Source organism: Ptychodera flava, chromosome 21 (genome assembly GCF_041260155.1).
Source record: "Ptychodera flava strain L36383 chromosome 21, AS_Pfla_20210202, whole genome shotgun sequence".
Classification (NCBI taxonomy): domain Eukaryota; kingdom Metazoa; phylum Hemichordata; class Enteropneusta; family Ptychoderidae; genus Ptychodera; species Ptychodera flava.
This window is the reverse complement of record NC_091948.1, coordinates 31,548,929-31,680,511: the sequence shown is the minus strand read 5'-3', so window position 1 is coordinate 31,680,511 and position 131,583 is coordinate 31,548,929. Positions and strand designations below refer to the sequence as shown.

Below are 131,583 nucleotides of genomic sequence, written 5' to 3'. Positions count from 1 at the left end.
AAACTGATTCTGGTCAACAACCAAGGACAAAGTCGATGAAAATACGAGCCAGCTTTTCAACCGGCCAAAGCCCGAGTCAAACCAAACTTACCATTTTATTAGAGGACTTAAACCTAAGGTGAATGACGGACATTGCATTTCGTCTTTATTAAATTACGATATCATTGGTTTGGTAGCAACATTTTGTCTTCCGAATGATTTTGTAAATATTTTACCAACTTATACTGTCTAAATTTCCCTGCAGTAAAACGTAGTCGGATGGGTCGTCCGAGCGGAGGTATTGCTAGCTAAGTCCATAAGGTTTCCAATAATCTAGAGAATTGTGTATTTGTAAATATCAACAAATATTTGTGTAATTTTGATTGCGATGTAATGTTAGGATGTTGTTACATCAGACCAGAGGATTCAGTGGCAGCATTTGATACCCTACAAACTCAGCAAATTAATTTTTACAGTTAAGACCTTGACAAATATTTTGTTGAAGGGGCGATTTCAATGCAAGAAGTGACATGGAAGATAATTTTATTTTTACGATTCGATAAACTACGTTCGCCTTGAAGGTGCCAACTATATGAGCCATCTAATTTCCATTTGCACGTCATTCTAAAGATAAACAATTAAATGAAGCCGGCAAAGGTTTTGTTGAATATTTGTAAACATTTTGATTTACATACTACTAATGGTGGCCTTCCCAAAATATGGAAGGAAATGTAACTTGTGTGACGTCAAACGGTTGAAGTGGAGTAGATATTATTGTATTGTGTCTTCAGATTTGATTTCGCATGTAAATCGATATAACGTTATATCAAGAATTGATTCAGATCATTTTGCTTTCGAAAGTTGAAGGACTGTGTCATGTCCAAATACTTTAACTTCAGCAACAGTTGACCTCAGTGTCAATTTGAAAGCTTCCAAATATACCAGATCTCACCTGTCAGACTCATGCAGCCATTCTTTTCATCTGTCCTTCATCTCCCACCTCGATTATTGAGAGTTCAATAATCGAGGTGGGAGGTAAAGGACTGTACGACATCGTGTAGAATGGTACTTCAATACTTTGAAGCATAATTGTGATATCTGTGAGCAACTGGACAATCCGATTGACTTGAGATGATGACCAGATGAAGATTGCACAGCTTTTATATCTCATTTATTATGTACACTTGTGTATTTTATTGTCAAAACCCATTCGTCTGTCGAAGTTGCTAGAGCTACATCTGATATCTAACTGTTCGTTTTGCGTGTGTGATTCATCAGTTAATAATCCGATCATGGAAAACGCCCTCCTAAATACATACAAATTTTGTAAATTGTGCATGCATAAAACTGAAGGAATGTTGACAATAAACTATGATTGAAACAACCATTACAGAATTTATGTGATCAAACTGAATTTATATATCATGATCATTGCCAAGAGTAAAATTCACATTTTGAAAGTAAAGTAATTTTGCATATTTAGCATGGTTTTTACGCACCTTTTACGGATATTTAAAGAAAGTTTCCTCTAAAAAGTTCGCGTTTCTCTTTCAAGTTGTATCGTACTGTTCTTAACAGACTCACTGCCAAGAACCTATCACACGATTTCGAACTTTTCGATTACTGTCACCCAGCAAATTTTAACTATGTGATTGTCTTCGACCAAGACTTTTGTATATCTAGTACAATCCATTCTACGTTTTCTCAGGAAATGAACTGATTCATTACTCTATGTGCGAAAATAATGCCTCCATTAAAGCATGGAGCATCCTATATACCGCCGTTTGAAACCACTATCTTTAAGAAGAAAACGAAACAACAACTGAGTTGCCCTTCGCTACAGCCTTCGTCCGTCAAGCTGAAACTGTGACGTTTTCCGCGTCAAAAGCAATATACTGTATAATCGTATTTAATGCGATAAGAGAAGCTTGTCTGATCAACATTAATCAACAAATATCCTATGTAAAAAAACAATGATTCTTCCTCTTGGTTTTTAAAGCGGTTAATTTTAATTGAAGTTTGTTTTTAAAGTTGAATTCAATAAATGAAAGTATTTTAGGAGACACGTTCACAATCGACAAAACGTTATTTCTGTCACGTGCAACTCTACATTTTGCAAAAACACATCCGCTTTAAAACAGTAAGTTCGAAATGAATGGCAAAAGGATTCTTGAATTCATTGCCATGTGAAAACGATCGCCAAATGGACGTAATCGACTGAATATCAACGAGTCTCTTTACTGTTGATTATAAAATTCTTGCTAACGATATTGGCAATAAGCTAAGGACAGTAATTGGGAAAATCTGAAAACAAGACAATTGTGATTACATCCCGCGACTGGAGATAGATAAGATGTTATGGAATGTACGAAAATCATCGATAAACCTCTTGTCATCATCAGTTTTGACAAGACGGGCTCAACGTAGATTTCCTTTTCCAAGTCTTCAAATTATCAAAGGTGCATTATCTCATCTTTAATGGGAAATAAAAAGTGTTTATCACTCATAAGGGACACACTTTCAAGTATGACAAGAACACACACTGACTTATTAAGCAATGATGTGTAGTAACGAGATCAAGAATATTGATAATAGACCTAAAACTAAAGCAGTCCGAAGACAGTTCATTTTTGACAAAATGGCGTACTGTGAAAATTTTAGATAGCCTGTGTATCCCAAAGTTGTTTTGCCGAGCAATTATTGTCGCATAATTAACATGACTGTCATGTCACAATATCATCTACCGATACATGCAAAGCCATACAACCCTGTTGACATCAAGTGACAAACTGACAAAGAAACATTGTTTTTTTACTTCTCAATCCTAGAGCAATGGCTACTTTCACTGTAAGTTTATTCAGCAGTAGACACAGAAATAAAGACAATAGCCGATGATTGTCATCGCTTTTCAAAGGTATTTCGTAGTGTGAGGAAATGATGTTATTTCGTAGTGTAAGGAAATGAGAAACATCATATGGTGGTAAAAAGATAATAAACAGAACAGAGAAAGAAAGATTGGCCCGAGAAAGATCGAAACAGAACATGCATAAGACCATGATTTGGATCAAGACAGAAAACCTGCAACAATGGGAAACAGAAGAGAAGTTGCTGTATAGGAAGTCAAGAAAAGAGATAAAATGAAAATGGAATACAAGTCAGAACAGAACAGAGCTGATCTTGTATTATATGAAGACAGAACACTGGACAAAATTAGGGCGATGGCAATGAGGAGGAACAAAGAAGTGATCGATTAAAACTGAACGGGGTCACGATCATTAAGAACCTTGACTGCCTTAACCTATGCTATGTCCGTCATTGAAAATAAAAGCAATTCTAATACTTTGTTTTACCAACTATCAGGAAACTCTTTCCTCTCTACTTAGCTAGGCTATGCTATTGTTTGATATCAACACGTAATAAATGCTGCTCAAATGTTGATAGCGTTACTCCTGATTACAGCCACTTTACACACACACACACACACACACACACACACATACATAGACACACACATACATAGATACATAAATACATACATAGATACATAGATACATAAATACATACATACATACATACATACATACATACATACATACATACATACATACATACATACATACATACAAACAAACACACAACATACACACACATATATAAATATAAGAGAGAGAGAGAGAGAGAGAGAGAGAGAGAGAGAGAGAGAGAGAGAGAGAGAGAAGTAGTTGGCCACTAACGAAAGATGGCACAGAATTTAGTATCGCGTGCAAAATTCTGAAACAAATAAGGCCTTGCAAAATTCTGAAACAAATAAGGTCTTACACCCCTTTCAGCAAAAGATGCAATTTATGCCTTTAGGAGAAGTATTTCCACTGTATACAAAACAAAACGGGCAACCCTGAACAAACGTGATGATCTTGTCAGCGCATGCCATCACTCATGGAACTTTACACTATAGTCGTTCGTCATTTACGAGACTTGTACTCCTTTTCTTGCCGAGACTATTATCACAGTCTGTACTCTCCTTCCAAATTCCTTAATATTCACTTTTAATGATTATAATGAGAGAGAGAGAGAGAGAGAGAGAGAGAGAGAGAGAGAGAGGAGAGAGAGAGAGAGAGAGAGAGAGAGAGAGAGAGAGAGAGAGGAGGGGGAGAGAGAGGGGGAGTAAGCCGAGCTGGAAAAATTCATACTATTCGGTGACATCCAAGTGTTTTTGATCGGTAATTTTAAGTAGAACTTGGATGATTTATATAAGAATTTAAGCAAACATTTTACATGTGCTGTTAAAGTTCATTCTACCGATGTGAGAAAGGGAGAGGATCTCAATTCTTTCATAGTAACGATTTTACCGGAGAAAATCGGTATTTTACCCGTGAAATCGAAATGTTTTGTCTTTAAGAATATTGCTCAATGACATTGCCATGCTGGTCGTAAATCTGTTGCAAGTTCAAGTGAACGATGACGGTTCGAGGAAGAAAATTATTACTTCATTGAGGTGATGGCGTAATAATTTGTTTCCTCGGACGTTTGGGAGAAAAATATACCTATGCGAGTTATTTGAACAGATGTTCTGCCGTACAAGTGAATGAAACATCCAAGCGACAAGCGACTCGTCGCCTGAAAAACAGACATTTTGGTTTTCCAGGTGACGTTGCCTGATGACCTCCTCGGGCGACCTGACGATATCATCCAAAAGATGGATGACAAAGCCTATTTACACCCTGGCACTGATAGTAAGTTAGATTTACGATTGCCATTAATGTTTTAACTACTTTCATAATTGTAAATTATCATTATTGGTACATAATTTGCATTCCTTATACTGTTTATTTTCCTTAACTTCATGCAGTTGGCGCAAGAGATGTCAAGACTGGAGTGATCTATGATGTTGCTGACCACGAGAAACAGAAGAAACTGCTCCAACATGATTTTAGCACTCCAGAAATACTACATGCTACTCCAGCTTCATTTCGCTTCATGACTGGAAAAACTGTCATCATAGAAGGTATGCTTCATAACATATATCCCCTGGTACCTGTATTGAAAATACTTTTCACTTCATGGCAATAAAAAAATCACACATGTGTGTGTCCATTACTCTGGTACAGTGTCACGGTATATTTGATGCTAGTATAGGCTAATGTTCTGTCGGCATTTCATATATAAGGCCAGTTCATTTGGGGTCAGTGACTTTAGCTCACAGGGATAGTGAAGTTGTACTTCTATGGTACGTGATTGGTACGGTAGACCCTGGTTCAAATTCCATAAATACCCTAGCGATTGATCAGACTTAAAGTTTTCTTTGTTTACATTGTATTCAAATTGTTCTTTGTAGAAAGCAAAGAAGTTATATGTGAACAAGACCAAACAGTTGTCGTCACTCGACCAAAATATTTTATCGGCATCAGTGGAAGTGTGTGCTACTGTACTTTGGAACGATATTCCCCCTTATATAAGAAATATCAAAAATCTGTCACTATTCAAAAAGTGACTGCTTGAGTTTTGAAGGTTCTTCCTTAGATAAAATTTTTTCACCATCAGTCCCCATTCGTATCATATGTATTTAACACAGGACATTATTTTTTAGTGATGATGTATATTATTGAGGGCTCCGATGTAAATTACAAATCAGTTTGTAAATCAGACCACCCTCCTTAAATAAAGTGTAAATAAATAAATAAATAATAAATAAATAAATATTGGAATGGCAGGTGTGACTTGTTTTAGTATAACTCATTTTAACTTAGCTATACACAGGTACATGTAGTGCTGGAAAGTCAAGTAATTGCAGATTTATCTCAACATTTATTTATTCATTAAACTTATCAAACTTCCTCACCGGCAACATGCAAGACAGACTTTCTACATTGAATCCCTCAACTGTAATTTAATACCAAATATTTAGCATGTCAACACAACCTATATGAGTGTAATCTCCATTGTTATTGTTGAAAATTGTATTCAAGTCCGGACTAGAATTCATTTGTAAACAATAAATAATGATCACTACACACATACAAGCTGTGTTGACAAAAAGAATACTTGCGAAATTTCAGCGAGACAAACGGATTAGGATCAGACACGATAGTATATATACAGAAGCAGAATACTGAAAAAATTGCCACAAGTTACAGCCTATGTCCTTTTAAACTTCATAAAAGTGTGCCTAATGCTTCTTCTTTTGGTGATTTTAAATCCCTTCAATGTAATATCGTAACCTTTTCAAGGATAAGAAGAAAATTTGGGAAATGTTTAAACAGAGGGCTGTTGTTGAAGCAGCTCAGGATGTAAATTCAAAACGTTAAACCAGTCACTCAGTGGAAGTGATTTTCTTTGTAGATTATAATCATATAAAGTTTTTGAACTATTTGTAATGTGAACATTGTAAATCAGCATATATTCATCACAAGGTCTTTTTTTATTTTTGTTGGACAGGTGAAATCTCAACTGAAAGAAGTGATGCAATAACATCATTAGCAAACAACTACTTAGCAAAGGAAGATCTTGTCAGGAGGCCTAGGTACTTAGAACACTTACTGTGAAGGAGTAAAGAAAAGCACAGAACCTGAGACAGGCTGCAGAAAATCTAGAATAATCATATGGAGATATAGACTGGAAACATTTTTATGAAGCAGGACAATTGAAGTTGCTAAAAGTGGGAGTACTGAACAAATATATACTGGAACATAGTCTTTGTAATATAAAAAAGTTGAAGAAAAAGGACAAACTCAGACTGATAAATGCCCATATCGCTCAAAGTCTTCTGCAGTCTGTCACAGTACCTGACGTCAGGAAGTGGCAGTGAAGACATTGATGGTGATAATGACAGCATCTCTGTGGAAATGAATTCTGTCAGTGGTGACTCAGAGAGTGATATCATTTTGGCTTAGTCCGTGGGCTGGAGGGGCCAACCGTGCACCCCCCATAAACCTACTCCATGGATATTTTTTTGTTCTTTGTGATCTGCTGAACTAGAAAAAAGATGTTAACATTGGATATTTTGGGATGCACTACCTGTCTGCACTGGTTTTTGATTTGTATGTACCGCAAAAAAATGGCGAAAAATAGGTAGGGGTAGGGGGTACTATATCCTCCCCTAAATCAAGTAAACCAGCATGAAATAGCACAAACCTTACATTTTTGGAAAGCTCAGATACTGCGCTTTCTGAGGAATACCAACTTTAGCAAAATTGATTTGTATACATAGAATAGGACGACTTTAAAATGAACTTTTTTGACAATTTTGAAATTTTTTACCAAAAATACCATGTAACAATTATGATTTACTTTTTATTTAGCAAACTTTTCACAACTTTTTTGTGTTTAAATTATTTATTCCGACATATTAAACAAGAAAAAAAGTGTTTACATCAGATATTTAACTCTACACTACTTCTCTGGAGTCAAATTTGAATTGCGTGTATCTGTATGGGGTGTGCAAAAGCTAGGGGTAGGGGTACAACATTCTTTCCTTGATGAAGTAAACTTGCTTGAAATGCCATATACCTTCTAGTTTTAGAAAGCTGAGATATGGTCTTTCTAAAATGCATAAGGTTTTAGTAAAAAAATATGACGTCATAACTTTAAATCAGATTTTTTTCTAATACCGTACAAAATGGGGCGCCTTTGGGCCGTAGTGATTTCATAGACTTAGTCTTCTTTCAAACCTATACACTACATGATGGCTTATTCCAGGGTTGCATTGAATATGAGAGTAATGTTGAAGAACCAAATCAACATACAATAAACACTGAACAAAAGTCGAAGAGTCTGAGGCCCAGGGTGTCATTTTAGATTTGTGTCCCAACGTACATTTGTGAATGAATCTAGCTTAGTCTGGTCAAAACAACCTGTCCTTTGCCTTCCTTAGCTGTTCCGCCCTGTTATCATGATGTAACAGAGGGAAGTAAAGCTAAGGATCATACACAGGGGCAGAAAACAAAGCTGTTTGTGAAAAAAGGTATATGGAACTTATTCAGGAGAATATATAACGATCGGAACTAATTTGAGAGAGTAGGATCTTTTTAATTGTTCAAAAATGTTAGATGCCTTATAGCTGAAAGTTGCACAATTACAAATTACTCATAAAAACAAGTGCTAAATCTACAGGTGGCGGCATCGCTCTTATCTATAAGTCAAACATTAAGATTACATCATGGAAACCTATATCACAAGCCAGATGTTTTGAGGCTGTGGAAACTACTCTGTGCAGCAATGGTGTTTCTACCAAGATCATAATCATTTACCGCCCACCTCCTAACACCAAGAATAAATTTAGTCAATCAATTCCACAATGAATTTGGATCTCTTCTCGAATCAAATGCATCATACGCAGGCAAACTTGTCATACTTGGTGACTTTAACTTTCACTTCGAAGACAGTTCAGACTCTAAGACTCAGAAGTTCATGGATCTCACTGAATCGTTCAACCTCACGCAATTTGTGAATGAACCTACACATCGCCGTGGACATACCTTGGACTTGATATTTGCAAACACTGACTCTATCATCCGATCGGCTGTTGTTGACAAACTCCACCTTTCTGACCATTTCCCCATCCAAATTGATCTGTCACTGCAAAAACCTGCCTTAGTACAAACCAAAATTTCTTATCGTCGTACAGGAGCTATTGATCTTGACAAATTCAAAGACGACATTGCTGAACTTCCAATGCACTGTTCCCAAACTGACGTACAAACTGCTGTCGTGAATTATAACTCTTACTTGACAGATATATTTAACAAGCATGCACCCCTCCGAAGTCGCTTCATAACTCAGCGTCCTGATTGCAAATGGTATTCGGTAGAGATTCTTTGTGCCAAAAAGCATCGTCGTTCCCTTGAACGTAAATGGCGAAATAACCAGATTGAAATTAATCGTCAACTATACAGTGAGCAGTGCAACAAAGTTAACAAGTTAATACGTCAAGCTAAAGCCACATATTATAGGGAACTTATTGAGCAAAATTGCCATGACCAGAAGTCTCTGTTTCGCCTTGTTTCAAACCTCATCAAGAGTAAATCACCTAAACTACCAACGTTTTCTTCTGCCAAATTACTAGTTGACAATTTCAGTCAATTCTTCAGTGAGAAGATCGAGACCATTCGTATGAACTTGGATTCGTGTCCTACAAGTCAACCACCTGTCTGCCTTTCATCAAATCAATCCCCATCTACTTTGTCATCGTTTGCATTTACCACACCTGATGAAATCAAGAAAGTGATAATGGCTTCACCATCTAAGTCATGTAGTCTTGATCCGATTCCAACTCACCTCCTCAAAAAAGTCATCGACCCACTGATACCAACCATTAGTAACATCATCAACCTCTCACTTCAAACTGGCTCTGTCCCTGATGCTTTCAAATCCGCTGTTGTGTCTCCTGTACTAAAGAAGTCATCGTTAGATCCAGAAGTCCTCAAAAACTACAGACCAATCTCTAACCTGCCCTTTCTCTCAAAAATCACCGAGAAAATCGTTGCAAATAGATTGTCAAATTATGTTAACAACAACTCGCTGTTAGAACCTCTTCAGTCTGCGTATCGCCAATTCCATAGCACCGAGACTGCACTTATCAAAGTTCACAACGACATAACATTATCACTTGATAAAGGACATGACGTCATCCTTGTTCTGTTGGATCTATCTGCAGCATTTGACACAATTGATCATAGTATTCTCCTCTCTCGTCTGTCTGATCTCGGTTTGCAAGGTACAGTCTTAGACTGGTTCTCATCCTATCTGTCACACAGGTTCCAATCAGTCACAATCAATGGTCACTCATCATCACCACGTCTTTTAAAGTTCGGTGTACCACAAGGCTCGGTACTCGGTCCTCTGTTATTCTCACTCTACATAGGTCCTCTTGGTCAAATTATTCGCCATCATGATCTCAAATTCCACCAATATGCCGACGACAATCAAGTCTACCAAACGTTCTCTAGACTAAACACTTCATCTGCAGTTACAACCATTGAGGATTGCCTAGTTGATATCAAAAACTGGATGACACTAAACAAGTTACAACTTAATGATGGAAAAACCGAAGTACTTCACATTCGTTCACGATTTGACCGCTCTCCCTCCACCATTAACAATATTCAAGTTGGTTCAAGTACAATTCAACCATCCACCACAGCTCGCAACATTGGATTTACATTTGACTCAACACACGATTTTAAGCAACATATTCTTCGAACTTGCAGGAACATCTACACACATCTACGTCGCATCAGCTTTATTAGGAAGTACTTATCACAAGATGCCTGCAAAAAACTTGTCCACTCCACCATCTCCTCACAACTTGACTATTCCAATGCACTCTTGTTTGGTCTGCCACAAGCGTACATTTGTCATCTGCAAAGAGCACAGAACTCAGCTGCTAGACTCATCACACAGACAAGGAAACGAAATCACATCACCCCTATCCTGATGCACCTCCATTGGCTTCCAGTAAAATACAGAATACAGTACAAAATATTACTTCTCGTATACAAATCACTCCATGGACTTGCCCCCAATATCTTGCTGAACTCGTCAATATTAACTGTCCTCCCAGATCACTGCGCTCAAGTCATGGCCTCATACTTAAAGTACCAAGAACTAGACTCAAATCCTATGGAGATCGCTCCTTCAGTTATGCCGCTGCAATCCTATGGAACCAGCTACCAATCACTATCCGTACTGCTCCCAGTATCACCATTTTCAAATCCAGACTCAAAACACTACTTTTCCAGAAAGCGTATATGTGATTTCCACTCATTGTTAAGCGCCAGTGAGCACTTTATTATAGTGGATACCAGGCGCTATACAAATCATACTTATATTATAATCATACTTATATATATATATATATATATATATATATATATATATATATATATATATATATATATATATATATATATATATATAAAATAAGAAAAGTCGACGAGTTTAAAATTTGCTGATTATACAAACATCCTGTTTTTGTTTTTACTCAAGAGGGGAGTCAGCAACTTTGACCCCCCCCCCCCCCTCTTGAAGTTTTCAATTATTTGAGTGACCCCCTCACATTCCTCCAACCCCCAGGCCGTAAATAATGACGGCTCTCTTATTATTGCAAACTAGTCTGCAAAATTAGGGTATTGAGGTTACGACTGCGAAATGTGGAGTGTACGTGAAACATGAAAGTTTTCTTCTGCAACATGGAACGAGTCTGAGGTCAACGGGTTCCGGGGCGATGACTGGCCCGAACACGACCTATACACCCCAACTTAGCAAAAACTCAAAAGAAGACGAGGACAAAGACGACCGAATAGAAAACCTAGGGACTGAGACCTAATTAAGTGTAGTAGTGAAACATTGTATTTTGTGTTCGCAATGAGGCGAAGGATAACGTTTTCAGCGCAGGATAAGATTAAGAGCAGTATTACCACCCTATTCTGTTACGAAAATAGTGTCCTTCACGATATTCTGTCGTTATAACATTGTCCTTCACCCAATTATGTAGTGAAAATACTGTCCTTCACCCTTTTCTTCAGTGAAATAGTGACCTTCACTATATTTTGCATTAATAACATTGTCCTTCCTCCTACTTTAAAGTGAAAATACTCATCGCCGCGTATTTGAAACATTGTCACCTGCGACATTGGGCACGTGAGTTTAACTTCAACCCCGGGTCTGTGATACGTCCATGATGGAATAGTGATAAAGAATGGTACAATCGTACTTTACCCGTCTGTAGCTGCAGTTACTACTGCCACTTTCCCCGCCAATTTACCACTTTGACAGGATGTTGTTGTCTGTGTCCTCACTAACATACCAAGTTGTTTACAAATCTGATGATTACTGGAGACAACCATAAAGGGCCTAGCGAACCAGGCTGCAAACACCTTGGGGTTCATATTAACGCTTTAAGTCAAGGAGATGTTAGAGTCTTGTATTCACAGTTCAGTGACTGGTGAGGGTTCAACTCGTGCAAGGGTTCAACCCGTGCAAGGGTTCAACCCGTGCAACTAAAACTATGTAACTTGTGTTAAGCTGAAAAAGGAACTCGGCGACAGGGCCATTATCAGTCATTTAAAGAGTTTAAAATGAAATAAATTTATGAGTATGAATACTTTTGATAAATATTAAACATTTCTGTTATTATTGTATACTTACACAAGTACCCTACGGCACTCAAATCTTGAATGATCAGTTTACATGCCAAACTCGCGCATTTGTATTACACACACTGTTATTAATAACTTTATGATTATTAATATTCTTCACAAAAAATTAATGTTTCTGTTATTACTGTATACCTTCAAAAGTACCCTACAGCACTCAAATCCTAAATGATGATCAGTATTTTTATGCCAAATTCACTCAGCTGTAGCTCAGACCCTCAGAAATATGGTCAATGTAGTTACACTGCAACAGCATTGCTGGGTAACTTGATGCGCGGTCACAGTACTGCCTATACTAGGCAGACTCTCTAAACACCCTTCCAGTCAACCATGATGAATTTAAGAAACCCCCTCTCTAACTCAGAAATTTTGACTGAGCCCCCCCCCTCCCCCCTCGCAACTTGGAAAAGTTAAACATCAATACATGTATGTACCGATACAGCAACAGTCTTTTTAAGACCTTTCAAATCGTGGTTTACCCTGCTAGATTATCATCGGTTGTCTCTTGACAGTTGGAAAAGGTGAAACCAACAAAGTGAAATTCAAAGTAACAACAAAGTATAGATATGAAAGCTCATCCTGTCACCAGTATCCGACCATATACTCTTTCTCACCAAACTTACGATTGCTTGACAAGTAAAAGGTGAATCAAACCAATATTTAATCTAGGGTTAACTGATTACTGGAAATCAAATGAATATTTGCAAAAATGTAATTTTGAGCAGAATACGCTGTTCCGTGCAGCGCCACCTCCTAAAATATCATTGCTTGATGAATTACCAGATAAGCTTATTGCTGACAATAATTGATGTAATACAATATTACAAGGACATCTTTACTTTGTATGGTATATTGTATCACTTATGTTGATGTACCAGACTTCATGGTGTTGTATATGTGTGTGTCCATTGCAACAGTTGCCTACAAGTACTTCGCCTTGGCATTTGGTGGACGATGCATCGAAATGTGTTTAGATGCACTTGACATTATGAATATTACAAGCCAACGCCCATATATGCTATTAAGTCTAAATAATGTACGTACACTAATTCGGGCCTGCCACAGCTAACTAAATGTGAGCAAAGTGTCATTGACGCTAATTTTGAAATTTGGTAGTTAAGGTCAGAGATACGAACTCGTTCACAGATACTACGACTGTCTGCGATGGACTTCATGGGACACCACCTGTCATATATTGGGTATCAAATCCCAAGAAAATGTGAAAACATCTTGAGTTTCCATGAAAATTGACGCCTGACATGTGTGTCCTTGCAGCATGAAAAACATATTCCAAATTTATTTTCAGCATTATGCCCTTTTGTGTTTGGCTGGTTGCTGTTTGTTTCTTTGACCTCCAAATGGCATGAGAAGTCCATCGCTACACGTGCAGTGGTGGAGACAAAGTTTTGGCCAGAGCGCCCTCATTGGCAACTGTGGAAGATGTAAATTTCCACACTGTCATCAAAATTGATGAAAAAGTAACAGCTGTTCTAACAACTGGCAAACCTCATGACATACCGAGTTTGAATTCACAGTTTATTTTAGAACTTAAATTTTGTCTTGACAGTGTCATTTTAACTTGAGAAAGATTACTTTGCCTTTTAAAAAACCGATTCAGGTTATCATTACACTTTTCTAGATTGGAAAGCTCTGATAGCATCTTATGCTAGTGGGCAGTTTTACACAAAGGAAGACAATGAGACTGACAAATTATTTTGAACATATAACTTATGCTTGGTAGGCACATTTGTCGTGGAAACTTGCAGGATGTTTGTAAATAACAATACTGATGAAATAAAAATTTCGTAAAGAAATTCTACTGACATGTCATCAAGATCATACTTGGGTTTGTTTTGCAAAATATTTGTTCAAGTCTGTGATTTGTGAACGTATGAATGGGGTGATCGCTATGATTTGTGTTTTGTTTTCATATGAAACGCCTGAACGCGATACCGGCAGAAACTAACCCTCTACTACTACGCAAAATCAAAGGTGACGCATGGAGGAACGTGTACTATGATATCCGTTTATTACCTCGATGGAAAATCTGACCTGGGCAGCAAATTTTCAATTAAGTCTGTATGAAATAGAAGAGACACAAGAGAAACTGTTGGAAAAGATTTTACTTTTTAAAAATTCAACGACTTGAACCAAGTCTAGCGCAATATCAGTAAGCAGTGAGCGAAAGTTGCGAATTACAAACAAATGAAAGTTTGCGCCAAGCGATATGTGTTGCATTGTCCGTATACGTAATTTTAACAGCGAGCTTTTCATACTCATTTGCCCACTACATATATACCGATACGCCGATTACAATATGTCAATCTATATCTGATATTGACATGTGCCCGTATAAGGCCTGGAAAAAAAACCCGACCTACAGTCATTAAACCCTAATCGATCCCATACACTTTTATCTCCTTTGAAAGAAACCCAAGCGAAATAGTAAGGTACAAAGCGTGATTTCAATCGTTTCAGGCAATTCAACGCCAAAAATAAATAAATTGTGCTGTTCCGATAACGGTTGTATTTCGATTAATGAGTAAAAATTGGCAATATGTATCACAGTTACGTCATGGAATACCCACCATTCAGATTTTGTTTCTAAATGTCTATTGCTTACAAAGCTGTCTGCGATCTAAACTTCCCATAACATTGCATTTCATTGTATTTCGTCGTCGGGCTTTCGCACTTTTGTGGTGGGAGGTGGGGGCGGGCGAGGAGTTTCCGTTAAACACATTGGGTTTCGCATGGTATGCACCTCCACGGTCCCTCTTCTCGGTTTCGGCGTACGCTGCACCCACAACTTACGTACGTTTGGGGGTACTAGAATAACAACACTACAATTAAGTCTTCACTTGAACACTGGCAACTTTTCGGGAAGTAATACTTAATATGAATGCGCCTCGGGGACAGATATTTGGACTATCAACTTTTCAAATTCGTTTCTGATCTACCACTTCTAGGGCTCAATTTGAAACCTTTTGAGTAAGAAATACTTTCTTTCAGTCTTTTAAATCGAAAATATTATTTTTCTCCATAATAGAGTTCACACAAGGATGGCGGCCATTTTGAAAGTCAATATTGGTAAATCGTGTAATTTGTTTCTGTCGCAACAGAATTTGCACGGTAACCCCGATTTTTATCCTTGATTTGAAACTGGATGGTTGACGATTCTTTGATGAAAATTGTGAGCAAAAGTTTCAGTCGTTCACACGTTGGAGGCGCACACTATCTTAACGGCGAACAGGCTCGAGGTACAGTAATTGGCAGTAATGCAGCAACGCGAAACAGAAACTCCGGACTTGGGTCTACATGAGAGATTTTGAAACTTCTCGAATGGTATGCCCCTTGACAAAACAGTCAAGGGTATTCCCACATGGCAACACTAAAAAGGCTTTTACACTAGTCGGTTTGAATTCTGCATGATCATATTGAGCCGCCGAACAAAAAATAGTGCTGTTCCGATAACCCGACCTACCGTCTTTTTACCTAGCCTAAACTTTTTAGGGCTACGTATAAACACGGAAGTAAAAAAGAAAGAAAGAAAGAAACCGTAAAATCACGCGTTCGTTACTTGGCATTTGATGTGTGCCTGAACGAGGATATCTTTTATGTTTTTTCCTTTTATATATATGATACATTTTTCTTGAAATTTGGCCAGTGTTTGACTGCCCAGAACCCCTGAAAATGCATATTTGGCATTTTCAAAAATATTTTGAAAAAAAATCATGGTGCTCTTTTATCCTGTCATATGTTGTCCATTCCAAATTTGCAGAATGATTTCACAAGACACTGAGGTAAGGCCTTTCTTAACGGTAATCAAGGCGGGGTAATATTGTAAACGTCAGTACACCTGTTTTGGCTTTAGTGACTGCATGTCTTTGATTTATAGGTGACTAATTCATCTCTCTGTGCACTTTTTAACGATCGTCGTGTAAGTCTTTCTTTTGTTCATGTCGAACAAGTACGACTTTCGTACAATATTTTTCTTCAACCACATGCCCTAGTTCTAGGCTCTATGTTTAAACACGGCGTACAATAATACAAACACATTTACGTGAAATCAATAGTTATTTTGCCTAAAACTTGGGCAATACAGAATTTTGTGATCGTTGATCGCTTAAGCCTATCAGAAGGGCACAATAAGGAGCAAGAGATGATTCACAAGTGACTCTGGAAGCGACAAGGAACCGAATACGTTTGGTTGATACGGAGCTTTGATGCTAAAAAAACTATGAAAATGCGTGTACTGGCTAACATTGGTCAAGGCATAGATAATGGGTGATTTTCCCCTCTATTGTTCATGGTCTTGAGTATCTTTTCATCGCTTGCAAAACAAAAAATATGTAAATTGTCTCAAGGTACCTCCACAATCGTGTGACTGTTGACGATAAAGTGAATGAGATGAGAAATAGCTAACAGGCTATACTCTATACAACAAACTTCTGGAGAGCACGATACAGAAAGCACACAATATTTTCATTTGCGTCTTGCACATTATGAATCTATTTCTTGAAGTTTGAAGCGTTGTCTGCGCACCCGTGACTATATGAGTCATGCTCAAAGTATTTTCAGAAAATTTGACAAAGGACCGGAAGACAATAATTTTGAACAATTACTCTTTGCCTCGATCGTATTTCGTTTGTTCCCTAAATGTTACACAGGGCCCACATTGCCGGGGGTTTCCTTTCATTTCGATTGTTTGTCTTGGCATGTTTATGTATGGTTCACTGCTTCCCCGTGGTTTACTGTTCTGTGAATATTGGTTGCATCATAGAGGTAGAAAGAGGTGCAGGAAAGTACCTATTGCTTGGAACAAGTGCATTGCATTATGCATGCACATTTTGAAACAATAGAACAGCCGAAGCCGCTATTACGTAATTCGAAAAGAATACATTAGCCAAAAAAAAAATGAATGTTTCTGGTCAGCGCGCGCGTCACTTGAACAACAGCGCGTCACCCTTTTTTTTCCTGGTTTGAGGCCGGCGGCTGTGGAACTATAACACCAAACCAAAACGGCTGAAGAGAAAGAAAATTCTTTTGGGCACATGATCAGTGACTGCATGAACAGTTTAAATGTTACTATATTGATAAAACTACAAAACTCTGTGTTATCCCCAGGCCATAGCGGTCCCGCTACGCTTTCGTCGCCCCCCCCCCCCCCCCCCCCCCCGCTAGCGCTACGCTTTGATTCTCCCCGCTACGCTTTAAAATATTCCCGCCATCCTTTAGTTCACACGCTCTGCGTAGCTACCAGCTGATGCATGCATTGTCTACACATAAGCGCTCACTGCAACTTTTAACCTGGTGAAAGAGTGGAAGGTGTGAAGTATGGTATGCATCAGATAAGTTGTCCGGAAGTGTTGAGAGGAACGTTAAAACAATAGAAGAATCGGCTGGGTTGTTCACAAATTTTCATTCCAGAACGACTACTACGACCAACAAAGACAGTATACATCGCGGACAAGTGTTCACAGAGGTAGCGGTGTAGCACTAGCAGGGCCTTTGATCACATTCCCATGCTTTGATCAACGAAATGGACCGCAAAAGAAACAAGAGTTGACTGGTGAGGTTGATTATGATTGTACAATGATGAGTTTTGTCTGAGTACGATCACGATCGCGATCGAGTTCACATTGCATAAATTTCAATATGGCGGCGGCCATGTTGGTCGACAGGTTTATAACGTGTTGACATTGATCCTGGCGTCGCGTGTGGTTCCACTCTGCAGACTCTGACACGTTCTCTGAAAGATTTTACACCTGATTTTCGAGGGATTCTAGTTGTACTTAGTTCATGTCTTGTGATCATCTTGGTGGTATTTTTAAAATCAAGAATCGAACGACGATGTTCAGTGGAAGTAGAAGTTATGCGGGGGGGGGGGGGGGGGGCCGCTGGTTGAAATCTATCCCCGTGATGAAAAATTATTCGCGGTGTTTGTCGTTCAAAAATGATATAAAACTCAATTGCATTTGAATTGTGTAAAGCTTAAATTTGTGAATTTTCTCTTTGTTGGCAAGTTTTGACAATTTATTAGCAATATAGCCTATGTATTAATGAAACTCCAATCAGACGAACCATTTCTTGCTCTCAAAGTTTCAATCTGAATCTTCTGTTTTAATTGCAATTGTAATTACAATACTGTGATGATTTATTTAAGTGTAATAAAGAGTTTCCATGATGTTCAAACTGCACACTTGTGTGTTACCATTGCATTTTGTTGTGAGTGTACATGTATGTGTGGATGCATATGCAAGCTTACATCCATATGCAAATATAAATTAATGATATGCAAATGATTATGCAAATAGCCGCTAAGCTTTGGTGCTTTAACTGACCCTGCTCGCTCCCTTGAGGAGGAGGGAAAAAAAAAAAAAAAAAAAAAAGCCGCGTCGCCGCACCATTTTTTAAAGAAAGGCCTGACCAGAAACATTTCTTTTTTTTTTTTTGGCATTATCTCCCAGTGTTCTTTCTTGTTCTATGATGCGTTGCATCGTTTCTATATTTTGTTATAATCAGTTCATCAGCCATACGGCATATACCCAAGAAAAGTAGTAAGTAAATTATTTGTATGGTGTCCGTGCACGTGTAGGTTTAGGTTTCACGAATATCAAACATGATTTTATCCAAAATGTTCAATTGTTGCTGACGTGACAAGACTTTTTATGTTGCAACAAAATACTTCCTTACAACCACTGAAGTTGACAGGTTGTGTAAGAAAACTGTCGTTGTAGATAGTGGTAGAAAATTTCGTTTGTATTTTGCATCGTTTGCCACCATTCCTAAAGAATTCTGAGTTGCCGTATACAAAAAAGGACTTAACTTGCCCTGGTCTCACGCTTTCTAAGCTATATTTAATAAATAAAATGTGTACAACGGCAAAAAAATTGTGCTGTTCCGATAACATGGTGTTCAAAAATACGGTAGGTCGGCAGGGATTTTTTTCCATAATATTGTTATTTTTATATATATGCACTTTTCAGGGGTTCAATGCGATCAAATACTGACCACAGCACTTCCAGAAAGACGTACCATACATGTAAAATGAATAAAAACATAACAGACGTCCTCGTTCAAGAAAAATCAAATGCCGGGTAACAAACACGTGATTTTAGGTTTTTCCTTCTTTTTTTATTTCCGTGTTTACGTAGCTCTAAAAGTTTAGGGTCGGCAGGCAAAATATAGGGTAGGTTGGGTTATCGGAATAGCACAATCTTATTTCTTTGGCCTAATCGTGAGCTTGGTAACTTATGTATGAGAGATGATCAGACAAAAACGTTTGAATAGGAACTATATGATTGCGTATAATATGGTGGCCAAAATATCCTAATTCGTTTAGGCAATATGTTTGCAGTGTAATGACACTGTGCTGAGTTATAGGTATTCTCTTTTGGAGGATGTGGTGGCCCTGAAAAGGGCCGTTTGGTTTGGGTTTTGATGCAAAGATTGATTACTTCTTGGCTTTCTTTGCAACTGGCTTCTTTGGTTTGGAAGCCTTCTTTGGAGTTTTCTTGGCTGTGGCCTTCTTGGCTGGTTTCTTTGCTTTCTTGTCGGCTTTCTTTGGAGTCTTCTTCTTGGCTGCTTTCTTGACTCCTGTTTTCTTTGGTGTCTTCTTCGTCTTATCAGCCTTCTTTGGTTTCTTTGCCATGGGTTTCTTAACTGGCTTCTTCTTTGGAGCCTTCTTCTTCACGGGTTTCTTTTTCGGTTTCTCTGGCAGCTTACCAACTCGAAGACGACCTGTGACACCAGTTGCAGTTGAACCCTTTGGACGGACCAGTTTACCAGATTCTAGACCGGTTTTCAATGCACGTCGAAGACTTGATGTGAGGTGAGATTGACTGACGGTAGGATAGTGAGACAGAATGTAACCTTTGATGGCCTGGATTGAACTACCTTTGGTGTCTTTCAGGGACTTGATGGCTTCAACAACCATGTCAAGAGTCTTGGGATGAGATGGTGCGGCCTTGGCCTTGGTCTTCTTCACGGGAGCGCTTGATTCAGCCATGGTATCGCTTTCGATGTGAGTTCAGACTGCTGAGTACGAATCGGAAATGTGTACGGGAATGATTAACTGTGAGGGACGCTGTCTTTTTTATCCACTCATTGCGAACGTCGTAGAAAACAATGGTGTGAAGATAGCGCACTGTACCAACAGTCCACTAATGCCATGCTTATTGTGCTTTCCATTTCCACTTTAACGAACGTTTATCAGAGACAGCACCTTTCAAATGCAGTTATTTCTACATAGTTTTACAGCAATGAAAATGGGCTACACTTTGATGTGTAATAATTGATATGTCTGCCACAGTAGGCAAGGAATTTAGCGACAGAATGTTTGGTAGTGTGTTCGGCTTCCTTATTTTCATCTCTGAATTTGTGCTTGACCAACGTAAATGTTTCTCAGTTTTTAAGCATTTCGTGACCAGGAAGGTTGAAGTCAACGAAATATTCATAAGAAAACGTATTGAAAATTATTTCTGAAAGTTAATAATCAGTTCTCTCGGTTGCCCATGGCAGATTTTGATGAAATTTTAAGTCATGTGTGAGAGAACACACGCGAACATGTCGGCGGCCATCTTGTCTACCTATTTGAAACTCTAATCTGTGGTAGGTTAATACATAGCCCCTCTCTAGAGGGACCTTGGTTCATACCCAAATTGAGTGCTGAAAAGAAAAACAAGTATTGTTTCCAAACGATCGAACAGAATAACAAACTCCGCATTTTAAGAGCAGGCGGAATTGTTTTGATGAGAAAGCAATTTTCGACCAAAAGTATGTTACGTTTTAGTATTGCAATTCAGGGTAGCTAGGTCATGTAGCCGACGCGAAGTACTTTGGTACACGAAAAATATTGAACTGATTGAAATTATTAAAAATAATGTATTCACACTGAAGTACTGGATATGCAGCCTCTTTTATACAGCTGACATTTTAATATCTGCGGAGAGGGGGATCTATACCAAATTGCGGAACTTGTTTGCTTTCACATTGTTTCAACCTACAAAGGATGCATGACTGTGGTGAAAGCTTCAGGGAATGACTGACAGTTGGCTGAACCATGGATTTTAATACTCTACCCCAATCATGGCTTAAGAAACCTGACACTTGTACTTTCTGCGTTTTATTAGATTGTTATTGGATAGATTGGCTGTCTGTCCAAGTTTACGGTATAAGTGAGGTATAGACTGTACCTTCTATCTCAGCGCACGGAGGTCCATACTCTGGCAAAACGGAAGACGCACAGAAGTACATGTACTAGGTGCATGTTGTAGTTACTACATACAAAGGACACTCCTGCCCATGGGTTGCCGATTTTTGCCTTTTTCTGTATTTGGATCTGCTCCTTACGATGAGCGGAGCATCTACAGTAAGGAAATAAATTCTTTGGCGTGTTATCTGGTCAATAAGTACTGGCCGACACCAACAAACTGGAGAGTAGAAAGAAATCTGCCAGTTATGCTCGTCAACCCAAGAACCACGAGTTTCTGACAAACGCATCATATACTGTATTAGTTGACTGCTTCAGTCAGTACAATACGCAACAGATTTTATGGTTACGCCCGGAATCGTTAGCCTGAAAAATTGGGGAACGTGTGACCAGTAAGTGTTACTATTCTACGATGCCGTCGAAGAAACCTTTTTTTGTTCATAACAAAGCGGAGTGTCTTTATTGGTCGTCAAATATGGACTTTCTAGTGACAAGCTGATATACTGATGTAAAGAAACCAGAACGGCACGGATTAAGTATCTTTGAAAATGCACTATTTGCACATTCTGTTTGTAAAGTTGACATTAAGAAATAGTAATTATGCATGCACAGTAGATCATTCTCCGCAGAACACTTACTGGAAATTAGACAGACATGAATTCAATTTCAAATTCTCTTGAGAAGTCGCGCAGCGGTGAAAGAAAAGAAATATCTCCAATCATATGATTGAAATTATTTATTGGTGACAAATTTTGTTTTACTTCGGTAAAAGCACAGACCCCAGCTAGGGTCTATGTGACACACACACACACACACATACACACCTACACACATACTTACACACATACACATATAGTATATATAGATATTTATATTTATATATATATATCTATATATATATATATATATATATATATATATCATCTGATAACATCTTAGAGTACACACAATGATCCACTCTTTGCATTTGCATAACGTTACTATACACCATTGCTGTACTTATTTCTTTCCGTGAGAATTTAAAATATATATATATATATATATATATATATATATATATATATATATATATATATAAATGCGTGTGTGTGTGTGTGTGTGTACACATACATGTATATATGTAGAGTGTGTCTGAGTGTGATTTATTTCCTCAAATAGAATATATTCTCTCTATATTTAGGTAGCTATTCAACGGAAAATCTAAAATAAAAAAACACTGATATTATACTACATTTAATATTTCCTACATAACCGTACATTTGTTACTACAAGTTTCATTTTTGATTTTGACTTTGTTGACAAAACTTACAAGACATGCGGGATTGCAATGTATTAAATATCGAGCCAATTAATGGCCGGTATAGATTAATGTAAGAAACTTTTTTAAAAGTTAAATGCAAGCTGTGAAGATAAATATCAAGAAAGCGATCATTTGTATAATTGATGATTGTAGAGCTGAGGACTCAGAGTTCGCCGAAGATGCCATAATACAAGAAATTTCAATTTTGCTGGGAATGTAGGACATGATTCTCCCAGAATGCCCATCGTCGTCTTGTTCGTCGAGCCGTTTGGAAAGTTCGTGGTCTATTATCTCTGGAGTTGTACCAATCACAGGGTGGGGGGATTGTGTACCAATGTCTAGTTGTTTTGTATCAATCCCTTTGTGCGCATGTGGTTTCTTGGCCTTCACTTTTTTCTTAGTGGTGGTTGGGGGCGCCGTTGTGGTGGTTGGTGGTGCCACAGTTGTCTTTCTGTTTGCGCAATGCTCAGAATCGGCGTATTGGCCAATGCAGGCAGCATATTTAACTGCGTGGGCGATATAGTGTTGTTCCTTGACGCCATGGAATAGGTGTGACATTGGTCCAGTGGCGTAGACAGCAACGTCTTCACCCCCATGGGATTCGTCTAGGAGAGGTATTGCTGCCTGCGGGCGATAATCTCGACTCGCTGAAATTAAATAGATAAAATGTCAAATTGTTAGAAAGGAATTCACACCTCCTTCAATTTCCATTTAAAGTCAATTGTTATTTTTTGTTGTTTAGTCTTTTAACAAAAACGAAAGGGACAAAAAAAACCCGAACAAAAGCAAATTTGTTCTTCTGGAGTTGCTTTTAAATATCAAGGGCTAAGAAAATTTAAAATAAAATGAAATTAGTCTTAGTGTATTTTTATATTCATACCAGAGTCTTTTCAAATCGTTTTACGGCAGCCATCAACCACCAAAACTCTGAATTTACATTTTTAAGTTAACGAGTATTTGAGCCAATCTTTATCTGCTAAAGTGTTTACATGTAAAATCAGAAAACCTACATCGTTTTCCTTTGCAGCATTGCCGTCTCTAGCGGAATAACTTCAAGTTGTCGATGTTGGGTAACGCATGCGTTCTATCATGGGGCTGTAATAACTCTCTGTTTCGACTAAATAAAGCTCGTACAGTGTACCGATGTCTTGGTCGTCAAAACTCAGGCAAGTATTGTGATAAATGAGCGGAAAATCGCCCCGGAACAAAATTTACTGCTTTCTGAGCGTGTCACTATTTACACTTATATTTATGGCAGATATTTCAGTGACTGTCACGCTGTCAAAGAAACATTCAGCGTAACTTGTTACGTTTTTCTCGGGAGTCCATGCGTGAACTCAACAATATATATATATATATATATATATATATATATATATATATATATATATATATATATATATATGTATGTATAATATATATATTTATTACACCTCACGTATAATTCAGGTACTGTGATTGGCTGAGCCTCACTCACGTGATATAGAACAAAAAGTGATAGAACATGGCTAAGGTGATATAGCCCTGTCGCGTGCGCTGATATAGCCCTGTCGCGTGCAGTGATATAGCCCGCTACCACGTTCTGGAATACCGCGCGTATACTTTCTGCGCGTACCACATCATCGCGTAAATTTGCTTGCTATTTTCTGTAAAGCAATGGCTTTTGAAAAGGTTCAAGAAATTAGCTCGACCTGAAGTTCACGACGACTTTTAGTACATTAAATGAGAAAATCTTGAACAACACTGTCTTCGTTTTTAGACGTTAATTCAACTTCATGTAGCATTGCGATCGAGCAACAAATAGAACGTTTCACTGTGGCGAGTCTCGATCGACACTTGACTGCATTCTGAGCAAAGTTTCGAAAACAAGTGTCTGTTCGGTGTAATAAAATTAATAACACACGCTAGCTCGGGCAAGATCACGATTTGTTGCCAGCCCTCGGGCTGGTGCTCATGACGGTAATATTGATGATACCCTCGCCTTCGGCTCGGGCATCATCAATATTACCGTCATGAGCACCAGCCCTTGGGCGGGCAACAAATCGTGATCTTGCCCTTGCTGGCGTGTGTTATTATTTAATTATATATATATATATATATATATATATATTATATATATATATATATATATATATATATATATATATATATATATATATATATATAATATATATGTAAACACCACCACTGTTTACAAAGTAGGAGATAAATTGGACGAGTTCGATTCAGGACTGTGTTCAGTCTGTCGACAGTCCCTTCTGCTATTTTTGGTCTATTTTTTTTCTCTCGTACACACGGGGATGGGGATTGACAAGAGAGCTGTGAAAGCACAAGGTGCCTTCGGCACTGCGCGGTAAGCATTCCCGGCTCGCGCCCTCGGCGCTAGGCTTGCGAATTCCCCGTCCATCAACAATAGACAGAAAAGGAACGAGGGACTGTCGACAGTCTAGACCTTGTTTAGGAAACTAGTGATTCTTCAAGTTGGTGAATGGAAACATGGCCTACACTGTCAACAGCAAGAAAACAGTCACCACATCTTACTCTGAAGAAATGACATACAGGAAAACTTGAACAGGCTCACGAACGAAAATAATTCTTGTTTTACTAAAATCTACTAATAATAAATTTGCCAAAGGAAACACGAAAGTAATTTATCGTCTTTTTTAGTAGTACAGGAAAGGCAATAGACAAACCATTCTTGACCCAGTTTAACGCCAAATATATCAGTATCGCTTGTTTTGCGATCCAAGGGTGTCGTTACCTTTACGTGAACCCGTCTAGTACTTGTAAATACTGCATGGTGAACTCATGATACTAATCCCGTTATGTTGTGATTTTTCTTGTCTTCAGATTAAATAAATGCAGCGATTTAAATGAATAAATAAGTAAACGTTCAATAATCTACGTTTACCAAATTCCATTCTATCGTCCTAAATGCAAAACCCCACACAAGTCGGGACAACTCAACGTGTTGGCGTTCAAAAGTCATGCTTTGGAAATTCAGATGATGACGGTCAACTATGCCATCGCTTCGCGGAGACGTTGCCAAGGAGACACTTATGACGCTTTCTTCCAGATGGCAAATTACAAGTGGTTTGATCAAATCATAATATTATGTTGTCAGTTTCCGCTGAAATGTCAATGTGATTTGTAAATACGTTGATGAGAGGAAGGGATTTACTTCCCACTATAGTAACAAGTGTCCTCAGGCTGTCTTTGATCTTAGGAACTTGATCCGATCAAATTTATATTCGCTCAAAATAATTATTGTATCGCCCAACAATAGAGTTGTTAAAATTAGATACCCAAATCTTCAAGAAACGATGTGTTTAGGCGTGAAAGAACTATTGTATCGCCCAGTTTGTTGAATATATAACACAAGCTCTTACACTGCAAAGAATGGTACAATTTCAAGAACGTTCCTTTCCAGTGGATGTATTATCAAGGCCAGAGCACGACCTCTCTTGGTAAACTGTGAAAGTCAAGCTGGTCGTAATCAAAATCCTTGCACTGGCATTATCAGAGAAAGTAACTTGATCGTTTGTTTAAAATCGTGGGAGAGATCTGTGCAGTTCTTGACCTAAACAACTGCTATGATATATGAACTCACCTGTGTCAACACCATCGATGTTAGGTCTGCGGCCACTATGCAAATAGCTCTGTCGCAAATCCTCCCCTCCTGGACCATTGGCATAGCCAAGTGTTGTGTAAGGCAATCCATCAAGGGCGTGTTCTTTGTCGTTCCTTCCTGTAAAGATGAATAAAAGTAAATTTAACAGTACGTAATGACAAACATGGTCGTGTTTTATTCGAATTTTACGCAAAAGAAATAGCTAAGTCTCGCAAACATCAAATTGGCATCCTTCTTTATGAAAATATATATTAACACATAACATATACTCTTCAGTTTAGTCTCATTTTGTTGACAGGATGCCGTGAAAAAGTTATGCAAATCCACACGTACAAAAAATTCTACTTTAAAGTAGTTCAAATGAATGTAAATATTGAAGTTATTTCCGGCAATTCTGTCGCATGTAAAATACTGTTTCTTGTTCAAACCCAAAGTCTTGTCGAAGTGCCCATTGTTTAGCCGTAAATGCAGCCAGTGCGTGCATAGTGTGATTGACAAGTCTAAATTCCAGAAAAGAATTCGCTTATTAGACTCACATAGCATATTGATTACGTAATGCATTATGTCTATCAGGCTAATACTTGGTCTTTCAACATTATTTAGTGGAGAAAAGTAAATATTTCGTTTTCGACGACAAAATACTGTGGATATTATTAATTATCAAAGTTAGACTGGGACTGACTGGTTTCTTTCTTTTTGCAAGCATCAAAAAGTGGCTGACCTAGACCTCCCCTTGTGAAAAACACAAGAAACACATGATGATTCCCCCTGCCAACTTTCGAAAACAGGGTGACCCTTATCGAACAAAGCTAACGAGAGAGAGAGAGAGAGAGAGAGAGAGAGAGAGAGAGAATTTTGAAGGACCTGTGAATGTATATCACAGTCTTTAACACTCAGCGATTTCTATTCACAACCAGATGTCCAGAACTGTTGTACATAAGTTGATGCCCATCACTAACCCATGTATATTACCGACAGGTATGCCCAGACTTCCATTTGTCAACATATGTATACACATGTATTAAGTGTTGTGTTGTTGCCATTAATTTTGATCTAGAGTTAAAGTCCCTTGCTGCCTATACATGTATAGTTAATTTTGACAAGCTCAACACTGGGCATCGCAACATGCCTTTAACCCTTTAACTATCATGGTGGACCTCGAAAAAGGAAAAGTGGTGGTGGAAATGTTAAAGTATACAAGAAACCGCAATTGATATACGAGAATAAAAGTAACGGAAAAGTTGTATTGTCATAAGTTACAGATACTCTCCCTTTAAAGGAGTACTAAGACAGGACTAGTTTAATTATGTCTTCTCATGATAATTTCTGTATAAGGCTTACTTTCAGTCGATTATGCTTTATTTTCATTCCGTAACTCGAAAACCCTACTTTAAAAGTTGCCCTGTACTAGCTGCCAAGAAGCATTACCAAAAACATTGCGACCCCCCCCCCCCCAATCACCAAAATTAAAACCAGGTTGAACCCCCTGCCAACAAATCCATCGTCCCTCGGGTCGCAGAAATTGATCAGTCCCTTGCAAATATTGTCCATCTTAATGGTGGCAGAATTTCTTTAATGTGAGTGTGTAAAGTCTACAGGAAATCCTTTTACTTTACCTAAGATTGGATTTCCTCTAGATGGATATCCTCCCATTGTGTTGGTATGGCTGTGATCTGAAGTCACTACGATCAACGTTTCTTCACCGTCCGTCATTTTCACAGCCTTCGCAACAGCCTCGTCCAGGGCGAGTGTTTCGGCTAGGGCCATGTAGGCTCTACCTTTGTGATGAGCGTGGTCGATTCTGCCGGCTGTCAAAATCATTAGGATAAGCTATCAAAAAACTTTGATTTCAATGGATTCATATTTATAATATTCTGATTGAGTTTTCTATTTGTGTGTGAAACTAAGTGTTATAAAGCGGAGAAAGTGCAAACGGCACAACGAAGAGGTATTATTTGCCGCGAACACAGTAATGAAGTGAACGAGCGCCATTGCCATAATCTCATGCAGTTTCCGTACAGCAGAATCATTATTTATTTAACTATGGATAGAACAACTCATATTTAGACTTGTTTGAACTTAACTGAATAATCAAAGATGGACTTAACAGTATTTTTCGAATCGCATCATACAGTACTTTACTTAAATCTCCGCTGGAAAATTGTGGACAATTGTTAACTACCACAAGGCGGGGAATACTACCTCGTGACTTTCAGAGTTCGCTTGTACTGCAAGGTTATGCAGGATTATTTGTCAAAACTTTGAACTCTGCCACGCACGATTGAAAGACGAAACGCCCAATAAACGTATACCAGTGATAAGTTAGGATGCTGAGAGTCTCTCATTCTTCTAGTCAGAAGCATGTCTGTGCCCGGGATGGGGGAGGGGACTTCCATCACCGGCAAATATTCGTGCCGCCTAGTGGGGTCTGGTGCACATCTGTCATGACATTAATGAGAGATCGAAAACTCATGGCGAGTTATTTATTTGTGGTTACCCTTTTGATCTGTCCATTTTCTGTCAACAGTTGTAATCTAGTCTATATTCCAAGTCTATGGAAGATGTCGCACACGCACCTTCCACGAAAAGAACGAAGCCTTTCTCTCGTTTCCGTAACATTTCAATAGCCTTTCCCACCATTTCAGCAAGGCTTGGATCACCTGCTCCCAGTTCGTCCTTCTCGACGTCAAAAAGCATGTGGCTCGGTTCAAATAATCCTGAAATTGGACAGACGACATCGCGTGACGGCTCAGTGCAATCAATGCATTTAACTTAAGGAGTAACGGTGAGGTCTCCAAACTTTGTCCAAGTCGGGAATTTTAAAAATAATATTTATCGTTTGAACGAAATTTGCTGAAGTACTTATGCTGCATGCACAAAAAATATGCCCCAGTACGGCTGTAGGCGATACAACAAACGCATGACAATTGAGTGTTTTTCTCTGAAACATACCCCGACGATCCAACTACGGTAAACCTTTGCTGTGAAGAGTTCACACCAATATACTTCAAATAAAACGAACAAAAAACACAGGAAAGCCTGCTTAAACAAATGCTAAAGACAATTCGTTGCCAAAATTTCATTTCACCAAATAGATAACCCTATTATGAGTTTATAATTGCTACTTATGTATGTTGACACTTAAGGCCTGTAGTAGTTTCCAACCAAAAAAAACCCCCGAAATCTATTATGCCAAAAGCATCACGAAACAAACGATAAAGAAATAAAATGGGGTCCATTCTAATAGTAAAACTATTGCCGTAACCGCGAAACAAATGGTTCTTCGGTTCCCGAAAGAACTCATACAATGGCTGCTGGCTACCATGGTACAATTCATCCCATCACTTCACTTACCCAACAAATTGTCTGTCTTTTCCACGTCCACAGAGAGTAGTTGTTCTCTGTTTACAACATACATGTTTGCTGTGTCATCCGGAAAGGAATGGAACCATTCGTTTATCAGGTCACGGCCATCGGTTCTATGTCCTCTCTCATGATAGTATTCAGGGTCAACGTGTGCCGTAGGCATCAGTTCTCTGCGACCGCCGCCAAGCACAACCTTATCAGAGAGAGAGAGAGAGAGAGAGAGAGAGAGAGAGAGAGAGAGAGAGAGAGAGAGAGAGAGAGAGAGAGAGAGAGAGAGAGAGAGAGAGGTAGGTGAATGACGGACGAATGAAGATTGGTGAACTTGAACTTTCCATGATGAGAATATTGCCCTGAACATATTCGGATTACGTTGCCACTGTATTGTGCGTCAGGTAGATCCCAATCCTTCCCTTTTACGCCCTTCATTGTCAATTTGCAGATACTTTGATCTACACGATGGAACATCCTCCTATAAATGGGTTATCTTGTCGGATGGATATAGACTGACATATTCAGTCGTGTATGGGTCTCCCCCAACTCCAGCCCAAACATATACTGCAGAGAGAGCTGAAAGAATGTGAATCCATTGTACAGCAGCTGGAGTTAATCTTTCATTCCGGGTCTACACGATCTCTTTATTTTTACCTCCATGGTATGACACGCGTTTTCTACGCAAACACCAAACATTTTATTGCAGTGTTGGTCCATGAGTGAATGAGGGTCATTTCATCACATTGCCTTTATGTTATTTCACAGAGTAGTTGTCCAGATTATGTATGAAGATGTATGTTTGTGATGACTTTGTTGTCTTAGCGCTCCTCAAGGTATTATAAGTGCCGTTCAAATTAAGCCACATTTCAGTTTTACAAGTGCAAGTGTTACGCTAAGCTGACACATATCCCATGACGAGTAAAACAACATGACCTCACATTAGTTTAGAAATACAATCATGAAAATATCGTGAAAAGTAGCAGGTTTTACGATTCTTTCAATTCTTTGGCCGTCCTCATTGACAAATAAACCGTTTTGTATTGCCACTGGTGAATTGTAGTGTGATTGCCATAATCAACATTGCAAACACACTGAAGACAATATTGCAAGGTCGTTAACGACCGGTGACAAATGCAAATATTATCTGAGTAATATACTTAGCAAAAGTTTCACACCTGGTATCGTTGGGCATTATCGATAAGCTGTGATGCGATGTCCGAGCAACCGGCCGCCTTTTCATGTCCAGGGACCATAGTGTCTCGTTCCCAGGCTCTTTCTGGAACTTTGGCGTAGACTGCAGCAGGCGTGGCATGGGTTATTCGCGCTGTAGAAATTATTCCAGCTGCCCTACCTGGGAATTCAAAATATGTTTAAAATTTTTGAAACAGAACATATCCTCCATAGATCCAGGAAAGGGATCAATATTAATGCTCTTACATTCAAAGTGCAACAAATTAATAGTTACCCATCTTACATGGTTTAAAATTTGTTAAATTCAAGTGTCGGCTAGGGTAAATTTACCATTCACCCTTACCTTCATCCGCTGCTAGTTCGATAAATGAATGAACCTTTGCATGTTTGATAGAGTGGCAATTCCCCTTCTCGACTCGATCATCGACTCCGAGCGTTCCAGCTTTAGACTTGACGCCGCACAAGAAGGCCGTCGCAGTGCCGGCCGAGTCTGACACCTGTTGGTCTGTATTGTAAGTCTGCAATGAAAAGTTATCGGTTAATGACAAAATATAAATTTCCTACGAGGAAATTCATACAGCTTGTACTTACTATATTGCCATCTATCGTATCATGTTATGATATTGTTCCTGTACACACATGTCAAATAACTAAAGGGCTGAAAGAGAGGGTACTTCAGACCATGGCTGTTGTAACCGTTGTCGACTCGAAAGTTTTATTGTGATTTGGACGAAATACAATGCTTAGTTTGGATGTCCAATTCTGACCAGAGATTTGCAGTTGTCGCAGAAAATGGTAAATCAAGCGTCCGTGTTGTCACAGCGACCGATCACATTACCTAAAAACTACCTAGTTTTGATCACGTGACTAATTGCAATCTAGTAAATGACGTGAAAGAGATATTATAGGTACATTACTAATTTGAGTGAAAGGACTGAACATTTTAATACCTTAATTAACGCCAAATGTGGAAAAGTTTCAAAGGACAGTTCAGCTTCTTCGCCTAGGAGACCTTGGTTTTGACCTTTCAGAATTCTAGCAGCCGTCACTGTAGTTACTCCCATTCCATCACCAATGAAGAATATTACATTTTTGGCGACATTCTTGTTCAGTTTCTCCAGGTCCAATGCCCTTTTCAAACTGTCCCGCGCCATCTTGTTCCATTCTGAAGCGGCTGAGGAAGAAAAAAAGATAATTAAGGGAGGCAGTCGTCGAAACTCTGCTCAAAAGTTGCCAGGGACCCCTACGACCGATGTAAACCCTGTATATTGGGTACGTTGGCGATTGTTGAAAGTTAAAGTGTGTTTGTTCAAAATGAATATCGTAAAATTAGAATGTTGCAGCAATGTTGACGTGATGCATCTAGATGTCATACATGAAATACATTATTTGTAAACAAGAAAGTCGCACACTCAGTTCCGTCGACTGCCTTCCTTTAAAGATAACGATGGTCTGCAGCTTCACGTCCGACTAATGTCAGCCCGATTCAAAAACTGCTATTAACACGATTGGAACTAATTTGGAGAAATTGGATGAGAGTAATTGTGAGGAAAATGTAACGAAATAGAAATTTTTACAGCTGAAATTTTAAAAAATGATAGAAAAGTGTAAAATGTGAAATATTGTTCTCATAGAACAAAATAACGAAAACAGAATTGCATACCTCTTTCATCGGATTTATTTTTTATGAAAAAATAGTTAATTTTTGTGTAAATGTTATTAGGAAACGTGAAAATGCATAAAAGTTCTCTAATTGAAGAATTTTTGAGTCAGGGTACTTCTGAAATGTTCCTGACTTTTTCGTGAATTTAGGGCTTCAAAAACAATAAAATTGAGTCAGAGAACATTTTCAATGACCCTGACTGACTTAACTGTAAATCAATCGAAAAACTTCATTTTGATGAAGGTAAAGCGACAAACTGATTAGTACTAGTATTTCAGTAATGAAGAAACTACAGACAAGCTCACACATTTTCATTCAAATATGAATATTATTGATATATAGCATGCTTTAAAACAATAATCTCGAAGAGATGCATCCTTTGCGTATGGATACTTGCCCGTTAAGTTTTTATGTGTGATTTTTCCTCTACATTTATCGAGTGTTCAAAAAACCTATCGATTGTAGCCCAATGATCACCCTTTGGTCCGCACGGCTTAGTATTGTCTCCCTTACCAATTTATTTGAGGGAAGACCCCTGGTCCAATAAGCAAATATGTCTTACGATTTAGTTGAGGTTTGTTGGTGTTACATGTAATTCCAGAAGGCGGCAGTCCAATAATTAGCATTTATTTTTCTTGCCATTTGTTTGTTCTGACCGACGTCTTGTTTGTATTTATAACAGACGCAAGCTAATGGTCCTAATAGCAAGCGGCTGCGATAAGAATCTGCGCCAAATTTCAAGAGGTTTTTGATTAAAACTAGAAAAGGGACGGCTGCCACATGGCACCTGCAAATCAGCAGCATCCATTTTTGACCCAGAGAGGACATATTGGGGATGAATGGAGGCCTTTGTAAAGTTGAGTTTTCCATAGACCATGTATTCCACAGTCGGATTCAGCTGTAGCTACTGTTTTCTCTGGTTCCGCGCTGCGCCAGTCTCTGTGCGTGTTATCTTCTGAGGGTATATTTTGACAGCGTACATTAAGGTGGAATGCGCCCCTGGCACATATTTGGACTCTCAAATATTTTCAATTCTTTCTTGGTCTACCCCTTGGGGGCTCATTTTGAAACTCTTTATAGTAAAAATTTTCAGTCTTAGTTTTGTGAAATCGAGACCTTATTTTTCCCAGAGAGTTATGACAGGGATGGCAGCCATTTTAATGTCAAATATTGGTAAAATTATGAAGTTCGTTTCTGTAGCACCAAAGTTTGCACAGTGACCCCCGATTTTCTTTTACTTTAAGAGAGAACGGTTGAAATTTTCGTTGAGGAAAGTTTTAGCGAAAGTTTTAGACCTCGGTCGCGCGTCTACGGTCTGTAAACCACGGCTATGGGCCACAAGGTACTATATCTTGCAGTTTTGTTCTGTAGGCTAAGTGCTTTCGACAATAACTTATTAAACATTTGACCACAGTATTTTCGTATCAGGCTTAAATTTGTTTTACTCGAAGTTGCAATGTAAGTTAAACAAAAAAATATTCAATAAACCCGTCATTTTGGATAGCGTCAGAGTAATGTCAATGATTTGTGGAAACTCCATAGGTGTTGCTCTCTTTAAAATTTGTCAACTGAGATTGAAAAACGGGCCATTATTGTACAACATTTTTAATAATCTCATCTTACGCATCGTATGAACAGCCTACACGTGGCCAGCACGTTCTGCTCGTTAAAGTCGATTACTACCAATCAGCTAACATCGTTTTATGGATGTGCACGAGTAAAATACGCGAGCAAGTTGTAATTTTACCTCTTGACTTCAACAAGTACGGTAAGATTGATTTACTCGTGAACTACTTTTAGGGTTCAAGCTAAGGACAACCTGTGTTTGCAGCGCGCTAAGGATATCTCCATTCATGAACTGCGACCGTTCTGTGTGAATACCGTGTATTGAAGCACTGAAAGCCGGGTAGAAAATTGGCTCGTCAACTTCGGGCAGAGACCCTCCCTGGCAACCAATGGGCCAAGGAACAGCGGTTCAAAATCAATCCGTCAGCTAACCTGTAGCTCAACAGACTCTGATATCATAAAAAAGACGCCGTGCAAATGAAAGGCACATGTCAGACATGTACCCGCGGCGTCCGAAACACGACCATCCGATCGACGTCAGCTGCAGCCCAGGCGTTCTGTTGGCAGGGTAGTTTGTAATAGTGTATCTCTGCGTAGCAGGGCTGTGTATGTGTGTTACCCGTGTTATACGGCTCAATAGCTATTATATTAGCTGCCCGGTCATGCATGCTGTCGTGACATGGCATAGCCTGCGCTAGTTGCAGGCAATACTGGTGTGGGGGTGGGAGGAAAGCCCGGGAATCATGCAAGCTACATCAGGGCGCGGAGGACCCGACTGAATCCATATCGCGGTCAAGGTGGACGTTGGGTGGCAATCTTTAAATTGGCAGCATGCAGTGCACATCATATGCACGTGGCCGACACGTACTCTTTGATGAACAGGCACGCCCAAGCCATAAGTGCCCCAGAGCACAGTGTGCTTGCATTATATTGAAGTACTTCCTTTTCATCCATTGCATTTTGATGCCGGCTTTCCCTGTCCGACCATGGTGAACTCGCTCTTCTACCTATATTATCTTTGAGAATGATTGAAGATAACGGAAATTTAGACCTCACAGCTCACTACGGTGGAATTCGACTGGCAGCCACTGTCTACACTTACATGCATAGTCGGTCAATGCAGCAGGTAGAGCCCCGGGGGTAGAGCTCACTGCTTGCGCTCACAATATACATTGTACTCTGACGTCTTTTGCACATTCACCGGAAAAGTGTTGGAAAAGTGTGCCGAAAGTAATAAAGGAATTTTCTTTTTCCTCAAAATCCAACATTTAGGCCTAAGTCACTGAAATGAGTTTCGAAACTAGTAACGCGCGCTGTAGGCCTACCAGTTATACGGAATCGATCGTGTGTTACACTTCATAGTTGCGGATCCGTAGCCCTGCCACTACTGCCACTACCTTCGACTGTTTGTGTTGGGTTAGGGAATGGAAGCGCTACGGATCCGCAGAAGTGTGGCCTAGACCCTATTCGTCGCTTACGGCCTCTGTGCCTCCGACCCATGCACACGGACGCACGCGGAGGCCGTAAGCGACGAATAGGGTCTAGGCTACAGCAAGTATAACTCACACAAGTTTCTCGTCATCGGGTGGCTTGCGGACTTTGCGCAGCAGAAATTGGCAAACATGTGGTCCGACAAATGAAGTGATCGTGACAATTATTGCACAGTAATTTAATAGAGTAACCTGACTTTTCATGAATGTCATGTCAAAGTGTAATATTTATCTGTCGAAAGAAGTGTGTCAGTATGGGTATCGACAGAGCACAAGTTATTTAGGAGGAACCTACTCTACCAAGTTGTTTACTGCACGCTAATAATGCAACGTGTCTTCATCCTGGCGTGTTTTGTAAACGGGTCAACAGTAAATCATCGCTCCTATTTACAATCACCGAAAAGTTCTTATGTAAGTGTAAGCTATATGCAGGCGATATTTGAATGACGTCAAATGATCGCCTTCAGTCGAAAACAAAATAGTTCTCGAAGTGGTCTGGGTCCATTGTTATTTGATGATTTATATACAACGGCCTTTATCTTCAGCGCACGGCTGACCCTAAAAAATTAATTATGATCGTGTCGAAGTCATTATCCCCGTTGCTGTTCCTGTTTTCATACGCGTGTACTTTAAGTTGATCATTTGTACACTCGGCTTTATCCTTGAGTTCAGACTCAGGCCCTCTCCTCCCAGTATGGTGGAGTGTTCAAAGATTCCTTTCTCTTAAGGTTTTTCAAGAGTTGTCAATAAAATGTTTGACATCAACCCACATGCAGGTCAGACGGCGAGTCAAAATAAAATGGAGTCACGTAGGAGACATGAAATGACTTCAACGATTCACAATTAAGTTTAAACACTTTTTACAGAGATGGAAAATATACGTATATATTGACAGTGTATCATGTAAGGACTGCTTGAACGTTCACTTCGGTACTAGAGGTAGTACTGCGGCGTTGCCGACCGATGGCGAAATTTTTTTGGAAGTACAGTCAGAGATAGTAGAGAAAATGTCTATGGTACAGTATAGAGCAATATTACAGATCGGACCACAGTATTCTATTCGTCGAAGGGACACTGTATAACCTATCGTTATAAACATGTACTAGTTTGCCTAATACTGACGCCATGGCATTATGTAGGCCGGTGTATTTTATAGTGCATCATCCTCACACATACCTTTGGCCACAAAAAACAAAATAAAACAAAACAAACAACTTTAGATGCAATACTCACGTTGCGAAGTGGAGATGTTGATCTTCAGTAAAACGATAGCGACAAATATCACTGTCCAATGGAACGACGCACCGCGGCATGTGGAAAACATAGTGATTAACTCGTTGTACCCCTGTTTACTAGTTGCAGAACATGAATGATGTCAAATACAGCAAAGGTGACAGATATACACGTCCTTTTGCGATATGTTGAAGGGACAGCAGTTGCGGGTATGAGCTCCCGGCCCCTATGATTGCGTAGCTTCGTCAGCCAACGACAGCAGACTTTCTCGATCACAAGCCTTTTATAATGCCCGTACTATGAATGAATTTCTCGCATACCAATACAAAGTTGAAATCAAACAATCAGTTTTGAAAGTCACCGGCCGACAGGCATGTGGAAGAAAGTTTTGGAATATTCCAATTTGTTGTGGGTGGCATAGGAGGGTAAATGGAATAATGCTGCACCAAGAATCTCATATCCTTCACAAGAATCCATCACTTATTACGTGAAATGTAAAATATAATTATATAGTGTAAGATTTAAACTGAGTAACTAGAAACGGGAGGAATATAAAATAGTATACAAGTGCTTTTTACCCACAACAAAGCGAAAAGTAGGAAGGTCTGAAGTAACAACCTCAGACCCCCTAAGAAAGTAAAGAAAAAGAGTTTGGAGTCCTCGTGCTTGTCAGAAGGAATACCTCGCTGATCCATGCCGTGTGCATCATGTGCGTCCGATTATGCTTTCTTGGGGTTTGGGGTTAAAATTGAACCGCCAGAGGCATTGCTTCTCGAAACATGATCGCATTGTCATACATCCGACGGTGAAATAAACCAAACTCGTCTAAAATGAATGAAACTGATGAAATATTCAAGTTGTCAGCAAATGGAAATTGAAATGACGATGACCCATACAACTATGGGAACAAAGATGATGATAGGTTTAACTATTGGTAAATGAGTGCCATTGCAGTCACGTCTCTTTTCATATTTTCATACTTTCAATAGGGTATCTGGAACTGTCATGTAAACACCAAGAATTCCATTTGATCCCGGTCACATTCTTTGTGTAGTGAACGAAACAATGATGGGTGACAGCGAAAACTACAGGTTTTATCATTTCCGCCCGTATTATGGGTACCAGTACAAAAATGTCATAAGAAAATGGATGCTCCCATTTTGATCTTTTCTCTGAATGGCTTCTTGTACTGAGACTTTGTGAACATTTTCACAATGCCACAATATCATAATGACCTTCGCTTACATTTCAACATGCAAGACAATGAAGTTAGCTAACACTGCAATATTCAGTGCTAGTCACTTTCTTACATTTTAACTTTATTAAAACGTCAGATGTGATTTCGTACCGGGATCGTCAAACCAAATGCATGATTCAAAACTCGGCCATGTAAAACGCTTAACAACGTTCCACAGATATTTCGCTACAAAAATAACAATATTGACTTAATAAAATTTAAAAAGTGCTTGGCGTACTTTTCAAAACATGTTGCATCATGTTCATTAAAAACTGCATTGCGCAAGGGCATTAAATCCATTTAAAAGTGTAAGTTGACGTGTGCAAGCGGTACAACACCACTTCATCTAATGCAGCTGATCCTTCTACAAAATACATCGAAAAATGACAAAAAAGAGACCAAAGAAAATCATTAGTGTATCTTTGTCAGGCTATCCAAAATGTTATTTTCTTTTTATCTATTAAGGGAATATTCGCTGCTTGAAGACATGTATGACAGTTGAAGTGTAAAATCTATTTTGGTTTTGACAAGTCTTGCCCAAGGTGTATATATTTCCAATGTAAAATAAACCATATTTTCGTTGCATTGCATTTACGCGATAATATACAGATTTGGGGTACATAGTACAGGATGAGGCATTGAGCGTTGTCAGGAATATGTGTAGCCGGTCAAACTGTCTAGTCGCCTCTCCTAAAACTTGTTGTAATAATATATGTCATGGCCGTGTCAGAAAAAAGATTAATATTGAGTATACTCTGTGCATTCCCAACACGTTATGGACGGGGTAGGGTGGCACTCAGTCCCGAATTGACTACAGATGTACTCTGGACATACTACAAAGCATATGGATAAAATTTCAGACACCAAGTCAGTCTAGATAATGTTTGCATCTATCATGGCAATGGTACAATCACTTTTATTCAACTGAATTTTACATCCGCCAGAGCCGGTCGTCAAATTATACCCGCACCGTGCATCGTGGCGGAAGGTTTTAAAAGTCGACGAAAATGTATTGCCCTATCAGTGCGTGCTTCTGAAGTTAAAGACTTAAAATTTTGCTCAATCTTTTCTCAATGAAACTTTTAACTATTACCCATCAAATCAAGAATAAAACTCAGGGCTCACCATGCAAAGCTTTGAACTAGAGAAGCTAATTACATAACATTTACCGATATTTGAAATTCAAAATGGCCGTCATCATGGAGAAAAATAACATTTTCGACTTTCGAAGAAATAATAGGGCGACATGTTCTCGATCTAAGAGATTCAAAGTAAGCCCCCCCCCCCAAGTGGTAGGGTGAGAAAAGAGTTGTAAAGAAATGAGAGTCCGAATATCTACCCCCCCCCCCCCCCCCGAGGCGCATTCTACCTCAATCACACTCCATGAACTGAACGGATTGCAGCATTACGTCAGCGAATAGTAATGAATTATTTCTTAAGATCATACCGTTTGAAATTGTCATTGTCATTTAGAAAGTTCTTGAAGGGATATTGTCACTGAAATGGGGCGTAAACTAAATTGATTGTTTACGGTTAGTTCATTCTTAGGGAGCTTTGGAAGGGCAACGCTGCATACACATTTGATATTGACTTATCTCTCATGAAATATAATCATCAGTTACAGAAATCCTTGAAAATGCTATTTTATTAAGAATGAATATGACAATTGATTCTCATAGTATTTTGAATGGCGACAACTGACCACTCTCCTAGGGAGTTAGAAAAAACGTCATACCTGTGTGATATTTCGATTACCAGGTCACAATGTTTACCTCGTTTAGATTTTGCCGTGCAGTGTATGAGATATAACAGTCGTAAACAAGATTAGAGTGACCAGGCAGTGACTGGACAAAAGAGGTTATGTCATAAATATATGCTGATAACGACCACCGGATATCGTCGATATTATCAGAGATTATTTCAAGGACATTTTATGGACTTTAAGGAAATGGAGAGGTCAACTTTGCATACACTGGTGCAAGTGAACACACTTTATGCACTCAGTTGTGCGTCGTCCTCCTGACGTTTGTAAATTTCCTTCAACTTACACAGTTTGACCTTTCGGTAAGTAGGCCGCTCTTAGGGAAGGTAAACAGTCATGCAAACAGACTATCTGAAAAATACAGACATGTTGACTGACGGACTGTCACCCCTGTCATTACAAAGGCCGATACTTACGATTATGACTGAGGCTTTGGAACTATCCGACGATATTCAGAAATTCAACGGGGTGTCGATCTGTAGAAAATGTAGATGCATTCTGAGCTACTGCTATGCAGTAAAAAGTAAAGAGTATATATATATATATATATATATATATATATATATATATATATATATATATATGTGTGGTGTGTGTGTGTGTGTGTGTGTGTGTGTGTATATAATATATGATAAATGAATGAATGAATTGATTGATTGATTCATTAATCATATATATATATATACATATATACATATGTATATATGTATATACATATACATATGTGTATATATATGTATATATATATATATATATATATATATATATATATATATATATATATATATATATATATGCATGATCAATGAATTACCTAATCAATCAATCAATCAATTAATTATTTGTTTGATTAAATACTAGTAAGGAAATTAAGATATTATTTACCGTAACATGCCTTTCGTAAAAAAACGTTATCTGTAAAAACTTCGTAGTTTGATAAAACTGTAACAGGAAAAACCACCGTATGATACACAGAAGGTTGAGATTTTTCTTATGAATCAAGCGGAAAGCAAGGTTACATCATAGCCTCCTCACAAGGAGGAACTGTGGTAACACATTTTTGCTTTGCCTCAGGTAATGAGGTATAGGCTATGTAAACACATCGGGGATCTCATAGCGCAGTCGGGTCTTATTATAGAGGGCGCTTTTTTTCTAGCCCTGGTTCGCAGGTCACCTTGCACCGGTCACGTCGGTCAAAATGGCTGCTTCCGTCGCTGCACCGAAGCTCGACGGTTTCATATTTACAGAAAAACTGGGGAGCGGAACCTATGCAACAGTCTACAAAGCATACAGGAAGGTAGGAATCTATTAGAAGCCCGGGAAAAATTGAATTTTCGTTTAATTACGTGTCCCATGATGGCCAGACACCGAGATAGTTCGTATCTGATTTCAACAGTGTCTGACTCACATGCACATGATTCAGTTTCGATTATGTCATCGTATTGTTGTTGAATGTTTTCATTGTTGTTGTTGTTGTTGTTTTGGTTCCGGTGCTTGAACACTGTATATCATCAAGAGAAAACTATTTCATCTGAAAATTCCTCGCCCACATAAGAGTTCAGTTTGAGAATTTCAAATTAAGTCATATAATTATTCCCATGCCTGTGTGTGTACGTAGTCTACTGTACTGGACACCACCCGTAGACGATTCCGATGTTGACGTGTCAGGCATCCTCGTACATGTATTTTCACAAGCTCTTTATAGATAGTGAACCCCTGAATGGCGGTTGCTTTCACTATTAAGCACTGAGTAAATTCCGGGTCTCAGTTGCCACTACACATGGCGACGACACGCTTGCGTGGTTACTACGTCAATGCTTCATAATAGTACAACCGTACGTGTTTGCAGTGTCGCTGGTAATAATATTATAACAGTTGAAATCGTTGACTTTTGGTTGGAGCAGTCGTAGCAAGGACTCCATATATGCACCGAAAAGACATGTTCAGAATGTTTTACTTGCTGTTCAGTGTTGGTTGAATATCACGTTCACAAGTAAAGTCAATCCTATCAAATTTCATAATAAATTGTGAATGAACAGTGATTTTGGAATTTGTCAGTTTGCCGGAGTCCAAAAGAAGGAACAGCGAAGAACTAATTTATACACTTATTTGTGGCGGTAATGCTCTGTTTTCTCATATTTGTGAAATTCAAATAAGCTATCTTTTGATATAGATAGCTTTATGCATGCCTGACATGGCATCAATGATGCCAGTTAAAAGGTGTGAAAACTATTCTTTCCTGGTTTGCTTTTGATAAAAAGACAACATCAAACAGTATCATTTATCCATCTATTGTCACCAAATTTACTCAAATGGTTTGTGGCATTTTGTCAAATTATACATTCCTGCCAATCATTAAGTTGTAGAAGTTTGAAGTCATTTACATAGTTGTAATGTTAAGAATGATGGCAAACTTAGAATTGATGACACGTGTAGATTTCTTGCCGGAGTCGGCTATTTCCAGGGCCAGTGGCTGTAATTTTTGATAATTTTTCCACTATTTTTGTTTTATGGGTCAATAACAATTTCATTTTCTACTCCCAAAAGCGTGTTGAAACACTGGATATTTAGCTTGCCAATGGAGTCTTGATACATGTAAAATGCATTTTTACAATTTAATTCTAGTCTTGACCAGAATTCAGTTGTCAACGATAATAATGCTTTTTTATATAAAAACATATGCACAGCTAAACTGGTAAAGTGAATACAGCTGGGTCTTAACATGCTTTGGGGAGTACAACAAGAAACTAAATAGGACCTTACAAACAAAAATAGTGAAAAAATCATCAAAAGTTACAGCTACTGGCCCTATTAAAAGAAAAACCAAGTCAAGTCTGACATGCTTATGTCAGTGTGTGCTACATATTGTTTTTTGATAGGATCATATATGTGTAAACTGAATCAACATCATTTATAACTGAAAATTCACTGTTATACCAGATATTTGTGCGTTTATGAGCCATCATGATTATATAATATTGATTGATGAAAGACTGAATGATCACAATATGATTTATATAATATATTTCTTGATTTTCTAATAAAGATCTCTCCACTCAAGTGTAAAATGGAAAGATACCAATGCACCAACATGTTAAAATGACACAGCCCCAAAACACACGTGTTCTATACCTGTACCTGTAAGTTACATAAACATATGGTATATCCATCACTGTATGGATGCTAGAGAGAAAACTGACTCTGGAACAGCCGTTCCCAACAGAGAGTAAATATAGTGTGAATTATGATGACATCATCAACCATCATGTCTGCCTACCAACAGTCAATATTGCATGTGAACATTACTGGTTATAGAGTCAAATACATAGCAGGGTTTTCAGTCTGATGAATAATATATTGAAGTAAATGTCAAATGATAAATTCATGGAAATTCATCGTCACCTGCACATTTCCGGAGTCTGTAAACCACAGTCCCTCCCACCACAGGGATGCTTTAAAATGTAAATTTTCAACACCTTATCATAATCCATAATACAGTGAAACCTGTGTATTAAGGACACCTTCAGGAATGGAAAAAGTGTTTAGGTGTCCTGAATAGACAGGTGAAATTCTATTCAACGTGAAACTTTTGGTTTGATTAATCTGTCCTTAATAAAGAGGTGTCCAGATTAGAGAGGTGTCTATAAGTACAGATTTCACTGCACTTTCATTTATATATGGTCACAAGTCGCAAGGTTTTATTTCACAGGATTCATCCCCAGACTACTGTGTTATGTTGATCAAATCCACATTACTGAGTCATTGTTACTTCAATTAACGCGACCTTTGTTCCATGTGAAGACATTGCTTTTATGATTGCAGTGTATTGGTTTATCAGCCATACAGATATACACATTGACTTGTACTATAGCCATACAGATATACACATTGACTTGTACTATAGCCATACAGATATACACATTGACTTGTACTATAGCCATACAGATATACACATTGACTTGTACTATAGCCATACAGATATACACATTGACTTGTACTATAGCCATACAGATATACACATTGACTTGTACTATAGCCATACAGATATACACATTGACTTGTACTATAGCCTTACAGATATACACATTGACTTGTACTATATCCATACAGATATACACATTGACTTGTACTATAGCCTTACAGATATACACATTGACTTGTACTATATCAATACAGATATACACATTTACTTGTACTATAGCCATACAGATATACACATTGACTTGTACTATAGCCATACAGATATACACATTGACTTGTACTATAGCCATACAGATATACACATTGACTTGTACTATAGCCATACAGATATACACATTGACTTGTACTATAGCCATACAGATATACACATTGACTTGTACTATAGCCATACAGATATACACATTGACTTGTACTATAGCCATACAGATATACACATTGACTTGTACTATAGCCATACAGATATACACATTGACTGTACTATATCCATACAGATATACACATTGACTTGTATCCATACAGATATACACATTGACTTGTACTATAGCCTTACAGATATACACATTGACTTGTACTATATCCATACAGATACACATTGACTTGTACTATAGCCATACAGATATACACATTGACTTGTACTATAGCCTTACAGATATACACATTGACTTGTACTATATCCATACAGATATACACATTGACTTGTACTATATCCATACAGATATACACATTGACTTGTACTATAGCCATACAGATATACACATTCATGATTGACTTGTACTATAGCCATACAGATATACACATTGACTTGTACTATAGCCTTAAAGATATACACATTGACTTGTACTATAGCCTTACAGATATACACATTGACTTGTACTATATCCATACAGATATACACATTGACTTGTACTATAGCCATACAGATATACACATTGACTTGTACTATAGCCATACAGATATACACATTGACTTGTACTATAGCCATACAGATATACACATTGACTTGTACTATAGCCATACAGATATAGACATTGACTTGTACTATAGCCATACAGATATAGACATTGACTTGTACTATAGCCATACAGATATACACATTGACTTGTACTATAGCCATACAGATATACACATTGACTTGTACTATAGCCATACAGATATACACATTGACTTGTACTATAATTAAGATCTCCTTTTCTCTGTCTCTCTCTCTATGCAGGGTAACCAAAGAGAAGTTGTAGCAGTGAAATGTGTTCTGAAGAGTAGTCTAAACAAAGCAGCCACTGAAAACCTCTTGACAGAAATTGGTATTTTGAAGAAGATTAAACATGATTATATTGTCAAGCTGAAAGACTTTCGGGTAAGCATTCAATGGAGAGAGATGTGAACTGTGATCCAAGCATATTCTAATCAGTGTCAATCGATGGATTGTCAGTTGTCGATTGAATGTTCTCCACAGCTTGGGAAACCATAACAATGAATTTTCATATTCTTTCGTAATGAAAATACATTTGTTGTGGTGTTATAAACATATGCTTTGATTGCTCAAAAACATAGAGGGGCAACCCACCACTCCAAATCCATTTATCGAGAACCCTGCGAATTATGTCAAATATTCAGAATTGTATAATTATACAACCTTTTTATTTGTGAACTTTGGCCCTTTCTGACTTAAAGGTAAACATAGGATGTAAAATTAAGAATGCATGCCATATCCCTGAAATACACTGCTGACTGAAATGTTCACACTTAATAATGCATTTGGAGTGTGTGTGTGTGTGTGTATATATATATATATATATATATATATATCTCTCTCTCTCTCTCTCTCTCTCTCTCTCTCTCTCTCTCTCTCTCTCTCTCTCTATCTATATATATATATATATATATATATATATATATATACGCACACACACACACACACACACACACACACAAAGATATTCCACTCTTGACCAAAATTTTATTCTCAACAGTGACATTCGATATTATTACAAATTCAGAGTGTATAGTTAAGTTAAAGACTACATTCAGGTGATTTTGGAATTAGGAGAAGAAACTGCATTTTACATTGAAAACAAACTCTTGAAAATATACCAGAATCTCACTATCTCAATGTCACAGGTTACTTTTCCTGTTGCAATGACTGATTGATTTTGTCATTGTAACTGCATAGGGACCAAACTTCAAGACAGTCAATACTGGAAGTTGGTTGAACAGTGCAAGATGTTGGTTCAAATGGTATAAACAGAGCATCCGTTTTGAGGGAAACTTTGATTTGTAGTCAAAGAACTCTTTCTTGTATATAATTACATTAATGGTTGTAATTATTGACATTTTTCAAATCATCATGGTTGTCAATATTTCATCAAGTCTTGGTGAATTTTACGCTCCCATATATGCATATGTATATATGCAAATGGGAGGTATTCGTATAAGGTGGCAAAATGGCGTCTGTGTGTATGTATGTAAGTATGTATGTATGTCTGTTAGTCCGTCCACATCAAAAACTCCTAAACCGTAGTACCTACTGTCTTAGTATTTGATGTACAGGTGCACCTAGGGGTGGAGATGTGAATTTGTTCAAATGAACATGTCAGTGCCAAAAATATGCAAATGAGGGGGAAAAAAGGAAAAATTCTGCAAATGGCTAAAACTCAGTAAGCATTGGTCAGATTTGGTTGAAACTTATTATGCAGATTTCTTTAGGTATTCTAAATTATGTGTGCAAAAATTGGGATGAAATTTGCATGTTTGTATTTTTAGGGTATTTTTTCTGTTTTTAGTCAAAAAATCTTGTTCTCTGAAATCGCTCGTCTGATTGCTATGAAACTTAATATTCATGTTCCTCAGAATGACCTCAGTCATGCTTGTACAAATTGTATTGATATTATCATATATTTTAATTTTGGGGCAATTTTCCCAATTTTTGATAACAATTTTTAATCCAAAAACTGCTGATTTGATAGCTTTGATACATGTATTTGGTATACAGGTATCTAAGATTAATCTCAATATAATGTATTGAAGGTATGTTGAAACTGGCAATTTTTTTTTTATTTTTGGGGCAATTTTTGCCTTTTTTGGTCAAAAAATTTTTCTCCTAAAACTTCTGATCTGGTAGCTTTGATATCTAGTGTACAGGTTCCTAGGGTTTATGTTAATTAGATATATTTAAAATTAGGATGAAATCTGCAATTTTGTATTTTGGGGGCAATTTTCTCATTTTTGGTCAAAAAATTTGTTTCTCAAAATTTACCAGTCTGATTGCTTTGGTATTTAGTAAACTGGTCCTTAGGGTTTTTGTTAATAAGATATATTAAAATTAAGTTGAAATCCGGAATTTTGAATTTTTGGGGCAACTTTGCGAAACTTTCAGTTTTACTGGGATATCTTTCATTTTGTATTTTTAAGATTTTTTTTGGTAATTTTATACCTACTGGAACTAAGAGTATATAATGTGGTGATTTAGTAAGCATTGATATGGTAAAGTGTATTTGATGTTGAAATGCGATAAAAAATCCTGGCAGATTTTGAAAAAATCAGAGAAGGTTTGACAAAAAGAAAAGGTGGGAGAGTGGGGAAAAAAGAATGTACAATGGAACTTATAAAAAAGATAATGTAACTCATCAATCTTCCAGACACCGTCCCTTATCAAATGGTCCACCCCGATGTATTTTTGTGCACAATTAACCATGCAGTGTATTTTAGTTTAAGATGTCAAGTTAGGTAAGGATTTGAAAGGAATAGTCAAGTTCACCACAGTTTAACTTTATCTCTTGTGTCATCATCCTTGTGTAATTGGTTAAGTTTGTAAGTTGTTCTAGATGTGGATGTACAGCTGTTCTGGAAGAAAACAATGTTTACTTTTTCCTGTAGGGTTTCTGAGTTGATGATTGTATGTTGAAATTTCTCCATGTATCTGGTGTATGGGCAAAGTGTAAACATTGGTTGCATGTTATGTATTTCAGTCTATGTCAAATATTGTAAATGAAAAATCAAGAACAGTTTACTGTGTGCTTGTAAAAGATAACATATTTGTCAATACATAAACTGCCTTGCAGATTGATTGTCTTAAAGATTATCACAGAAGTAGAAAAGGAAAAGAAACTAATCAATTGCTGTAACATATTCACTCTCAGTGCCTGTATAGGCCTATACTTAACTATTTTATCATCACATTCAGCTGTTTGTTATATCTTTATCACTCTCCATGGACAAGGCACACTTGGGGTCAATGTCATCACTCTGTGCCAGTCTGTGTATGTCAGTCTGTCTGTATATGTATGTCCATGTTTCATACAGTTGTTGACTTGTTTTGATAACTATTTGGGAGCGAACAGTGATGTTGTCACTATTTTTTCTTAATTCAAGGGTGAAATCAATGAAAAGCTTGCATGTATTTACAATAGACAAAGTGTGAAAAGGAGACTGTTTTAGTGTGAAGTTAGAATATTACATTCAGTTGTGACAAAAAATACTTATCAGGTATGAATACCAGTAATCAATACAAAGTGATTTTTTCAAAGCTTTCAGTGTTACATAGATAGTTATATATTTGAGATGAAATATCAGTATTCAGAAAAAATTTACCTACTGCAGTTACTTAGAACACTTCCTTCATCTTCTTTTGTTTTTAATTTTATTTCACAGTGGGATAATGATTACATTTATCTCATCATGGAGTACTGCAGTGGTGGTGATCTGTCTCATTTTATTCGTTGTAAGAGAGCTTTACCAGAGAAAGTTGTCAAGAGATTTTTGCAACAATTAGGTAAGGTACATGTAATTCCTGTCAGCAGTCAGTACGGTATCTGTGCTCCTGATATATGTAAAATTTCACTGAACTCTATCTTAATCAGTCCTCGCAACTTTCATGGTTGGTGTACCAAAGTTTTGTCAAATGTATACGTATACATCATGAATTTGTCATGCCTTCATAGTGAAAGTAGCATTTTCCTAACTGACCATTTTATTACAAAGAAGAATAAAATTTGTCTATCTGATGATCACCTGTTTGCAAACACAATTTGGAGATACAAGAAACCTATACTTGATGCACCTTTGCATTGGTTGGCACTTCCATGCCGCAAGTTCAGATGATTCAACAGACTTTCATAGTTAGGAGGGAAAACTTGAAAACCTTTGTTTTAATACTCAGGATTTTCAGTTCCTCCATTGAATTCATCCTATCTCTTACATCCCTCTCACAGCATGTGCACTGTTATTTCTACACAAACGAAATATTTCTCACATGGACTTGAAACCCCAGAATTTACTCTTGTCCAACTCATCAAGTCCTGATTTAAAACTTGCAGGTGAGTAGTTATGGTCTGTACAGTATTGATTTGTTTTATTGATTGATCGAAATATTGTCAAGTGTCTTTGTAGCATCTTAAAAGTTCTAGAATTGGTATATTTACTGAGGTTATGAAAAACTCAGCAAAGAAAAAGGTTTAAAATGCTGACACTTTGTTCCAATGTGAAGATAAAGTACTTGCACTAAATATGAGTGACTTTGTAGATAAATCTACTAAGAGAAGTTGGTCTATAGATGTGACTTACACCTTGCAAAGTGTACCTATTTGAGTTTTGAGCTGTAAGTGTTCAATGTTTAAAAACTTTAAAACTTGAAGTGTGATAGACTAGTCTGTATACATGTATCTCCTACTATATGTATCAAACTTTTCAATTCAGTGTAATAAAAATCTCAGCATACAAGCCTGAGAATCCAAATGATGCTTTGTGGCATGTTTTATTAGGTGAAGTCAGTAAAATTCATTTTTATCAGTGTTTTGGTGAGACAAGTCAGAGAGAAAACGGAGATTTTATCCCTGAAAATCAAAGCTGTAAAACTTTAAAATTCTGACAATACAGCACAGGTGTAGTTTTCATTATTTCTCACTTGAATCACCTCATCCATTTAGAGTTATTTACTAGTAATGTTCAACAATACACATGCAGTTTTCAGCAATTTAATGTACAGCCATTGATACAGGCCATGATGTAACTGATCTTGGAATGTAAGATTCATACACATTTTTACTCCACAGATTTTGGTTTTGCGTTACATTTCAAAGAAGATGTTTACTGTCACAGTCTACGAGGTTCACTGCTGTATATGGCTCCTGAAATAATCTGTCAACAGAAATATGATGCATCAGTAGATCTGTGGTCAGTTGGTGTTATCCTCTATGGTAAGCTATGTTTATCATCAGTAGATCTGTGGTTAGTAGGTGTTATCCTGTATAATAAGCTATGATTATCATCAGAAGATCTATGATTATCAGTTTTTGATCTGTGACATCCATGTAGTCATAGTGCTATCCTGTATGGTAAACTTTGATTATTATCAGTAAATCTATGGTCATTAGGTGTTATCCTGTATTGTAAGTTATAATTTGTGCAAAATACACGGAGGAAACTAATTAGAATTGTGACACATATACCTTCTGATGCTAGAACAAAATGGAAGGTATGAGCTGATGGAGGCTTACTAAACCTGCAACATACCCACTGCAGTGTATTATAATCCCTTCAATACAAGACACTCTCTCGTCTTCCATACAGAATGTCTGTTTGGTCAAGCTCCATTGGCATCAAAAAGCTATGCTGAACTGGAAGAGAAAATCCGAGACACGAAACCAATTACTGTAAGTTTGTATGACATTTAGTGGTAATGATATTTGTGGGGTCAGAGGTCATGTCAAGGTGAAAGGGTTGCATTGATGTATTGCCCAGTTGCCAACTCTCTAGGCCTTAAAGAGACTTATAGATAATGTCATCATCTTCAGTCCTCATAAGTCTTGTGTACATGGAGTATGTCTATCATTGAAATGTCAAAAATTGGCAGTATAATTTTTTTCCATGGCATTGTTGAGTCTATTTATTAGCTGCCTGAGGTACTGTATAAACAATTCCTATGCATATCTTTTGTTCAACTTGCATATTACTGTAGTACACACCTCTCAAACTTTCCTTGAGAAAACTTTGAACATTCTCTTTCAAACGCAAGAATAAAAATGAAGGTCACATAAATTTTGATACCAATATTTGAAATTCAAAATGGCCACCATCCGTGTTTTAAGTCTATGGGAATGAATGAATTTTTGATTTTTACAGATAAAAAATGGTAAAAACCTTTATTTTCTTCAAGAGCTACTTAAGTGGTAGATCAGAAAAGTACAAATGTCAGAGATATATCAGTCTCCAAGATGCATCCTACCTTAAAGGGACAGAGTCGGCCATTTTTCATGAAATTTGTTTGATACCAGATACTACTTACATTGTTTGACATTTTGAAAGATACTGAATGAATGGGTGACCACGCATGTATTCAACCCTGGTTTTAGACACGATCAATGAAACCATCGCGAAAATGAATTAATGGTCATGACCATTAAAATTCATTTTCGCAATGGTTTCATTGATCTTGTCTAAAACCAGAGTCAAATATATGCATGGTCACCCATTTATTCAGTATCTTTAACATATCAAATAATATAAGTATTATCTCACATCAAACAAAATTCATGGAAATTGGCTGACTTTGTCCCTTTAACATCACAGTTGCATTACATGTATCTTTTTCATGATTATTATGGAAGATAATGGACTTGCATCAAAGGGTGGTAGAGAAGAGTTGTATACAATTGAGTCCATGAATTCACACAGTGAAGTGACGTAGTTTTGTCATATGCTATTCCTAATATCTTGTGACAAGGGTCTAGCAAAAGTGTTATAAGAAAACTGAGTGGTCTTGTTAATAGAGAGCAAACTTTCCGTTAAAAGAAGTCACTTTAAAAGGCTGTTTAGCAACTATCAGCAACAGAAATCTAGGATTCTATAGCCAGAGTTGGAAATAACTGCCTGCCTGTAGCAGGAAGATTTTGGCCAGACAGTTGAAATTTTATGGTTATTTGTCCAATGGACAGGCAGAAGTCATTTATGATTTTTGGTTTGGTGCGATCAGAGGTGAGGTATACTGGGTATACAGTCTGCAAGACATACTTGACAGAACATATGCTATTTTTTTCAAGCAGGTACATGTAACGTTTCAAAGTTACATGACTGTCTGGAGGTCTAGTTGTCTGTTTCCTACAATTTTCCTGTACTGCTATAGTCCTATGCTTTGATGGTAATTCTGAACAATATGACTGATTCTTCATATTCACAGTTACCGAGAAGCATAGAAGTGTCCGAAAATTGCCGAGATTTACTACTTAGACTTTTACAGAGAGATCCAAAACAAAGGATATCATTTGATGACTTCTTCAACCATCCATTCATAGATCTGGAGCACATGCCGTCAGAAGAAGGCTATCTTCAAGGGGTAAGGCTTCATCTCAGTAACTGTGATGTCTTTTGTGACTTTCTGTCCTTTGTTTACATGAATTCGTTCTGTTGCTATCAGTTAAAATTTGTTTGTTCTTATCATTTTCAAGCTTTGTGGAAATTTGTATTTTCACAGGTCAAGCTGGTCTCCCTGGCGATAAAGGAAGATCAAGAGAATAATGTAAAGAATGCCATTAAACATTACTGTCTGGCATTGGAGTACCTTGTACCTGCCTTACAGTGTGAGTAGTAATTTAAATAAATCTTATCATACATGTCAAGCTCTATTCCTCTGTAACCAATGGAAAAAATTGCCCTCATATTCATGCAATAGGTTGCCATATCGCACCTGGAACACATCTAAATATTGGCATCCACATGCCTTTGAGCAAGCTCGTATCAAGAGTGTAAAGATATTATTTTGTTTTAAATTAATGAACAGGGTTGGTTAGTTTTCATTTACAGTGTATTATCACCAGGTGCTTATCACGATATCAGGACTGAGCAAAATTCTAGATTTTAATACTGATGTAATGTCAGTACAAACAGGTTTGCTTTCAAAGTCAATAATCTGTGTCTAATAGAGACAACAATTCTTTCATTCTTGTGCAGTTGTTCAAGACAAAGCTACAAAGGAAGGATTAAGAGTGAAGGTAAGTGCAGAGAAATGGAATTTTCATACAAAATGTGACAAAAATATGAGTCAAATTTCTTGACCGTCTTCATGACTCATCCTCTCACAACCAATCAGATATCTTTTTACAAAATATGTCACAAGTAGTTATCCTTTTCGTCTCCTCTTCACTGATTGGCAGAATCTCGCTTTGCTGAATTGAGTCAGGTTGATGTAAGATTACAGCAGTAGGTCTATCTGGTTTATTTTCTCATAGCAGCTTGAAAGGAGTGCCCTTGAGAAACAGATCTTCAATTCTAATGGAAGATAGATGTCTGTAAATCATTGAAAACTCAACATTAAAACCCCACTAGCTGTAACATTTAAAATTTGTCGACCTCAAAATATCTTCTTACTCTCGCCTGGTTTTCTCTGAATTCTAGCCTCTGAAGGGATATGGGCTTTCCACTGCATCATTAGAAAACCATTCCTTTGTGATAATTGTTTGTTTGTGTGTGTTTGTTTTACACCACTAGATATCAAGCCAAACAAAACTTGGGCATTTCATTCGAAGGATGTTAATTTTGATAAATTCCAAACAATGCTGACTAATGTTTACCCCAACTCTAGAAAATACAGATTTTGTAGAGTTTCATCCATTCAGCGAAACCCTCCAAGTTCCAGTCACTGCATTTCTTACCTTTGTTCACCTGTTCATCCCCAATTCCTTGTAAACAGGTCCTCAATCACCATCAATAACAATGGGTTTGGGCTGAACCATTGTGTTGAAAGGGTGAATTCGTTTTGATGAATAAACAAAGGCATGTTTATTTGATAGGTGTATGAATACATGAAGAGAGCGGAAGAACTCAAACAGACATTCAAACCAAAGCGACCAGAGAGACAAAAGAGACCTCAAGATGACGGTCCAATTAAGTATGATGGAAAGAGACATCAGTTAAGTAAGAAAAAGGACAAGGAGGGAGAGGTTGATGGAGTTGCGGAAAAAACCAAAAATGACAGTAACAACATGAATAAAGGTGATACAGGTGGCAAACGGATCAGCAGGACAATGAGTCAGCCTGCACATATGATGGAAGAGACGTGTGAACCCAATGCATCAGCGATGAATGAAACTTGCAAACCTGACTCAGCTGCGACCAGTACTAGACCCAAGACAGCATTGCAGAATACAGTCCGATCTAGGCAGCTAGTGTTCACAGAACAAGCACAGCTCGATTTTCTTGGTAAGTCAATGTCTTTCAAAAATGTCATGATTATTTTTTCCCATGAGAAGTTCTGCAGACTTTCAGGCTTATTGGCAAATAAGTACAAACATCCTCCTCTACCAAGATTGGGGTTTTTTAAAACTTCCAAGAGCAAACAAGGGTTTAAAATCTATTTGTTTCACTGAATTATGTAATTTTGGATGAAATGAGAGGTAAGAGATGAGTACCATTGCCCTGTACACCACAATACAAAGTTTTTTTAGGCCGGAAAGGGGAGGGGAATTGGGGGATTGTTGTTGTTTTGTTTAAAAAAAAGCAACTCAACTGCAATATTAGGACTGAAGATGTCGTTCAAGAGATTTTATCTTAAAATTGAACACTGTCTCAGGAAAAGACATATATTGTACTGAAATGATATTGATTTTTAATTTTCACATTTTAACCATAGTTCTGTATATGTGTACATTCAGTTCCTGGATGTCCAGATAAAAGTAGATCCGTGATTTGCCATTAAATACCAGAGATTCTGTTCGTGATCAGTAAAATATCACTTGTAAAATCACTTGATATCAGGTCTGTCATGAAATCTTTGCCTCACTGTTGCACTGTCCACGATATATGATAACGCCCTCTAGTGGTCATATTGAAAATTAGGAATTGTCGTGGCAGCTTTTATTTTCATACTTCACATCAGTAAAACCATAGGGAACAGATGAAAGGACCCTGGGGTGGGGAGGAGGGTTTTTTGTGCAACGGTTTACCTTATTTGATTTTATTAATTTTGACTGTGATATTTCAAATAAAGCTTTCGACTCCAAACTGTCTGACTGTGTTTTCAATACCTACAATTCCTTATCTCCTCTTCAACCAGTGTACATACCACTCTAATTGCTGCGCAAACATTGCCAACTTGTTAATGACTGCGCGTATCAGCGGATTAGCTTAATAAGTCAACACCACAGCCGTCCCACACGTAGTGAAATAAGGATTTTAATGCGTGTGGGACGGCTGTGGTGTTGACTCAATCACTTAATCCGCTGATACCGACAGCGGATTAGCAAGTTGGCAATGTTTTCGGAGCAATTACAGTGGTGTATACACAAGTTGGAGAGGAGATAAGGACTTGTCGGTAATATATAAAGCAGTCAGACGGTGTGGAGTTGAACTCTTTATTTAAAATATCACAGTCAAAATTAATAAAATCAAATAAGGTAAACCGTTGCACAAAAAAACCTCCTCTTATTCACTACGTGTGGGACGGCTGTGGTGTTGACTTATTAAGCTAATCCGCTGATACGCACAGTCATTAACAAGTTGGCAATGTTTGCACAGCAATTAGAGTGGTATATACACTGGTTGAAGAGGAGATAAGGAATTGTAGGTATTGAAAACACAGTCAGACAGTTTGGAGTCGAAAGCTTTATTTGAAATACCACAGTCAAAATTAATAAAATCAAATAAGGTAAACCGTTGCACAAAAAAACCTCCTCCCCCACCCCAGGGTCCTTTCATCTGTTCCCTATGGTAAAACTAAGGTATACTAATATCTTTATTTTCATTTTCATGCATACTCTAAGTAACTTAATCTTTCCCAAAGTGAGTGTACAGTTACTCATATCCATTGTGTACCTGTCTTGCTCACCTTGTAAATAGCCTTTCTTAGGTCACTATATTTTCGAAGAAGAGAACTAAGGCATATTAACAGTGTCTTACTTGTAAACTTGTGAACAACAAATGATTAAATGTGCTTTTAAGTATTTTGGATTTATGTGCGGTGAAGAGATAACAAAATCGTAATGTCTAGGTGCAGATTTTGCAAAACTATGAATGCAAAGGTTTCAGAATTAGACTTACCATCCTGGTATTGTGTCATCTAGATCCAGCAAATTGTGACATCAGTCCAGAGGTTTCTGTTGTGCAAAAAATCTGACGGGACCCAGAAATACATCAGCAGTGACGTGCTATAATCACAATGAATTGAGTCGTTGACATTATGTACAAAACATTTGCAATGGTCATGATGCCGTTGCTGTTCACAGAACTCCCACGTATAACATTGCATGGAAATACACTGCAGCATAAACCTATTCTGCAGTCTAACTGAAAATTTGTCTTTTTCTTTACTATGTTTTCCATTTGTAGAGGAATTATCAACAGATAATGGCACAATACTTCAAGCTATTCAGAAGATAAGAATTGCTGAGATGAGGGTAAGTATGAACTTAGAAAATAGTCCACCAGCTGGATTGAGTAATAACCATACTGTGGGTCACACATTTGGATTTCATAAAATCACACAATATTTGACTTGTTGGTTGAGATCCCTGTAATTTTTGCACAAATTACTGAAACCATATTCAATAATGGTCCAAACTCTATTTACGCAAAGGTGAGAACAGTTTTACTGGTTTTAGGATAACAGATGCCTTTATAATTGTTTTGTTAACATAAACCCTTTAATAGTGTTGTATTTATTCTTGTATTTTCTGTAAATATGTCATATAAGATTTGTCAGAAGACCAAGTCTTGAAATTTGTCCATCATCTGTCCCACTGCTCAATTGATGAAGTGGACAGGCAGTGCTCTTATCTCATAAAAGAACAGCTTTTGTTGTCAAACCCATTGGTGCATATGCTTTCTTGGTTTCCCCAGGAGGAAGAGGAGCAGTATGAGGGCGCTCTTCATATGTACCAGGAAGCTCTAGAAACGCTGCTGCCAATTTTACAAGGTGTGCAATTTCAAATATGAACAGGTTCCAAAGTATTTAGAAAAACATTAAAGGGACAACAGCTGTAGTTTTTGATAATGTTATTTTAATCTTATTCCAAGAAAAATAACGTTTTGCTTTTCTCCCATAAATATGTTGGAATACCAGCCTTGCAAACACTATGTATTACATAAAATGTTATTGTTGACAAAATTGTATATCAACAATGACATCAGACATTGCATGAATACAAGCTGTTCAGGAATTGAAAAATTAAAAACTTTGCATTTGGACATGATGAAGATTGGAAAAAGAAAGTGTATTTTACAAAAACAATGAAAGAAATAGAAATATACGGACTTATTTTGAATTCCAGTTTTCTTTAGTCATAATTGTATTTTCATTGTAACCATGAGATTAAGTTATACATAACACCCTCGCAGAAAGCCTGATTATGATTACCTGTATTCTTAGAAGTGTACATCTGAGTATGCATATCAATGTTGTACTGTACAAATCATTGTGAAAATGAACAAGTATCTTTTCCATTTTGGTTCATGTTTTGGTTGTGGTGTCAATTGTCTGGTACAAATGGCTTGACATTAACAAGGAAAGTCAAGAAAATGCAAAAGCTACTATTTTTCCTGGCTCTGTAAAATTATATGATCATCTGTGCCCAATGCATAGGCAGTTTGTTCTGTAGTATGGCAAAGCATATAACATGTTTATTAGGCGTAATTTACATGTAAGTAAATCTCCTTATGACCGGTCATAAATGTAATAGTCAGGAAGAGACACTTTGGTTTTATGTGGAAAGAGCTTTACTATCCTCCTAATCAGGGTGGACAATGAGATAGGTACCTTCACAGTGATTATTTTCATGGTGTTATGGTTTTCTGTGAGTCTTTGTCATGCAGACATATTTTCATCGATACAGTGTAATCACTGAATTTGTCAGTGCAAAGTTTCATCACTTGTGAGGGAAACATTCTTTATGTAGTATGTTATGTTGTTTGTACAACTATTTGTTCATTTTTTGTGGTGTTATCATTCTCTTAAAAACAAGATAGTTTCCCCTTTGTGCAAAAATCCAAACAACTGAAGCAGTTGAAATTTGTTTGCTTGATGCAAAGGTGTAGATCAAAAAGAGATTGTGTTACTAGTATTATGATAAGATTGTAGATTTTACCTGCAAATATAAATTATGCTAAAAAGTTTGTAAAAATTGTTATATCATGAGTTGGCCTTCCTGTCACAGTCAATGTCAGTGTGCCAACATTGAACAGAATTAACCCTTGGAACACAGGACATAACTTTTGTATGAAATCAACATATAACATCGGGAAAAATGAAAAAAAAAGATAGGGATGGTCATTCAAGCAAGGCTTCTAACTATCACTTGTAAAATATCTTCCTAAAAACAGACAAGTTTTATGCAAGAATTAGGTTGCGTAGGTAATAGGGATGTACTAGAGGTAAAGTCATTGACAAAATTTAGTGTTTTCAAAGCAACTAATAAGGTGGTGAATTAAACTATAGATGGCAGATGGCTTTTCCATTTTAGATTATCTACAGAAAGTTTTCCATTAATAAATTTTTATCTTTCCATTCTAAAAATATATTCACATGCTAGAGAGAATAGCCCGAAAGGCTCATAAAACTAGAAATCTGAAAACTCATAAATTCCCTGGAGAGTGTGTGTAAAGAATTCTGCGACTATAACCACATTTTAAGTATCCGTATGAGACCTGTATAACTTTTCATTTCAAGACAAGTACTAAGAATTACTATAAAAACATTAAGTTAATGAAACATAAACTTTCAGATATTTGAAATGCGACAAGTGCTGGCTTTGATACGTGAAAAGGCTTAGTATTTTGAAAATGTATTCTAACTTTTCGCATTTTGAGATAACTGTTACTTATGATCAAATATTAGTTTTGTAAGATTGGTATCATTAGAATAGGTCTTTTTAGCTCCCATAGCCATATGTATATATGGCAATGGAAGCTATTCTTATAGGCTAGGGAAATGTCTGTATGTATGTATGTCTGTATGTCTGTGTGTCTGTATGTCTGTATGTCTGTATGTCTGTATGTCTGTCCGTCAACATCAAAAACTCCAAACCGCTGTACATTTCATCTTGATATTTGGTGTGTACATGGATGATGGGCTGTAGATGAGATTTTGTTCAAATGAAGTTGTCGTTGCCAAAAATATGCAAATTAAGTGAAAAAATGTAAAAACAGTCAAAATTGAAAAAACTCAATAACAACTGAGCAGATTACATGAAAAATTAGCATGTAAGTACTTTGGGCTGACATGAAATGATTGTGCACATCTTGGGTCAGTATCTTGGACTTGCTATTTTCATGAATTTTTTTGTAATTTTCTCCCATTTTTGGTCAAAAAATCTCCTGCTCTGAAACCACAAGTCCGATTGATTTGAAACTTTGTATGGAAGTGCATAGGAGTGACCTTTCCCAAATTTGGGCAAATCGTGGTGAAATTTGCATATTTTTAGTTTACACGTCCATAGACTCCCATGTATAAGGCAGATCTCCATAGACTCCCATGTATAAGGCCACGAAAAATAAAAATTTAGTTTCTCATCGTATTCATATTGCAAAAAGGATGCAGTGACACAATTTTTAGTCCCCACGGATGAAGTCCAGTGAGCTTATAGATTGGGTCATGTCCGTCTGTTCGTCCGTCCGTGAGTCCATCCGTTCACGCAGATATCTCAGATATTTTGACAAAATGTCATGTGACCTTGATGACCTTTGATCTCAAATATACATATTTGTCCATAACTCAGTAACCACAAGTGTTACCACCCTTCATATATGGTATGATGGGATAGCTTATGACGCCACATATTGTACCTCATTAATTATGCACATATCTAATTTTGAACGAGCCAATAGAGCTAGAGGTCTGATTTTTGGTATATAGGGATAACTTAGCAAAACAATTTTTTTGACAAAATGTCACGTGACCTCAGTGACCTTTGACCTCAAATATACATATTTGTCCATAACTCAGTAACCACAAGTGCTACAGCCTTCATGTATGGTATGATGGGACACCTTATGACGCCACATATTGTACCTCATTAATTATGCGCATATCTAATTTTGAGCGAGCCAATAGAGCTAGAGGTCTGATTTTTGGTATATAGGGATAACTTAGCAATACAATTTTTTTGACAAAATGTCACGTGACCTCGGTGACCTTTGACCTCAAATATACATATTTGTCCATAACTCAGTAACCACAATTGCTACACCCTTCATGTATGGTATGATGGGACAGCTTATGACGCCACATATTGTACCTCATTAATTATGCACATATCTAATTTTGAGCGAGCCAATAGAGCTAGAGGTCTGATTTTGGTATATATGGATTATTTAGCAATACAATTTTTTTTGACAAAATGTCACGTGACCTGGGTGACCTTTTACCTCAATATACATATTTTTCCATAACTCGGTAACCACAAGTGCTACAGCCTTCATGTTTGGTATGATTGGACACCTTATGACGCCACATACTGTACCTCAATAATTATGCGCATATCTCATTCTGAGCGAGCCAATAGAGCTGGATGTCTGATTTTTGGCATATAGGGATACTATAGGAGAGAAATTTTTTGACCAAATGTCATGTGACCTCGATGACCTTTTACCTAAAATATATGTTTATGTCAATAAATAATAACCACAAGCTATGTCCATTGTATTTAGTAGGATGGGAGGCCTTATGACAACACACACTTTACCTCATTAATTATGTACACATCTAATTCTGGGCAAGCGAATAGAGCTAGAGATCTGATTTTTTGGCATATAGGGATTAATTAGCAATATAATTTTTTTTTTCAAAATGTCATGTGACCTCGATGACCTTTGACCTTGATTATACATATATATGCATATTTCAGTAACCACAAGTTCTATACCCTCCAATTTTGATAGGTTATTAGACCTTAAGATGTCACATCTTGTACCTCATTTATAATGCGCATATGTATTTCTTGGCTGGCCAATACTGCTAGAGGTCTGATCTTTTTTCCCGATTTAGAACCATAACTTAGACATGCCTCATGTGTTTCAAATTGGGAACAACGACATAGACCTATGTGCCCATAGATCTCAATATATACACTCCAGTGATACTTCTTAATGACCACATTTTCCTGCCCCATCAAGACTAATACTCCTATTACAAGTGGGGACTATGTCATTGCAAATGACTTGTTGAGTTAATGGTTGTATCACAGTATTCGATATATCTAATTCTGTATTTTTTCCATTTTATATTCTGATAATTACATTAAACATATTTCACTGTCTCCAGTACATTTCATTTAAGTATTTTCACTTCATGCACTTTATCCCTTTCACACATGTTCAAATATCTGACCAGAGAACAAACACTAAATAGTCCAGGATGGGAGCTACAGTGTCATTGACGCTATTTTTTCATTCACACACTCCTTGTTTTGTGAAACTAATATGTAAATCATCATTTTTTGTAGTTGAAAAAAAGGGCGTACGAAGAGACATTTACACAAAGAAGTTCAAAGATACCTGGCACAGGCTGAAGCTATCAAAGTGTATATTCCGGTTAGTTTTTGTCTTTTTGTATCTGGGCAGTAGCTACAATTTGGATGATATTTTGTCTATTCTTTGCTTTAAAGCAAATGCATTTTCTTATCATTTCTCCTCAACATATGTCGGAATACAGTGCATCTTGTTTGAATGATGTCATGTTTTATTGTTGACAAATTAAATCTCCACTGGACAAGGATTTAACCATCAACAATGATAGTTGACATAACACGTAATACTATATAGCTGTGTGCACACTTTACAACACGTGGCATTTTTATAGTACCATTTTGAATGTGGAACGAGAACATATATTACAGAGAGAACATGATGATAGAAAATACATCAAAAGTTATACACGTGGAGTTTACACAGGTCATCTTCATCAATACTTGAATGCTTGTTAGGCCAAGAAAAATAAAAAGTTTGTTTCTCACCCTCCCGCATGTCAATTAAGACCCGGCAAATCAACCATTTTTTCTGCTCATGAGGAAATACAATAAAAAAGAACAAATGCAAAAGTACACGACGATAGCGCATAACACAGTGCTGTTAAAACAGAACTGTAAACAAAATAACTGACACTAACATTCCATTCAGAACTGTACACATATGTCACTGTTATATTAAGCTGTCAAAACTGTGCATTGCTGCACTAAAAGTCAAACCACAGAACTGTTGCTTTCAAAAATACTGGAGCAACACTGCTGTGCATTTATCTCTAAGTGCAGTCCTATGTTGTTTTTATGTTTATTGGGCATTCTTGTTGGTTGAAGAATTAAAGGTCTGGTGAAATGCCCATGTTGCAAAATCACAAAAATACAGTTGATGGTCTATAAAACAGTTGCATTCATTTCTTTTTTCGTTTAGCGCGCGTGATTATGAAATATGGCAAAAGAAAAATGCAATGTGGGCGTGTCCCCCGAGCCTCTCCAGTCGACTTTTTTCGGCTTTCCGAAGTTTGCCCGACGTCGTATCTCATAACGGGAAGTGAAGTATTTCACACCTCCATAAGCTCCCACGGGGGGTAACTTCTAGGGTTTCCGCTTACATGATCAGGACAGTGTCCTCCTTCACTTTGGGAAGACGTTGTTCTTTTGGTGGCTGTGACAGCGGCAAGAACATGAACGGCTCAACTGTAAACTTTTTCAAGTTCCCGTCAAGTGTGGAGTGTTTGAACCATAATGTGCTTGTCTCGGCTGGTTTGTACGATCGGCCACGGTCCCTCGGCTGAGCCTGCCTCGCTACTCGCTACACAGAAGGTTGGGACCGCAATGCAAGTCAACTGCATGAACACCAAAACTGAACGTTGTGACTGCCATTAAAATGCACTAGTCTACAACACGGAACGTCGTGACCGCAATGCAAATCGACAGTAAAAAACGTAAATGGGACCGTGATTAAAATGCACTACAACTACGACACGGAAGGTTGGAACCACGATGCAAATCAGCTGCTAGCTGCAGTACAGTAGCTCGAGGTTTTGCCTGGGTATTTGGGTCGGACGGCAAAATACCCAGGCAAAACCTCGAGCTACTGTCCTGCAGCTAATCAGCTGCATGAACAGCAACACTGAACGTTGAGACTACCATTAAAAACGAACAACAACACGGAACGTAGAGATCATGATACAAATCATGGAGGTAGAGTCCTCCATGATACAAATCGACAGCAACACGGAACGCGTCGTTGGGACGGCAATTACTGAGGCTGAATTGAAGAACAACGGGGAATACCGGACCACGAGGAACGCGATGCAACTCGACCACAACATGGAATGTTTAAGACCGTGATTAAAATGCACAACACAGAACATCTAGACCGCAATCAGTGTAAATCAACTATAACACCGAACCTTGTTGCCTCGATTAAAATGCGTATGTCTGCTATGTATAGCAAAAGTTTCAATTCTCGCGACGGCGAGCGTTCCTATGACCGCTGTACACTGGACAAAATGACGTCAAATTTATCACAAGGGCTCGATTGCGTGTGTGTAAGTTTCAATTCTCGCGAGAGCCATTTATGCATGCTGTACACTAGACTAGATGACGTCAATCTCTCGCGAGACTTAGCTCGATTGCAAATACGTACGACGCGACGGAAAGAACGCAATAATACGGAAGTAGACACAGTTTTTGCGAATCGCCGGAGAGAGAAGCGCAGATTAAACAAAAGACTAAAAAACCCACGTTTTTTCTTTATTTACCATATTTTTTAAACAAAAATCAGTTTCGCCACTGTGGCGAATTAGGATCGATTTTTTTTCGCCACTTCGGATTTCGATTCGCATTGGCGAACGTGGCGAATGGGCAGCGCGAAGCCTGTTTTGTTAGTGGATACCGGGCAGAGATAAGGCGGCGTTGGACCGCTATTCGATGTAAATGAACACACTGTGACATCACAGACGGCCAACCTTGACTCCCGCTGAGGGCGTGACCTGAGTGTCGCAAACTGACCCCATGAAAGCCGCGCATAAAAATATCAAAAAAATTAACACTTGCGCGTACTTTTAGGTTGCAATTTTGTTGCGAGTGTAATAGTATTGACCTCCTGGAAGATATTCTGTCACACGACCGGGACCATTTCACCAGACCTTTAAAAAAAAATTGAAAGAAAAAACCCTGCATCACCGCATCATTTTTTGCAATATGTTTAGTATGAGAAACAAACTTTTTATTTTCTTGACCTTACTTGATGACTTGGAGCAACTTTTTGCAATCAGTCTTTCTGTTTGTCAGCACTGGAGTAAATGTTTACAAAGTGATTCTCCAGGAATTCCACAATGAGAGAAAAATCACGATAATTCATTATTTCCACAGCAAATCAGTGTTTTCTTCAGAATGACAGATGTTCATGGAGCAATGAAAAAGAGCACTGTCTTTGTAATGGCTACTCGTAATTCAGCCAGGAGAAAATATTGCTCTTGTAAGGCAGTACTCCACTGATACAAATAGAACACAGGTCAGCATCAACAGTGAATAGTAAAATAAAAGAATTCGGTTTTTCAAGTAACGATTTCAGCAACCTGCTCCCTTTGAAATTTCATGGGTGAATGTTGATAAGGACCTCATTTGCCAAGAGTTTGACTTATATGGTATGAAAGGTGACACACACACCACACACACACACACACACACACACACACACACACAAGCTCAAGTCTTTAAGTTTTACCTGGCTAAGATCTTTTGACGGTATCGCATGAGGCTCAAAAAGTCTTTTTCATTCTCTGGAAGCTGAAAACTTTTCAATTTCACACATGTATACCCAGGACCTTCTAACTATGGCAGCTTTGCATAGCTGCCGTTATATGTACAGCACCTACTGTGCCTCAAAATCTGACATCTCTGTTCAATCATAGGTGTAGATGGCTAATTTTTTCATGATTTATTTTTCATGTCAGATTAACAAGATGGAAGTCAAACAAATATCCATTGAAGACAGCGTAAAGGAAACCCAAGACAGCACTAGTAAGTTAGCTTTTCTGTGACTTCTAAAGACTTGTGAAAACAAATGACATTTCATAATATACCGTTCATCAGTAAATCTGTGATTTATATTCGTAAAAGTAGAGGTACAGTCGTTAGAAAATTTTCTTTCACAGCTCACATGAGTCAAGGAAACTACATTCAAATGATATTCTATCATCGACATTATAATGTTTACCGTACATTATTTCTGTAAACATTGCACAGAAGAATTAAACAATCTGTTAGCAGGGTCTTTAAATCAAAGCACAATAGTGAGTCTTCCAGAATGATCCATTTTAATTTTCAGAAGCAGATATCGATGTTGACACCTTGTCTTAAGTGCATTAGAGGGCAGTAGGCCAAAATGACATCATTTTGAAAATTGTGTGAGTGTGCTTATTTCACACATGTCATTTAAAATTATACCAATATGTGTGTATTTACATATATTAACAATATTAATGTGTGGAATTAATATCACAAATGCATGTGGTATTATAATTTCAGGAAAAATGTTTTTGTAGAAAGGGAGATATACCATGTATCTCAGTTTTAAAGTGTTTGTGATAGAGGGCGCTCTATAGATTTCTCATCTGTTAAATTCATTCCCATTGAAATATCAGTTGCTATTCAGTAATGGTCTTAATAGGCCCACAAACTTAGTTTGGTGTTTGCCCATTCATTTAAGTGTTATTTTGTTCAATAGTTGAGACTGTTCTCATATTAGAGTCAAAGAAAGTGTGCCAATGCAACAGTAAAGCACTGTTTCCTCTCCAAAAAAAAATCTAAATAGGGAAGATTGAAAGAAAATCATTTCACTATGGAGGTATTGATCTTATAAAGCATCTTAGACACTCAGGAACATTAAAAACCAACAAAACCACCCTTATCGTCAGTTCGTTAAGAGGTCTTTTAGTGTTGAAGAAATCTAGTGTTCCGGACTATCATTGTCTGTACCGTATTCTCTACAAATCTTAAGGACCTTTAAAGTTTTACGACGTCTTTATTTTGTTAAACTTTAGTATCAAGTACAGTATGTGTGTGGTATCCGCAGTCATTTATTTTTAACTCAAAGGCTTTAAGGAGAACACACCAAACTGATACTTACCCCAGCAAAGCTCTGAAGATTCTTCTCAGAAGATGAAAACAGTAATACAACTTGCATCTTGAGTTGTTTCCTTTCTATTGTCTTGCATTTCTTATGAATCATGTCACTGCTGCCATCAATTTATTTACCTCTGCAGTGGAGCGTACATAAATAAATCGGCATTATTGTGCATTTCACTCACAGCGTGAGAAACTCAGCCTGTCTGGGTGTGCAGTCTGTTGGCATAGTAATGGCTCAGACTTGATGAAAGCTGAAAATCCCAATCTAGTGGATAAAACTTTCAGTGTAAAGTTCTTTGAAGGTCCATGAAAACCGTGTGACCGTGGGAAAACTAATGTCTTGATTCTGTGAGACAAAGATTGCTTCAAAATTGTATAATGGACAAGTCTGTGCAGTGATTAGTTAAATAATTTCACAACCGGATCAGTTGAATGCTGTAAATTTTCCCACCAAAATTTTTTGCAAAATTTTACCAATTTTTAATGAATTATTTCTAATTTTTTAACAACTTTGGACCAAATGGACATTACTTTTCATTGGCTACTGTTTTTGATCAAAATTTGGAAAAAATCTGAAAAAAAATTTGTGTGGGTAAATTTTATAATTTTAAAAGGCGGAAAAATTGACTTTAAATAATGCTTTTACAGGGTTAAGAGGGGCAATAATGAATTTAGGCTACATAGTACATAGTCCATTGAATACTGAGAAAGTGTAATATATTCAGTAAATTTTGATGTAGTCCTCATTTTTTTGTATCCTTGATTGTTGATTTTTTAACATTTTTGTTCTTGAAAAATTATTTCTCATTGTCCTTCCATTCGGCAAAGATAATTGTAGGCTTGATTTTAGGGTTGACTTAAAGGTTACATGAAAACATTTAAATAAATTAGGTAGATCTCTAATTAAAATCACAGTTTGATTGTCAGTAACTGTTTTTTTTATTGCGGTTATTTTGATTGTCAGTAGCTGTATTTTTATTATCTCGCCTGAAGTCAATTTGCTGTATTTACTCTTTTTATGAAGTGAAAACTACTGAATGCTATGCTGATAAGAATCAAGACTGTCCATTGTGTGACTGTGTTACTGAGTCCAGTACAGATCTCATGTTTGGACATTCTAGAGAGAAAAAGGCTAGGGTTAAAAATACATAGGTTACAATGTTGACTTGCAGAAAATAGAAAAGTCTGGTGTCAGTCACAGCGCTTGATTAGTAAACTGTTAAGCTAGGAAATAGAGTAGTATTTTGTGGATTTTTTTCGTCTCTGCACTTATTTTAAAATTTCTTTCTTGAGAAGTGTACGGTATTTGTTCATGCTAATCGGTGAAATCAATAGATGTTTTTTGAATCTTAGTGTTTGACAACAAGGGGGAAAAATCTAAACAGTTTCTCATTTTACAAATTGGAAAAGCAAGGTTGTACCCATGGGATCACTTTCTGTATTACTGCTGGGATTTTATCTGATGCATATGTAAATTTTGAGCTGTAATCCAATGCTATCAAACAAAATGATGAATATCTCCAGTCCTGCAATTTACAACCACTAAAAGTGCAAAATTACAGCCCTCAGAATGCCGTAGCCGTGCCGAGCCGCTTTCAATGTAACTACTGCCTTTTAAAAATTTGCAATTCTATTAAAAATCGTCCTGAAATAAAAGTGAAATTGAAAACAGGGTCAGAGATCAAATGAAACTGGCAAATGCTGTGTTTGTGACTGTTGTGAAGGAAAAAACGGCGGAATTTTCTCGAGAACAATAATGAAGCTTATGTGAACCAGAAATGCGTTGTGCAATTATTTTGCTGTTTAGGATGGCCAAAAGATTTCTAGTATTACACAGGGGATGTTTTTGTAACAGTGGAAAAGCCTTTCAATAAAGGTTACTGTTAGAGTGTGATTATGTAGTAGTATTTCATTTAGGTATTCCTGGACTCTACATTGATTACCTGTCACACTAGTGAAAACGTCAAGGTTTAGCATTCATCCAATCATCACTCGTGAAGACTACAGCATCTGTACAAACTCTGTGCAGCTGTTCTCAATCATTAATTGTTCCTATTTCACTTTTTCCCACACCAAATGTGAAAGTTCCAGGTTCCAGGGTGATTGAAACCTGTGTTAAGAGAGTTGGTTTGATGTTTGGTTTATTATAGTTAAGGTGTTTTTTAATACATTGACAGCTCCCCAATCAAAAATCATCTACTGTGCTATGAGAATGTGAAAACAATATCCATAACGCCACCTGGTCTGGCCGACCATGCAAGCCGACTTTGTAGTGATTTTAGGAATGTCAAAGCTTCAGTGTACTGCGCAATTGTCGTACTAGTGTGTTACCCATTCATGTCAGTATTATAACACTTAACATTCAACTTGAAATATTTTAGTGCACAGCAGTTATTTTTATCATTATCAGTTCCATTGGAGTGAGTCGTATTATAATAATGGATCCATCTTCTGTTAAAAAAAAACATGCAAATTTACATTTTGCGTCATGATAACTGTTCATTGAATTAAAGCCCCACTCCCCATAGCTGTGATGGTTGATGGATGCTACAATATTCTTATCCAACTACCCATATCATGTAAGAATGTCCAGTGTTCAGCTGGTCGATACAGTATTGACATGAGAACAGTGATTGTTAACAATTTCATTCATGTCTGGATTAGAATTCATTTATCAACTATAAACATTCTTTTTTTTGCACATTGCATTCTGTTGGCAAAGTTAGTACCCGGTGCTTTGACATACCCAAGGAAGCAGAAATTGCATTTGTTTTATCAAACAAAATTAATCAGTCGAAACTTTTATCAAAAGTTACTGCTTTTGTCCCTTTAAGTTCTCTGTTTCAGACTATTTTTGAAACAGCAAGGTTGATCTTTAATGCAGTGTGAAAGAAAATCAAGAACATACGATTATATCTCATTTTATCCTGAATTTCTCAAGCAATAGGTATCTATGTTGTAGCACATTTTGATGTGTTTTTATCCTTTCTTGTGGAACTTCTGAAAAAATCGATCACTGGCTTCAGAAAATGTGACAAATGTTTCCTTGGAAAATTTGGGAAAGAGTTGTCAGGTGATGTAAACATAATACCAGATGGAAAAAAAATAATTTACTATCAAACAAGAATGCCTGATGTCATTTCCTTTCATTTAAACTTTTGTGATTCAAATTGAACAGAAGAGGAGAAATATTGGGAAAAACAATTTATCTTCCTTCATATTTTGGTGGAGAAGACATTGTTTTCAAATAACAGTGTAGACAATGAAGATTTAGATATTTTCATAACCCATGACCTCAGAATAAGGGTAACTCACATATTGTTTCATTATAAGTAGGTCGAGGTGTTGATTCACTTGCAAGAGAGCTTTTTGCAAGTACAGTTGAATTAACATCATAATTTCCACAACAAGACAGCTACTTGTTATCTGAGTTTAGGTACCCTGATGACAGCTCCCCACAGAGACACACCTGCCCCTCCCCACCGAGACACACTTGCCCCTCCCCAACGCATTGATCTTTCATGTCATAATTGTTCAGGTACTGCATGAGGCATTGAGGTTGACAGCCCAGATATCTCATAGGTCAATCCCATTGCAGGATTAGCTGAATGGAAAATGGAAGAGAAGCCGATGGAATTTATTAAATGCCGGCATGCTGACAGAAAATCAATGTGTAGTTTTCCAGGAGCAACACCTGGAAAACTTAGATGACTACTAAAGGCTATAAAAAGCTGACTGCCATTATATCAACACGGTGAAACATAAAACTGCTAAGTTGTGTATAATAATTCCATGAAAGTACACTTTTAACATTGTTTTACCTCAGTACGGAACATTTATCACCCTTTCCGCATCCTCCAGCAATGGCCAGGGAAGTATCTCACAAACAAACAGACCCTTGATTCAATTTCAGCCTAATCTTCAGAATCACCTAAACAAACTTTGTGCTTTCCATCATGTCTGCTCTAATCTGTTATATTTCTCCTTTTCATTTGTTGACCCCAGGCAGGTTGAAAAAATCCCATTTTCAATATTGGTTGTGTCAGTTTGAAGCCTGCAGCCAGCATACCTATCACTGCCAATCTACCTGCCACTGTCTCCCTGCCAATTCACAATACTTTATTGATTTTGGAGATAAAATTACCATGCAGCCAGAAGCCAGTAGAGTGGAAAAATACAAACGACAGCCACCGATCATGGCTGAGGAAAAAATATACTCAGCAGTACACTATATTATCACCATATCAAGAACTATCTGGGATATTTTTTCTTTTATGGACTTATTCTTATCTAACAATCTATGCTTAATTTGGTCTAACTTTTTCTTATCAGCATTCAAGTTTGTCCCTGTGCTTAAACATTGACATAACAGCAGAGAGACTGTTTCCAAGGATTGTGCATTGCATATTCAGCATAGAGGTGTCAAGTGTGTGTCACTGTGCCAAGATTGCAACCAACCCTTTCACACCATCAAACTCTGCTGCATTCCAACTTTCAGTCCAGTGGATGGACTTTTTTATACATGGAAGTGAGAGTGATGAGCATATTATTTTTGAATTTTACAAACTTTTGTTGCCATATGATTGTTTCAAGTAGGCGTTTTGTCAGTTGCCATGAATTTTCTATATGAACTAACTTTCAATCCCCTTCTCAATATTTTGTTTTCTTCCCTACTGAAAGGGCAACTAGCTTCAATTTTTGATGATTTTTTTTCACCAGTTTTGTTTCATTTTGTCAATGGCAATTACTCCCTGAAGATATTGAAATATCAACTATTTAGCTTGTCAGTACAACTGTTTATATGTGTAAAATGCACTGTTATTGTTGACATTTGAATTCTAGCCCAGACCAGAAATCACTTGTCAACAATAACAATGCAGGCTGACTTGGCAAACTACATACTGTGTATCTCAACATGCTTTGAGGAGTAGAACTTGCTGTTGGCGTACAAAACAAAAATAATGAAAAAAAGTAGCAGTCAATAGCCCTTCAATTGCGCATGGCATAAATCTCTTCAGAGAACAACAGAAATGTGAACTTCAAACACATAGAATAGCTGAGACCGTGATTCCCCGAGTTGGTTTATAAGACTTGCTGTGGACTGTAGATTGGAGACAGGAACTTCTCAGTCATCAATATTGAAACATCTTTGGAAAAAACGCCTGAAAGATAATACCTGTCATATATTGGAGATATCTTGTCAACTCAGAGAAAAAAAAGAGCAATCAAGGTAGACATGTTTGATGTGGGTAAGCAGTAGGATGTACGGTACACTGCTGGTAGGATGGTACTCAGTTCCTTAAAACACATTATCTGTGTTTGGTTTTTGTAACTACAAGTACGAAGGAACAGACTAGAACATCACTTTGCTGAAGTAAGTAATGCCACTCATATTGCCGTGTATAGATTTTCCGAGAATACTTTCTCATTTGGCGATCATTTTGCTGTGCCTATTAGGTTATAGGTATGGCTTCAGGTGACCAAATCTTGAGTTCATTTGAGGCCTAGTGTCTCTCCTGTAACCATGGCAACCACAGAATTTTAATTTTATCCAGTCGAGTATTGACATTAGAGTGACAAGTCTGCCCTCCGATGAAAGGATTTTTGACGTGTGACAGCTAAAACTGAAATGTTCAAATTAGAGAAAACTGTTGATGGCTGTAAACCGTATCTCACAAGTGTAATGTGATATTGTTGAGAATGGCTGTTTCTTTGCACAGCCAACCAGTAGATCAAACAGGCAGAGTGGGCAAACACGCTGTAAATTCAAGGAAAAAAGGCAATCAATAGTGCTCATTTCGCCCCCAAATTAGAAATCTACCCAACAATTTCAAGCTGCCTTCATGATTTGAACATTTTCATCATCAACTTTAAACTAAGAAAGTGAAAGTAGAATCCATGCTGTTGTTTGTCATAATTCTACTGAGGGTTGATGTGTATGTTTTTAACTATTGCTGGATGATGACAGACAAGTTTCCTGCTTCATCATCGTGGTTTGGTCCAATACTGTTGTTTTCTGTGGCAAAATTGGACTTCAACACAATCAAATCAGGGTGAAAGAGTAACTAATTGACAAAATATGAATTTGAACTGTTTTGTAGAGACTCTTGAGTAACTCTAGGAGGCACTGCAAGCAAAGCGCTGCTTTTCCAGTAAAAAAAAGAATATTCATAAAAACACACATTTTCTCTTAGTTTACCTCCAGTTAATCACTGCGTAAATTGTAGCTTTTTGTTTTGGTTTCAAAATATGAGGAGCTATTCAGCGATAAAAATGGCAGATGATAAACTTGTTACATTCAGGTCTTGTTAAAGTGTAGCATTTTCCTTGGGTATGAAGTCGGTGAGCTTATCATGGTTGTGTCCAGTGATTTATCGTTGGTTCATGCACACACATACACACCGCTATCGCTAAACTGAGCATTGGTTTTCAAGTACCATCTTCATAGACTCACAGAGATAGCAACTAAGAGTACAAGTACACTCTAAAGAGGCATCAACAACACCACTTGTTACACTCGGATGAAGTGTTCTAAGATGAACAGTCCTCACTTGGTTAAAAAGAGATTGTATGTACAACATTATGCAAATCAGGTTTTTCCCTTGGAGGGTCGGTGATTCTGTGTTTTGCTCACCATAGGCATTGATAAAATAGATATACCGGGTAATTCTCTGTCACGAAATCCAAGACACATTATAATGCATAACACAATGTCAGGTTATTTCAGCATATGAGGAGAAATAGAATAGCCTTCGTCTGATATCATGCTATGCAGCACAAACACGGACGTTTCTTAAACAGAATTTTCTGTACAGCCTATCATGATAGCATGTTGAAATTTAAGGGGGCCCTGCACCTAACACAGTGTATTTTGCTCGAAATCACTTTTTCGCAAATGTTCATTCAATTTTAATTAATTTGTTAACCCAGGATTAAAATATTGGTTGGGTTCACCTTTTACCTTTTCAAGCAGTCGTAATTTGCGTGATAAAGAAGTGTTAATTTATGCAAATGTATGCATATCACCTGATTTTCTGGCTTCTCATTTGTCCCAAATTCAAGATTACCAAAGAATTTAACTCCAATCTGGCTTGGTCAAATTTGTCTGAAATTTTCATACTATGTTTTTTAAATGCTATGTAACGAAACAACTATTTTGCTTGACAATAAAGTTTTTAATAAGAGGCATTTTAATTTTGTTAATCGTGATTTTAACCACTTTTTTGAGTGTTAGTCTTTCAACCATGTCATTTTAGAAAAAGGATAGATAATGCAAAATAAAATAGTCATTTTTTTCTATATATACTCATGTTTCAAGCGAAATATTTCATTTCAGAAAATAGTATCAAGTTTTTGACAATAAATTAATTTTCACTGTTAATACCAAATTGAGATTTTTGGATGCCAAATATACACCCCCTTCATCCTCTGAGTAAACTATTGCTACCATACTAAACTTAAGATTCTTTGCTTTCTGAAAATATATAGTATAAGGGGGTTTTCCTTGTCATCTTAGATGAGAAATAATGTATTCCTTTGAAAAAAACTCTGTTTGCAACGTGCAGCTCTTAGCACCTTCAAAGTTTAAAAGTACAGAGTATTAACTACGGTATAAAGTGATTTTCTTGTATTTGTATTTCAGATGTAATGTTATTTGTGTAACTTGCCTTTTTCTGTCATGTACCAATACTATAGCTTGCTGTTAGCGTACAGTATGTGTTCAACATGATATAATTTTGTTGTAGTTCATAGTATATCTGTCTGAGTCAGCATTAGGATATAACATAATCATACTGCAAAATTTGTCTTTCTCAAGAAGTAGAAGAGGTACAAGAATGATAGCATTTGAAGGAATGGTGGCTGTAGCTGTTGATATCCATAATTTTTATTTTAAAATCAAGTACACTATCTTCTGCTTCTTTGATAATTGTAAATACATATTAATCGAGGGTACTTGTACAGTTTCCTGTCTGGAATTGTAGACAATAACATATAGCACAAAACACATATTATAGAGACTGTGCTGCCAAGTTCAATGCTAGATATGGTGGCAGAAGAACAAGTAACTATATTTCACAAAAAGAACATGTTCATGATAGTACAACATCAGTTGTTTGTATATAGATATTCTATTGTGAACAGTAATGAAGGGTTACAGTACATGCTTGTCAGAAAGGTTTAACAGGTCTGTTCTCAATGATCAGTTATTTTTGGTAGTATTTTAATCCATTTACCATCTGATGTGTGTCTCTAATTTATCTCTTTCCAGAGCAATTTCCTACTCTTGGTGGTAGCAAATATGTGGTGGTTTCTAGTCATTCATTTTCATTGCATCAATGGATCGTTTTGCTATTAGTGTGAAATAATTAGAAACAACTGGAGCACTTGTATCTCCAAAAAGTGCATCATGAACGTTAGGTCTCAAACCAAGTAAATGAGATTCTTTGTAAGAATGATAAACTCATCCCAGAAATACAACAAAAGTTACAATAATAAATGGCATGTTCAAGCCGAAAGTTAAATTGTAAGGTTCTGATATTCACAAGTGTTCTCTGCGGCATGGTAGTACATCACAATCGGCGCTTTTTTCTCTTTCCTTGAAGTGTTCTCTGTCTGATGACTTCTATATACAAGTCATAATTTGCTAGCTGGCAGCGTTTTTTTGCCTTGTACCAAGTTTTCACAAACTTTGTAGAGTTTGACAGTTAAGTCAATACTTGGAACTTTATACCCGAAAGGGATAGCAATTTGTGGTCAATCAACTATTATCCCATGCTCTGAGTTCCCCCTTTTTTTAACTCAACTTCTTGAATTCATTCCTCCAACTTCATCTATGTGCAAATTGCACAGGAAATTAGCAGTGCTTTACGACGGCCTTTCTCAGCATTTTAATCCTTGTAAAAAATGAAGAGAATAAATTGGATTCTATTTTAGAATGCTCTGAACGTTTGCTAAGCTCTAAATACAATTTCTTAATTTCAAGTAATATTGGATGTTTCAATGCTGGTATTAAAATTACCATAACTTTAATACCCTTTTCAAATATAAGAAGAATTCCTTTATGCCTTGAGCAGACGTATGAATAATATTGCACATACTGTAACCATGGAAATGGCATCAGTTTCATGCATTCTGTGACATGAATTGGAGAATGTGTTCATGTCAGCATGTGGGGCAGCCCCTCTGGGGTTAACAGGGTGCTAGCATTTGCTCAAACACTGCTACTCTTGGTGTTCCGTTGAGTACAGCCATGTAGATGGAGAGACTTCAAATGCTTAAAGCTGCAGGCAAATCCGGCGATAATGCAGCAATTTACTTGTAAATGCTCTTTGTTGTTAACCTTCTAGCTCACTACATTTTACAGCAAAATTCCCAGTTTTTTCCTATTTTTTGAAAAATTGTCAGAGTACATATAGTAGATTAACTATGATTATGCACCAAGTTTATACCACCATACTATCATCATCATGGCTATTAAACTTCAGAAATAATTTCTAGTTTATACTTGGAATTTGGCATTAATTTATTTCTTGTAAGGATGAATGATACATGCACATGAATATCATAAGAGTTTAGCTACTGTACATTCAAGTCTGGAAGTAGAATTGTCTGTATTGGTGAACTACAAACTTAGATAATGTTGAATTATTATTACAACATCTCTCTGCGTCCAGAGGTTTTCATCAAAGAATCTGATCAGTAGAATACATGTACTGTTGTAGTAAGATTCTCAGCTGTGTTTTTTGGCCATCCTTACATTAGGGGCCGTGGATAGTTAAACATGTGCAAGGTAAACGCAACGTCTGTGTTTAGGGGGAGGGGGTTTGGCTGTATTTCAATTACCTGTATTTCAGTTACCGTGCGTAAAAATCGCACTACATGTTTTCATATCACAACATCTCCCTACATGTTTTTATGTATCACAAAATATCACGCTAAATTGTTTGGCTTGTACCAGGCCAGTGCGGCACCAGCTCTATTCTACGTAGAGTTATAGAGTTATGCGCTACACCAGCATTCTTTTAGCATACATGTGGTTCACTGCATGAGTAAACTAACGTAACAGTCATTTCGGATACACTGTTTCATTTCATTCTATTTGTGGCATCATTGTTGACTTGGCGCTGAACAAAGATTGATTTTAGAGGGGGTATGCGGCTGGAGGGGGTGGGGGGTTGGTAATGTATGTGTGATTTCATAGCGACATAATTACCGATTGTTGGTATGCTGATACAGAATCAGGCTTGGTTGGATTTTCGCACTTCCAAACTTTCGTTTGAGGGGGGGGGGTTGAGGCCAAGCACAATTAGTTGCATTTACCTTGTGCCTGTATTAATTATCCATGGCCCCTTAGATTGTGGTCTGACAGGCAAATTGTTTGATCCGGTGGAAGAAAAACTCTGATCTGCAGTGTACAAGTGACTGTACACATGCTGTGTACTGGTATCCCCGTTGTGAACCATGCTGGGCATAGAGTTGACTTTTCAGTTTCTCAGACTTGGATTTCAGACTCAGATTTAGACCTCATATCTCAGATTTAATATTGATAATTAGTTATATTCAATCTACATGTATAATAGTTATGAACTGCCATGAAATGTGAAATAAATGATGTAAAGACATTTTGAATTTGACAGATTTACTCGTCAGAATAGATGCAGTCTCGATTATTCGCTAGAGATCAAGATGGCCTGATCATGTACATTTCTGTGTATGAGCTATAGAGGATGTATACTGTTACTGTCCTCCGGCATTGATCACTCACAACTTGTCTCTCTCACAACCCCTTGCTAGCGCTGGCTACACACTGTGGCTTGTATAACCACAGTGAACTTAACCCAGAAATCTGGTTGTTGTTGTTTGTATTGTTGTTTATGTTTATAATAGTTATGTTGTTGTCGCCAGTCTTATCAGAACAATAGTCTGTTGGGCCTGTATACTTCTGCTGGTATTACCATTTAATTGGTGTGTGGATGTTTTAATTCACTTTGCTGGTCAAGGAAATGCTTAATGCGCATTATCATGGAGATTAGTCATGCTTTGATTGTGTAATTGAAAATCATTCTTCTTTATGGACATATTTTTCTGAAAAAGTGCCATGATTCAAAGATTTCCATTATAGCAAAGTTAATTAATTTTTCGTCTAGTATGTGCCTATACAGAAGCAAAATTTGATTTTTAATGTCAGCTATATTTCATTTTTAATGTCAGCTATAGTTTCTTGTCCTATTCATGAAAACATATTCTGTCAACTCTTCTTGTACATGTGTAAACTGCATTCAATTTGTTACTGTCAACATGTGTATTCTGAACCAGACTACACAAAGTCTTCAAACTTAAACAATAACAGTGCATTTTTACCCTACGGTGTGTTGTCAAACTAACCCACGTTTGTCTACATGCTTCGGTTAGGAGAATAAGAACTTGCAATTGTCAAACAAAACAAAAATAATGAAGAAAATCTTTATTGTTACAGCTACTAGCTTTTTTGTGGTTTTCATTTCCTAACTTGGTATTAACATGTGCGTGTAAGTTGCTTGTTTATGAACATCAACTCTGTAATGGAGCTGAAACCTGAACACAGACTGTCTCCATCTTTTGAATTTTCATATGCCGCAAAGCTTGAATAATTGATGGCAATATTGTAATCTATCCCTCACAACTGCATTTAGTAGACATTTTGGACCGTCAGAAATTTTTGCATCGGGCAGTACATTTATCATTTCATGCGAAATAGGATTAGCCAGCCATTGTGGAGATTTTGCCCGCCCATGGATAACATCATTTCAAGGGATTACTTAAAGCTGCATCAACTGTAACTTTTGATGTACTTTTCAAGGTTGCGTTGATATAAGAACAATTTCTTGTTCCACACCCAACAGTCTGCCAGAAATACCTAGGTCAACACGGCCTGCATGTGTGTAATATCCCATGTTATTGTTGATAACTGACTTTCAGTCTACACCAATAGCATCACTGTGTTTTGTGTAGTTCTGTATAGTATAGAAATAACTGACGACGCGCTGACCATTAACGTTTATTTATGGGCAATGGCGAGAGGAAAGCCAAAAATTAATGGGAGAGGCTTGCCGAGCCAAATAAGATATACATATGAATATTAAAGCTGAGTTCAGAATCATCCAGTCTCTCAGAACAAACATACAAGTACACTGAGTTCAAACTCATTCGGTTGCTACCATGATGTTTCAGTCATTTGATTCCATTTCAAACACGGCAACGCATGCCATTGCTGAATGGAAAATGCTAAAAGTTTGATGCATATTCACCATTATGGTACATTGTCCGAAGCAATACAAATGTTGCATCTTTGTAAAGTTCATGATATTGCACTTCAATAGCGCTGTTCACGGTTACAGGTTTGTTACTAAATATAGCTGTACGCGCGCGACATCGGACACGCAGCTTGAAATGCGGACAAATTTTATCAATGTTGCATGCGTGGCTGTTTTTGCAGCTTGTACTCTGAGTCGTGAATATGTTTTTTAGTATTCACTGTTACACTAGCAGTCGCCCACTGCGATGTATTTTCGTCGTTCTTGCATGCGTAATTTTCAAAAGCGTAATCTAAAAAATGCGGACAAATATTTATTTTTGCATATTAATGAGAGAACAGTGACGTAAACTGTGAACTGCCCTATTAATACACAGGAAGACTGTTGGCACTGAATGAGAAGTCTATGAGAAATTGTTGAAATTACTCTGCAAATTGTGATGGAAGTGTATAACTAAACGATTTCTTGGCAGAGGGCAACGCTTCCTGCAGTGTTGTGACCTGCTTTGACCTGCTGTGACCTGCTGTGACCTGCTTTGACCTGCTTTGACCTGCTTGACCTGTGTTACACATAGGTTGTCTATGCACAGGTATAGTAAAGTTGACTTGAAAGTGAGTGGACTCAGGGACCAAAGGTTGTGTCAGTTGGTCATTGCCCTGCCTGGCCAAGGGCTGTAGAGAAAAGATGTTGGTTACAGTGTACATAAAGGTATTGAACTGAAAAAAAGGAAAAAGAAGAGATGAACAGTGGACTATAAGATGATTTTTCCAGTTGTGACTCCTGTATGCTACCTCCATGTTAACACTTCAAAATAACCTTTACATGCACCATACCATCCATGTATTTTAAAATTTGGGAGTGTGAATGTCTGTGCAGGTATCTACCTTGACAAACTCAAAGGGTGTGTGCTGCGTGTAGACACATGTTTATGGATATAACATGGTTTCTGTTACACTTTCAATACTTGTAACCAAAGTGATCATAGTGTTAAACATAGCAGGCATATCTTTCAGAGATTTTCAACTTCAAGTTGAAGTCGTTCATTAGGAGCCAACAGCTGTTATTAAAATAGCCCTCAGGCATTAAATGACATTCCAAATTCAGTTAAATTCTACTGTGTGATGATGTTTTAGAGCTTCCATAGATATGTCAAGATTATATCAACCCATGAACTTTGAATCAACAGGTATTCATACTCCAACTACAAATTTGTTTGTACTATCATCTTTATGTTTACTCTTATCAAAATTTTTAAGAAGTATTATTAAAAATTACTTTAGTCACTCGGCGATCATTGTTCAGTATTTCCCAAAGTAACCATTTGGCAAACAGAGTGGCAACATGTGGTAACGTTTGACCACAAATGCTTTTTCATAAAACATCATATGAGAAAAGTTACCGGTATGACTGAATGGCGAACAAGTCTTTATACCGGTACTATCATATACTGGCAGACAGCAACATTGACATGTACAAATATTGCAATAAAAATATTCCCTTGAACCAGAATGCTCAATAAAGGCCTGTCTCATGCATCAGATTGTCTTGCAAGGAAATTTACTTACTAGATTACAATTCCAATGAAAAACAAAAGGCTATGACATCCGTAATCCTCTTACACACTAGAACAAACTTGATCCATTGGATCAAGTCTCGGGCCTTTAACTAGAATGATGAAACATTTGGAATACAATTACAATATCTTCTTGAAGAAAGGAGATGGAGGTGACAGTTGACTGAAATATTTTAGTCGTGGGGGAAATGTGTCCAGACGGGGGTTATCTATTTGCACTTTCAAATTGTTTTTGAAGTGAAATTTTCCATGAAACAGGAGGGATTCATCTTATTTTCCAATTGAAGAGGTAAATATGATAAGCACACACAGTGTATTGATTTGGCAAGATAAGCTATTCATAACAAGAACATCTGTCTTTCAATTTGCCACATTGTTAAGATTATTTCCCAATATACTCCCAAGTAGGAAGATTCCATTGCATCTCCCGGCGTTGAGTGAGTAGGAAGATTCCATTGCATCTCCGGGTGTTGAGTGAGATTCATGGCATGAATGACATTTTCAGAAGTTCACTCTGATCATTTCCTCATTATCTTTTCATGAAATCTGCAACCCTTGGAATAAATATTCTGTCATTGGGCAATGTATTGAGTATTAATTGTATGCACAAAGGATTACCATGTAATCTGAATGTTACATCTGCACATCTCAGATCTAACGTCTTCAGAATTTTTTTCACGCTTACAGTGTAATGCATGGTTAGAAACCCCCAAACTAAGAAGTCAGACAGGTAGCATGGTATAGGTAATCCAGGACAAATTTCATGAGGAAATTCATAACTGTTCATGTGGTCCAAAATTGAATTCCTATGCTCTTTGGAAGGGAGCATTCTCCTAGAAGAAGACATAGACCACCACCTTTGCAATGAGCAAAAGACAACGTTGTGTGGCCAACTGATACATGTAGTTGAGATAGGCTTGATATACTTGTGAAAAAAAACCCACACATACACTCTCTCACAAAAACCACACATACACTCTCTCACACACTCTCTCTCACACACTCTCTGGAAGATTATGTTCTTTTGGATAACTTCATTGAGATATGAGTGAAATATCATGAAATTTACATAGATACATTTTCTTGAACACATTTCTCATTTTTAGGCAAAATACATTTAGCATTGAAACATATCTCAGACTGATGGCTTTTGTATATGGTAAGCCAAACACACTATTGTTCTGATCAGTTGGGAGCACAGTGTCATTGATGCTATTTTCTTGTTTTTTTAATGCAGCAAAATACATGAATACTGAGCAAATCAAAGAAATATGACCAATTCAAATGTGTTACTTCTTTGAATTGAAATGGAGATGACTTAAACTCTGCAAACATCATAATTAATATTATCAAAATCCTATGACAACAAAAATGCAAGAAAGCTGTAGAAATTGTATTTAGAATAGTTGTTATCATGTTATCATGTGTATAGCTTCTCTGTAGGCTTTCAACAGCCAATCTATTACCACATACACATTAATGTAACAATTGCTATTTTCTCAAGTTAACGTTCAGGAGATCTGAAATCAGTTCCAACCAAGACAGTTTCTGTCAATTTCAAGTTTGTTGACATATCCAGGAAATGCAATCATTCTAAATTTTTGCCATGTCTATGCAATCATTCTTAATATTGCCCTGTGTCTATGCAATAAATATTGCCCTGTATCTATGCAATCATTCTGAATATTGCCCTGTATCTATGCAATCATTCTGAATATTGCCCTGTATCTATGCAATCATTCTAAATATTGCCCTGTGTCTATGCAAACAGTTACGACCATAACCTATCATGTTATGTGTATAGCCTCTCTGTGTGCTTTCAACAGCCAATCTCTTACCACATACACACAGCACGCAATTACCAATGAATCATTGCCATGGCAACGTGTGAATACAGCGAGACAATATTATTTTTTCCGGTGAATGAGTCTGTGATTGTTAAATCGGGGAGTGTATGGTTCCCAGGGCTTGCCGTCACTGCTTGAGGCTAAACGTGATACTTGGACGGACAGATGACAGTAATATTACATCAGAATATCAGTTAAAATGCATTAAGCTCCCATGTTAACCTTTGTGAATAACCTTGCAGCAGTCGTGCCAAGACGCTTGAATTAATATTAATGATGGATATCATGCATGGTGATATAACACATTATACAGTCACAATTACCCAGCCCTAAATGAACATTAAGCCTGACCTCAATGTCAAACCAAACACTACACTCCACATCTATTCCAAGGCTTGTATTTCCTTCATAAATTTGTACACGTGGTGGTGCATACTCTATCAACGAACATGATACTAGCTTCTATTATCAAGTTAGCCTGTTTTAAACTGCAGAGCTCTCATTACAATTACTAGCATTTTGTGCATTGTCACGACAACTACTCAATACATGTAATTTTTTACCTGCCGTAATTGTTTTATTTGATTTCTGTTTTTGAGAAAAAAATAAAAAATCGTTAATCAGTCTTTTGATGCTACTGCATTGAATTTCTCAATAGTGGCAGAGTTTTAGAAACATATTTGCATATATTTTGCAGAGAGTGAATTGTCCATCAATGATAGAGTCCCTGTTGATTGATTATCAAGTTATATATATATATATATATATATGTCAAGCTGTATGTATACCAAGGCTGCATTGAAATTAATGTTTTTGAAAGTAGTAATTGCATGACTTATGTGCATGCGTACAAGCCACAGAACTTTGTCCCCTTTCCTATTTCAAGAGATTTAGAAAGCAGTTCCTGAGTAATGGATTAATTACAGTTGGCGATATAGAGTGCATGATTTGAGGTTTATGAATTATCATCATTTATACTGTGAGTCCTTGCCATTGGATTTCATTCTCATATGATAATAAATCAATAATTTTTTTTTTTGCATTAACTGCTGTTACGTGTAATTGCTGGACTCCAACCATTCACTGTTTACTAATCCTATGAAAGTGATGTACCTTTTTGGACACTAAATCCTCTGTCTTTGTGTATGAGCTTTAAAAGCAAATTGGACATTAGCAAACTGCCACTGATGTGCACATGCAAGTCTAGTTCAACAATCTTACATTCTGCTTTCTACCATGTTTGATATACATCAGTTTTCCCAACACTGGCAATGAACTTAGTATACGAAGAACTTTAATAATTAAACCAGTGTTTCATGGAAACATCACACACAGCTGGATATTCATCAGCAAACATAACTTACAACAAAAAGAAAGTCTTTGAAGCTTTGATATTTCTTCTCCCATTTCGAAGAGTGAGATTTATGTCATTAAGATTGTTGCAATTGAGTCAGTGATTGCATTAAAAGGATAACAAAATATGGTCAGCAAGTTTGGCTTTCATTTTGACACATACAAATGCCCTGACATTTGAGGAAGCTGTGAAATTATGCGTTTGTTTCAGTGCGCAACAGGGCAAGGTTATACAGCAGTCAGTTTACTTTCAACAAGCAAAATGATCTACATTTCTGTCATCAGATGGGAATAATTTATGAAAATATACTCTGCTCTGAACGGAATGAGAGTGTCTGTTAATTGTACAGAACTGTAAACAATATACCCTCTCACATCAGCTTTGTTTTTGCATTCAAGTAAAGTTCCAACAGAGTGATGTTTCATTTGGCCATCCACCCTTGATAACCCCTTTCAGATTAATGGTATGTGCCACTGAAGAGGTGTTGAGTCTGATCATTTCCAAAGAAGTCAAGGCCAGTCTAGGAATACACAACACACACCCATAACTGATAACACACATAACACCATTCATCAAGTATAAAGAAATCAAAAATGTAATACTATCTTAAATTAAACTGTTGTTCTACCCATCCATAGTACAGCTGACAGGGACTTTAGCAAATCATTGCAATACTTTCCCATAACAACTGTTTAAAACCAGTTGTTTGCATTTAATTTCCATTTCAAAATGTTGTTAATTTTCTGTGTTTCTTTTTTTGATTGCACCAACTATTAAGTTTGTATTCAATCGAAATTTTTCTATGGTTTTACTTTCCCAGAAAGGAACTAATTAAAAAAAAAGATTAATCCTTCTATTGAACATCACCGCAACAATTGTGATTAAAGTCTTAATCTTCATACTCTAACTGAAGCGTTAATATACTCTGATAGAATCTAACCTTGGGTACATAAATAGCAGAACTTTTTTGTGTTATTTTGCTGAAATATTGTCCATAATAGTGCAATTTAATATGCTGTGACCTTTGACCTCTACCAACCAAAACACTGAGAACTTTTGTTCATGTAGCCATAATATCAAGGGAACATCATCTCCATTTTGTAATATTTTTTTATTTCTGTTTTTACTGTAAATATCTTTATTTTTATTCCTCTAGCTAATGTGTTCACAGTCATTTATACTTTTCAAAAAGTCAATGACAATACTTCAGTTAATTTCATCATGTAATTTCTACTATTTACAGAAATTATGGCGGCAATTGTATACACATGTTGTGTATGTGTGACTCTAGGGAGGCAAAAGTAGCTTGTCTTTTATCAGTCTTTTCTGAAACCAGATTAAACTGACTAAAAACAAAGGACTAACACTATGAAAATTGTCAATGGCAACAAGAATTAATGCCAGAACTAAGGATACAGGACTTTGGCCAAAAGTAGACATTTTTCAGTGCTCAAAATTTGTTTGACAAGCAATGTAAATAATTTCTAGTTCTTGTACAGAACAATAGTAATCTTAGGATTTTCAAGATATTGCAGCTTTAACCCTGTGAGCGCAAAGTCAGTTTTCGATGCCTTTACAAAATGTCACCCCAGTCAAATATTTTCAGATTTTTGGCAAAATATTGATGCAAACCTGTCGCCAATGAAATGTGATGTCGATTTGGTCCAAAATGGTCTAAAAAATACATCAAAATTCATAAAAACTGGGAAAATATTGTAGTAAAATTTTGGTGGGAAAAATTACAACACTCAAAGGGTTAACCCTTTGGCTTAACTTTAAATATTATTTTCATAAATTGTTAATCTGTAAAAGAAGATTACTTTCAGTTTATTAATATCCAAAGAATTAACCTTGCAACATAACACAATGTGTACAACAATGTGCCGTGTGATTCTCAACAAATGAATTCTTTTCAAGATCAAAACTGGATCATCAATAGTAATATGGGACATTGTATGCATACATGCTGTGTTTACAGGTTGAACACAGTGCAATTTAACATGATTTTTTGAGCCAAAACTGTATTTCACAATTTGGAAAAATACTGTTATCAAAGAGCACAGCCACTGGATGTAAGAAAACAAGGACCATGTACAAAATGGCAAACGGTTCATACATCAATATTACTATTCAAATTTATTTTCACATTCCTTCTTCGTGTATATGGTGATAAAACTTAAAACCTGTGAACAGATTGATTATATCATGTATAGGGTAAATCATTTACCTCTTCGAAAATTAGCAACACTACTTTGAATTGTACTTGAGTCTGCACCATGGTACAAGGAATTTCAGGACATGCTTAGCAATAATCTGATTCCAAAGCTGTCCTCAGACAGGAAGTCCCATTCAGAAACCAAAGAAATTTCTCTTCACTTGTGAAATGCTACATAAAAAGTGCAAAGGCACTTGCGTGCAGTTCAGTGTTAGAGATGTTGGATGTCAGACGCCTTGCAGAAAAAATAGACATCGACAATGAATGAATCTTGAAAATTACAAATAATCCCTCTATTCATACAACCTGAATGAGATTTATATTCTGTTTTGAATAGTGATGATCAAAATTGTGGCGCTGTTTCTCAAAACACTGTCATGTACATGTTGGTTTTCATTTTCTTGTTGAGACGTTCATATCCATCACAGAACAGGTGTCATTCATATGAATGTGGGAACTCAACAACATTGTGTCTTATGATTAATACACGAGCTAGGAAATGCAGCCTTGAATGCGTATGAGGTCATCTGAGGTCACAGAGCCAGACTATGATTAGTTTACCATCATCCCAATTGAAAGGTCTCTGAACCTTTATGACAAATTAAAGCAACATTGTGTAAATTGATGAGCCATTACCAAAGTTGATTGGGTGGGATGTGGTGTACAGAAGATTTTTTTGTAAGCCACAAACAAGGCATCTGTGAACAAAAAGCAAAATGGCCAAATATTGTAGATATGCCTTTTGAGTCTCTTCAATGCCATCGTGTTAGAATCCCTGGTTTGTCAAATTTCAGATTTCTTTTTACCCTGCCATTGTCGATATGCTTCCCTTTGTAGTTCCAAAATATGACATCCTTGATTAGAAACTCCATAACTGGCATTGAAGATGAATGAGAAAGACGCAGACAAGCAAATTGAAATCCTTCCACTGAATGATTGAGCCTAGCATACAAACAATAGGCATCTTGAATTCATCTTCTGTACAAGAAGTATTCATAAAGTTTTACATGAAAAACACCACAGAAATCTGGAGAATTGGAAATATTGACAGTGTATAGCATCTACCTTGAACGACATTGAAATAGTGGTTATCTTGGCTTTAACATCATCATGTGTTTGCTCAATAAATATATCAATGCAGCTTCTTTTATATTTATTATAAATGAAAGCAATAGCAACATGTACTGATGAACAGCATTTACAATGTGCGATCTTTTATATCTTCTGTCAGTGGTGAGGATATTATTTTCACAAAAAACTCACGTACGACATTAAAGGAAAACCACAAAAGGTGTAGACTATCTACTTATGCTCTAGAGTTGTAATATTCTTGTGTCTGTGTTAGAATCTTTCACTATAGTATAATGCCCTCTGGTGAAAATCCACTCTCCGTACGCTAAATATTATGTTGATAGTGGTGTATTTTATCCTGGTTTAACCTTGCAATGACCTTGGTCTCTCCGTAGTTGGCATTATTCCAAAGTGATTTTCAGTCTAATAACACAGCCAATTTACTCTTAGTCCTCAATTGGCTTTCTGTTTTAGATTCTGTCATTGTCATGACAGTTGCCTCATTTTCAGCCAAGTGGCTTCTCACAAAAAAGTCCACAGGCAAGGAAAAACAATTATACCAATGTAGATTTTATACAGCAATGAGGCTTGTAAGCAGAGAGGCTTGCACGCAGTCTTTGCCCACAAAAAGAAAAAAAAACCATATTCTTAAGTGCACAAAGAATTGTGAATGGCTATATTAAGTTGATACATATAAGAAACAAAGGACATAATGCCTGTAATGATGAGGTTTGCAAAAGAATTGCTGCTCCAGTGATTTTAAGGGCCAGTTAAGCTGTAACTTTTGATGATTTTTCCTACTATTTTTGTTTTGTATGTCTATTGTAAGTTCTTGTTCTACTCCCCCAAGCATGTCAAAGCTCCCACTAGTTGCCAACGCAGCACCTATAATAATAATAATGATAATAATAATATTTTTATTGCTTCCTTGTAAATATAGGATTTACATCACATTTGTGGCAATAAAAGTGTGATACAAAAATATGTTCAAATTTTCTTTAATAAAGATAAAATATTACAGTATAATAATAGTAGCTAATAATAAATATAACTAGATATTTCTTTGTTAATATAAAGTAAAAATATAATCTGCAAGTTGTTCATTAAAAGATAACTCTTTTGTTTTGTTAGAAGAGAAATAAGCTGATTTTCAGTATTGTCGTTTGGGAAATTGATTTTACTGAAAAAGTTCTTTCTTTGGACTTTGTATTTCTGACAGACTAATAAAAAGTGTGTTTCATCTTCAATACTGTTGGTGTTACACTGATTGCAGTATCTTTCAGTAATTTGGGTGTAATGTGTAAAATGCACAGTTATTGTTTACATTTCGATTTTAGTCTGGACCAGAATTCACTTAACTGTCAACAATAACAATGCAGTTTATAAATGTAGAGGCTGAGCCCATTAGCTCAGTGCTCTTTATGTCAACATGCTTTGGGAAAGAACAAAAAACTATGGTTGAAATTAAAAACAAAAACAGTGAAAAAATTCATCAGAAGTTACTCTTTCTAGCCCTTCAACACTCAGCCAATCCAAACCTGTTTGAAAATGCCTCATATAAAACGGCTAAAACCACCAGGAACCAGTATTCACCGTTCATAATGGGCACAGTGCTTGCATTGCAAACTGAATGTAAGAAGATAGACAAATTAGCTTTAATGTAGGAAAGCTTGGAGAAAAGAAGCGGCAGTAATACCACAGAACATTCATTTTTTCCTGTCTGGCCCTATTTAAATTCTACTTAAATTGCAGATGTAGCCAACATTGAGTTTCTGGATCGTCTTTACTATTTTTCTTCTCAGCTACTTTGGCCATAAAAGGATATTTGCAGCAATTTTTTGTTCTCTAAGGAATCCTGCGAGACAGTTATTACCAGTCTTGGTTGAGCACGGTGGATTTACTTGCTTCAGTGCACATAATCTCCATCCAAACACTGATGTTTTCATGGAGACAGCTTAGAGTCGTGATGCACTGGGAAAAAATGATTTATGGATTTTGAATTAAATGAGAATATTTAGTTTCCACGTGTGTGTTTTGTATGGTTGTTGCCAATCTCAATCGTTACCATACCTCTCTATACTATGTACCGTGACAGGACAGCTCTGTCAAGAATGATACTTCAAAGTGTTTTCCAGATAGTATCATGAAATAACAAAAAATGGTTCATATATGGTTGGCATCTGTTTTTGGTACTGTGCGTATACATGTCTGTACAATGTGAACACAGTTAGCACACACATTTTTGAGTACTGTAAAAAATGACAATTAATTCTTCATTTCTATATTTCTTCAAAATAGTTCATGGTCATGCATACCTTTAAAATCAGTTTTTATCACCCTTCTTTACGACAAATAATTCTGTGATTTAGTTTTACAGCCCACAGGTGTACGTTGAATACCCAAAACTGTATATTCAATGAGCTTATGTTTTGTCTTCTTTGATTGGCTGATGTGATTATCTGATGAAAATATGGATAACTTAGAACAAGTTTATGATTAATCCTAAAAGCATATTGCAGGTGAGTATTTCAATATCTTAGATATGGAATGTCAGTTTTTGTGAGATCAAACTACTGACATGAAAACAAAAACAAGACTAAATTTCTTTTTGAAGGCAGCAGTAATCTTGACAAACGGCAAAATAATAATTACTGGTTAAGTCATCACAATTACATAGTGTGTATATCTGTAGTCCCAAAAACATGAACGTATTTCAATTAATGTAGCACTAGACTGCTCCGTCTTTTGATCCATATGTAATTATTTTGAGTGAGAGCAGAAATAAATTGATGCAGCCAGTGCAGATCAACAAACATGAGAATAAGAAACACAACGTCTTCTTTTTTGGCAGTACCCTTGATTTATCGAGTGCTGCCTTTTGAGATTGAACAAAGCATGTGTAGATATCAATTATTAAAATAAAAGCAAAAGCATATCTTTAAAAACTTAGACACTGTCTGTATTCACTCATTATTATCACAGTGGTTTGAAATGGATAATTTTTCTAAAATGAATATAGTCGGTGATTTTTTTCTCATACAATATAAAACTTACATGGCAGGCTGACAAGGCAGAGTAGAGATCTAATGTGACTTAATGGCCCAGACAACTCTAATCTGCTTGCATCATGAATGTTAGAATAACAACGAAAATGATTAAAGTACTGAATCAGGTATTATTGTATAGAACCATAATGAGTGATTTCAAGGACATTTTACAAGCAGCTTTCAGTCAATCACTGAACAACAACCCGCTTCTCTGAGGCATATACCTGCCTAGCTGTTATAACAAGATCCTAATGGGTTTTCCCTGCAACACAGAATTAAATAGGATGGATGGTGGCAGGACAAAGTGCTTTATTTATTTTCAAAACACAAAGAGAAACACTAAAAGAGTGATAAGGGGAAGGTGACAAGTCTATCCTGATTAACTGTTTGGCTAGCCAGTGAGCAGACAGAACACTCTAGAGAAGGGTAAACATGAAGGTATACAGGAAAGGGCCTGAAGTTTGAATTTAATTAAAATATATGTCGTGAGCGTCTTAGCTAAACTTGATGAATACACATCGTGTTACATGTGGTCATGCAAAATCAATTTCAAACCCAGACGTGTAAAACTCCCATCTAGGCCCAGTAATGAAAATTTACGTCACTTTCTGCAGGTTGGCACTTTACAGTCCTTTCTGCAGATCATCAGGTTTTTTTGCTACCTGCAATTGCTGGGCAAGTCAGGAGGGATTCAGCTCATGTGTGGCCTGTAGCTGTTACGCTTGTCTGCACAGTGAAGGAAATGTGGGTTGATGAATGCTCTGTGGATGTAAGCTCTGCTCAGCGTGGGATTGGGCGGTGATCCTGAGGTGTAATAAATGTGTAGCTAACAAAGAGTGTAAGATAATTATCACTTTGTCCTGCATGCTAGCAATACCTTGTGTCTTGTGAATAGACAGCTTATATTCTTGGAAGCTGTGCATTGACTCAAAACTGTTGCTGGCTATCAACAAGCATTTTCTAAGTGCTACGTTTGGGATTGACAAGTTTTTAAGATTTTTCCTAGGGCTGTGCTCAGATTCTGTCACAGATTCTGTCACAGCCTTTAAATTGCTCCTTTGGGAGGAGGAGGAGGGGAAAGGGCAGATGAATTTTCAGAGGAAATGTAGAATATGCTGCTTTTGAAAGTTCCAACTGGAATTCTTCACAGTGGGCAGAGCAATCTATGACCAAGGGGCCATGAGAATTGCATCCATTGTGGTGGACACTAGAGGGTCTAAACGCTGTCAATTATTCCATCTTTGAAAGCATTATATGCTCATGGTTTACATGTCACCAGAAACGCAGCTTGATCGGAAACCTCTGTCTGTTTTGAAAATCATAAGGTTCATCAAATGTGGGCATAGTTACAACATGACAAACAGTGATCATGCAATGCTGAGATAAATTTTGAATGTGAAGGCCATGGAAAAGAGTCAGCCTCATTCTCGTCAGACAAACAGAGAGATGAATTGTAACTGTCAAATTCAAAATATTGTCAGTAACAAAAATAGGAACTGCAATATATTAAACTACTTGTCACTTTAATATAAACTCTCAACATCCCAGTTACACTTTCATTTCAAGCAAAATTGACAAATTCACAATATTCTTCCGAACAAGACAGCCTTGTGTTTAAAGTGTCTTGGTATATTGAACTCTTCAAAACCACTCTTCACAACATTGTTCAAACTTCACATCCAGTTTTGCCTATTCTGTGCATGTAAAATATATCAACCATGGTAAAATCAATTTACTTAACCATTGAAAATCATTTTATCTTCTTTTCTTGAACTTATTCTTACCTTCTTTTATCATTGATTATTGAACTTTCTCACCAATTTATCAGTCTTGACTAGTGCAGAAGTGATATTGGTTCTGATATTTTATCTCAGATTTTAATACATGTCTAGTAAAGCTACAATTCTAACCACCTATTTATTAGCTACATTGGGATAACAACATTTATTGCTAGCTTGTAAATAAAATGTGACATACTGATTGCTTTTTGTGCTCTTTGTATGTAAAGAATAAGGAATGTATAATGTATGAATATAAATCTATAAATAATGTTCATAAGGAGTTAATAGATTATTTGTATAATACTGTACTCACAGGAAGTCAGATATTTGTATGATTAGTTTGTTGGCAAAAGAATGAATTGTTTTGGTATGTTTAGCGTTCCTGTCATAAGCACATGAGGCTAAATATACAACAAACTCTAGCCTAATAAACAGATAACGCACAACTTTGAAGATCTGATAAGGAGGGAAATTCAGCTTAAGTTGTATAGTATCCAAGTTTATTTTATGTTTTCTGACGTTTGGTATTCTAGACAGACCACCGGGCGCACGACGTCTTTTGAAATCACTTGTCTGTAATTTTAATGTTGAAACATGCATTTTATTAAAATCTGTGCAAACGGAAATCGTGCGGGCAGCTATTGAGAAATACAGTGAACAGTGCCCCGTGCATGGCTGTGGCCGCTCAGCTCTACTGTTAACGTTACTAACTTTATAGAAACGGCGAATTTTAAAATCACTTGTCTACAATTTTAATGTTGAAACATGCATTTTATTGATAACTGTACGAACGGAAATCATGCAAGCAGCTTTTGAGACATACAGTGAGCAGCGCCCACAACACGGCTGTGGCCGCTCGGCTGTCTTGTACACATTACTCTAAAGGTACGAAAGTATTTGGAAAATAATTTTTAAATAGACAAAATTAACGGTTATTGGCCATCCTCGAGATTCAACTTCAATTTAATCAAGGGAATACTTACACAAATCGATCGATCGGCTTCCTAACTTGTAAAGTCAACATCGCCCTATCTACGGCTGATAATTAGCGCAATGTTTTTTTACGGACAAGTCCCATGCCAACGCCATTTTCAAAGTGTGCAGCTTGAAGTTGACGCATGCGCATATTTTCCTTTTAAACCAATATTCGTATATATTGTTATTCGTACTGATTGGGAGCCTTCAAAATGGCGGTGTCACGGGAGTTGTCCGGAGGTAAAATTTAGCGACTTACCAGCAATTACATGGCCCGGTGCAGTTTTTGTGTTTCAAGAACCCAGTCGATCGATTTAGTACCACGCATGCGACAACACAGAGAAGTTTGAATCCCCAGGGTTGCCAACAACGTTTTATTTTATCGGATTTTATTTAAATTATTTTCCCAATAGTTTCGTACCTTTAGAGTAATGTGTACAAGATAGCCGAGCGGCCACAGCCGTGTTTTGGGCGCTGCTCACAGTATGTCTCAAAAGCTGTCCGCATGATTTCTGTTTGCACAGTTCAACAGACGTATTGGTGGACTATTCACTCTGGGACATCGTCTTGTTTCTTCTCCGTCTCGCTTCTGTACAATCGTCTATGGGCAAATAGTCCCAGAGCTGAATAGCCCACGAGGACTGTGGCACAGTTGTTAATAAAATGCAAGTTTCACCATTCAATTACAGACAAGGGATTTTAAATTCGTCGTGCGCCTATGGACAGACTTAAAGGGATATTAACAGTAACCTTGGATGATTGTTATCACTATTTTTGTTTTTTAATGTCAACTACAGTTCCATATGCATGTTCTGTTTCCTAAAGTACCGGGTATGTAAATATACAGAGTATTCAGCTCGTCAATTCAGCCTGTACATAAACTGTGTTTTTATTGTTGACAAGTAGTTTCTGGTTTAGAATTCTCATGTAAGCGATAACAGTGAATTCTGCATGTATAGACACTGTGTTGGCAACCTAGATACTGGGTATTTTAACATGCTTTGGGAGTATTATTTTGAAGTACAAAATAACAACCCCAAAAATCATAAAAAGATACCTACCCTTTAAAGGTATACTGTCACCTGTTCCAATTTCGCCACAGTTACCATGGAAAGAGAAAATCTAACCAATCACAGATTTTAAGTGGGTGGCCGCTTTTTAAAAACAGCGCCATCACATGGGCATTTTGAATACCAAGGAACGCCCCTTTGACCATATATGGGCATATTTAGATTACAGGTGACTGTATACCTTTAAGAAAAGTGTTTTCACTACGTATACATGGAGAGGTACAGTTGATATAAAGGATTATTGATGAAGTTTTGGATTCTGTAACTAGTCAGTAGTGCAATGAACTCACAACTCCCACAAAATACAGATACTGGAGTTGATATCGTTACTGGCAAATAGAGAAAACAAAGCAACAGTTCTCTGTGTGAGACAGAAAAACTCTGCTTGTGAGATCAATGGTGTCATTTTGCATGGATGGAGGTTAACTGTGATAATAAATGGTCAGCCGAACAGGCAAGCCTTTACTTAAAATTTGTGTCTGAAGTTAGTGTAATGCATAGCAAGCAACAATGAGTCATTTTATTTGGAAGCCAGTGAACACTTTGAATGCTAGGACTCTCCACAGGGAATGATGTCTCCAAGTTGGATTATCGATGGATTCAGACACTCTGACTTTGAGGAACAACTTGTCACTACTTTACCTGTCATCTCTAGTCTGATTTGAAACGCTACAACTTTCATCTTATGCACAGTGTCATTCCATCGGGAGCAATTCCAAGAGACAATAAGGTCTGCAGTTTATGGCAAATATATGGGATGCCTGTCCACTTACCTGTCCACTTGGAACATAAATAAGCCTTTTACTGTCTTCTGTCTTGTTTTACTGCCAAAGAGTCCCGGTACAAATTGTTAACATGATGCTGTTGACTTGTACTTAGCCTTTCATTGTGTGTACATACCAGAAAAAAATAGTCTGTCAAATCCTTGACACTGAGCAGCAAGGTAGCAATTCAGTGTAGCAATGTCCAATGAAAACAGTCAAAATTTATATTATAATAATACTTTTCGTCGTGCTTTTGAAAATATGAGTTTGTGCCCTTAAGTACCATTTCTATCTATTCTCAGTGTACCCATGCTTTGGCTAGCGCCCACCCCAACTCTCAGTGAAAGTTTCAAATGGAGGTGATGGTTGGCCAAGTGCCCACCCCAACTTTTCATCTTATGATGTGTCGGTAATCTGTTTGCATAAATGGTGGTCCATAAAAGGGCTTTTTGGTACATGTATGTGTTGGATATCAGACAAATTTAACAATTGATGGCAAATTTTGAACAACATATGTCGCACTTGTTCTGCTATCTCTTTGATGACGATGAAAACGATCATATTTGAACATGTTAGAATGGAGTCTGGGTGAAGGGGTAATTTCTGCGGAAAATTCCATGCCCCTGAGTCTTGGTGCTCATGTGGATAAACCTAGCTTGTACATTTAATGATAATGAAGTTTTTAAGTCTGCAATAAAATTTTGATAGCTAGCACTGATAAATGTAACTTTTGAGGTTATACATGATTTACCTGTATCAAGATAGTAACAGAGTGAACTATAATTTTTGGAAATTGTGATGGAAACATACAGGGTCTTTATTAAATTGACAGACCATTTTCTTGATAATGAAGTCTGAGAAAGATGGGATAGATTCTGTAATACCGTGGATTTTACATTACTTGTAAGGAATTTTTCTCCATTTCATATCGTAACAGGCCATGTGTGGTCACCCTCTCTTCTTTAATAGCTGACTTTATGGTCAAAAGATGGCTTTAATTTCAAAGGTGGCTAGATTCTCAATCAGTTTGACAGGATTTGAAACTAGTAATATCAGAAGGTGGGCTCACAGACTGCCAAGTAGTGGTGTGATGTTGCATGTAAAACTCAATATCAATCGTAAGCACTGGAGAAAACAAACATATTAAAGATGCTGCCGGTACACACAATGCAATTTTCGTGTCACATGTATATATGGTTCTACAGAGTATTGTTTCCTACAAGATTTCACTCTATTTGGAAATATTCAACAATTTTTATATTCTGATATGAGTCTTATATCACACTAAGAGTAAGATGGCATATGCCTCTATGTGATCTACGATGAATGACTGTTCAAGTGTCCCTTCCTCTCCCCTGTCATCTTATAGGGACAGTTTACACCATAGTCAGCTACAAAATTATGTCACATAGAGGTCAGATCAATAGAGGTGGAGAAAAAAAAATTACATGTCCAAAAAATAATAGGTGGCGAACAAACGGACTAATGGAACTATTGGAATAATTACGGTTTATGATTTCAAGAATTACATTGGCAGGGATTAACTTTCAACAGCTTAATTTTCTCGTAATGCTTCAAGTCTTAATGCTTTCAAAACCCCCTGCCATGGTAAATCCATGATGCAGAGTGCATTTGAGCCTTACCTATTCAGTTCCTCTCTTCATTCATGTCAGAAGGAGTACTCAATTTATCACTTTAGTTTCCAGAATGTCAAAGACCTTCCGGCCAAATCCAAAAGGGAATATTTTACTGCTTAGCTATTGTGTAGCATTGTTTGCCCTGTCCTTGTGATTGTGTTTGCAGTGTTTTTAGGTACCGCTGTTGCAAATGTTAGATTCAGTGGCCGAAATATACACACCAACAAGAGCTGACTCACGTACAACTGCACTCCAACCAGAGCTGAGCAACTCATGTACAACTGCACAAGAATATCGCAGACCGACAATTGCCCAGTCTGTGATCAAAATCAACTCGTACACAATCTAGTCTTTGTGTGTATGAATCTCTAAGGAAATGCTTGGTGAGGATTTACAGTAGTGGGATGGGTATTGAGATGTGAGATTGCAAAACCCACTAACAGATAACGTTGTCGTGACTTTTTCAAATTGATTGCTCTGTGAGATTTATTCACTCTCACTGTGCACCACTGTGATGAATGTTGTCTATTGTACCTTGGAGAGCAGACCGACTCTGTTGCTGTCCTATGTATAATTTGAACTTTTTGTAGATAAATTACAGAGTTTACATTTTAGCCCAGGTACTTAACAGGGGATGCTGAAAAATCAACTTAGGCATTGGCTGGAATCATGTGTGACATGTTAATTTCACTGTCTTATTCTCAGTGATCCTGAAGACTCACAAATAACACTGTAGGTAGGCCTGGACTTTTGATATCCCTGGTGATATTAAACTCTTTTTGTGTCGGCAAACTTCCCTTTCAAAGAAGAAGCAAACAAGGTGTTCTGGCCATGATTGACAAACAAATCATATATGCAGTCTTCAGCAGTCACTGGATTGAAAAAGAAGAATTTGTGCTCACATTTTGTACACTCACAGACAATAAAACAACAGTTCACAAAAGTTGAAGTCTTCCACTATATATATATATATATATATATATATATATATATATATATATATATATATATATATATATATATATATAAGTCATTTAAATTTTAGCGCCTTGTCAGTTTTCATTCTGTAAAAACACATCGATTATAAAGTGAATGCATAAGTGAAATTTATGTGATTTTCCCTCTGTACAGAAATTGTAATAAGAAAAGAGTTCTGCCGCTGATTAAGGTCACTCAAGGTCATATAGAGATGTTTCATAAGATGATGAATTCCCTGAACAAACAAAAGTGAATGTGGGGGATGAATTTTTTCAATCAACTTTCAAAACTGTTTTAATGGTCTGGTTCGTATTTTTTTCAGTTTAATAATTGAATTTTTCTTTTTGGAGTAATTATTTTCAGTGGTTGATTTGTGGTCTATTGCGTTTTGACGATTGAAGCAAAGCCACTTGTATCGATGCTTGAAGATAAATTTTGCCTATCCAGTACAGTGTTTTGCAGACCGCCACGTTTTTCAACGTGGAGCTCAGTTGTTCCTGCGGGCTACTTTGCTATATTCCCTAGTGTTGAATTCCATTGACCAACTCAGTGCTGAGTCGTATAGTCTTGACTGATTGGCACATGTTATCTACTCTCACCTTGAGAGGTTCAATTTTGTACCTTTTACCGAGGGTAATTGGAAAAGATTGAGTTACCATGTTTACTGGTAGCTACATTCCTGCCCCGTGCCTGATTTGTCTGATTCGTGCTGTTAAAGCTATGACACGCATTAACTCAGCTATGGATGAAATACATTTCCTCAGCTATGGATGAAATACATTTCCTCAGCTATGGATGACACACATTAGCCCAGGCTAACAGAAAGAAGGCATTTACAAGATAATGTGTTTTCCACATCGTAGAAAATAGGAAATGACAATGTGATGCCTCGATAATACTCTTTCGTGAAATTTCTTCTTGTCAACTGATCCTTTGAGGAGAGCTACTTCAACACTGAAACCAAGAACACTTTCAAAAGTCTTTCATTGCAATACTAATATCTGCAGAAATATAAAGTCAGAAAGTGTCATGTCAGGATTTTTGGTGCCCGGATTTCTGGTCACCTTCCCTAATTGTAAATGCGATGCATAAAAGTATATTCTTGCTTCTTCAGATAGTTATGACAGAAAGATGAATTTATCAATCTAAATCTGCAACAAAGAAAATCTTACATTTAACACTCAATCAGTGTCTTGTAAAGGTTTATGATTTCTGACAACCAAATATATGTTCTCAAAATATTGTCATACTTTCATTTTAGTTATTCATGTTATGCACAAAATATTCCTAATTCTGTCATATAGACAACGTTAAGTAGTTAATTTTGCTATTTTTTTATATTGCTTATCAATTGAAAATATCACATATTTTTCATTCGTTAATTTCATATTACTAATATGAGCAATTTATCTGATTTGCTACCCCATTAGGTGTATTTTTGAAATATACAATAATCCCACATTAGTTTAAAATCATTAGATTTTTCACAGTTTGTATCAAAGAGTGATGCACTGCCCTCTACAAGATCCCTACTGAATTGTTTTCCCATTTTGTGAAAACATTGTCTCTTATTTGACTTTGTTAGAGGATTAAATTGAGCCAATCAAATTATTCATTGCGGTAACGATCAGCGTACGAGATGAGTCATTGAAAGTGATACACACATTGCTGAAAATTTATAGCAAGAGAGGAAGTCGAATAATAATAATCTGGTAAAATTTCAGGAAATAAGGTTTTAGCTCAAATATTGAATTTTAATTAATCTATGGTATGAGCTGAGGCTGTAAGAACCACAGGTTGCAGTTTGTCATGGACGCACATGATTTTGTTTCAAAACTTTGTAAAATATTTCCATCTTTGCTTCTTTATTTTACCTGAATTCATTTAATGCCCTGTAACCAGCTCCACAATCATCATTGATAATAGAAAGGGTCAAAACTGGGTCGTTTTACAGAGAAGAGCATAAAAATCTCAATTTCAAAAAAACTTTCAGGAGCTTTCTTCAAAGACTCTTCTCTAGATTTTCACTATCAGGGCATATGAACTATCACAGTCATAATCAATTTAATGACAACTCATAAATACAATTTTGATTTGCAGTTTTCTTATCTTTGTGCCGGCCATTAACAGTTGCAGCTTCATAAGTATGTCAACTTTAAATGGCAGTGATAAGTTTTAACTTTAATACCCATGATACCTATGATAAATTTTTAATACTATCATGATTTCAATTTGCCATGTCTTTGAGAAGGAAAAGATATAATTTAATACCCTGTTATGGTGTAGTTATACATGAACTAAAAAAAATGAAACATTAAAAGCATTTGTTTCCGTCTCAGAGAGTAGATCTGGGAAGAATCTGTTGAAGCTGTTTCAAATTCAACCAAAGAATTTCGTATCCAAAAAAATGCTTGAAAATATAACATGGAACCAAATGTTGTTAACTACATAATTGTCCTTTCATAACAAGAATTTTTATCACTTTTATTGTCAACTGTGCTGTACACACAATCACTTTTGTTGCTGCTTTGCTCAATCTCAAAACAACCCACTAATCTTTGGCAGTTCTTCTAGGGTAAAATGCCCCAGGGGAGACCTTCGCTTGGAGAAGACTTCATCGTATCTGAATAGGGAGAGGTAATAAATGCGAAATGAGGTCGACATGAACTATAAAACTCAAAATGACAATGTCTCACATTAAGAAGATGATGGAATTAATTATTCCAAACGAATCATTCAGGTTATTGAACTGAAACTTATCGAGAGAAAAAGAATTTCAAGAGCCTGGATCAGATGGACATTCTTGTCTATAGTGCTATTCTTAGTCAAAGATACAACTTTAGGAGGGAGTTGAAATTTTTCTGTTCATAGAATTAGTGCATGATGGATGTGATATGATATGGCATACAGACTCATGTCTCTTTTGGGTACACCGTCAGAGTAGATCAGAGCAGTAGATATAGGATACACCAGCCCACAAGAGCAGTTTAAATAATATTAATGCATTTTTTGTGTGTTTGATCAATATTTCACTGTGTTTTCATACCCCTTGACACTTCTGTATTCTGTCATTATTCAAAATATCTGTATTTGCTTTTCTAATGTCTGGGATCACATTTCATGTGTTCCTAGTTTTCTCTGTGAAGCCTCGATGACTATGACAACACTCCAGATTTTCTTGTTTTCCGAGGCATTGTTCATTTTGCATTCTGCTGTTTATTCAGTGATATTATATGTTTGCTTTTAATGATGAGAGTTTTTTCAGCGTTCACCATCAGTGCCTCCATCCTATGCTAGAATAATGGTTACCATCAGGAGTCCAATCATAGTTATATATATTGAGTATTAGGTTGTACATCGCCAATAGCTGCATTGAAACTGATATTGTTTGTCAGTGCCGATACAAAGCCTCTGTTGTCAAATTTGAAAATCACTCTCCATGGTCTGACAACCAGACATTTACTCATCTGCCGCTATTAACAATGTGTAATTGATGAAAAATTATCAATCAGGTAAAACCTACATATGGACATGTCTAAGGAATTTCAATTAATTAGATCAGAAAGCCAAAATTTTCACTCTTAAAAACTTGGTACAATGTTTTTAATGTCTACAAACAACTTGCTCACCTTTTCATACCTTCTCCAACATACTCTATGCACACAATTGCATTTCGTTTTAATAATCTGTGATAAAGATATGCAAATTGAGTACATTGTGACATCACAATGTACCCAATTATGATGTCGAATAGGATGTCTCTCTAATGAATTCTAGTAGACACTGAGTTTGTCAAGAAGTGAGACTGCCATTATCAGCTGGAAACCTTAATGACACTGAAGCAGGTCTATACTTTGTAATACATTGTGTTTTCAACAATTCTCCCATAATATTCATAAATATTTCCAGTGTACATCCAGTTGTTACAGATAAGTACAATTGGGGAAATGGTAATATGAGGAAAGACCTACTCAGTAATGAAAAAGACGCTTCATATTACATAGCTAGATGAACAACCTCTCTTTCCTTTTGGACAGATTATGATTACTACCATACTTCACCATGTTACACACACGTTCTCAAACATGAACCAGTCAGATTCGTAGACCAGAGATGCAAGGCAATACACAGAAAATTCAGTGAACATAGCAGTAGACCAGAAAAATATTGTAAAAATTTGAGCCTGAATATATATATTTTTGCTGAAATGCATTAACATAAAATGTGTAAAAGAAATTCAAGGATGCTCTTTCTGTAGTTGTGTGTAATAAGACTGACATTTTCCTTTCTCTTTACACAGCAAGGTGGAGTAATCGTATACCATTTACGTGATATGGCATTCACTTCGCATCAAGAAATAATATTGTGGTAGATCTGTACAGCCTTCTTTAATTTTGAAATATACTTACATTTTTTTGCTGTTTCATAAAGTGCTGTGTGGTGTCCCTGTATCAATTATATCCAAGTGTAAGACAACGAACTGTAATTGCCTACAATTACTCAAATTAGAAGTGGCAAAGTTGAAAAGGTCACGTGACTAATAGATGCAACAATTAATTTGATTGGCATATAGCAGTGCTGACATACAAGTGTCTGTCATTACCCCCCCCCCCCCATGATTGCCTCATCTAAAAATAAATCAATGGAAAATTATCTGAATGTTAAAGTTGCTCGCGGCTAGTGATATTTGAAACATGACAGTGATCAGTAGCTTCAGCATACAGATATGTGGAATTCACTGGCGTTTAACCTATCCAGGACAGTGTAATGACCAAAATAATGCAACGGTGCATTCCAGTACTTCAGTGATATGTATTTACAGAAGTTGGTCATGCAGAAGTGTGGATGATAGATTTCATTGGGCCTGATACCAAATAATTTTGCAGCCTGAAAGCTTCATTAGTATGCCATTATGCAAATATTTCAATCCTATTCTTACACCTTGATTTTTTTCTTCCACAATCAGCTGAGTCTTGTCTCTTGAGGTGATCCCTACACAACAAATACCTCATATTATGAAGTCTGTCTTTTAACCTCCAGAATAGACCAGACAATCTACTGGCAAAGTGTCTCTCATGGTATTATAAGATATCACTTTCAATTAACTCACACAGAGTGCAAATAAAACTTCAACTACTCAAAATTTAGAATTCATTTCTTAGTTGTGTTGCTTGGAATATCTAAGGAAAGTTCTTAAAGTTTTTCATTTGCTGAATCAGCGGAAACTCAGATTCCTTTCTAAACATTATTATACTTATAAACTTAGTAATTGAATAAGTGAAGACTCTGTAAAGTGTATTTTATAATCCCTTCCTACAATTTTTAACATTTATCAGGGCAAAAAGTACAGAGTTCATTGGTTTAACCCTTTGAGAGCCACAGTCAGTTTTTGATGCATTTATGAAATGTGCACCAGTCAATTTTTTTCAGAGTTTTGCCAAGATTTTGATAAAAGAGTGTAGGCAATGAAATTTGATGTCAATTTAATCCAAATTATCAAAAATTTACCAAAAAAATGAAAAAAATTGGTAAAATGTTACACTAAAATTTTGGTAGGAAAAATTACAGCACGCAAAGGGTTAAAATAATGCTGGGAATGAAAATTTACAGCCCTAACGTATTTGATTGGCCACAAAAATGATTCAGTGCATATCATGGTGTGGAGTAGTTAAATTAAAGATGATATATATAATTAATGGCAAATTTGGTCTACAAGGTAAATTTTGACTTTGGGTTTTGCAATACATGTCAAAAACTTATCGTAACAATTCATGGGTAGAGCCACAGTACCGAACGCCAGAAATGGCATCTTGTCATCTTACAAACACCAGTGCTAATCTCAGTGTATATATTATACACATTGAATGCAGTATGGATCACAACAGAAACTTGCTGATATTATCTTAGCTGGTATAAGTTCTGGGTCATACAGTTGACAACTGATCATAAAGTGAAATGACTTGTGTTGAATGAGAAGCACCTACACAAAAGATGGACAGGAAAAATTCACTATTAGCTGCTTGGCTAATGGAGTTTCTTATTAATGCATTCATCGTGCAAGGGTAATATGACCCCTTACATCGATCCATGGTTAAACACTTTTCAAAGTGTCATGTGTCTGTACATTTCTTTGAAAGGGAAAGGTGTGCTTTAATTGGCTGTTATTCTTAAAGGTTGTTTCAGAGAAAACATGCACTGTAAAGATGTGATATTCAGTGAAACTTTGATAAAGTGTTGGTTCAAAACCCACAATTTGATTGTCATTGATGTGCTTTATCACTTCAATAATTATGATTGCAGTACGTTTCAAATGATTTCCAATAGTCTTTAATATATGCAAATTTTGTACCAGTGGAAGCGCATGTCGTCCTGCATCTCAAAGCAAACTGGAGAACTTTCATCCTGTTTAAATACAATCAACAGTAACATTGACAGTAGACAGTTTCATCTATTAAACATGAACACATTAATGAGTTCCATTGATTATCTTTGGGACATACAGAAGCTGACCAAGACTAATTGATTCATAGAAATTGACACATATTCATGTGTCATCGATCACAGTCTAATTTAATACTGAAACACTTTAGTCATCATAATTGTTTTGAGTTCTTCCCGGTTACTTAAATTTCACAAATTTTTCCCTCCATTGATGACATCATTTAAAGAATACATTATTGATGAATTCAAATCATATTTGTATTTGTCAATTTAGAATTATAATAAATTAGTATATACATACATACACGCACACTAACATACATATTAATCTGTCCATATATATATATATATATATAATATATATATATATATATATATATATATATATATATATATATATATATATATTATATGTACAAAAATATATATAGTGTGTCAGGGTGTGTAATATATATTTATATTGTATAATCGTAAGGTACTTTATATATTGATATGTACTCAAACACCAAGTAAACAGATAGATATGTTAATTGCCTAATAGTTATCTTTAGTGATCAAGGCTAAGTGATAATTCCAGGGAGCTGATAATTGTAGCTTTATAATCCATGCATTGTCAGCAACCTTCATGTACTGTCCTGTCCATGCAGAGACAAACATAAAACTGCAGTGAGCTTGTTTTATTGCTTCTCCCTGCCTCTTGCCATGTCTAGCATTAAAATATCTTCTAAAGTACCTGTTTGGAATTTAGAGAGAGTTGTGGCTAGGCTCCCAAGGGACCGGGGAAGGCCCATTAAAAGCAATTCTGTCTTATAGATCACTGTTTGGATATCCCAACTGATTAAAGGAAAACGAGGTGTCAGCTTTGCTCTGGGCCAGTTTGCTTGGATGATGCTGATTCCGCAACTGTTTAACATGTCACTTCAATGTGGATTATAGGCATGATATAACATCAGCTACTGTCCAGAATGTGGAAAATTATGATGTCACACCTCTAGAGTATTACGATTCGGACTCAGGTGCTATGAAAAATAAAATAAATGCTGAAATGTTTTAAACAAACATGGCTGTAGAGAATGACAATTTTCACATCAAGACAACATTTTTTGATGCATCATTACAGCCCACTATCACAAACTCTATTCTAAACTTTTTCACAAGAAAGCTTAATGTTAGTGTTACAGGATAGTATATTTGCTCCTGTACCATCAATCACCACACTGCCAGCAGATTTTTCTGCATGATTTAGCGGTTACCTAGGATACAGGCAACTTCTAAATTTCATCCATTATTCAAACAACAGTAAGATCGTGTTGGAACCATGCATGTAGCAGCCATTTTCAAATGTGATAATATATTCTAACTTACACAGATACTTCCATATGATCCTGAATACTGAGAGGTACAGGTTTTGCGTTGCAATATAATAAGGTACAGCATGCATCTACAGAATGGTAGCTCACTTTGAAATGTGCCCGTGTATGTATACATGTAAGTGCACCTAGTACATACCAGGAGTTAAGACACACAAACGCAGGCCATAGTTACAAGTTTCTAGGCCTGGTTTTAATTTAATTATAAAGAAAAGCTGTACTCCATGTGAAAGATTTTCACCCTACGCTCCTGTTCTGTATTCGTCATGGAATAAAAGCAAAGAATTGAAGAGAAGTATGCACATATTGACGGCATTTAGAATCAGTCATTTTCCATCAGGATTAGAGGCAAATGTTAACCTAGGAGTGATATTAATCTTTTTCAGTGGCCATCGATCATAAAAACTGATGCATACAAAGTGTAATTCCTTCATTCTGCTTCTCAGATCTGTACTCCTTATTTTGACCCTTCCCTACATTTTTCCTGACCCATTCATACATTTTTCCTGACCCATTCATACATTTTTCCTGACCCTTCCCTACATTTTTCCTGACCCATTCATACATTTTTCCTGACCCATTCATACATTTTTCCTGACCCATTCATACATTTTTCCTGACCCTTCCCTACATTTTTGCTGACTCTTCCCATAATTTTTCCTGACCCTTCACTCCGTTTAAATTGGTTTCATGACATCTACCTGTTTAATCATTTATGAAGATATCGGTTATCTGTCTCTGATACATATACCATAGCAACATGAATTGTCAAAATGTATGAATATAATAATGCCAATAATACTACTACTTATGATGGAACACTAACATAGTATTGTCCAAGTTGTTGCTCATTCAAAGATGTTTGAATTGTACCTGGTAGACAACGGGACAATTTAAAAAATGTAGCATTTGTCAACAGCATCAGGAAGAGCCTTTACTCAGTTGTTGAAGGACCAGCAGCCATAACTTTTCATCAGTTTTCATCGTTCTGTTGTATGTCAATTTTTGGTCTGTTCTCCAAATCATGTTGAAACACACGCTGGTTTAGCTTGTCAACACAGCATGTAAAATGCACTGTTATTGTTTACATTTGTGAATTTTAGTCCAAACAAGGATCCACAAGTCAACAATAACAACACAGTCTGTAAATGTACCGGTTGATCTGACAAGATGAAAGAGTAAAGAACTGACAAAGTAAAGCTAAAAATCACCAAAAGATACAGCTTCTGTAATAGAAATTTGCCATAACGTCTTTCTTAAAATTGGGTGGATTGTGACCCTTGGCTGTTATTTGGTAGTCTACCAGTATGGGGTCCTGGTGACCTGACATGACTTGTGAACTATCAAACATTGCCATGTAGTTGAGTGACTCATGCAGGTTCCTGTTTGTTTATAATACTTGGTGAAATCCAGAGTATCTGTACCAATGCTGTGCTTAAAGGGCCATACCGGTAGCTGTATTATTTTTTATTACTGTGGATGACATCTTAACTTATTTTTATTTTTAATCACAATCATAGTTTCTGTTCGTGTGGTGAGAGACACAGTATTCAGCAAGTCAACTCAGTTTGTGTATAAGTGCACTGCATTGTTATTGCGGTTTACAAGTGAATTCTTGTCGGGACTAAAATTCAAATGTAAACAAAGTGAATTTTACACTTGCACAGGCAGTGTTGACAAGCTGAATAGTGGGTGTTTCAACATAGGAGTAGAACAAGAACTTGTACATTGATATACAGTAGGAATATAGTGAAAATATTATAAGTTACAGCTAGGGATGTACAGCAAGTGTCCCGACAATGCATCAATCTTCAAGTACCGTTCATAGAAACACAACCTGAAATGCTGAAACTTAGGTACCATTGACTTTGCAATATGCTGATGACAAATTTCAAACTCTCCACTGCCAGAAATGGCTTGAAAAACAGTAGGTATAGTACATCAAGCAGTCATTGCTTCTCCCCTTCTTGGATACCATCCAGAATTTCTCTCGTTGCTTCAATGAGAATTTATTGAAAAGATTATTGTTACACCCATTGCCATGGTGATCTGCATAGTCTACATCAACTTCATTCCCAAGCCTTATCAATCATGCAAACTTAAATGATCGTAATTTTGAAAATTAGTGGCCATTAGCCCAAAGGTAGGATTGAGTTTAAAGATTTAGCATAAAAGATTAAAATTGTGAAGGATTACCCGCAAATCTTTAAGACTTCATAACGATGGGGCAGAAAACCGAATGAAAGGTAACAAACTGTTTAAATAAAAGTAGTTTAATGTGATCAATATGCTAATTTACCTATTAAAGAATGGCCATGAGAAATCATTAATTTTCTTCATCGAGTTGTGTTTTAATCACAGAGTCAGTGAATTCCTATATGGAATGTGCATATTTTATTGTTAAGCTCTGTATCCTTTTAGACTCACCTAGTGCCTCCAAAAAATCAATAATACATCTGACTATGGTTCATATCAGCATTTCAAGATAAATATAATGAGATTCATACTGTAGGATATTATCTGATAAAATTTATCATCTAACTAACCAAGTGCCTCAAAAAGAAAATCAATAATACGTCTGACTATGGTCCATTCTGTATAATCCACAAACGATACTATAGCCTGGTAGCTGTAGCAGCGAGAGTTTCAATGAAGGCCTGTGTAGCTGAACGTGCATGGACATCTTACCCTATCACCATTTCAAGATAAATATAATGAGATTCAGACAATATGGGATTATTATCTGATAAAATTAATAATATTGTACAATTTTTTAAGTTAGAGCGTACTATTAGTGGAGAGAGATGGTGACAGATGCTTGCCATGATAAAACAGTTTGTTTGGCAAGTGCCACCACCGTATCCTTCTACTGTTAGACTCTTAGTTGTATGATGTTATCGATTTCAGCCGATACTACCCAATAAAAACAGCATTTAGGTCATCTGCCACTTCCTCATTATTTTAATATTAGAATGTAACTTAAACATTCAATTTTAATTATCGATTTTATCCACAGCTATTCAATTATAGAGCTTGTCAGTCATGTGCAACCACTTCACGAATATTAGACTCTACCCTTGAAGTTAGAAAATATTTAACAATCTTATCCGATATTATCTGATATTACAGCTCAATGGTCATGAGGCAATACCTTATTCTTCTAATACTAGACTCTAACGTAGAAGTTAGACCATATTATCAATTTTATCCGATATTATCTGATATTTACAGTTCAATGGTCATGAAGCACTACTTTATTCTTCTAATGTTGGACTCTAAGTTAGAAGTTTGATGATATTAAAATTTTTATCCAATAATTATTTGCTGTTTCAGCTTGATGGCCATGAAGCACTATGTTACCCTTCTGACATTGGACTCTAACTTAGAAATTAGATGATATTATCTGATAATGCATATACAGTACTAATGTCTCGATATCCTCAGTGTGTTTTCAGTAAATGCCCTCAGATGATAGTGGCTCAATTTCTAATTTAGTCTGGGTTTATATACTATTCAAATGTCTTACAGGGTGTGTATATGTAGCTGAGAATATTCATAGCAACTGAGACTATACAGAAAGATTCATGTCCGGTAATTATGCGTGTTCTTTTGTGATAAACCATGAATTCTATGTACTGTAGATGCTTGGGGAATATATATGGTACTATTGCTATCTCTAGGCACTGATCTTGCCACACAATCTGTGTAGAATCAAGGCCATGAGTGTTTAGGAATTGTGTGTGTGAAGACTCAAATCTGACCATTTTGCAAATTGATAATGCACCTCTAAGAAATCTAAGTCATCTACAACCTGGTATTGATCAAAACAAGCATGAAATTCAGGCCAAGTGCACTTGTGTACATAGTGCTGTATATAGCAGTTTCTTCACATCACTGTTTGTATAGAGGCCTGTGCAATAGCATGCACTGATACATCCCTGTGCCATGTACCTTTGCTGACACAACCCTGCACTACAGCTCTGTGATAGTGGCTATACAGGGTCTGGTCTGGTACAGAGTGATTTTCCCTCTCTCTTGCTGTGTATGACTTGTGATCAACCATGTTTTAGTAGGCCTGCCTAACAGGGAATGTGTGCATTGTATATCAAATGCTATATAAACCTATCTTCGTTCAGTATATTCATCCATTGCTTGTGATGTAAACACCAATTATGGAAATAAAAAAAGTTACATATTTAGTACAGCAAATATGCTTGCAATCTTTGTGACTCTGGGTTATTTTGTCTGTGAGAGATTTCGCATTTTTGATATTCATTCAACCTTAATTGTGAATTTTTTTCCTTTGGCATTAAACATACTTCACATTTCATCCCCTCGGTATCATTGCGCCCATGCAATGATTCACATGAAACATATCCGTCTAGCATGCTTCTTTTAATATTTGAAAGGGAACATCAACCGTTTCTGAACCAAAGTATTGGAATTTTTAAGATGCTTTTGTAAATTTTCCTGTGATAGTGAGACATTTTTTTACTTCGTCTCTGCTACTGTCAAAGTAAAATGACACTGAAGATGTGAAGATGACCCAACAAAGAAAAATCGCTACCCAAACTACAGTATCCAAACTAGTGTATGCCCTAATCCCCTTACCACTCTATGGAATTTGTGGCCTGTGGCATGTTATAAACCAAGATATTATGTGCCTCGAAAGTGAAAGACTTGAATTTTTGCTCTAACTTTCCTTAGTGAAACTTTTGACAATTCTCTTTCTAAATCATGAATCGGGGTTACTGTGCGAAGTTTTGAACTAGAGAAGCAAATTATCTAACATTTACTGATATTTGAAATTCAAAATGGCCACCATTATTCCCTGTGTTAACTGAATAGGAAAAATGACTTTTCAATTTTCAAAACACTATAAAATTTCCTTACTCAAAGAGTTTTAAATAGGCGCCAAGCAGTAGACCAGAAAAGTACTGGAAAATTTGAGTAATATCTGTCCCTGAGGCACATTCCGCCCGGAATACAATGTACATTGTACTCCTCAGGCTAATATTGAATTGCAATATGACTCTCAAGTTATGCCATTTGTCTGAAGTTGTTGCAAAATATTCAACAGTATATGAAAACAAACATGGAAAGTTTTGCCAGAAGTTGGAGACTGTTTGTGTGATTTAAAGGACAAAGAAATGACAACCGATCAAATTATAGAAACATCTTTTGGAATCATTGAACTAGTTATATTCCAGACTAAAAGAGTTATCGTTATCAGAAGCTGCCTTCTGTCATAGCAAAACATCACATATCAAGTCATGTGACATTTTTCCATCACATTGTGGTTGTGTAATCAGCTGCGGTTTTCTCATTTCCTGCATGGGTCAAAGCACTTTTCATAAATGCAAGAATTATTGCAGTGCATGCTCCCAAAGCATGATGGGATAGAATTTTCATGCCTATGCACTGATAAGTAATAGACTCTGTAAATATCTTGGACAGCAAAACATACAAAAGATTGACAAGTGTTTGCAGAGAAGTTAGGCTTTGTTTGAACGGTCGTAACAGCTAGGATAGTTGTCTTTATTTCGGAGTATCGCGGCACTGAAATGTTCTTTAATCTCAAGGGAATGCCGACAATATTATAATCATCATTCTTCATCATCCTTAAAATTGCCCTTTTCATAGAGTCTCTCAATTTCATCAACAAACACAGAGCAGTGAGAAGCTATTTTTTCCCGAGTCTTCGATTGGAAGGAATCTGATAAAAGCCACAATCGATAACGAACATGCCCGGAAAACAAAATTTTGAACAAGTCACTACTTATCAGAAGAGCTGATGTGGATGAATTCCCAGTGGAGGAAAGACTTAATGAAGAAATAAATGATGAAAATTAGATCATCTGTTTCTGGCATGATTCAAGATAAATAATATCATCCAGAAATGTGAAGTGTTGGCAGTGAGTGATCATCTGCAGATCTCAATTGAACAGTAATTTTTTGGATGGATCAGAGTCATGCTTCAAATGACGGCCTATTTTGTAAGAGCAACGTGGAATTTGAAAATTCATCTCAACATGTCTTTGACTGCGTTCTCTTTAATGATAATGAATTTATGTTTTGTTATCATTTTTACATCCCTTTTTATGAGCACTGTAGCTACAGTAGGGCTGTCCCAGGAATGCATCTAAAATTGAACGGCACTGTCTCTCGGCTGGTTGCCCTATTTTACTGGTTTTATCGTCAAGACATCTCAAACTTTAATAGACCTGAGCACCATTCCCTTTGCCCTTTGCTTTAATGTTTATATAGAAGTGTTAATGCGTTTTCCAGTCCTGACAACATCATCATGTAGTGCGTATAGTTTATATTCTGCAATTGATATTCAAACGAGCCCGTCAACAGCATTATGCAGTTTTTGTGCGTGTGTTTAAGACAATGTTTTGCAATGAACAAGCTGTGAAATGTTTGCAGTAGATGATATGAATGTCTCTTGGTTTAATATACCTCATTAGAATTTTTATGATCTTTTTATTTCATTAAAATTGAAGTAACCTCCACTTACCCAACATGAGAAAGTCACAAGAGACAAGTTATCACACAGTCACAGTGGACATACACGCAGACAGCGTTATCATTAAAAGTGGTACTGCCTATGCACAGATACACACTGACTCATGTACATATATATGGTAGACAACACACTGTCGGAACGTTGTTATCAGTGAAGATACGAGACCCTCCATTACATTTGTCAAGATACACTCTTATCAGCTTCTGAAATTTTTCACTTTGTGAACAAATCTTGATTGATTTGTGAATTGTTTCAGCCTTGGACATTATGAGAGTGACAATTTAAAGGCAGAAAAACTAATTGAGCTCTAATTCTTTGAGTAGTCGGCGGTAAATGTTGTGGTGTTATGGACAACACAGGGACTTATTGCTACAGTATTTTACAATGTTTGCCTTGTCTTCTGCATCTTTTTGTCTATAACAAACAAAATTTGATAATACTTATGCAGCAAATCTGTATTAAAAAATTCACCCATCCTCTTACAAGACTTTAATAGACGTAATCAACTTCTGTTGATATATTTGATATATTTAGATTCCAAATCTGTAAAAGTTTTAAAAAAACATGAAAGCCATTGGACCTGCTGTCATTTTATCACAAGTGCTGTGTGGTATTCTTCAGACCAGAATATTCACATTGATTCATTCATCCATGATATTGTCTTTCCGTTCAACAGTTTCCACTGTGGTTACAGTCTGTAGATAGTCCCTTGACAACTTCTGTCAATAGTGTCCTTGATCATGATAAACACTGATATGTTGATAGTCATGAAATAGGACTTAACAGATGAGTGAATGCATAGAGTGCCAGGGATACACACAAACCCTCATTTACGATAATTCCTGTCACACCTACCACACAAACTTATCAACTTTGTTGTCACTGTGTTTTAGTTCTTGGCGGACTGTTGATGAATGAAGAAAGGGAATAAGGTTCACTTTGATTGTCAGTGGATGGAGAAAGTGTCAATTGCTGCATTCAGCAATGACTGTTTGTAAAAACAAAAAACCTTTTAATGTTGTGTTTTAGACCACTTGGAGTACATTCCCATGCACTTTTGTAACCATGGCGATCACTTTGTTGTTGTATCAAGCAAATGCATTAAAGCAGCCATACATCGCCTGGTTGGTGTGAAGTGGATTCGTATTGTACAGTATTTATCTAGATCTCTCTTGTTGCTAGCTGTGTCGTGTAAAAACCCAGTAACACCATTTAACCGTGTGCATTGTTCATGTAAGCACTATGTTGCCATGTCAACCATTCACCTGATTGCCACTCAGAGCTTATTTATCCTTTATCACTTCTGTCATCTTGTCACCCGCTGCGGTGTCACAGTAGAAATAGATTAGCGTGGCCTCAAACCTGAACTTTCCAGGGGAAAAATAAACTGTAGTGTCGGCTTTGTCACATTGAAGCATTTTGAACATACTCATAGTGTACCCACACTATCAATTCGGTTGTTTAGTCAATCGTGTAAGGGAAGGCAGATCAGTTTGAATTCTGCAGTAGAAAACAAAATATTTGACTTAGTGTGTGAAAAGCATGTCAATTGATGACTCACCTTTGTGTACGACTTTCTACAAATTCATAGCTGTGATTATCTGTAAATACTGTCGGTTTAACTCAGTGCAGAAAATTATTATTCATATAAACCATTGCCTGTGTAGTTGTGTACTGATAATGGTAACTTTTAGCCTTCTGATAAATGTGCTAGCTAAACGATTTTTCTGCTGTCAGGGAGGATCTCTTGTGTCTTCCAGTACAGCAGTACATATTGTCTATTTGAACACAGTTACAACATACTGCACTGATTTACAATGGCAACTTCAGTACCTGTAAACACTTCTTTTCAGGTTTATCTCTTTTACTGTAAGTAAAATAGTGCAACAGCCATACACTGTGATGTGCTGTTGTAGTGACAATCAAGGTGGGTTTCTTCATTTGTTGGCAAGTCGCTAGGGCCAAATAATGCCGTTGTTCTTGCAAAGGCACTACTGAATCACTCATAATGAAGAATTGCAAATATGCAGTCAGTGATATTCATGAAAAATTCATTAACTTTATACTGATATTAATTGCTCAAAAACAAATAGATCAAAAAACAGGTATATCATTCATTTCTTTGATAAAGAATATCAAAGTGTGATGTGTGGGAGGGTGCGTAGTGGTGGTTAAACAAAAACAGAGATTGGTCATACTGCATTCATTAAGCGACTGATCAAACAGAAATGTATGCATCTCTGATTTAATTTTTACAATAGATAAAAGTATTGTGTTTCAGGGCCTGGAAATTTGGCTGTCATCTATAATGCATAGTTAACTTTAATTGCACATAGATGTAAAGCTACACCAAACTGAGATATTAAGTTCTTGGATTGTTAGAAGCAAGTCTTGTTAAGTAACTTCACACTTTTAAATTAAAACCTCCCTTACACATTATTGATTGCAAAATTCTCACCAAATGTAATGAACGTTATGGAGCACACCAAAAAGAACTGAGTGGTAGGCCATTCTTCAGTTGTTGAAAATCATCTTGATATAATGGTGATATTAGAAAGATATGACTATCAAGAAATCAAACTCAAAAATGATATCAGTTATTTTTCCTCCTTTTAATAAAATAAGGTGAGTTCCAGATGTATAGATACAATACAATAATTATTCTGAACTGAATTTTTAAAATTCCTAATTTCCTTTTTCAATTAGATGGTTGATTCAGCACGGTGATCCATTGAATAAAACCATTGACAAAATGTCTTCAAAAGCATACAAGATACAGCATTTACTGTGAAATTGACACTTTGTTCCTTGAATTCTGTGCAAGTTAATTATGTAAAAAATAGTTTACTTCACCCATTTGCAACATTTTGTCATGTACAGAGGCTATGATTTCAAGTGGTAGCAAGTAAAAGTTTGATTTTTGCTCCTAAAAACTTTGCTTCTTTAAAATTTATCAAAGAAGTGTTTTCCAATCAACCTACTATTGCCAGGATTGCAGGTAGATACCGGTATATTTATCTTTGAGCAGAGAGCATCTCAAAACCGCCACAAAAGAAAATGAAACGTTGTCATGACAGCTGCCAATCACAAGCCTTTATCCAGTCTGTGCTTAGTTTACAGGACAGACGGTGAAATTTCCGTGATGAAAAATCAAAGACATTGAGAGTTAACTATAAATGCTGGTCAGTACGGCTTTAGATCATAACTAGGAAATCAAATACAGTTCTTGGAATTCGGATTAAGCAACACTGATGTAATTTACATTCAAATGTCTTCCTTCATCAGATACTTCATATTGTTGTAATCTCTCTGCAGCTGGGTCTGTCTCTGCTCTCCGTTGCATTCTGTTCCTATTTCAATGCATTCCTTACTTTCAGCTTGATATTGTTTCTTGTAGTTATTTTTTTGTTCTTTTATTTTTATTGGTATTTCCTCTGCGATGTCAATCCATCAATGATGAGTCTGCGAATAGAATATGATGCCTCACCATTGAGGCATTTAATTTTTGTACAGAGAAACAACTTGCTGCTGGTGCTTGAATAGTTTTATGAAGAAGGCAAGCTTTGACAAAAAATTGAGAAATAACAATTTAATATAATCCTTTGTCACATATTTGTTGTACTAGATAAGTTTATATTTGACGTAACATGTAAGTGATGAGAAAAAAGAGAAACTAGGTATTGTTGAAATGCTCAGTATCTAATTGTAGATATCAGTTTAAAACAAACACTGCTCCAGTATCGGCAACATTTGATGGATAGTTTTCCAATATTTTTGCTGTGTTTGTAAAATACAGTTTTTTGTCATACTCACAAAACCATATGGAAATGTCTATAGTTCCAACTTATTACCAGCAACATAGCCAGTGTGTAATGTCAAATTTGATATTGACCACTGAATTCCGGTAAGGAGTAGAATTTTTTTTATGTGCAGTGTTGCAGCCAGGACGCGCCCTTGCGACAGTGTCCCCAAAACGGAACCCGTTGTACCGCATTCTTGCATACTGCGGGTCACCTTAGGTGCACTCATGAGACCACAGTAGTCAATGAGTAGAGTTTGCAGGTCATTCAAGTATGTGATGCGGTCCCAGTAGCTTGCATTTTGTTTTGTGAAACTAACTTGCGATAGATTGTACAAAATTTGATTGATAACTGACGCATGTTGTCCCCAAAATGTGCAAAATGTCCCCAAAAATAAACGGTACTGGAACATAGTGTCCCTTGTATAAAAATTCCTGGCTACGACACTGATATGTGTACAATGACTATTCTCGCCAGCTAATACTCTGAATTTCAGAATATTTTTGGAGAAGAAGAAAATGTGTTTGTTTTCTAAAAAGGCAGCGAAAATGTTATTAAAGGTTACAGCAATTGTCCCTTTAAATATTACATTCATTGTCACAGCGTCAACTTTTTGTGAAAATCAGAGTTATATTTAATGGCCGTGCTTTGGTTTTGTGCATGTAGGTAAAATTTACCAGCAAAGTTCAGAGTTTAATGGTAATCCCTGAATAAACAAAATGGTCTGAAAGGATGATGGATTCAGATATCATAATCCGGAACAAGGACATTTAATAATAATGTACATAAAAAAATCTTAATGGAAGCTTTGAATGTGAAAGCTTGATCCTCGCACTTTAAACGAAAAGAAAATGAATGCATGGCATATGCAGTGTTTTTTTATTGATATGGGGTCAGTATTTGTTTTTCTTCACAGTTTAATTGAAGAAATCCATTTGAGGTCAGTTAAAGATATGATTTATTTCCTATAAGATGGAATATTGGATTCCTGACATATTCTACATTGGTGCATAAATACAAAAAATCTATGATTCTTGCATTTTAGTGTATTTCCATTCATATATTTATAGTTAAAACAAATAATAAAAATGCCATATTTCTGTGCCTTTGAATTTTTCTATACAGTGCATCTGATTTGCCATGACAGTCGATGGTTGGAGTCTGGTTCTATTGCTTTTTATGTTGTCATGGGGAATAACGCAGTTTGTTTTAGCAATTTCATAACTGATGTTTTTTCAAAAAAATGTTAATTTCACCTAAAGTAAACGACTGTTTTAGTATTTTTTTGTCTGTAACAACATAAACTCTTGTTCTGCTCCCAAAATCATTCACAATACCCAACATTCAGCATGTCAATACAGGCTGTGTTTGTGAAGTGTCTTATATATGCACAGGCGGCCCAGACACTATTAATAAGCTTATTAGTCCCCGCGGACGAAGTCCGGCGGGGACTTATAGATTGGGTCCCGTCTGTGCGTCCGTCGTCCGTCCGTCCGTCCGTCCGTCCGTCCGTCATCAACAGTTTCTCAGACACTGCTGAACCAATTTCGTTCAAACTTGGCACAAAGGCATAGCACTATGACCTACAGATGCACGTCGATTTATTTTGTGATACGATTGAATTTGGCCGCGAGGCGGCCATTTTGTTGCGATTTTTCATGTCTTTGGACCATAACTCAGACATCCTTGAGCAGATTATCTTCAAACTTGGCACAAAGGCATAACACTATGGCTTTCATATCCATGTCAAATAATTTTGCGATATAATCCAATATGGGCGCGAGGCGGCCATTTTGTGGCGATTTTTCATGTCTTTGGACCATAACTCAGACATCCTTGAACAGATTCTGTTCAAACTTGGCACAAAGGTATAACACTATGGTCTACATGTGCATGTTAAATTAGTTTGCGATACAATCCAATATGGCCGCAAGGCGGCCATTTTGTTTGCGATTTTTCGTGTCTTTGAACCATAACTCAAACATCCTCATACTGATTCTGTTCAAACTTGGCACAAAGGCATAACACTATGGCCTACAGATGCATGTCAAATTATATTGCGATACAATCCAATATGGGCGTGAGGCGGCCATTTTGTTGCGATTTTTCATGTCTATGGACCGTAACTCAGACATTCTAGAACCGATTCTGTTCAAATTTTGCACAAAAGCAAAACAGTATGCCCTTCATATGAACACCAATTTATTTTGTGAAATGATCCAATATGGCTGACAGGTGGTCATTTTTTTGCGATTTTTTCATGTCTTTGAACCGTAACTCAAACATCCTTGAACCGATTTTGTTCAAACTTGGCACAAAGGCAAAGCACGTACTATGGCATGCATATGCATGTATCAATTAACCTTGCGATAGGATCCAATATGGCTGCAGAACTGCCATTTTGTTGGAATTTTGCATGTCTTTGAAGCATAATTCAAAGGTCATTACACCCATTTTGTCCAAACTTGGCACAAAGATCAAGCACTATGGCATACATGTCAATTTTCTTCGTGACATGTTCCAATATGGCCGCCAGATTGTAAATTTTTTTCCAATATCTCTGCCCAATGGTCATTTTTGAATTTTTTCATGTCATTGAGGCTTAATTATATGCAAATATTCCTTAACCAATGTTGTTGAGACTTGGTACAAAGATAAAGTACTATGGCATACATATGCATGTCTACGAATTTTGTGCTATGATCCATATGGTCAAGAGACAGCCATTTGATTACAATTTTGGTGTGATTTTTTTATGTCTTTGAAACATAAACATGGTCACTGTCCCTCGATGGACTGATTTTGTTCAAACGTGATACGAAGATAAAATACTATGGCTGCATTCTTGTGCACATTAAATTGTTTCATTATATGATCCGAAATGGCTGATGGCTGATTACAACAACATACCCAATCCCATAGCATTTCGAAAATTCCACCAAACCATGTGTATAGTATGTGCCGTCATGACACTAGAAGCAGTGAGGGCATCGTTATGTGTGATGTAATCAAAAGTTCCTTCAATGGTCATTACTGGCAGAGATAGGTCAATTTTATTGAACGTTCCTCAGATTACTTTATTATGCAAGTCACAGGCCTGATGCACCCGTTGCATCAATGTCATTCCACGGCGACCTAGACCACAGCTACCTAGACACCAAAGATTATAACAAAATGGACAAGCGGGGACTGTGTCATCACGATGACTTATTATTGAGTTTTTCTCAGTTTTCTCTATCAGTTCCTCTCCTTTTCTTCATGCTCAGGGATTTTATGTGTTGGTCAACATTGCAAAAGATAGGAAAAGTTACTAAAACTCCTTTTTCATTTACATCTCTATCTTTTCAATGTTGACAACCCTTGATAAGCCCATGGATTAGCATAATTAGTTGTGCTGACTAAGTAATTAAAAGATGTGTGTATATGAGAGATAAACGTCCTTGTAATGGGGTGTAAAATAAATAAAGAGTCAAGAGGCTAGGTTAGGTTATATAACCATTTATTTTATTTACTCGGATCAGTCTGAGCATGAAGAAAAGGAGAGGGACTGATAGAGAAAACCGTGAGAATAACTAAATAATATTAATAGCGTCTGGGCCGCCTATGATATTTGTTACATGTATTGATGTCAACTGAGTTATGGAGGCGAGAATTCATTTGTCAACAACAACTTTTCATATTTTATGTGATGTGTTGTCTTGGCAAGGCTTATATCTAGCATTCCAATGTGCTTTAGGGACAAGATTTAGAAAACGCTTTCGTTTTCTAGAACAAAAACTATTGAGAGATACAGCTATTGTCCTTTTTAATCGCAGCAAATCTAGATAGGACTGCACTGGGTGAATTGTTTTGATAGAAATCAAAATTGTTTTATGTATTTTAGAATCAAAGAGGAGAAGAAAGATTGAGTTGTGCAAAGAGGATTTTTTCCAAAGTATCTATTAAGCAGGAACATTGTTTCCATAGAAATGAATCCATTTTGCATTTATTTTTTGCATAGTGCTACAGGGAACATACGTACACCAGGGTTCCACTGAAATTTTCATGATGTTTTCTCCGAATAGCATTCAATATTAACATCAGCTGAATGCTCACAGGTTTACATCAGTTGCTACTGATAGTTTGCTTGTATTGTCATTGATTATATCCTGACGGTCACCAAGTAAATGACATATCTAAACTGTCTCTGTGTACTTTCTCAACTTGCTGAGAGCCGTAGAGGCAGCTCAAATAAACCCTGCATTGTGATTAAATTCAAAAAGTCAACACAGTGGGAGAAAAACCACCAGGAACAGAGGACGCAGGGATACCACAGGAGAATGTATTTTACGCCATCATCAGTTTGTTGGCCCAATACTAATGAATTTTGTTGATGAAAGGCAGCAAATATTTATTTAGTAAAGCACACAAGTGTATTGAGTTGCAGAGTGTTTTTACAGCTAAATGCCAGTCCCTCAGCAGCGAGGCTACATGCTGGGTGTGTCGGTCTACTGAGTTAACTTTATGCCTGGACTTCAACCGTTGCAGCTTTTACTCCGAGCACAAACACACCATCAAGAATCCTGTGTGGATTCCAGGGATGGCAACTCGAGGTTTGGGATGTCTTCCCTCAAGTGGGAGCAGGTTGTTCAATTTCAAACCTGCATCACTTCAGCTAGACTTCCCCTCTTCAAATTAAAATTGAACGAAATTTACCATGACGCCAGTCAAGCCAAGTAGACGGACTTAGAGCAGATAAATAAGCAGGCAGTGGATTTTCTTCTGTCAGATTTTAGAAAAAACAGCCGGGAAATCTAACAGTGTAGTAGATGTTGAATCCGTGATGACCAGCCTTCTGGTGGTAGTTGTAATTACTTCAGTTGAGCTTAGCGTTGGCATCATTATTTATTGCAGATTATCTGTGTGTTCCTAGACTTTCGCAGGTCAGTTCATTTTCACATTATAGCTGCCAGCTCAGATGCCAACTTCATTATTCATCTGTAATTGATGGTCTTATTGCTTTACTCAAATCATGAAGTATGTTGGATAAGTCATGATGATTCAGGCTGTGATCGCATTTTCCTGAAGTAAGCTTGTCTGACTTGAGCCGTGATCCTTTGAAGCACATCTCTGGTACATGCTCTTGAATTTTTTGGAGAAAAGTTTCAAGGGTGGTTATTATTCAAATCAGATGGATTGTGACTCAGGGGTGTTGAATATCATAAAAAATATGCTTTCACTCATTGCTATATATATGTTGAAGAAATACAAAAAATATGACACAGGCTAATGAAGTGAGACAAGCACAATAATGAGATGTTTTATTTCTCATTGCAAGTTAAGCAAAGAATCCTGGGGTCCATTTAACCATGGATGTCTTATTCACAGTTATCTTTATCACTGTTGATTGTGCAAGTTTTGTAGAATGTTAACTTACATCAATGCACATACAATAATTCTTAACATATGCAGTAAAACTATCATGTTGCTTTCGGAGGATGTAAATCCTTTGATCCACTTTGTGAATTTAGAAACAAACAGCATCCTGTTTGTTATACTTATAATTTCACCTCACAACTTGCAACATAATCTAACCATTACAGCATCACAACACAAACCACTTTTCACCAAACTTTATTAACTGCAAATAGACCTTAAAATGTTTCAACATTGTGTCTGAGATTTGCTGAAATCATTTGTCAGTGTCTTGTTTTGCTTGTTTACACCAACTTTAACTTGAAATGCCATGTATGAAGGAGAGAAATTGTCAGCTGGGATCCTCTCAGTGTAGTCAGCTGAAAAAATACATTAAGCTACTAAATTTTGAAAGCTAATCATCATGACGGGATCTGAGTTGCAACTTATGCAAGGCTGTGAATCATAATAGTGGTGTGAATGCATGGATCTCGACCAGCTTGTTTTATGAATGTCCAGGAACTTAACAATATTGTTATTAACATGTTCAATCACCTTGCGGAGTATTTTGTCAGATACAAAACTTATTTTCATGGGTGATTTGCATATAATAATAATGTGCTTTGAGGGCTAAAATGATATGCAAATTCTTTTGATATTTGCTACGTGGAAGAACTGCCGAATATGAGATCAGACTGTTTGAAATAGAATGACCAATAAACAGTGCCTAGCCCACTGACCAGGTCACAAGGTTGCAGTGTTTATGAACTTTACATGCATATGCCATTATGAGCACATGTAATATGACATCAAAACGGGTCTAATAATCAGTATCATTCAGTCTAAATAGATAATTGAATAGGTCTGAGAAACAAACAGAAAATGACAATAACAATTAGGGTCATCTTGAACCACTGTTTAATGGTGGTACCAGGTGTCTGGCATGGGCAGGTGTACCCTGCTAGCTTGCTACACCTGTCAAGATTGACCAAAGTGACAAATTTAGTGTAATTTGGCAAAACCACTATTATTTTAGGTTAAAGCCGGGAATGCGGTCACTCATCATTTGATAAACAGAGGTGTCATATTTTGATATGAACATCTCTAATTTCTTAGAACCGATTGTGCCAAAATGTTTGTTAATAAAAAGTCTTCATATGAGTTACAATTCCTATCCTATCTCAGGAGCCGCGAAATGTACACCCTGTACGCTGGAACAGATAGTGTATTACTGGACAATTACAGGAAGTTTATGATTTTAAATTATGTACATCATTAATAAGGTATGATGCTGAGTCCACGCTTTCTGTTGTGTTTTGTTAATTTCCAAGTAATCTAGATAAATGTGTATGGAGATAATTGGATGTGCATGGATTGTTTAAACTTATCAAATCATCAATGTATCTATAAGTGTCATTAAGACACTTAGCAATCCTTTGATATGCAGATTTGAGAAGGGACTGAGTGGACTGACTTTCTTATGAATATAAAATAAATCTGCAACAAATTAATGCTTAGCTGTGATGTAAATGAGCATCTTTGCAGTCACAGACTTTCTTCACAGCCAAAGAGAAAATTTATCTGTTTTGCTACCTGTTATACCACTCTGTTATTCAGTAGTTCAGTAACCCAGTCTTAAAAAAATAACTCCTAGTATCACAAGTAAGTAATTCGATCATGTAAAGTGTAAAATTTGTTTCTCTACGGTCTCTGTGTCGAAAGGAAATGCGTAGAGTATTGGCCAACTTTTGTGATACTAAATCCCTGATGCAGATTTACTTAAGATTGTATGGATGTTGACAACAAGGGATGTGAAACCTTTGAGAAGACTGCAATCACCATCGTGCAGACTATGCTGACATATGTGCAGCACTTGTAAGTTTTCCACGACTAGAAGAACTGTGAGAACAAAACAAGACAAGGTCATAAAATTTCTTTAGTGTCTATTGATATGGAGAGGTGATGCCGAGCCATTGTTGCATCTCAACCAGGCTGAGTGTATTCTTATAACTGCAACGTTACTGTATGTGCACTGATGAACACAATGGCTGTGTGGAGTATCCCACTATGGTTCATAAATGATATTTATTGTATGAAAATATGGGCGCCCACATAAAGTCACTAAGTCATATAATTCATACACAAAATATGTTGTATTTTAGAAATCCAGAAATGATATACATTACCGTGTGGTTAATAAGAATGCATGTCTCATACTCTGCCTCTGCGCTAACATCAACACTCAATTGGCAAACTCCAAATACAGCCACTGGATATTTGTTGGATGTTAGCATACTACCATGGAAAGAATACTGAACATTGCTGGAGTGTGTATTAGTCCCCACGGACACCGTCCGGGGGGACTTATAGGTTTGGTCATGTCCGTGCGTGCGTCCGTGCGTGCGTCCGTCCGTCCGTCCGTGCGTCCGTCCGTTCACGCAGATATCTCTGAGATGCCTGAAGCGATTTTATTCAAACTTGGTACAAGGATTACTTCATATGTCATACAGATGCACGTCAATTTGTTTTGTGATACGATCCAATATGGCCGCCAGGCGGCCATTTTATTACAATTTTTTCATGTACACAGCCATAACTCAGGCATGTTCCAACAGATTTTATTCAAAGTTGGTACAAGGACATTGACCTATGTCATACATATGCACGTCAATCTGTTTTGTGATATGATCCAATATGGCCGCCAGGCGGCCATTTTATTACTATTTTTTCATGTACAGAGCCATAACTCCGGCATATCTCAACCGTTTTTATTCAAAGTTGGTACAAGGACATTGACCAATGTCATAGATATGCACGTCAATTTGTTTTGTGATACGATCCAATATGGCCGCCAGGCGGCCATTTTATTACGATTTTTTCATGTACACAGCCATAACTCAGGCATGTTCCAACAGATTTTATTCAAAAGTGGTACAAGGACATTGACCAATGTCATAGATATGCACGTCAATTTGTTTTGTGATACGATCCAATATGGCTGCCAGGCGGCCATTTTATTACGATTTTTTCATGTACAGAGCCATTACTCAGGCATGTTTCAATCGATTTTATTCAGAGTTGGTACAAGGACATTGACCAATGTCATAGATATGCACGTCAATTTGTTTTGTGATACGATCCAATATGGCTGCCAGGCGGCCATTTTATTACGATTTTTTCATGTACAGAGCCATTACTCAGGCACGTTTCAACCGATTTTATTCAAAGTTGGTACAAGCTTATTGACAAATGTCATAGCTGTGCACGGCAATCTGTTTTGTGATAAAATTCAAAATGGCCGCTGTGCGGCCATTTTATTACGATTTTTTCATGTACAGAGCCATAACTCCGGCATATCTCAACCGTTTTTATTCAAAGTTTGTACAAGGACATTGACCTATGTCATACATATGCATATTAATCTGTTTTGTGATACGATCCAATATGGCCGCCAGGCGGCCATTTTATTACGATGTTTTCATGTACAGAGCCATTTCTCAGGCATATCCGCATGTTTCGACCAATTTTATTCAAAGTTGGTACAAGGACATCGACCAATGTCATAGCTATGCACATCAATTTGTTTTGTGATGCGATCCAATATGGCCACTGTGCGACCATTTTGTTACGATTTTTTCATGTCCTGAACCATAACTCAGACATGTATCAAGTGAATTCATTCAAAAGTATTTTTATCACAAACCTAATGAAGAGGACTCTATCCTCTCTGAGGACCTGTAATCAAAATACCCATTAACAAGTGGGGACTGTGTCATCAACGATGACTTGTTGAAATGTCCACATGGTGAGGCTGGTATGGCTTTAAGAGTATTTATGAAGTTAAATCCTGAATTGAAAGAATGGATTCTCAGGAAAAGTGGGAACACTGCAAATTTGTTTCAGTAGTCGGGAAATGAGCAAACAGGGAAAATTGCGGATAGCTGGGTGTAATCCAAAATAGTCTTTTCTGTACTCTCTGCATAATGTAGGCTAATAGGCACAAGTGAGTAGAAGTAAAATTGCATTCACTGAGTCGTCAGTGGACAGTCACAAAGTTGAAGTAAGAGGATATCTAGGTAATTGGTACATTCAAGAACTGTAAAAAGGCTAAAACAGAAATGAAGTTAGATTGACATTTCTAGACCTGTTTAAAGCTGCCCGGAGACTGATACAGCCTGGCTACCTAAGCAACTGTCTGAAACTTGCCTACACGCAAGTTTGACTCTGAATACGTAAATGTGGTGAGCTGGCATTTGGATGACTGTTGAAAAGCTCACATGCAGATGTAGCTTCCAAGCAACTGTTGACATCCACATGTAATTGAGATGGTTTGCATGTTAGTGACTGTAAAAAATCCACCTACTCCAGCTTGGCTTCCAAGTAACCATGGAAACAGGGGAGTTGACACTTTAGAGACTGCAGTCAACAAATAAAACAAGGACTGCTTAGCTTAGCTTGCCACAGTACTGTTGACATAAAAGATGTGCTGAATTCAGCGACACTGTACTTTCTGAGGACATCTGATTTAAGGAGAAAGGTTTGGTGGCATGCTGTGAACTGTCCGAACTGATACAATATTTCACACTTTGGTACGTAGCTTGGCTAGTGATATGAAACCATTGACAACATACACACATGTGATATGGAGATATGATGTATATCCATATCTTCCATTAGCAATCAAATGGAACAATTGTAATGTATGCCCAGTGTGAAGAAATGCATGGAAAATCAATCTTGGGTTGAATGGACTATCTTTTCAAACCTTATACTGTACATATTCAATAGTTAGATTATTTTACTGACTCATTGGGCAAATAGTGGTGTTACCAAAGTGTGAAATATTGTGTCAGTTTATTCACAGCATGCTGGTCCGCTAAAATTTTCAGATGTCCTCAGAAAGTACAAGTATAGTGTGTCTGAATTCAGCACATCTTTGTGTCGACTGTGAAAGTTGTGATTTCAGTTTCCAGGAAATTATAACCCATTGTAAACCATATTAATAGTCGAATAGTCTTGTCCATTTTTTGTGTTCATTAAACTATGACGTGTGGTGATATGTGCAATCTGACATGAACCAGGAAAAGTAAAGAATAGAAAAGAGAAAGGCAGAGTGTAGATTATGGAGGCACTTCCTTTCAACGGTGACATCTTGAAATAACAGTTATTCACGCAGCACAATTGTAAAATTGCATTAAGCAAATAAACTGTGAGAGAACTGTCAAATTCTAGACATTATGCTAATTGATAGGTTTAATACTGCTATTAAATTCAAAGATGTGTGTTTTTAGAAAAACACAGTCAAACAATTAGGCATGATACTAATCTATCAGAAATTGAAATTCACAATGAAAGTAAATTAGCATTAGTGAAAAGAGCTTTGTGTTGTGATGAATCATTGAGTGCCAGCCCTCCTTTTTTGCTAGCATTGTGTTTGCACATCCAGTTTGTCTCAATTCTGAAAACAGCGCCCAAAGGCACACCATATAATGACTAGCTCCTGAATACACCATCCACAATTCTAAAGGCAAACTTAACCGGCAGCTGTATAGTGCGTGATCATGATGACATTAATACTGAAATTGCAAAGGTGCTTTTTCTGCCCAAGTTGTTACTTCGTCCCATCGATCCTCTCGGCGTGACCAAGGAACGTGCACAAGACTCATTCTGAAAGGTATTAGAAACATGTGAAAACGTTTCTGATTGGCTTTTTCATGACAGCCTAGATTACTAATGATTTAGCCGCTAAAGATATAACGTTACCGCAGTAGTAAAATTTTTGTTGCTCTGTGATCTGCCATGCTTTGAAAGGATGGCTACTTCAAATTTGTGAATAGTCACATCTGTGAAACCTTTCACCGTCATATTGGTCTGTAGAGTTGCCACTCAGCTGTAGATAACAAGAATATGTGCACCAAAATTTATCAGCAAATAAGTAAAACTGGCAGAACAAGAAATTGTTTCAGTTTTGCAAATGTTTACGTGATTCCACTCTTTGCTATGTCACACGCAGATAAGCTGAAAACATATAACAAATGTTGCAGGCAATACTGGAATTCACACATATTAATATTATGACTTCTTTACAATGAAAACTTTGAAGATGCCGATCATCTGCAACTTTTCAAAGATTAGAAACATTTCACAAAGGAGATAAACATATTCCCAAACCATGGATTGTTTTTAGCTTTCCAAGCTATAACGTACCAAATATTGTACATGTATATTTGCATGTTCCAATCCATTGCCATTATACTCTGATATTTGAACACCAAGTCTTTCAAACTCTGCACTCAGATGTTACTTCATGATTATTGAAACTAATCATTTCAATTTGTTTATAATACAATCCAAAAGTAAATACACACAGCCTTCTTTTTAAAACATTTCATTCAATTCAACAGATGTACATCAATTTGCATTTTAATTGGTATATAATGATCAAAGATGGCTGACCAAAAATCATTACATTGTGATATTTCTTCATCAAAGTCACAGTTGGATTCAGTGATGTTCAGAACATCTAGGGTTCAAAGTTCAAGATATTTTGAATGAAGTCATATGGCTCTTTGATGACTGACAGTCATTAAACTCGAAGAAAGTCTTACCATATTCTTCTGTTTCACTTCATGACAGGATGTCTTATTCAGTGAGGATGGTCTCAATCGACCGAAGGTCACCTTCAGGAGAACCAAGAGGTCACAAAAATCAAGATGCAGTGTGATTGCTTTTCAGAACGCTATCATGAAACCTGTTGACTTCCCTGTGATCTTCCCTTCTGGCAAAATGTGAAATACCATCGGGACACACAGTGACAGTGACTGCGCTGACATCAGGTTATCATTTTAAAGATGTTCCTTTGAGAGTGTTTCCTATTTATCATCTCTTGTTGCTGAGTCAAATCCAGCTACCGCATCTAGAACATGCAATTTCAGACAACAAATGAGTGCAGTCGTAAACTCGGTCAGATTGGCAAGGTGGACATCTTATGAAGAGAAGTATACGCCTTGGGTCATTTACAAATTAACTAAGTTGCAAGGTTATACATGTCCTGTCATATGCCAGATTTTACGCTTTAAATTGCGGCCCATACACACATCAAAAGCATTGTCATCTTTTTCACAATCGCATGTAGTGTACAGGGTGTAAGTAGCATTGTGTGTGTAGGTCAGAAAAAATGGAAAAAATGGTAGTGTTTTCAACCTACTTACTCAGTTACATTGCAAAGAAATATAACACCCTTCAAGATTTTTCATATCACTGTATTTTACAGCATATTCCATACTTCAAAGAAGAAAGGTATTTATTAAGGTTAAATTGGGGTAGATCCATTCAGTTCAGAACGATTTCCAAGTATGACAAAACATCTCCAGTTCAGTGATTGATGCGTAGGATACAGAATGGCCTCTGTTCCAAAAATTGTGCAGAAAACATCTAGAGTCAGCAATTTTTCTCGCAAGGATATTTATACCCAGTAGATGCTTCCCCCCCCCCAACCAAAAGCCAAGAGTTTCAAGGCAAGTGGCAATGTAATAATTAGTATTCAATCAACATTTGTTTCATTTCCAGATTATATGCAAATATTGTCATTTTGCATGTGCATGTCTTAATCATTGTTTATGGTCTCTCAATAATGTTTGGTACAATTTCATTAGTATGTATCATTTAAAGAAAGTATGTTTGTAAACATTTATCCTGCAATTCTTAACGTTATGTTTTTGTTGTGTCCAGTTTATGTTGTCACACTTTGTTAGGCATTGTGACTGTTACGGCTACAATTTGAATGTAAACGAATCATGTGCAATGAACACTGTGTGGTTTTTCTGTAAAAGAAGTGGTCCATAGACCACCAACATAATATTTGCAGCATTCATCTCCTTGCGACTGGAGTTTTTTTGCAAACTAATGATATTTGCCATGTTACCTTTTGAGTTAATGTCTCTTCTGTAAAACTTCAGTCAACAACACAATTCTGTGAATACAAGCTGACGTGTTTAAGCAGCTTTAGGTAGGGCATCTCTCAAAACAGGTTCTTCAGTTTAATTAGAAAAGATATTTCTCTTGTCAGTAAATCCATCTGAGATTATATTCAGTGCCAATTTTGCTGACGCTGTCAATCCTCAAAGTATTTTTAATGCCTTTGATACAGTGATCTAATGGTTGTCATTTTGTGTTTTCACCATCAAATGCATGATGTAGTGCTTTCCCCCATCATACCGGTACCACTACTTTGTCAGTTCAGTGTTATATTGTGAGAGTCCAAAAATCTCTAGTACCCACACTGTGTACTTTCGCATAGCAACATCATCCCACCATAATATTAAAAAATGCTGACCAGATTCTTGTCTGTGCCTCACTTAAAGCTGTAATACCCGGTACTTTGCATGATTATGACACTAAAATCTCTTCAAAGTTCAACCCTTTCATCAAAGACACTTGTAAAGTATTAGTTCAGTGGTATAATAATATCTGTTACATTGAGCAATCAACTATCTCATTTTATACCTCAAGTAATACAACATTACATGGTTAACTTGAGTTACTGGCCATTTAAGAGGTAAAATGTGCCTTGGGGACAGATATTCAGACTCTCAAATTTTAACAATTCTTTTCTGATCTACCTCTTGTTGGGTCTCATTTTAAAGTCCCTGGTGTAAGAAAACTTTTCACCATCTTAGTAAATTCGAAAATTGAAAATTTTATTTTTCCACATAGAGTGAACACAGGGATAGCGGCCATTTTGAATTTCAAATATCATTTAATCTTGGGTTATTTGTCTCTTTAGTACCAAAGTTTGCACAGTGACCCCCAATTTTTTTCTTGATTTGAAAGAGAATGGTTGAAAGATTCCAAAGGAAAGTTTGAGCAAAAGTTTAAATCTTTCACTTTCAAGGCACATACTACCTTAAAGTTCTTGCCATGTGATAAAAACACGCACTTGAAACCATGGCAATTCACGCTGTGTTGGGACATAAAATGTCAAAGAGTTAAAAAAGCCAGATTTGGCAAATACCATTTTATATTGCAGATGCAGTAACCCTGCTACGCAGTGCACCACAACCACCCCTGTTTATAATGTACAAATGTCAAAAAAATTCATTGAAACAATTGGGTTACACCAATGCTTCATGGTAATAGGGATTATCAGATTATGCAAGAAACATACACTGAGCAAAGGAAAATGAAATAACTTCAAGAAAAATTTCATTGTAAAAAATTCTGTAAATTATGTTACAGGTAATTTATTGCACAGAATCACTTTTTTGAGTCAAAGGAAGCTTATTTTGAGTCAAATGATTGAAGATATCAGTAATTGATATTGCGATATGATTTAACATCCTGAATACAATCAGCTGTATATAAAATGTGGTGGGGATGTGTCCATGTTGATTTTCCAACACTAGTATGCTGTAATTTGTTGTAACTTCCAGTGTCTCCAAGTCTGGTACAGCAGTGTTAGACCCTCATAAATGTCACATGACCTCACATCCTCCAATCAGCTCCATTTGTGGCATTTAGGAGACAACATATGGAGGGATATTGTTATTTACCCAGTAGATAATTGCTCTGGACACCTCACTACCATCACAGTGTGCACCAAAACTGTGAACAGATACTTTCAACAGAAGAGGTAAAATGCAGATGTGATTCATTGGTAATGTGTCTTTACTCTCGAAATCTTCTTCACAAGGACTTCCAAGGATGGAATAAAATTTGAAATTAAAAAATGCTTTTGTACAACATAAATGTGTTTTTATGCTGTAAATTGTATACCATTGTGCTCCATGGATCATCAGCTTTGCTGTATAAGGGAAGAATATTCACTTTATGATATTTGCAAAATTCAATTTCCATGGTATGTATTATAAATGGATGTATAATTTCAGTTACAATAAATGTTTATGGAAACAATTTACATGGGCAGTCAGTTTTTGCAGCAATGAATAGTACGCTTGCCAATCCTTAGTAGCAGACAAGTTGAACATTATGAAAAGCAATATATTGGCTGCTCAAGGGGTATTGTGTTTTTTGAGAGTTGACGTCATTGGTTCATCAACTCAGTGATGTATGGCCCTTGGTCTCGCCATAGCAAGACAGTGCTAGGAGTTTTATCTATTTATCTCTTTTTGTCGATTGACGTCATTAATCACGTGACAAGTTTTGATGAGCTGCTCTTTGTTGCATCGGTTCCGACAATCATACGCAGTGTGTACTGGACGAGAGGAGCGGTCGTGTAGATTCTCAAAAGAAAATTTACATGGCAAGTGGGTTACTTTCAAAATACGGTGAAATAATTTAACTGCGAAAGATTAAAATGGTGACCTAACAATGCACCGGCCTGCTGTGCTTTGTGTGAAGCTCAATTTTTTTCTGCCAAAGTCATCAAAATCAAACTGGTTTAATGGATTTCGCAAAAATACTTTGAATCTTTGAGAGTTTTTTTAATGTTCATTTTACGTGAATCTGGGGAAGGGTCGGCAACAATGGGAACCCAGGCAAAGGAAGAAAACTGCTGTAGCTATAGCGGTGATCGCAATGACAGATACTTGCACCAGTAAAATCTCAACACAGACCATTAACTTGTCTGTGTTTCTCGCATCAAGAAATTATCTCATCTGTTGATCCTATCAAGAAATTTTGAGTCACTAAATACTGTCCACATTTAGTACCAAATGTCCAATCCCAAAGATACCATCACTGCGATTCATTTCAACACATGCCTTACATTTTAGTCTCGAAGAGGGAAAAAATCGTAAAATAAACTGCCTTTCTCCCTAACGCATGCGGCAAATCCTAGAAGTCTGTCGGCTTTTTAAGGCTGATGGGTGCGTAATAATGAGAATGTGTCACTCAAATGTGTTGAACACTAAGTACACAAAGATATCTTATCTTTGACACTTTTTTGACAGTCTACAAGTAAAAAACCGGTGCAAAATGCATGTAAAGACTAACTTTTTTGAAAATTGTCATCCAATCTTGACTTTCTGATCAAGTCTGGTAAACACGTTTGAAACTACTCTTGTAGCTAAATACTTTGTACTGCACGGGAGAATTATTTCTCTATCCAGAGCTTTCGACAACTATGCAGCCGTCTTTATCAATGGTGTTGATTAGCACCACTGCGCATGCGACGTTTGAAACTAATTTGGGATAATTGGATCTTCATATTTTTTCAAATTTCTCAAAAGTGTTAGGTGCCCTATAGCTGAATGTTGAAATATTACAAATTACTCATAAAAACAAGTGTGTAACTTAAAAAGGAAAGTAGATGAGGTTACATTTGCAGATTAAATCGCCATTACTTCTGCATCCAATTATCCCAAATTAGTTCCAATCGTGTTGGAAGCATATTTAACACTCAGAGATACTTTTTATCACAACTGGAAGTTGTGATATAGAGGTGGTTTCAACCGGTGTTTGATGTCGTCCATTTCTGTAAACGACAAAAGTCAAAAACTGCTGAACAGACTGCGTTGATATTTGATACCGATACATAGACTGGTTCCAAAGTTCCAATTCCGAAAAATGGAGCCAAACGGAGCGCCTGTTAGATAGTTTTGGAAATTTCTAACCCCCCTTTTTATCTAATTGATTTTAGGGGTCTTTCATATATGTAGTTT

The 131,583-nt window shown here is 36.8% G+C and overlaps 3 protein-coding genes across 3 annotated transcripts; 1 reads left to right on the top strand and 2 right to left on the bottom strand.

The window, feature by feature from the left end:
- Window positions 1-19,242: 19,242 nt before the first annotated feature.
- Window positions 19,243-20,208, bottom strand: LOC139122030 (sperm-specific protein PHI-2B/PHI-3-like). The gene has a single exon (XM_070687393.1). It carries the CDS (start codon window positions 20,137-20,139, stop codon window positions 19,585-19,587), a length of 555 nt encoding a protein of 184 aa, XP_070543494.1. The 5' UTR covers window positions 20,140-20,208; the 3' UTR covers window positions 19,243-19,584.
- A 2,255-nt stretch (window positions 20,209-22,463) lies between these two features.
- Window positions 22,464-37,127, bottom strand: LOC139122029 (alkaline phosphatase, tissue-nonspecific isozyme-like). The gene is made up of 9 exons (XM_070687392.1): window positions 36,774-37,127; window positions 31,772-31,995; window positions 31,165-31,339; window positions 30,806-30,981; window positions 29,628-29,832; window positions 28,850-28,990; window positions 27,890-28,081; window positions 26,253-26,390; window positions 22,464-23,289 (listed from the first exon to the last, which is right to left on the bottom strand). Exons 1-9 carry the CDS (start codon window positions 36,862-36,864, stop codon window positions 22,733-22,735), a joined length of 1,899 nt encoding a protein of 632 aa, XP_070543493.1. The 5' UTR covers window positions 36,865-37,127; the 3' UTR covers window positions 22,464-22,732.
- A 3,812-nt stretch (window positions 37,128-40,939) lies between these two features.
- Window positions 40,940-129,878, top strand: LOC139122028 (serine/threonine-protein kinase ULK3-like). Its single transcript, XM_070687391.1, has 15 exons — window positions 40,940-41,069; window positions 44,967-45,107; window positions 48,401-48,521; window positions 48,961-49,065; window positions 49,801-49,944; window positions 50,318-50,400; window positions 51,924-52,079; window positions 52,218-52,323; window positions 52,694-52,734; window positions 53,533-53,941; window positions 56,066-56,133; window positions 56,576-56,651; window positions 61,174-61,261; window positions 64,650-64,716; window positions 126,599-129,878. The coding sequence occupies exons 1-14, from the start codon at window positions 40,971-40,973 to the stop codon at window positions 64,693-64,695; spliced, it is 1,683 nt and encodes a 560-aa protein (XP_070543492.1). The 5' UTR covers window positions 40,940-40,970; the 3' UTR covers window positions 64,696-64,716; window positions 126,599-129,878.
- The last annotated feature ends 1,705 nt before the right edge of the window (window positions 129,879-131,583 follow it).

What these genes read in the sequence shown, in the direction of transcription:
- LOC139122030 (XM_070687393.1), bottom strand. Translation starts at nt 20,139, where the DNA reads ATGGCTGAATCAAGCGCTCCCGTGAAGAAGACCAAGGCCAAGGCCGCA.
- LOC139122029 (XM_070687392.1), bottom strand. Translation starts at nt 36,864, where the DNA reads ATGTTTTCCACATGCCGCGGTGCGTCGTTCCATTGGACAGTGATATTT. An exon ending in CAACATCTCCACTTCGCAAC is followed by an intron (nt 31,996 to 36,773) that starts GTGAGTATTGCA and finishes TTTCTTCCTCAG; the next exon opens with CCGCTTCAGAATGGAACAAG. An exon ending in AAAGACAGACAATTTGTTGG is followed by an intron (nt 28,991 to 29,627) that starts GTAAGTGAAGTG and finishes GTCCAATTTCAG; the next exon opens with GATTATTTGAACCGAGCCAC.
- LOC139122028 (XM_070687391.1), top strand. Translation starts at nt 40,971, where the DNA reads ATGGCTGCTTCCGTCGCTGCACCGAAGCTCGACGGTTTCATATTTACA. An exon ending in TCCTGATTTAAAACTTGCAG is followed by an intron (nt 49,066 to 49,800) that starts GTGAGTAGTTAT and finishes TTTACTCCACAG; the next exon opens with ATTTTGGTTTTGCGTTACAT. An exon ending in CTATCAAAGTGTATATTCCG is followed by an intron (nt 61,262 to 64,649) that starts GTTAGTTTTTGT and finishes TTTTCATGTCAG; the next exon opens with ATTAACAAGATGGAAGTCAA.